This window comes from Rhinopithecus roxellana, chromosome 8 (genome assembly GCF_007565055.1).
Source record: "Rhinopithecus roxellana isolate Shanxi Qingling chromosome 8, ASM756505v1, whole genome shotgun sequence".
In the NCBI taxonomy this organism is placed as follows: Eukaryota; Metazoa; Chordata; class Mammalia; order Primates; family Cercopithecidae; genus Rhinopithecus; species Rhinopithecus roxellana.
In genome coordinates this window covers 18,144,289-18,285,306 of record NC_044556.1, presented here as the reverse complement: position 1 = coordinate 18,285,306, position 141,018 = coordinate 18,144,289, and the positions used below count along the sequence as shown (strand labels likewise).

The 141,018-nt window shown below is 55.2% G+C and overlaps 2 protein-coding genes across 8 annotated transcripts; one reads left to right on the top strand and one right to left on the bottom strand.

Annotated features, from left to right (window-relative positions):
• Positions 1-30,280: 30,280 nt before the first annotated feature.
• COMP (cartilage oligomeric matrix protein) lies at positions 30,281-39,078 on the top strand. The gene is made up of 19 exons (XM_010386666.2): positions 30,281-30,398; positions 30,650-30,735; positions 30,972-31,023; positions 31,459-31,631; positions 32,299-32,436; positions 32,702-32,776; positions 32,861-33,019; positions 33,097-33,201; positions 33,292-33,399; positions 33,906-34,065; positions 35,214-35,332; positions 35,574-35,626; positions 35,722-35,903; positions 36,018-36,196; positions 36,323-36,371; positions 36,738-36,934; positions 37,469-37,641; positions 38,651-38,790; positions 38,883-39,078. Exons 1-19 carry the CDS (start codon positions 30,320-30,322, stop codon positions 38,927-38,929), a joined length of 2,274 nt encoding a protein of 757 aa, XP_010384968.2. The 5' UTR covers positions 30,281-30,319; the 3' UTR covers positions 38,930-39,078.
• A 429-nt stretch (positions 39,079-39,507) lies between these two features.
• CRTC1 (CREB regulated transcription coactivator 1) lies at positions 39,508-139,331 on the bottom strand. Of its 7 annotated transcripts, none has more exons than XM_030935578.1 (15): positions 139,124-139,296; positions 79,871-79,987; positions 78,739-78,786; positions 76,944-77,081; positions 75,776-75,837; positions 72,094-72,188; positions 68,862-68,947; positions 62,326-62,366; positions 61,692-61,912; positions 56,478-56,602; positions 52,821-53,129; positions 50,253-50,357; positions 46,807-46,893; positions 45,972-46,152; positions 39,508-44,638 (listed from the first exon to the last, which is right to left on the bottom strand). In XM_030935578.1, exons 1-15 carry the CDS (start codon positions 139,247-139,249, stop codon positions 44,427-44,429), a joined length of 1,953 nt encoding a protein of 650 aa, XP_030791438.1. In that variant the 5' UTR covers positions 139,250-139,296; the 3' UTR covers positions 39,508-44,426. The 7 variants fall into 7 exon arrangements, with proteins under 7 accessions (XP_030791438.1, XP_030791445.1, XP_030791439.1 ...); XM_030935585.1 differs by lacking the exon at positions 139,124-139,296 and adding an exon at positions 112,497-112,659; XM_030935579.1 differs by lacking the exon at positions 78,739-78,786 and having other exon boundaries at positions 139,124-139,331.
• Positions 139,332-141,018: the final 1,687 nt, after the last annotated feature.

Genomic DNA, 141,018 nt, shown 5'->3' with positions numbered 1-141,018 from the left:
TAGCAAGATGCCTCCCTACCAAAAATAAAAGCAAAAACGTAGCCAGGCATGGTGGCACACACCTGTAGTCCTAGATGCTTGGAAGGCTGAGGTGTGAGGACCGCTTGAACCCAGGAATTCAAGGCTGCAATGAGCTAGGAGCTAGAATGGGGCCATTGCACTCGAGCCTGGGCCACAGAGTGAGACCTTGTCTCTGAAAAGTAAATAACTAAACAAATACATTGTGTTATGTATCTTTGTATTGTTGATTTATGAGTTCTTTCTCTATTCTGGATACAAATCTCTTATCAGATACATAATTTGCAAATTGTTTCCTCCCATTCTGTGAGTTGTGTTTGTTTGTTTGTTATTTTGAGGTGGAGTCTCGCTCTGTCACCCAGGCTGGAGTGCAGTGGCATGATCTCAACTCACTGCAACCTCTGCCTCCTGGGTTCAAGCAATTCTCCTGCCTCAGGCTCCTGAGTAGCTGGGATTATAGGCAACTGCCACCACGCCTGGCTAATTTTTATATTTTTAGTAGAGAGGGGTTTCAGCATGTTAGTTAGGCTGGTCTTGAACTCCTGACCTCATGATCCGCCCACCTTGACCTCCCAAAGTTGTGGGATTACAGGCGTGAGCCACCGCACCTGGCTCAAATGTCTTTTAAGTATAAGTATGTTCCATGCAAAATTTGAGATATACTTAGGCAGAAGCAGTATTTGTTTATCTGCAGTTTATGTTTAACACGGTTTTCTGTATTTGTATTTACCGAATCCAGCAACTCTTTATTGGCATCTAGTGGGTAGAGGCCAGGGATGCTGCTAAACATCCTATGATACATGGGACAGTCCCCCACAAAAAATGAACTATCTTGCCCCAAACGTCAACATGCTGAGGTTGCGAAACCTTGATGTGAAATAAACACAGGATACCATCAGTTAACAAACAGTGTGCAGCAATTCTGAGAGCAGGTGGTATCAACCTATTTTTCAGAGGGGGAGACTGAGACTTGTACAGAGACGTGGGCTGTCTTTAAATCTGGCATGTGACTTGGGAAGTGGGATTCACCTGGAGACTAGAAAATCACCCAAAAGAAATTGTCAGCTGGGCACAGTGGCTCACACCTATAATCCCAGCACTTTGGGAGGCCTAGAAGAGAGGACCGCTTGACCACAGGAGCTTGAGACCAGCCTGGCCAATGTGATGAAACCCCATCTCTACTAAAAATACAAAAATTAGCCAGGTGTTGTAGTGCATGCCACATGTGGCATGAAATCGCGCCACTGCACCTCAGCCTAGGTGATGATAGAGTGAGATTCTGTCTCAAAAAAAAAAAAAAAAAAAAAAACATATATATATAGGGCGGGCATGGTGGCTTATGCCTGTAATCCCAGCACTTTGGGAGGCCAAGGCGGGTGGATCACAAGGTCAGGAGATTGAGACCATCCTGGTTAACATGGTGAGACCCCATCTCTACTAAAAAATACAAAAAATTAGCCAGGTGTGGTGGCAGGCGCCTATAGTCCCAGGTACTCGGGAGGCTGAGGCAGGGGAGTCACTTGAACCTGGGAAGCGGAGGTTGCTGCGAGCCGAGATCGAGCCACTGCACTCCAGCCTGGATGACAGAGCAAGACTGTGTCTCAAAAAACAAAAAAAATAAAGAATTTGTCCCAGCAGGAACAAAAGGACTTTCAAAGGCACCGAGACATCCCCTGGATGCAGACGTCTCAGATTCAAGGGTCACAGTCTCTAAGGATCACCCTCCGCCTCCACCCAGGCACTCAGTTTAAGAGAATCCTAGGTGGGCTCAGTCATTTGCATTTATTTATTTTTATTTTATTTATTTATTTATTATTTTTATTTTTATTTTTATTTTTTTTTGAGACAGAGTCTCGCTCTGTTGCCCAGGCTGGAGTGCAGTGGCCGGATCTCAGCTCACTGCAAGCTCCGCCTCCTGGGTTTACACCACTCTCCTGCCTCAGCCTCCTGAGTAGCTGGGACTACAGGCGCCCACCACCTCGCCCGGCTAGTTTTTTTGTATTTTTTAGTAGAGACGGGGTTTCACCGTGTTAGCCAGGATGGTCTCTATCTCCTGATCTCGTGATCCGCCCGCCTTGGCCTCCCAAAGTGTTGGGATTACAGGCTTGAGCCACCGCGCCTGGCCTTTATTTATTTATTTGTTTTTAAGACCAAGTCTCGCTCTGTAGCCCAGGCTGGAGTGCAGTGGCGCCATCTCGGCTCACTGCAACCTCCGCCTCCCAGGATCAAGCAATTCTTGGGCCTCAGCCCAAGTAACTGGGATTACAGGTGCCCACACCACGCCTGGCTAATTTTTTGTATTTTCAGTAGAGAAGGGGTTTCACCATGTTGGCCAGGCTGGTCTCGAACTCCTGACCTCAGTTACCTGAGGCAGATTACTCTGCCCACCTCGGCCTCCTAAAGTACTGGGATTACAGGCATGAGCCACCGCATCCGGCTGGCATCTGCATTTAATTCCCCCTCCAGAGGGATTTTCTAGTATGTCATATGGAGAGGCTGAGAATAAAAATAATGCTTCATCTAGTCGTCACTGGAGGGTCTGTGACCACTTTTGTTTTCTTGGCTACTAGTTATTTTTTCTCAACCTGTCTTATGGTGCTGATTCTTTTTCTAGCTATTTTTAAAAACCTAACAAACAGTACAGTGGTCTTCTGTTATCAATGGGCCCTGCAACTTCAGATGCAACCAAGTGGGGATTAAAAATATTTGACAGGGGCTCACGCCTATAATCTCAGCACTTTGGGAGGCCAAGACTGGAGGATCGCTTGAGCCCAGGAGTTTGAAAACAGCCTGGGCAATATAGTGAGACCCTGTCTCTACAAAAAATTTTGACATATTAACTGGGCGTGGTGATGTGGGCCTGTAGTCCCAGCTACTCAGGAGACTGAAGTGGGAGAATCAGAACTGCAGCCTGGGTGACAGAGCAAGACCCTGTCTCAAAAATAAAAATAAAAACTGGTCTGGGCATGGCGGCTCACGCTTGTAATCCCAGGACTTTGGGAAGCTGAGGCAGACAGATCACCTGAGTTCAGAAGTTTGAGACCAGTCTGGCCAACATGGCAAATCCCTGTCTCTACTAAAAATACAAAACATTAGCCGGACGTGGTGGCGGGCGCCTGTAGTCCCAGCTACTCGGGAGGCTGAGGCAGGAGAATGGCGTGAACCTGGGAGGCGGAGCTAGCAGTGAGCGGAGATTGCGCCACTGCAATCCAGCCTGGGTGACAGAGCAAGACTCCGTCTCAAAAAAAAAAAAAAAATGTATACACACACACACACACACACACACACACACACATATATAAATTAGCCAGGTGTGGTGGCGAGTACATGTGATCCCAGCTCCACGGGAGGCTGAGGCAGGCAAATCACTTGAACTCGGGAGGCCGAGGTTGCAGTGAGCTGAGATCGCACCATTGCACTCCAGTCTGGGTGACAGAGCAGGACTCCATCTCAAAAGATAAAAAGAAAAAGAGAAAAGAAAAACTGAGATGTGTCGCTGTTAGTTCTTGAGTCTGGGAAGTTCAAGATGAAAGTGCTGGCAGACATATGACACATGACTGTGTTCAAACCACAGAGGATGGAGCTAGTGAGTCTGGGTCAACTACATCACGTCTGAACTCACATATCTGCCCAGCCATATGCTTGCTGTGTGACCTCTTTCCAATGTCTTGGCCTCTCTGTGCCTCACCTGAGAAATGGAATCTAGTGACACCCCCAGCACCCCAGAGAGTGATACATGAGGGGCATATGGTGGCACCTGGCAACTGACCAGCCGCCGCTGAGCAGCAGCTGTTTATGAATGCTTGGGTTCTTTTCTTTGTCTAAATTGTGACAATTTATTATTGAATATATATTTTTTGAGACAGGGTCTTGCTCTGTCACCCAGGCCGGAGTGCAGTGGCACCATGATGGCTCTCTGCAGCCCTGACCTCTTGGGTTCAAGGAATCTTCCTGTCTCAGCCTTTCAAGCGGGTGGGACTACAGACACGGGACAGCATGCCTGGTTAAATTTTTTACTTTCTTTTTTTTTTGAGATGGAGTTTCGCTCTTGTACAGGCTGGAGTGCAATGGTGCGATCTCAGTTCACTACAACCTCCACCTCCCGGGTTCAAGTGATTCTCCTGCCTCAGCCTCTCGAGTAGCTGGGATTACAGGCACGTGCCACCACACCCGGCTACTTTTGTTTTTGTTTTGAGACAGAGTCTCTCTCTATCGCCCAGGTTGGAGTGCAGTGGCGCGATCTCTGCTCACTGCAAGCTCCGCCTCCCGGGTTCAAGCAATTCTCCTGCCTCGGCAGCTGGGACTACAGGCGCCAGCCACCATGCCCGGCTAATTTTTTATATTTTTGGTAGAGACGGGGTTTCACCATGTTAGCCAGGATGATCTTGATCTCCTGACCTCTGACCTCGTGATCCACCCACCTCGGCCTCCCAAAGTGCTGGGATTACAGGCGTGAGCCACCGCGTCCAGCCTAATTTTGTATTTTTAGTAGAGATGGGGTTTCTCCATGTTGGTCAGCCTGGTCTCGAACTCCTAACCTCAGGTGATCCACCCATCTCAGCCTCCCAAAGTGCTGGGATTACAGGTATGAGCCACCATGACTGGCCAATTTTTTACTTTTTTGTAGAGACAGAGTCTCATCATATTGTCCAGGCTGGTCTCAAACTCCTGGGCTCAAGTGATCCTCCTGCCTTGGCCTCCCAAAGTGCTGGGATTACAGGCATAAGCCACGGCACCCGGCTCATTATTGAAGCTTTTTTAAAGTTTTAGATAACACTGAAGTCTCTGTCTGTCTCTCCCAGTCTGGGCCGGGTTCCAGATAGAGTGAGGCCAACCTTGCCAGGCATGGTGGCATGCAATTATACTCCCAGCTACTCAGGAGGCTGAGGCAAAAGGATCCCTTGAGCCCAGGATTTCTAGACCAGCCTGGGCAACATAGCAAGATCCTATCTCAAAAAAAAAAAATTAAATGAGTCTGGGCACTGTGGCTCATGCCTGTAATCCTAGCATTTTGGGAGGCCCAGGTGGGCGGATCACTTGAGGTCAGGAGTTCAAGACCAGCCTGGCCAACCTGGCGAAACCCCATCTCTACTAAAAATACAAAAAATTAGCCAGACCTGGTGGTGCTCGCCTGTAGTCCCAGCTACTTGGGAGGCTGAGGTGGGATAATCGCTTGAACCCGGGAGGTAGAGGTTGCAGTGAGCCAAGATCACGCCACTGCACTCCAGCCTGGGCAACAGAGCAAGACTCCACTCAGAAAAAAAAAAAGAAAAGAAAAAAAATTTGAATGAGGCCAGCCCTAGCACTGTCCTGCTTGGAGACCTGAATCAGCCTGGTCACGCCCCTGAGACTGGAGTCCTAAATTTATAACCTACCCTGTGTCTGCTCTCAACGTAGCCTGGCCCCTCCTTGAGTTCCACATCAGCTTCCCCAGGTCCAGGAAAATGGAATTTTTCCTTTGTACCAAGAGAGGTCCCTCGAGGGTAAGCGTTGGCCCTGGCCGCTGCAGAGAAATTCCACAGCTTTGGGAAAAGGATATTTAGGATCTTGCGGCTGCTTCTCCCAGCCCAGGCTCGGGTCTCTTTGAAATCCACTTTGTTGGCAGGGCACAGTGGTTCATGCCTATAATCCCAGCACTTTGGGAGGCTGAGGTGGGCAGATCACTTGATGGTCAGGGGTTCGAGACCAGTCTGGGCAATGTGGTGAAATCCCGTCTCTACTAAAAAATACAAAAATTAGCCAGGCATGGTGGTATGCACCTGTAATCCCAGCTACTTGGGAGGCTGAGGCAGGAGAATCGTTTGAACCAGGGAGATGGAGGTTGCCCTGAGCTGAGATCATGCCACGGCACTCCAGCCTGGGTGACAGAGCGAGACTCCATCTCAAAAAGAGAAAAAAAAAAAAAAGAAAGAAACCGTTTTTGTTGAGCTCCTAGCTTCCACAAATGTGGCCCTTGCGGTGACTGCCCTTGCAGAGGTGTGGCCAGTTCGGGTGGACCCGGGACCCTCTGTGTGGGGCACTCCTCCCCAGGAACAGTGGGCGTTTGTGAGTTCCTGTGGGGCCCTCCTCTGTGGCCCCATTCCTGTTTCAAAGGAGCCCCTTGTGGGATCTGGATACATAGCCAAGCCTCAGGCACACCCGGCTATGCTGGTAGTGAACAGAAAAATAGGTGTGTGTGTGTCTGTGTTAGAGCTCTCTTTCCTTTGAACGGCGTCTTTGAAGGGGATGGTGGGTCTGCTGTAAACCTCAGGTGGCGGAGGGCAAGTCGGTAGCCACCTCGATTCTATGATCACAGGTTGCTTTTCTGAGGATGTGCTAGTGTGTCGGGGAGGTGGGTTTTGGCTTGGCCTCAATGCTTTGGTTTCTGCGGAGACTCAAGGCTGCTACTGAGGGTGGTAAAGGATGCTGACAGTGTCTGGGGAGGAAGGTAGCCCCTGGGGACCCTTTGAAATTCCCAAGCCAGGCTTCAGGCTGGGATGTATTTTGTTTTATGTTTTTGTTTTTGTTTTTGTTTTTGTTTTTGTTTTGTTTTGTTTTTGTTTTGAGACAGAGTTTTGCTTTATCTCCCAGTCTGGAGTGTAGTGGTGCGGTCTCAGCTCACTGCAACCTCCACATCCAGGGTTCAAGCGATTCTTCTGCCCCAGCCTCCCTAGTAGCAGGGATTATATGCATACACCACTACGCCCAGCTAATTTTTTGTATTTTTAGTAGAGATGGGGTTTTACCATGTCGGCCATGCTGGCCTCAAACTCCTGGCCTCAAGTGATCCGCCCACCTTGGCCTCCCAAAGTGCTGGGATTACAGGCATGAGCCACTGTGCCCAGCCTGGGATATATTTTGGATGGAAGTTCACTGTGGCTGTTTTATTATTGTTGGTTTTCTTGTTTGAGACAGGGTCTCACTCTGTCACTCAGGCTGAAGTGCAGTTTCGCGATCATAGCTCACTGCAGCCTCTACTTCCTAGGCTAAAGGAAGTCCCACCTCAGCCTCCTGAGTAGATGGGACTACAGGCATGGATCACCACACCGAGCTAATTTTTTTTTTTTTTTTTTTTTGAGACAGAGTCTCGCTCTGTCGCCCAGGCCGGACCGCAGTGGCCGGATGTCAGCTCACTGCAAGCTCCGCCTCCCGGGTTTACGCCATTCTCCTGCCTCAGCCTCCCGAGTAGCTGGGACTACAGGCGCCCGCCACCTCGCCTGGCTAGATTTTTGTATTTTTTAGTAGAGACGGGGTTTTACCATGTTAGCCAGGATGGTCTCGATCTCCTGACCTCGTGATCCGCCCGTCTCGGCCTCCCAAAGTGCTGGGATTACAGGCTTGAGCCACCACGCCCGGCCCACCGAGCTAATTTTTTAAATTTTTTGTAGAGACAGGAGTCTTGTTATGTTGTTCAGGCTGGCCTCAAACTTCTGGCCTCAAATAATCCTCCTGCCTCAGTCTCCCAAAGTGCCGGGATTACAGGCATGAGCCACTACATCTGGCTACTGAAGCTGTTTTGGAAGGTGTGATGGCGGGAAACCAAATACATTTTCCTGTGGGCCCTGTGGACCCCCACCCTATATACACATCGAGGTGGGTGTCACTGTCCCCAATTCACAGACGACCATGTGGCCTCATGTAGCCAACATTCTAGTAGAGAGGACAATAGGCAAAGCCATCAGGAATAAGAAACTGGTGTCACGTGTTACAAGGCGGTAAGATCAAATGAGAGATGTTCGGGCTCTCACCTGTAATCCCAACTCTTCACAAAGTCGAAGCAGGAGGATCGCTTGAGCCTAGGAGATCAAGACCTGCCTAGGCAACATGGCAAAAACCCATCTCTACAAAAAAAGCAAAAATTAGTGGGATGTGGTGGTGCGTGCCTGTAATCTCAGCTACTCAGGTGGCTGAGGCAGGAGAATTGCTTGAACTTGAGAGGTGAAAGTTGCGGTGAGCCGAGATTGTGCCACTACACTCCAGCTGGGGTGACAGAGTGAGACTCTGTCTCAAGAAAAACAACAAAGAGGCCGGGCGCGGTGGCTCATGCCAGTAATCCTAGCACTTTGGGAGGCCGAGGCAGGTGGATCACCTGAGGTCAGAAGTTCCAGACCACCCTGCCCAACATGGTGAAACCCTGTCTCTACTAAAAATACCAAAATTAGCCGTGCGTGGTGGTGGGCGCCTGTAGTCCCAGCTACTTGGGAGGATGAGGCGGGGACAGGAGATTTGCTTGAATCTGGGAGACAGAGGTTGCAGTGAGCCGAGATGGCGCCACTACACTCCAGCCTGGGCAACAGAGTGAGACTCTGTCTCAAAAAATATAAATAAATAAATAAATAAAAGTGAATCCTTCATGGGAGGGGATGCGAATGTGCAAACCACAGGTCCAAGCGCCCTCTGCAGGAGCAACCACATGTAGAAAGCACCCCCGTGGTGTCCCTGGAGGTGTCTAGATGGGAGACAAGCTGGGGTCTTGTTCTAGGCCTCACATTGAACTGACCCCAGGGGACCCAGACCCCAGTCAGTGGGAGAGGTTGGTGACCACCAAAGCCTGAATCCTGCCTGTGCCACCAGGGTTTCGGCAGGAATCTGTGCTCAGGGTGAAGGCAATTTCCTCAGACACACCTGAGCACATCAGCTGATTTCCTGGGCTTGGTACCAGGCAGCTTCTACTGTCCAAGCTGTCCAAAGAGGGGCTGTGTATCCCACTGGCCAAACTCATTGCAATGAACCCAGCTTTGTTGCAGAAAACAGCTTCCAGGCTGGGCACGGTGCCTCCCACCTGTAATCCCAGCACTTTGGGAGGCCAAAGCAGGTGGATCACTTGAGGTCAGGAGTTCGAGACCAGCCTGGCCAATATGGTGAAACCCCTCCTCTACTAAAAACACAAAAATTAGCCCAGCGGGATTGTGGGTGCCTATAGTCCCAGCTATTCAGGAGGCTGAGGAAGGAGAATCGCTTGAACCCGGGAGGTTGAAGTTACACTGAGCCGAGGTTGTGCCACTGCACTCCAACCTTGGCAACAGACCAAGACTACATCTCAAAAATAAAAACAAAAACAAACATAGCAGCACTGTTTGTTTGTTTGCTTGTTTGTTTGTTTTGAGACAAGGACTCCGTCACCCAGGCTGGAGTGCAGTGGCACGATCTTGGCTCACGGCAATCTCTGCTTCCTGGACTCAAGCAATTCTCCAGCCTCAGCCTCCTGAGTAGCTGGGACTACAGGCATGAGCCACCAAGCAGGGCTAATTTTGTTTGTTGTTTGTTATGTTTTGTAGAAACAGGGTTTCATCATGTTGCCCAGGCTGCTCTCAAACTCCTGAGCTCAAAGAGATCCACCCATCTCAGCCTCCCAAAGTGCTGAGATTACAGGCGTGAGCCACAGTGCCAGGCCAATAATGGCACTGTTTAAAATACTGAGAATGGAAGCAGGTGTGATGGCTTATCCCAGCACTTTGGGAGGCTGAGGCAGGTAGATCACCTGAGGTTGGGAGTTTGAGACCAGCCTGACCAACATGGAGAAACCCCATCTCTACTAAAAATACAAAATTAGCTGGGCATGGTGGTGCACGCCTGCAATCCCAGCTACTCGGGAGACTGAGGCAGGAGAATCACTTGAACCCGGGAAGTGGAGGTTGTGGTGAGCCACGATCGCGCCATTGCGCTACAGCCTGGGTGACAGAGCAAAACTCCCATCTCAAAAAATAAATAAATAATAAAAATAAAAAATAAGCCAGGCATAGTGGCATGCACCTGTAGTCCCAAATACTTAGGGGGCCGAGGCAGGAGGATCATTTGAGCTCGGGATGTTGAAGCTGCAGAGAGGCATGATCGTGCCACTGCACTGTAGTCTGGGTGCCAGAGAGTTACCCTGCTGCCCCCCTAAAAAGGCTGGGCTCGATGGCTCACGCCTGTAATCCCAGCACTTTGGAAGACCAAGGTTGGCAGATCACTTGAGGTCAGGAGTTCAAGACCAGCCTGGCCAATAGGGTGAAACCCCGTCTCTACTAAAAAATACAAAAATTAACCGGGCGTGGTGGCATGCACCTGTGGTCCCAGCTACTCGGGAGGCTGAGGCAGGAGAATCACTGGAACCTGGGAGGTGGAGGTTGCAGTGAGCCGAGATCGTGCCACTGTACTCCAGCCTGGGCGACAGAGCAAGACTCCATCTCAAAAAGGAAAAACAAAACAAAACAAAACAATACAAAAATTACTGGGGCGTGGTGGCGGCACCTGTAGTCCCAGCTACTTGGGAGGCTGAGGCAGGAGAATCTCTTAAACCTGGGAGGGGGAGGTTGCAGTGAGCCGAGATTGCGCCACTGCAGTCCAGCCTGGGCGACAGAGTGAGACACCGTCTCAAAAATAAAATAAAATAAATAAAAGGAAATTAAATAACCAAAAAGTAGAAATGATCCAAATGTCCTCAACAGATGAATGGATAAACAAAATGTGGTCCATCTATGCAATGGAATGTGATTCAGCCACAAAAAGGAATGAAGCACAAAAACAAAAACAAAAACAAAACAAAACAAAAGAGGAAGAATGCACTGCTCCCTGCTGCAGCGTGGACGAACCCCAAAAACATGTGCCAAGCGAAAGATGCCAGACACGAAATGTCACATAGCGTGTGATTCCATTTGTAGGAAACGGCCAGAACAGGCAAATCCATAGAGATGGAAAGCAGGTTTGTGGTTGCCAGGGCCTGGGGAGGGGAAGGGGGAGTGACCGCTAATGGGAACGGAGCGTCTGTACGGGGTGATGAAATAGTCTGGAAGTAGATCGAGGTAGTGATTGCACAACATGGTGTGTGTACTGAATGCCATGGAATTGTGCATTTTATTTTATTTTATTTTATTTTATTTATTTTATGTTTTTGAGACTGAGTCTCACTCTGTTGCCCAGGCTAGAGTACAGCCTCCTGGGTTCAAGCACTTCTCCTGCCTCCGCCTCCTGAGTGGCTGGGATTACAGGCATGGGCCACCACACCAGAAAACCGGTTTTGGAGCCCCTCTGTATGTTGGGTTCTGACTCGATCACTTATTCCCTTGCAGAATCTCAGGCAAGCCACTGCCCCCCAAGCCTCCATGTTCAGCTCTGGGACATGGGGTCACATGAAGCCCCCCTTCCACCTTTCCACGAGCTCCCAAAGAACAGTGACAGATCCTCCTTGTTTCCATTTGTGCCCCAGCACCCGAGGCAGAAATGGGCACATTCTGGGAAAAGAGTAGATTGTTGAATGAATAAACAATGGAAAAATGCGCCGGGCGCGGTGGCTCAAGCCTGTAATCCCAGCACTTTGGGAGGCCGAGACGGGTGGATCACGAGGTCAGGAGATCGAGACCATCCTGGCTAACACGGTGAAACCCCGTCTCTACTAAAAAATACAAAAAACTAGCCAGGCGAGGTGGCGGGCGTCTGTAGTCCCAGCTACTCGGAGGCTGAGGCAGGAGAATGGCGTAAACCCTGGGAGGCGGAGCTTGCAGTGAGCTGAGAACTAGCCACTGCACTCCAGCCTGGGCGACAGAGCGAGACTCCGTCTCAAAAAAAAAAAAAAAAAACAATGGAAAAATGCATCACTTCCAACGTTGAGCTCCCAACCTCAATTTTTCCCTCCCCTCCTATCCTGTCCCCTCTTCTCCCCTCCCCTCTCCTCTCCTCTCCTTTTCTGAGACAGAGTCTTACTCTGTCACCCAGGCTAGAGTGCTGTGGTGCGGTCTCGGCTCACTGTAACCTCTGCCTCCCAGGTTCAAGAGATTCTTGTGCCTCAGCCTCCTGTGTAGCTGGGATTCTAGGCAGGTGCCAGCACATCAGGCTAATTGTTGTGTTTTTAGTAGAGATGGGATTTCATCATGTTGGCCAGCCTGGTCTCGAACTCCTGACTTTAGGTGATCCCTTCACCTCAGCCTCCCAAAGTGCTGGGATTACAGGCATGAGCCAATGTGCCCGGCCCCCAACTTCTACTTTCTGAGGGAGTTGCTCCCTGGTCAGGGGGACAAGGGAAGGGGAAACTTTCCTTAGCTGGAAAAACCCTGCAGAGGCTGAGAGCAATGTCTCATGCCTGTCATCCTAGCACTTTGGGAGGCTGAGGCAGGAGGATCACATGAGCCCAGGAGTCCAAGACCAAACTGGGCAACATAGGGAGATCCCATCTCTATAACAAGTTTTGAAAAGTTAGCTGGGCTTTGTGGCAAGAGACTGTAGTCACTGCTACTCAGGAGGCTGAGGCAGGAGGGTCACTTGAGCCCAGGAGGTGGAGGCTGCAGTGAGCTGAGATCGCACCACTGCACTCTAGCCTGTCCAGCCTAGGTGACAGAGCAAGACCCTCTCTCAAAAAAAAAAGAAAAACCCTGAAGAACCTGGACCTCCAAGGAGGGCATGGGCGGATGGGCCGGGTCCGAGCCATTCAACAGGAGGAACAGTGGTATGACGAACCCTTTCCACTCTGTGGTCAGACTCCCGGCCCGGAGAGCCATAAAACAGCCCTGCTCGGACTGGAAACATTTTCCTTTCATGTGTTTCTGGAGGCGCTGGCAGGGCCCACGAGGAAAATTCCAGCGGAATAAGAAGAAATGTCTTCAGCATCCACCGAGGGCCAGGAAGGGGTGGTCAGGCCGGGAAGGGGTGGTCAGACCCAGGCCTCGGGGGAACCCGGCTATGCTGCGGGGAGGCCTCGAGGCCCAGGCAGGGCCAGGCAGCTGTCAGCGCATTATCTGGGTCTGGGAGGCTCCTGTGGACGGATGGACCTCCCCAGCCCCGTGGTGGTGAGGACAGCGGGTGGCCTGGCCTGTTGGAGACAGCTCTCCTCAGGAATTCACATAAAACTGCTTTGAGATGTGTCTACCATGCATGTTGAGTCCATAGAGTTCCCAGGTCTGGGAAGGAGGCTCTCGATACCTGGCGCAGGACGACGGGGTGCAGGTCTAATGTGCCTTCTGCTCACACACCTCCCATGGCTCCCCATTGCCCGGGGATGGAGTCCAAGTCCCGTTGTCCCAGGGCTTGTGGGCCTTTCCAGCAGTATGGCCCTTTCTCCCCTCACCCTGTGTGAGTTGGGCCCCTCTACACATAGTTCCAGAAACACTTCATTGTTCTCTGTCACCTCCAAGCTTTTACACACGCTGGTCCCCCACCCAAGTACCCTCTGAGGCCTCTTACCAGGCCAATTCTCATCTCTCCTTCAGTCACAGCATAGCAGTCTCTCCTGCTGGCCCTCCATAGCTGCCTGTGCGCCTCCATCATGACTCAAACCACTCTAACATTTGTTTATTGTATTTATTATTGTTTTTCATTATGTTTATTTATTTTTGAGATGGAGGCTCCCTCCGTCACCCAGGCTATAGTGCAATGGCGTAATCTCAGCTCACTGCAACCTCTGCCTCCTGAGTTCAAGTAATTCTCCTACCTCAGCCTTCCAAGTAGCTGGGATTACAGGCGCCTGCCACCACATCCAGCTAATTTTTGTATTCTTGGTAGAAATGGTGTTTCTTTTTTTTTCAGATGGACTCTCACTCTATTACAAGACTGGAGTGCAGTGGTGTGACCTCGGCTCACTGCAACCTCCACCTGCTGGGTTCAAGCAATTCTCGTGCCTCAGCCTCCCAAGTGTCTGGGATTACAGGCACGCACCACCACACCCGGCTAATTTTTGCATTTTTAGTAGAGACAGGGTTTCACCATGTTGGGCAGGATGGTCTCAATCTCCTGAACTTGTGATCCACCCACTTTGGTCTCCCAAAGTGCTGGGATTACAGGCATGAGTCACCACGCCCAGCCAAAAAGGGGTTTTGCCATATTGGCCAGGCTGGTCTCGAACTCCTGACCTCAGCCTTCCAAAGTGCTGGGATTACAAGCATGAGCTATCACACCTGGCCTATTTTTTTTTTTTTTTTTAAGAGATGAGGTGCAGGGCTGGGCGCAGTGGCTCAAGCCTGTAATCCCAGCACTTTGGGAGGCCGAGACGGGCGGATCACGAGGTCAGGAGATCGAGACCATTCTGGCTAACACCGTGAAACCCCGTCTCTACTAAAAAATACAAAAAACTAGCCAGGTGAGGTGCCGGGCGCCTGTAGTCCCAGCTACTCGGGAGGCTGAGGCAGGAGAATGGCGTAAACCCAGGAGGCGGAGCTTGCAGTGAGCTGAGATCCAGCCACTGCACTCCAGCTTGGGCGACAGAGCGCGACTCTGTCTCAAAAAAAAAAAAAAAAAAGAGATGAGGTGCCGTGGCTCACACCTGTAATCCCAGCACTTTGGGAGGCCAAGGCAGGCAGATCACGAGGTCAGGAATTCGAGACCAACCTGACTAGCATGGTGAAACCCCGACTCTACTAAAAATACAAGTTACTTGGGCATGGTGGTGCACACCTGTAATCCCAGCTACTCAGGAGGCTGAGGCAGGAGAATCGCTTGAACCCAGGAGGCAGAGGTTGCAGTGAGCCAAGATCACACCATTGCACTCCAGCCTGGGCAACAGACAGAGACTTCGTCTCAAAAAAAAAAAAAGAGGTGAGGTCTCATAATGTTGTCCAGGCTAGCCTTGAGCTCCTAGTCTCAGGTGATCCTCCTACCATGGCACTCCCAAAGTGCTGGGATTATAGGCATGAGCCACTGTGCCTGGCCTATTTTTATTTATTTCTTTCTTTATTTAGAGACAGAGCCTTGCTCTGTCGCCCAAGCTGGAGTGCAGTGGTGTGATCTCAGCTCACTGCAAGCTCCGCCTCCCGGGTTCAAGCAATTCTCCTGCCTCAGCCTCCCAAGTAGCTGGGACTACAGGCACACGCCGCCACGCCTGGCTAATTTCTTTTGTATTTTAGTAGAGACGGGGTTTCACCATGTTGCCCAGGCTGGTCTCGAACTTCTAGTCTTTTTTTTTTTTTTGAGACGGAGTCTCACTCTGTCGCCCAGGGTGGAGTGCAGTGGCGCGATCTCCACTCACTGCAAGCTCTGCCTCCCAGGTTCACGCCATTCTCCTGCCTCAGCCTCCCATGTAGGTGGGACTACAGGCGCCCGCCACCGTGCCCCGCTAATTTTTGTATTTTTAGTAGAGACGGGGTTTCACCGTGTTAGTCAGGATGGTCTCGATCTCCTGACCTTGTGATCCGCCCGTCTCGGCCTCCCAAAGTGCTGGGATTACAGGCGTGAGCCACCGTGACCGGCCAAACTTCTAGTCTTAAGAGATCCTCCCACCATGGCCTCCCAAAGTGCTGGAACTACAGATGTGTGCCACTGTGACCGGCCTTACTCTGCCATTTATTGAGGGCAAAGTTCTGGGTTGTAGGCTGGGTGTGGTACCTCACACCTGTAATCCTAGCACTTACAGAGAGGCCAAGGTGGTTGGATCACTTGAGCCCAGGAGTTTGAGATCAGCCTGGGCAACATAGCAAGACCTTGTCTCTACAAAAATACAAAAATTAGCTGGACAGGGTAATGTCTACCTGTGGTCCCAGCTACTCGAGAGGCTGAGGTGGAAAGATCACCCAAGCCCAGGGTGTTGAGGCTGCAGTGAGCCGGGATTGCACCACTGCACTTCAGCCTGGGCGACAGAGCGAGACTCCGTCTCAAAAATACATACATACATACATACATACATACATACATACATACAAAGTTCTGGTTGTAAATCCTGGGGCATTGCTGGGGGAGGTCTGGGGGTCTCAGAGGGTATATGTTTGTGAAACTTTGTTGTGATGGCCAGCATCCTCCTTTGTCCCCAAGGAGACAATCTCACCTAGTATATGCCAGGCACAATGTCATGAACTGGGGATAAACTACGTTCCCAACCTCTTGAAAATGTAGCCGAGAAGATAATTTCCAAGAGTGAGTTTTTGAAAGAAATACCTGGATGTAGGTATTTTTGCCCATGGGTTGGGAAAGATCTTCTGAGATGTTGACATTTAAGCCAAGTCCTGGGTCACAGAAGGGTACTATGTAAATATGAAGGAAGGGGCTGGGCGCGATGGCTCACACCCATAATCTCAGCACTTTGGGCGGCTGAGGTGGGCGGATCACTTGAGGTCAGGAGTTCAAGACCAGCCTAACCAGCATGGGGAAACCCCATCTCTGGCCTGGGAGCCCTACAGAGCGGGGCCAACCTTGACTCGCCTCATGGGACCCCACCGCCTGGGCCAGGGCTTGGCATGCAGGTAGATGCTGCACTTGATTGACCTTGAATGTGGATGCGATTCTACGGCAATGCCCTGTGTTCCAGACGGGAAGCTGAGTCTCCCCTCGTGCCCGGAGAGATGTGGGGACCCTGCTTTGCGGACTTCCGATCAGGCCACTCCGCAGGTCTCAGGCCTGTGGGCTGGCAGGGGCCCCAGGGCCTGTGTTTTCCGCCTGGTGCTGGGATTGACGTCTTGAAGGGACAACGCCTTGGTGCTGGTGATTATTTTTTAACCTTTGCAGTTTCAGCCAGACACTCGAAACCAAAGCCGTTCTGCCCCCCAGCCCCAGCCGGGCCACAGCCAGCGAAGCCACATGGAGGCCTGACCTGTTGGATGCTGGGCCACTGGCCTCCCCAGACCGCACGGTCCCAGGGCTGGGTCCAACTCCACATCTGGACTTTTCAAATTGGTCGTGGTTTCCAACTGGAACAAAAGGACCCGGGATGGGGAAAACATGGGTTCCCCCCACCCCACCCCGCTTGTTTGCACAAAGGATGGGGGTCAAGGGCTCAGCCAGAGCCCCCTGCCCACCTCCCTGCAATGGACACAGCCCAGGCCTGGAAGTCACAGGCCACTCTTTGCCCACAAGGTCCACGGTTCCATCTGGAGCCCAGCCAGCCCAGACCAGACACCTCAGCAACAACATGGCCATGGTTTTCCGCCAACATCTCTTCAAGTCTTCCTGTGTCGGGCAACAGCCCTACCAACCACCCTGTGATGGGTTCAAGATCTGGGCAGCGTCTGAGACTCCTCCCTCCCTTCCTCCTCAAGCTCTTCGGCAGCTCTAGTCCTCTCAGGCTTCAAAACAAACAAATCCAACCTCTCCTCCCCACCCTGTGGCCCTGCACTGGCCCTGGCCCCACCAGCTCTTGCCTTGATATTGCCTGGCCTCTTCCCCATTGCAGCCACAGGAGATGTCTCAAAATCGTAAATCGTGTTCCTCCCCTGCTCACACACTCTCCCTGGCTCCCTATTGCTCTCAGAATAAAAGCCACCTCCTTGCAGCAGCTTGCAAGCCGTCCATGTGATCTCACCTTGGCCCATCTCTCTAACTCATCTCCCCGCTCCTCCCTCACTCTGCTCCAGTTACATCGGCCTCCTCGCTTCCTCCAACAAGAAAATTACTTCCGGCTGGGCGTGGTGGCTCAAGCCTGTAATCCCAGCACTTTGGGAGGCCGAGACGGGCGGATCACGAGGTCAGGAGATCGAGACCGTCCTGGCTAACACCGTGAAACCCCGTCTCTACTAAAAAAATACAAAAAGAAACTAGCCGGGCGTGGTGGCGGGCGCCTGTAGTCCCAGCTACTCGGGAGGCTGAGGCAGGAGAATGGCGTAAACCCGGGAGGCGGAGCTTGCAGTGAGCTGAGATCCGGCCACTGCACTCCAGCCTGGGCGACAGAGCGAGACTCCGTCTCAAAAAAAAAAAAAAAAAGAAGAAGAAAATTACTTCCTACCCCAGGGCCTTTGCACAAACCCACCTCGCTGCCTGAAGTGCCCTTCCTTAATTTTTTTTTCTTTTTTTTTTCTTTTTTTTTTAATTTCAATTTTTTGGTTTTTTTTTTTTGAGACGGAGTCTCGCTTTGTTGCCCAGGCTAGAGTGCAGTGGCCGGATCTCAGCTCACTGCAAGGTCTGCCTCCTGGGTTTATGCCATTCTCCTGCCTCAGCCTCCCGAGTAGCTGGGACTACAGGTGCCCGCCACCACGCCCGGCTTAGTTTTTTTGTATTTTTTAGTAGAGACGGGGTTTCACCATGTTAGTCAGGTTGGTCTCGAATTCCTGACCTCATGATCTGCCTGCCTTGGCCTCCCAAAGTGCTGGGATTACAGGTGTGAGCCACGGCACCTCATCTCTTTTTTTTTTTTTTTGAGACAGAGTCTCGCTCTGTCGCCCAAGCTGGAGTGCAGTGGCCGGATCTCAGCTCACTGCAAGCTCTGCCTCCTGGGTTTACACCATTCTCCTGCCTCAGCCTCCCGAGTAGCTGGGACTACAGGCGCCCGCCACCTCGCCCGGCTAGTTTTTTGTATTTTTTAGTAGAGACGGGGTTTCACGGTGTTAGCCAGGATGGTCTCGATCTCCTGACCTCGTGATCCACCCGTCTCGGCCTCCCAAAGTGCTGGGATTACAGGCTTGAGCCACTGCGCCCGGCCTAATTTTAATTTTAATTTTTTTTTTGAGATGGAGTCTCACTCTGTCACCCAGGCTGTTTTTTTTTTCTTTTTTTGGAGACAGGATCTCACTGTGCTACCCAGGCTGGAGTACAGTGGCACGATCATAGCTCACTGCAACCTTCAACTCCCCAGGCTGGGCATGGTGGCTCATGCCTGTAATCCCAGCACTTTGGGAGGCCAAGGAGGGCGGATCACCTGAAGTCAGGAGTACAAGACCAGTCTGGCCAACATAGTGAAACCCCGCCTCTACTAAAAATACAAAAATTAGGGTGTGGTGGTGGGTGCTTGTAATCCCAGCTACTTGGGAGGCTGAGGCAGGAGAATGCTTGAACCCGTGAGGTCAAGTTTGCAGTAAGCTGAGATTGCACCACTGCACTCCAGCCTGGGCAACAGAGTGAGATTCTGTCCCCCCGCCCCCTGCAACCCCAAAATAAGTCACTAAGAGTAGCCCGTGGTGTCAGAGACCCACTAAGGCAAGAGTCTAGCTGGGGATTCAGTTTCTATCAAGTTTGCCTGCACCACGAGTTACACCATCCTCCTTTGGCCCCTGCCCCTGCAACCCCCAGAGGGGACTCAGACTCCTGGCCCGGCCAATCAAAGCCCTCCACCCACCGACTACAGTGATTGGTTCAGGGCTGAGCCTGTGAGAGTCAGCCCTGAGATCTTTCCTGAGTTAGTCAGGGAAAGGGTGTTTCCCCACTCAGAGAGCTGGAGGAATTTCAGCCTGGCATTTCAGGGGTCCATCCTTGCTATTCAGAAAGGGCAGGCAGACCAGGCGCAGTGGCTCACGCCTGGAATCCTAGCACTTTGGGAGGCCGAGGCAGGAGGATCACCTGAGGTCGGAAGTTCAAGACCAGCCTGGGCAACATGGTGAAACCCCGTCTCTACTAAAAATACAGAAGTTAGTCTGTTGTGGTGGCAAGAACCTGTAATCCCAGCTACAAGGGAGGCTGAGGCAAGTGAATCACTTGAACCGGGAGGTGGAGGTTGCAGTGAGCTGAGATTGCACCACTGCACTCCAGTCTCTTTGAGATGAGGTCTCAATATGTTGCATCCAGCCTCATTGACTTGAGGTCTCAATATGTTGCCCAGGCCAGTCTGGAACTGCTGGGCTCAAGCGATCCTCCTGCCTCAGCCTCCCAAAGTGCTGGGATTACAGGCGTGAGCCATAGTGCCCAGCAATGCCCATGTTTTTACTACACTGCAGATGAGAGAAATCCTCCCTGAAGCTGCCAGGTTGGGTATCGGGAGGATTAGAACCTCACTCTCTTGCCTTCTGCTTTCTCGTATGTAAGATGGAATGAGGTAATCAAACAAACAGAACCTAGCAAAAAAAAAAAAAAAAAAAAAAAAAAAAAAAAAAATGCTGGGGCGGTGGCTCAGGCCTGTAATCCCACCACTTTGGGAGGCTGAGGTAGGCGGATTACTTGAGACCAAGAGTTCGAGACCAGCCTGGCCAACATGGCAAAACCATGTCTCTACTAAAAATACACAAATTAGCCGGCCGTGGTGGCGTATGCCAGTAGTCCCAGCTACTTGGGAGTCTGAGGCAGGAGAATCTCTTTTTTTTTTAAGATGAAGTCTCGCTCTGTCACCCAGGCTGGAGTGCAATGGCGCTATCTTGGCTCACTGCATCCTCTGCTTCCTGGGTTCACACCATTCTACTGCCTCAGCCTCCTGAGTAGCTGGGACTATAGGCGTCCACTACCACGCCCGGCTAATTTTCTTTTTTTTTTGTATTTTTAGTAGAGATGGGGTTTCACCATGTTAGCCAGAATGGTCTCGATCTCCTGACCTCGTGATCTGCCCACCTCGGCCTCCCAAAGTGCTGGGATTACAGGGGTGAGCCACCGCGCCCAGCTTGCAGGAGAATCTCTTGAACCTAGGAGGCAGAGGTTGCAGTGAGCAGAGATCATGCCACTGCACTGGAGCCTAAGTGACAGAGAGAGACTCCATCTCAAAAAAAAAAAAAAAGGTGAAGGAAGGGGGAAACGGTGTGGGCAAGGCTCCTATCAGGCCAGCAATCAGGTCCCCTTTCTGTGCTATGACCATAGTTTGTCCCCACCACAGCCCTGTGAGCTACGCGTTCTGAGCCCATGGAAGGCAAGAAACTGTTGCAGCCCGTGCTCTCAGCATTCTGCAATGCACCACGTTTGGAAGCAAATATCTGGGGGGTCCCAGGACAAGGGGCTGGGGCCTGAGAGGCAACCCAACTGGGTGATGATAAGTTCAGGTTTAGCATCCTGCAGGCTTGGGGTTGAGACTCAGCTCCAGCCCGCTGTGTTCCTGGGCTCACCTCTGAGATGGGGGCCTCAGTTTCCCCCATCTCAAATGGGCTGGTCGTTCTGGGCATTGGGTGCAAGTTCTGCTGGGCAAACGGGTGCTGTCTCTGGAGAGCTCATTAATACATGGATGTGTCAAGAAATTCGAGTCAAGCTGTGACTCCTGGCGATGGAGCGGGCAGCTTGTCAGTGCACCGTGGCCCAGAGGGGCCGCAGCTGGGGCAAGGCCTCTCTTCCATGCTATGTTGCTGCTGGCTTTGGAAAGGACACGGATGTAAATGTTACCCATCGATTCCTTTGCCCCTGGCTGCAGAGCACTCGGCATGTGGGGGAGCCTGGCCGGAGGCTGGCAGTGTTGCCTGGTACTTGGACAGCCTCACTTGGCCCTGGTGCCAGGACTCACTGAGTGTTTGGAGGCTGGCTGGCTGCAGGCATTGGTGATGGCATGGTCCTGTCCCACAAGGCTGCTCCACAGATTGGGGGAAAAAGCACCCTGTGGCTTCAGTGGACCCTGGGAAGCTCCTTGGAGAGCTGAGAGGTGAGGGTGTGGCCAGAGGGTGGTTCTGTTGGGGTTAACTCTGAGACTCTATCCTGGTAGCACCATGGATGTGGGATGCCCCAATGGCTTGTCTCTGCCCCCACTGGGGTCCTATAGCTCCCAACTACCCTTTGGTTCTGTGCTTCTGTTGACTGGGCTGTGTGGATCTCTAACTCTGTGGTCATAGAGGACAGTTCAGTGGCTCCATTAACCAATGATGTCGTGATTCTGTCATTCCTTAGTCCTGTGGATCCTTGTTTTGTGGTCTTGTGGCTTTTCTTTAATCCATCATCTATTCATCCATCCCTCCACCCACTTCTACATCATCCATCCATTCAGCTGTCTATCCACCTATCCATCCATCCATTCATCCACCTATTCATCCATCCATCCACTTATTCATCTATCTCCCCACTTATCTATCCATCCACCCATTCATTCATTCGTCCATCCATCCACTTATGCATCCATTCACCTGTTTATCTATCCATTTATACATTATCCATCCATGTGTATAAATGTATACATTTATCCATTATTCATCCACTTATTCATTCATCCATACAATATATCTCGTTATCCATTCATTTTTCCATCCATCCACTTATCCATCCATTCATCCTTCATCAATTCATTCACTTATCTATCCACCCATCCACCTATCCATCCTTCTACCCATCCATCCACTTATCCATCCTTCTACCCATCCATCCACTTATCCATCCATCTATCCATCCACTTATACATCATCCATTCATTAATCAATCCATTCACTTATTTATCCATTTGCACATCCATCCATCCATCCATCCACTTATCCATCCATCCATCTATCCATCCACTCAGCCATCCATCCATCAAACCACTTTCGATCCATCCATCCATCCATTCATTTATTCATCCACTCATCCATCCATCCATCATCCATCCATCCATCCATCCATCCATCCATCCATCCATCCGTCATCGGAGTATTCCATCATGTGTATACGCAGGGAACACAGAGGGGAACAAGATGGTGGAGCTCAGTCTGATGGAGGAGGCAGCCCCATAACCCGTGTAACTGGCAGTGCCCATACAGCATGGTCACAGCTCTGATGGGGCACACCAAGGGCCTGTGAAGGCCAGTAGGAGCCTCTAACCCAGCTGGGGCGAGGAGTGAGCCATGTGAAAAGGAGACAGGGCACCAGGGAGCAGTCACAGCCCAGGTAAGGGCCTGGCGTGCAGTAAAACGTGGGAATGGACATACCCATGGAGCCTAAACATGGCTCACAGCTGGCAGATTTCCTCCATTTCCCCTCCCCGCCTGCAGCAGCCACTACTATCACCTCGCGGAACCTCCAACACATCAAGCCATACCCACCTCTGGGCCTTTGCCCCTGCTGTGCCCTCTGCCTGGGGCTTTGCTCTGCCAGCACCTGTTTGTCCCCAGCAGAGTGGCCTCCCTGACCCTTGGCCTCTGTTTCCAGAAGGGTCCCAGCTGGCCCCTTTCCATGCAGCAGTATTGGGGCTGTGCTCCTCCCTACCTAGGAGCCTCCCTCCCCCACTGGCCTGGCCCTGGCCTGGGCTCCTGTCTGCAGCCGCCAGTGGGTAAACACACCCCGCCCTCTGCCTCCCACGCCATCCATCACTCCCTTGAACAAGGGCCTCCTGTTAATGAGCCCAGGTAGGGGCTGGGAGGGGCACGAGGGGTACTGAGGAACTACAGCAGCACTCTGGTCCCTGCACTCTCCGCTTTCTCCGCTGACAGCCCACCCCACCTTCTCCAGCAGGAACTGCAGAAGCCTGGTTGGGAGACCCTCTCCTGGAGCCTTAGGCAGGAGTAGGAGGTGACTTCTCTCTCTGAGCATCCAGTGACCAAATTGAGGAGACAGGACAGACTTGCTGAGCCTCAGTTTGCCAACCTGTAAAATGGGGATGTTAATAGCTGACATTGATTGAGGGCTCAGTGCTTTCTTTTTTTTTTTTTGAGATGGTCTCACTCCATCACCCCAGGCTGGAGTGCAGTGGCACAATGTCAGCTCAGTGCAGCCTCTGCCTCCTGGGCTTAGGCAACTCTCGTGCCTCAGCCTCCTAAGTAGCTGGGATGATAGGCATGCAACACCATGCCTGGCTAATTTTTGTATTTTCAGTAGAGATGGGGTTTCACCATGTGGCTTAGGCTGGTCTCTTACTCCTAACCTCAAGTGATCTACCCACCTCGGCCTCCCAAAGTGCTGGGATGACAGACATGAGCTACCGCGCCCGGGCCTTTCTTTTTTTTTTGAGACAGGGTCTCACTCTGTTACCCAGCTGGCGTACAGTGGTAGAATCATAGCTCATTATAGCTTCAAACTCCTGGGCTCAAGCCATCCTCCCACCTTAGCCTCCTGAGTAGCTGGACTACAGGCAAATACCACCATGCCTGGCTAATTTTTTTTTTTTTTTTTTTAGAGGCAGGGTCTTGCTATATTGCCCAGGCTGGTTTTGAACTCCTGGGTTCAAGCGATCCTCCCACTTCTGCCTCCCGAGTAAGGGCTGTGCACTTTCTGGTCACTAATTCATTCAGTTCTTACACTGACCCTAAGAGGTGAGGATTCTTCTCATACTTATTTTCACCTTGGATTTTACTGCTACAGTTACCTTGCATAAAACTTTACACATTTCCATTTGTTACTTCATTAGACAGACAGACTGAAGGAGAGAACAAAGCTTCTACCGTTAGCCCTGAAGCCACTCTCCTCCCCTCAGAATACAGATACTAGTTCATTTGACTGCACAAAACCCTCATTAAATATGAGTGTTATGCCTGTAATTCCAGCTACCCTGGAGGCTGAGATGGAAGGGTTGCATGAGCCCAGGAGTTAGAGACCAGCCTGGGCAACATAGAAAGACCCTATCTCTACAAAATAAAAAAAATTAGTCAGGTGTGGTGGCACATGACTTTGGCCCCAGCTAATCAGGAGGCTGAGGTGTGAGGACAGCTTGAGTCCAAGAGTTTGAGCTGCAATGAGCTGTGTTTGTGCCACTGCACTCCAGCTGGAGTGACAGAATAGGAACCTATCTCAAAAACAAGAAAGAAATAGAGAGAGAGGGAGAGAGAGAGACAGGGAGGAGGGAAGAAGGAAGGGAGGAAGGAAGGAAGGGAGGAAAGAAGGAAGGGAGGAAAGACGAGGGAGGGAGAGAGGGTGGGAGGGAGGGAGGAAGGAAGGAAGGAAGGAAGGAAGGAAGGAAGGAAGGAAGGAAGAAAGGAAGGATAAAAAAAAGAAAGAAACCAGTATCTATTGAATATTGTGAAATTCCTTTCTGTTCCTAGGAAATTCTCTTTTTTTTTTAGACAGAGTCGTACTCTGTCGCCCAGGCTGGAGTGCAATGGCGTGATCTCGGGTCACTGCAACCTCCGCCTCTTGAGTTCAAGCAATTCTCCCACCTCAGCCTCCTGAGTAAGTAGCTGAGATTACAGACACCCACCATCACGTCCGGCTAATTTTTGTATTTTTGTAGAGACAGGGTTTCACCATGTTGGCCAGGCTGGTCTTGAACTCCTGACCTCAGGTGATCTGCCTGCCTCGGCCTCCCAAAGTGCTGGGATTACAGGCGTGAGCCACCACGCCTGGCCTCTAGTGAAATTCTTTCTCTCCTGAAGCAACTCTTCAGTATAGTAACCTGAGAAGGAAAATTTTACATTATAAGAAACTTTTGAAGGTGACAGAAAAAAATAAGAAATAAAGGAAAAAAAGAAGAAACTGAGGCACAGAGAAGTTAAGCAACTTGCTCAGGTCCCACAGCAGAGCTGGGATATGAAACTCAGGCTCCGATGCCAGAGACTGAGACCTTCATCACTGTGCCCCACTATCTCCCATGATGACAAGTTCCTGCCTTCTGGGACTTCAGGGATGACAGAAACAGAAAACCCACAAAGGCTGAGTGGCAAGGTTTCAAGCATTTGGCACTTGCTCAAGAAAATTGTAGCCACTATATTTATTGTTGTCTTCTTCCTTTATCGCCATCCAGTAGAGCCTAGGATGTAATGGGGGTAGGGACAGAGTAAAAGGAAAATGGGGCCGGGTGCAGCGGTGCACATCTGTGATCCCAGCACTTTGGGAGGCTGAGGTGGGAGGATCATTTGAGCCCAGAAGTTGGAGGCTGCAATGAGTGAGCTATAATTGTCACTGTACTCCAGGTTGGGCAACAGAGCAAGACCCTGTTTCAAAAAAAAAAAAAAAAAAGGAGAATGGGAGAGGAGGTGGCACCTGCCAAAGGTCACACGGCCAGTTGGGGGGCGTCTCCTGGACTTCAATGCTCAGAGCCCCCCATCCCACCCCTGCCTTTTGTTCCTTCTAGAGAGATGCCTCCAGTACGTCTCTCACAGTTCAAGGCAGGCTGAGGATGCAGAGGTCGCCAAGCTGCCCTCCCCTGCCGCCCTGATGAATTCCGCAGACAGGGGGCCTACAGCCGGGCACGCCCAAGGCAGGGCGGCTGCCTTCACAACATACTTTCCTTCTGCATTCACAAAGGCAGGCAACGGGGGCGGGAGGCAGGGAGCCGGGGCGCCCACACGTCTCCTGGCTGAGCAGGCGTCTGCCAGGAAGGGCCCCGGGGCCCCATCATGCAGGCACCCGTCCCTCTTCCCCAGCCTGGCCAGGCTCCTGGAACCACGGGGCCTGGTGTGGGGCTGGCAGGGGCGCCAGCCAGAGGCTCCGGCCAGGAGGTCCTGGGCTGAGAAGACATCCCAGCTAATGAGGGGCTCGGGCCAGCGAATGCTGGATTCTGTTTCTGTGGCGAGGACACAGAGGGCGGGTGTGAATGGCTTGAGGGTCTTGCATGCCTCAGTTCTAATTCTGGCTGTGTGACCTCAGACTGTCTCCTCTCCTCTCTGAGTAAGATAGAAATAAGAATGATCTGAGGTGTAAGCGACAGGCATAGGGTGTAAGTTTTTTTGTTTTTTTTGTTTTTGAGACAAGGTCTCACTCTGTCACCTAGGTTGGAGTGCAGTGACGTGATTTCGGCTCACTGCAACCTCTGCCTCCCGGGTTCAGGCGATTCTCCTGCCTCAGCCTCCCGATTAGCTGAGATTACAGGCACACGCCACCACGTCCAGCTAATTTTTGTATTTTTAGCAGAGATGGGGTTTCACCATGTGGCTGGTTTCTCGAACTCCTTGCCTCAGTTGATCTGCCTGCCTTGGCCTCCCAAAGTGCTGGGATTATAGGTGTGAGCCACCACCCTGGCCCACGGTTTGTAAATTTCACGTGGAATAAGCACGCTAGTAGTGCTGGAGCCGGCTGCTGGGCTGAAGGATTTCCCATGGGTCAGCCCATTCAATCCTCTCAACAGTGATCATCCCCATTTTATGGGTGAGAAAACTGAAGCACAGAGAGGTTAAGTGACTTGTCCTAGGTCACACAGTAAGGCCATGCTCACCAATATTTGAACCCAGGCTGTGTGGCCCCCTTCCCTGCCATATCAAGTACAGAGGTGGCAGGGGTTACTAGGATTAATATGATAATGTTGGCTGGGTACAGTGGCTGTAATCCCAGGGTTTTGAGAGGCCGAGGAAGGAGGATCCGTTGAGCCCAGGAGTTTGAGACCAGCCTGGGCAATATAGTAAGACCCCCATCTCTATTTTAAAAAAGGAAAAAAAAAATAGTAATGACATTACATTAATTATAAAGAATAGTAATGGCCGGGCACGGTGGCTCACCCCTGTAATCCCAGCATTTTGGGAGGCTGAGGCAGGTGGGTCACCTGAGGTCAGGAGTTCAAGACCAGCTGGCCAACATGGTGAAACCTCGTCTCTACTAAAAATACAAAAAAATTAGCTGGGCGTGGTGGCAGGTCTCTGTAATCCCAGCTACTCGGGAGGCTGAAGCAGAGGAATCACTTGAACTCGGGAGGTGGAGGTCGCAGTTAGCCGAGATTGCACCATCGCACTCCAGCTGGGCGACAAAAGTGAGACTCTGTCTCAAAAAAAAAAAAAGAATAGTAACGAACACCAATCATAGGGATGCTGTCCCAGCTCATCAAACCCTCCAACCTAACCTTTCTACACCAGTCCAGGCCCCTAGGCAGGAGCCCCTCAGGCTCGGAGGGACAGAGCAAACCAGAGACACTCACAGTCCCCAGGATCAGGGCTGGGCTGGAGGGTTATCCAGAGAATATCAGCAGGGAAGGCTTCCTGGAGGAGGGGGCATTATAGCTGGACCTTGAAGGATGGAGGAGGTTGTATGAGGTTGTGGGAACAGCAGGTACAAAGGCCCAGAAGAACACCTAGAGTGAGTTATTCTGTAATGTGAGGCAAGTGTGGTGTGCACAGGAGGAGGGGACTGCTGCCTAGAAGGGGGATTTCAGGGCTGGCAAGATCCAGGAGGCAGGAGTGTGACCCTAGACAGCCCCTCTCCGGGCCTCTGTTGTCCGATCTTGGGACACCCTCAGGAGCTCCGCCTTTGTCATTCCCTCCGCCTGGAATGCCCTTCCCTGCAACTCCCCATGGCCCAGCCATGGATAAGGCCACGTGTGTCCAAGCCCCAGCACTGTGACCGGCCTGTGGCAGGGGCCTGGCTTCCATGTGCTCCTGTCCTAGCTGCGTGCAGCATATGCCAGCCCACAGGCCCCGCTGGAGCCGCGGTTTTCCTGAGAATTCTAGCACTGCCGCGAGCGGCCCCCAGGTGAGCTGAAGGCCAAGGAAAACAGGAGGTGAGCTCATGGCCCCAATGCAGGCAGCAGGCAGGGCAGGCGCTATTGAGGGACAGGCTTCACTGGAAATGTTCTGTCTGGGACCGGCTGCTCCCACCCACCCTCCACTTCTACGCCTGTCTCTCCTCACTCACCCTCTGTGGCTCCCCATTACCCTCAGGAGACTGCTGGAGCCCCACACCACCAGCACTGCCCTTTCACAGCCTCATTTCCTGCTTCTCACTGAGCCCCAAGAGCTTGTCACCTTGAGGTCAGTCCGTCCAACGGGCCAGGTTTGTTCCTGCCTCAGGGCCTTTGCCTGTGCTATTTCCTCTACCTGGAATGCCTTTCTGCTACCTCTGCCTGGCTGTGTCCTCCTCATCTTGCAGTCCTCAGCTTGGTGGTCCCTCCTCCTCCAGAAGCCCTCCTTGACCCATCCCCTTTCAAATAGATCAATCTCCTGGGGGCTTCTACCATTGTCTGTGTGTCCCCATCACAGCCATAGGCCCACTGGGCTCCCCATTTGAAGGAGAGACTGGGTATGGCTTCTTCACCCTGTGTGCCCATTGCCCAGCACAGGACATGCCACACAATAGTGCTTGATGTTTGTGGAATAATTAATATGTCTGGAAATTTCCCCGCCTCCAAGCTTCACATGCTTCTCTCCACCAAAACTGCCCTCACCTTTTCCCTCTGCTGATCCCAGTCCTCCTTTTCTTTTATGTCTGTTTCCTTGCAACCACCTCCAGGAAGCCCTCAGTGACTTCTCTGGAGGCTCCCCAGAGAACAGATCTGGCTCTGAGTCTAGCTTCACCCCTGCCCTTGGGCAGTGGCCTTGGGCCAGTCACTTCTCCTCTCTGGGCTTCAGTTTCCCTGTCTATAGAATAGAGGCTGTGAGTACTGGAAGGTGGGAGTGGAGAGGGTTAACTGACACCAGGAGGCCAAGGGGTTTTGTAGCTGGCCAGTTAGCGGTCACTTTTATTTTTATTACAGGCTGTTCCCACAGCAGCTGGAGTACAGTTTGGAAGGTATGGCACAGCCTGGACAAACATAAGCCCCGGCCTCCACCCTTGGACCTCCCCTTGCTAGAGCCCTTTAACTTACTCCCCTCCAGATGGGAGCCTCACACTCCATTGCACAAATTGGAAAACCAAGTGGGCCTGTCCCCTTGGACAGGAGGCAGGGCAAGATCCTGAACGCTGTCCCCTCCTCCACCTGCCGAGGAACCACGAGGAGGGGAGGGAACACCGGCAATGAGTTGGGTTGGGGGGAGCCATTTGCAGCCCTCCAGTGTTGGGGCCAGAAGCCGGCCTCCTTGGACAGAAGCAGGAAAGTTGAGAGTCCCCAGTCTCACCTGCCCCTCCCCTATTTTCCATTCATCATCATGATCATCATTGTTATTAATCATTAATTAATAATTATTAACTTATTACCTCCATTGTGCAAGGAGGAAACTGAGGCACAGGCATAATTAACCGAGGTTTTTTTTTTTTTTTTTTTTTGAGACAGAGTCTAGCTTTGTCATGCAGGCTGGAGTGCAGTGGCACAATCTCTGTTCACTGCAACCTCCACCTCTCAGGTTCAAGCATTCTCTGTCTCAGCCTCCCGAGTAGCTGGGATTATAGGCACCTGCCACCACGCCCGGGTAATTTTTGTATTTTTAGTAGAGAGGGGGTTTCACCATGTTAGCCAGGCTGGTCTCAAACTCCTGACCTCAGGTGATCTGCCTGCCTTGGCCTCCCAAAGTGCTGGGATTACAGGCGTGAGCCACCGCCCCCAGCAATTTACCCAGTTTCGAAGCACATCAGGAGGAATGGAGGGCCAGTCAGTCTGATCCATAGTGGGTGGGCCTGTTTTTTTCAGACACTGGTGACTCTGTTTCCCCAAGTGTGAGCCTTGTTTGGCACTGGAACCTGGGTTTGGCATACAGCAAGCACTCAATCAATCAATAAATGAATGAGCTGAATGCTATGGCTAGAGCCTGTAATCCCAGTTATATGAGGAGTATCGCTTGAGGCGGGGAGTTTGAGACTATTAGCCCGCTCTAATAGCCAGACCTGGTCTCTAAAAATTAAAAAATAATAAAAATAAATTAGCTGGGCTTGGTGGTGCAGGCCTGTAGTCCCAGCTACTTGGAAGACTGAAGCAAGAGGATGCGATATAGCCACACCCCATCACACACATGCATACACACACACACACACACACACACACACACACACAGAGTGAATGAAAGTGGAGGCAGTACCCCCTGACTCCCTGCCTCACCAGCTCTCTCCACAGACCCTGGGACTCAGTTTCCCCACCATGTCGGATTCAGCTGCAGGAGACTTAGTGGGGCATTCCGGGCGGGGACTTGAAAGCAGGGGCCAGCGCCATCTGTTTACCTTGAGGCTGGACGCTGGGCAGGGCTGTGGTGGTGGGCCGTCCCTGGGGCCGGCCGTGCCTTGGGGATAAATAGGCCCCGCGGGTCTCGTGGGCGGTAGAAAGCGAGCAGACACCCAGCTCCCCGCCACCGCCATGGCCCCCGACACCGCCTGCGTTCTTTTGCTCACCCTGGCTGTCCTCGGCGTGTCCGGACAGAGCCAGATCCCGTTGGGTAAGCTGCGTTAGCACCCGTGCCATGCCCGCGGCCCCAAAACGGACTGTAGGACCCGTGAGAGGCCCGGGGTCCGGGCTGTTTGGGGCTCACGGACTGTTAGTAGGGTTCGTGCCAGGCGCAAAAGCAGGTGGCGGGACCGAGACTAGAGGAGCGCAGTGGGGCGTCGGAGGTCCGGGTTCGCTGCGACGGTGGGAGTTGGTGGTGGGGTTCCCCGCCCCATGACCCTCACCAGGTCCCCTTCGCCGCAGGCTCAGACTTGGGCCCGCAGATGCTTCGGGAACTGCAGGAAACCAATGCGGCGCTGCAGGATGTGCGGGAGCTGCTGCGGCAGCAGGTGCGGGGCCCGGGTGCGGGGCAGGGAGTGCCAGGGAGCGGAAGGGGGTCTCCGTTCCCAGCAAGGAGAGAGGAGGTGCCCGAGAAGGTGGAGAGGAGCTGGGAAGGAAAGGGGGTCGGCGGGTAGGGAGTCTCCGGCGAAAAGAGGCTGTGGAAAGGGAGGCCAGGGTAGAGAGAGAGGAGACTCGAGGGACGAGGAGAGGATGGGACCCCGCTGATTCCACCCCACCCCTGCAGGTCAGGGAGATCACGTTCCTGAAAAACACGGTGATGGAGTGTGACGCGTGCGGTGAGCGCGGCCGGGGCGGGAGAGAGAAGAGACGGGAGACAGAGACACAGAGATAAAGACAGAGAGCGAGGGAAAGCTGGGGAGGAAAAGAGACGGAAGGAGATGGAGGCTATCGGAGAGGTGGAGAGACGAACGGGAATGGGGGGGTAGAAACAGAGACAAAAAGAGACAGAGGCGGTGCGAGAGTTTTGGGGAAGTGAGAGACGCCACGGGGCAGAAAAGCGGGACAGAGACTCAGGGAGAGACCGGGGAGACCCTGCGGGCAGAGCGCGCAGCCTCTAGGGCGGGATCGCGCAGAGCGCAGGATTTCGGGCCGCCCTGGGCGGGGGTTCGGGCGGGAAGGTAAGCCTCCAGCCCCGGGGCGTGGCCATGATACGCTCCGCCCCCAGGCGAGCCCCCGGTCAGCCCCGCCCCCGTCCTCCCCTCCACCGGCAGGGATGCAGCAGTCAGTGCGCACCGGCCTACCCAGCGTGCGGCCCCTGCTCCACTGCGCGCCCGGCTTCTGCTTCCCTGGCGTGGCCTGCATCCAGACGGAGAGCGGCGCGCGCTGCGGCCCCTGCCCCGCGGGCCTCACGGGCAACGGCTCGCACTGCACCGACGTCAACGAGGTGCGCCGGCCCCGACACTCCACCGCCCTGACGACCCCCTCTACCGACCCCCAATCTCTCGCCGCCCCGGAGACCCCTTCCTCCACTGGGGGTGCTCGCTCCGACGAGCCTTTCACCTCCGGGGGCGCACGGCCAGACTACCTCCCTACCGCGGGGGGACGCCCACCCCGAGGATCATCCCCATCACCACCTGGGACGCCCGCTCCCACAACCCCCTCCATAGCTAGTGACGCCCGCCCCCACGACTCCCTCACCGCCGGGGGTGGTCCGCCCCAGCTACCCTCCTCGCCGCAGGGGATTGCCAGTCCCAACGACCCTTCCACAGCCAGGGAACGCACGCCCGGACGACCCCGCCACCGCCGGGCACGCACGCCCCGACGACCCCTGCCCCCCTCTGCTGGGGATGCCCGCCCTCATCCTTCCTCCCCTCGCCCATGAGGGAACAGCCCCCTGGAGGCGCTCTCCTGTCCTCTCCCGGTTGCGCCCTTACCGTCATCAAGGCAAAGTCGTGTCTGACCCCTGCGACAATTGCTTCCATCTCACGTGGCGAACAGCTCCAAGCACTGGCTTATGGCCCTTGAACTTTCCACATCCGACACACTCCGAGGTGCGGCCCCCAGGGCCCAGCTCGAAGCCCTCTGACCCTCTGTGGCCCCTCCTCCCCCAGTGCAACGCCCACCCCTGCTTCCCTCGAGTCCGCTGTATCAACACCAGCCCGGGGTTCCGCTGTGAGGCTTGCCCGCCGGGGTACAGCGGCCCCACCCACGAGGGCATGGGGCTGGCTTTCGCCAAGGCCAACAAGCAGGTGAGGAGTGTGGGGGTCCCATTCTTGCAGCAGAAGGGAAGGGGGCGTCCATTTTGTTTACCAGTAAACTCCTCTTCCAGCCTCTTGCTCTTTTTCCAGCCTCCTTCCAGCGGGAGGGGTGGGGAGAGGAGGCGTCCTCTGCGCCAGGGCTGATCGGTTTGGGGCAGGATGGAGGCGAGAGGCAGGATGCGGAGGAAGCGTGGACGATGTGGGAGGTCCGGGGGTGTCTGCGTGGGGTGGTGACCTCTGAGTTCCCCTCCCCTAGGTTTGCACGGACATCAACGAGTGTGAGACCGGGCAACATAACTGCGTCCCCAACTCCGTGTGCATCAACACCCGGGTAAGGCCCACCGGGAAGAAAGGATCGCGAGAGGTGGGGCGAGCGGCCAGCGGCCTGCGCTGACCTTCGGCGGCTCGGGCGCAGGGTTCCTTCCAGTGCGGCCCGTGTCAGCCGGGCTTCGTGGGCGACCAGGAGTCCGGCTGCCAGCGGCGCGCACAGCGCTTCTGCCCCGACGGCTCGCCCAGCGAGTGCCACGAGCATGCAGACTGCGTTCTGGAGCGCGATGGCTCGCGGTCGTGCGTGGTGAGTGCGGGCAGGCTGGGCGTGAGGCGGGGTTGGGAGGCGGCCACGCCGGGACACCCACTTACTCTCTCCCGCAGTGTGCCGTCGGCTGGGCCGGCAACGGGATCCTCTGTGGCCGCGACACTGACCTGGACGGCTTCCCGGACGAGAAGTTGCGTTGCCCTGAGCGCCAGTGCCGTAAGGTGGGTGGGGGCGGAGCGGGACTGGGCCGGGCAGGAGGGAGGGCGGGACTTCATGACCACGCCCCTCACACCTGCCGTGCCCGCCCCCAGGACAACTGCGTGACTGTGCCCAACTCAGGGCAGGAGGATGTGGACCGCGATGGCATCGGAGACGCCTGCGACCCGGATGCCGACGGGGACGGGGTCCCCAATGAAAAGGTAGATCTACAGTTCGGCGCGGTGGCTCACGCCTGTAATCCCAGCACTTTGGGAGGCGGAGACGGGCGGATCACGAGGTCAGGAGATCGAGACCAGCCTGGCCAACATGGTGAAACCCCGTCTCTACTAAAAATATAAAAATTAGCTGGGCGTGGTGGCGCGCGCCTATAATCCCAGCTACTCGGGAGGCTGAGGCGGGAGAATCGCTTGAACCCGGGAGGCAGAGGTTACACTAAGCCGAGATCGCACTACTGCACTCCAGCCTAGTGACAGAGTGAGTCTGTCTTAAAAAAAAAAAGAAAGAAAAGAAAAGAAAAAAAAGGAAAGGCAGAGCTGTGAGCGGGGCCTAGGGAAGTGGGATGGGGCGTGGCTTGGATGAGGGGCGTGGTTTCCGTGATCTACGAGGGGCGAAAAGTTCCCTGCAGAGGAGACGGGACCTCGGAGATTTGGGAATCCGAGGAGTGTGACCTTTGCCCTTCCCGACCTGATCCCACCCTATCACACAGGACAACTGCCCGCTGGTGCGGAACCCAGACCAGCGCAACACGGACGAGGACAAGTGGGGCGATGCGTGCGACAACTGCCGGACCCAGAAGAACGACGACCAAAAGGACACAGACCAGGACGGCCGGGGCGATGCGTGCGACGACGACATCGACGGCGACCGTGAGCTCGATGGGGGTGGGGGGCGGGGAGAGGCGGCGGGCACCGAAGGGCGGGATTCGGCTCCGGGAAGGGACTTGGTCGGTTTTGGAAGCCAGATGGGGTGAGCTGGACTAGGGCGCCCTGGACCAAAGACCATGGTGGCGCGACAGAAAAATGCAAGCTGGGCTGGGAGACCGGGAAAAAGGCAGGCGTATTTAGATGGGAAGGTGGTCCCTGCGTCAAATACCGCAGGCAGAAACTAAGAGTACAGAGATTCAAGCCTGGGGTTTAGAACCTGGGAGGTGACAACTTTACAGATGGGGACATAGGGGCTCAGGGTGGCACACACAGGCACCCAACTGAGTCACCCTGGGAGTGAGAGCCAGTCCCCCTCTCTGGCCTTCCCTTGGATGGGACCATCCATTCTTAAAGTTCCCTTGGGCAGACGCGGTGGCTCAAGCCTGTAATCCCAGCACTTTGGGAGGCTGAGGCGGGTGGATCACGAGGTCAGGAGTTCGAGACCAGCCTGACCAATATGGTGAAACACCGTCTCTACTAAAAATACAAAAATTGGCCGGGCGCGGTGGCTCAAGCCTGTAATCCCAGCACTTTGGGAGGCCGAGACGGGCGGATCACGAGGTCAGGAGATCGAGACCATCCTGGCTAATATGGTGAAACCCCGTCTCTACTAAAAATACAAAAAACTAGCCGGGCGAGGTGGTGGGCGCCTGTAGTCCCAGCTACTCGGGAGGCTGAGGCAGGAGAATGGCGTAAACCTGGGAGGCGGAGCTTGCAGTGAGCTGAGATCCGGCCACTGCACTCCAGCCTGGGTGACAGAGCGAGACTCCGTCTCAATTAAAAAAAAAAAAAAAAAAAAAAAAAAAATTAGCTGGGCGTGGTGTTGCAGAACTGTAATCCCAGCTACTAGGGAGGCTGAGGCAGGATAATCACTTGAACCCGCGAGGTGGAGGTTGCACTGATCCGAGATCGTGCCTTTGCACACTCCAACCTGGGTGACACAGTGAGACTGTCTCAAAAAAAAAAAAAAAAAGTAAGATCCCACGAAGCTGGGGCTCTGTTCCAGGCCAGCCTCAGGCCTGGCCTCATCCTAATGAAGTCATCCTGGCCTAGTCCCAATCTTGGGACTCTGGTCCCGTGGATTCCCGCAGGGATCCGCAACCAGGCCGACAACTGCCCCAGGGTACCCAACTCAGACCAGAAGGACAGTGATGGCGATGGTATAGGGGATGCCTGTGACAACTGTCCCCAGAAGAGCAACCCGGATCAGGTGAGGGCAGGCCAGACTCCAGCTGGGTAAGCCCTCTGGGTGAGCTGCAAGTTGGATTACCCAGCCCACAGCCCAGCTTAGAGCATTTCACACTGTCAGAGAAATGACCTCCCGGTCCGAGCAGCCTGGGGCGGGGATTTCCTTGGGGTCAGGAGGACTTTGGCTATGTGGCTGAGTTGGGTGGGAGGCTTTCTGATTTCCTCTGTCTGATTGTGGACCCCCGTATGCTGCCCCCCCGCAGGGGGATGTGGACCACGACTTTGTGGGAGATGCTTGTGACAGCGATCAAGACCAGTAAGGAGGCCACCACCCGGGGTGGGTGTCCGGGTAGCCCTTGACAAAACTCTCTGGAGAGCTCATTGTCTCTGGATCCCACCTATCCACTCTAGGGACGGAGATGGACATCAGGACTCTCGGGACAACTGTCCCACGGTGCCTAACAGTGCCCAACAGGACTCAGACAACGACGGCCAGGGTGATGCCTGCGACAACGACGACGACAATGACGGAGTCCCTGACAGTCGGGACAACTGCCGCCTGGTGCCCAACCCTGGCCAGGAGGACGTGGACAGTACGGCGGGGGCGGGGCCTGTGGTAGGGGCGGGGCCAGTGGGGGCTCCTGGGGCGGGATCTAGGGTGGGAGGGGCCTGACCTGAGCCCACCGAGGGAGTCTCCCACTTCTCAGGGGACGGCGTGGGCGACGTGTGCCAGGGCGACTTTGATGCAGACAAGGTGGTAGACAAGATCGATGTGTGTCCGGAGAACGCTGAAGTCACCCTCACCGACTTCCGGGCCTTCCAGACAGTCGTGCTGGACCCGGAGGGTGACGCGCAGATTGACCCCAACTGGGTGGTGCTCAACCAGGTGGGAGAGGGGGCCAAGTGGGAGGTGATGGGACCCTAGAACCCCCATAGTGAGGCCTATGCTGAGGACGGGGTGCCTAGGGCTGTCACGGCCAGCCTGAGGCCCTCCTTTCTTTGACCCCATCAGGGAAGGGAGATCGTGCAGACAATGAACAGCGACCCAGGCCTGGCTGTGGGTGAGAAGCGGGGAGCAGCGCAACCCTGCACGGAGTGGGCTCAGGGAGAGGGACCAGAGAAGGGGCGGGCCCGGACTGAGGAAGGGCGGGGCCAGGTGGGGCGGGGTCATGGGGCGGGTCTGGGCAGAGGAGGGGCGGGGCCAGAGGAGGGGCGGGCTCGGGAAGGGCGGGGCCGAGTGGAGCTGGACTCTGGTGGGGCGTGGCCAATGGTAGATGAGGGCGTGGCTGAGTCTGGGCTCCGCGAGTGGGGATGGGGCGGGTCTGCAGGGAGATAGGGACCCAGGGGGCAGGTTTGAACTCTGGGTGCCAGGTTCTGAGGGCTGGGGCTGGCTTTCGGAAAGGCCACTGCTCTCTCCCCATCCCTAGGTTACACTGCCTTCAATGGCGTAGACTTCGAGGGCACGTTCCATGTGAACACGGTCACGGATGACGACTATGCGGGTTTCATCTTTGGCTACCAAGACAGCTCCAGCTTCTACGTGGTCATGTGGAAGCAGATGGAGCAAACGTACTGGCAGGCGAACCCCTTCCGTGCTGTGGCCGAACCCGGCATCCAACTCAAGGTGCCAGGGTCGTCTGTGCCTGACCTCTGTGGTTCTCATGCCCTCCCATGCCCCTCCCTACAACCCTTTACAGCCCTTATAGCCCTCCAGCCCCCCAGCCTCATACTATGGACCTCAGAGTTGTCCCAGCCCTCCTCTGGGCTCCCACAGTCCCCAAATCCTCCCAGTTCCTTGCACAAGCCCTCCAACATTCTCAAGGTCCCCCAGTCTTCCTATGGACCTGAAACCCTCTTGCAGAACCCTAAACTTTTCCTTAGTTTCCAAGTCCTTCTGCAGAGCCCCCCAGTCCTCCCAGATCCTGAATCTGTCCACAGACTCCCAAATCCTCTCATGAACCTGCAGGCCACTGCCGCCCCCTGTGACCTAGCCACAAGCTGCCATTGGGCCCCTGAAGAAGGCTTCCTTGTGGGTCTCTTATCCAGAACCCTCCTGGCCGCCCACCACCTGCTGCTCCCCACTGTCTCTCCAGGAAGGTGTCTAGGGGGACTCCGGTGGCCCGTGAGGTCTCTAACCATCTTTCCTGGGTACTGGCAGGCTGTGAAATCTTCCACGGGCCCTGGGGAACAGCTGCGGAATGCACTGTGGCATACAGGAGACACAGAGTCCCAGGTGCGGCTGCTGTGGAAGGACCCGCGAAACGTGGGTTGGAAGGACAAGAAGTCCTATCGTTGGTTCCTGCAGCACCGGCCCCAAGTGGGCTACATCAGGTGGGGACTCCACCCCCTGCGGTGGGCTGGGTCAGGGACACGTAGGCCCAGGTGGGAGTCCCCTGATCAGGCAGGGGCTGTGCAACCCTGGTCCCCTTATCTGTACAATAGGAAAGATACAGTGCAGTTAGAATGAAACTATGCTAGTCCAGGCGTGGTGGCTCACACCTGTAACCCCATCACTTTGGAAAGCCAAGGTGGGAGGATTGCTTGAGCCCAGGAGTTCGAGGCCAGCCTGGGTAACATAGTAAGACCCTGTCCCTACAAAAAAGAAAAAAATTAGGGCAGGTGCAGTGGCTCATGCCTGTAATCTCAGCACTTTGGGAGGCCGAGGCGGGTGGATCACCTGAGGTCAGGAGTTTGAGACCAGCCTGGCCAACATGTTGAAACCCCGTCTCTACTAAAAATACAAAAATTAGCTAGGCGTGGTGGTGGGGGCCTGTCATCCCAGCTACTCAGGAGGCTGAGGCAGGAGAATTGCTTGAACCTGGGAGGCAGAAGTTGCAGTGAGCCAAGATAGTGCCATTGCATTCCAGCCTGGGTGACAAGAGTGAGACTCTGTCTCAAAAAAAAAAAAAAAGCAGCCAGGCGTGGTTGCACGTGCCCATGGTCCCAGCTACTCGGGAGGCTGAGGTCACTTGAGTCTGGGAGTTAAGGTGGCAGTAATTGCACCACTGCACTCCAGCCTGAGTGACAGAGCGAAATCCTGGCAAGGACACAGCACACAGTGTGTATCCAGCTAGAAATGGGGCCTCACCCAGTCTGTTTCTCAGTCTCTATTCCATGCTGCTAGCAAGCCCAGGCGCTCTGTTTAGCACCAACTATGTCCATGGCCCTTGATGGTGTTTAGCACCAACTATGTCCAGGAAACTGAGGCCCAGGGCAGAAGCCTCACCTGCTCCCTGTGTAGCCCAGTCAGGGGTACCCATCTTCCAGGGCTGGCCACTGAAGCTCTGAGAGGGAAGGGCCTAGCCCAGGTCCCCTACCCCTCACCATGTCTGACCCTCAGGGTGCGATTCTATGAGGGTCCTGAGCTGGTGGCCGACAGCAACGTGGTCTTGGACACAACCATGCGGGGTGGCCGCCTGGGGGTCTTCTGCTTCTCCCAGGAGAACATCATCTGGGCCAACCTGCGTTACCGCTGCAATGGTGAGCCGAGGGCCGGCGGGGCACAGGCAGGGAGTCTGCACACAGGCCCTGCCGGCCTTCTCAGCCCTCACCCGCTTGCTCTTTCCCTGCAGACACCATTCCAGAGGACTATGAGACCCATCAGCTGCGGCGAGCCTAGGGACCAGGGTGGGGACCCACCGTTGGATGACAGCAACCCTCACCGTGGCTGGATGGGGGCTCTGCACCCATCCATCCCCAAGGGGTGGCCGTCCTGAGGGGGAAGCGAGAAGGGCTCCGAGAGGACAAAATAAAGTGTGCGTGTGGGGAGTGGCGGCTGTGGTTTTTGCTGCGACAAGACAGTAGGGACGGGCCTCTGAGGGAGGGTTGGGCCAGGGGACCCCAAACCAAGGCCTCAGTGCTGCAGCTGCTGCTGAGTGCCAGTGGCCTGCCAGGGACTGTCCAACTGTGATTTGGGGTTTGGGGAGGCCCCTGGGTCTGCCTCCATGATCCACCACCTCATGGTCACAGGCCTGGATGCCAGCCATGGAAGAGCTGAGACCCCTGATACGGTGTCCGCCCCAGGATTCTGGGGGGCAGGTTTGCAGTCACCCCAGCTTTGGGGACCCTTTCCCTTGCATGGTCTGGGGTGTGTGTGTGTGTTCGGAAGGGCCGAGGCACCTGCCAGGTGCACCTGCCACGCCCAAGTGTCATCCCTGAGGGAGGAGGGAGGGGCTCAGATAAAAGAGGAAGAGCCAGTGACGAAAACATTGGATTTTTATTACGTTTCATTACAAAGGATGCAAAGGTACAAAGACAAAAGCGGCCACGCCGGAGGATGGGGCAGGGACGGCCGAGTGTGCCCTGAGCCACCTGCCCCCGCCCGCTGTGGCCACCCACAATCATGGCCCACGGGATGTCCGTGGCAGAGTATACATGCTGGGGTTGGGGGAGAGCCAGCCTGGGCACAGAGGGGCACAGGCGGGAACAGGGCTCGGACCGGCGGGTTTGCATATATCAGTGGGGCCGCCCAGCCCCTCGGGGGCAGTTTCCTACTCAGGGGCATGGCAGGGCCAGTGGACTTTGGCTGCCAAAGCCCTCCCTCCCCAGGCCTGCTGGCCAAGGCCATGGCTAAGTCCCCTTGTCCCTGATGGGCAGGAGGTCAGAAGCGCTTGATGGCTGGGCTGGGCAAGGGTTGTCCCCAAATTCCAGAACACTTCAAGATGGGGGCCACCCCCGGACACCAACACATGCCACCTGTCCCTGGCTTCTGGGGATAGGGTACTGGCCAGGAGCCCAGAAGGTGGACAGAGACTCTGGAATCGTCAAAGCCAGCACCCCAAGGCCCAGCCCCCGCCCCCATCCTGCCCAGGAGGAGCCAGGGCCCTGAGACCTGCAGGTCTGAGAAAGTGACAGGAGAGAAACTGAGGCTCGGGTCACGAGGCACTCGTTCCTGCCCCACCCATGCCCTTTGGAGCTCCCCAGCACCCAGGCCTGGGGGTACAACTTGCTCCACCTCCTGCTCCCAGGTGGAGAACGGTGTCTGTGGCCAGTGGGGGTGGGTGGACACCTGTGCCACACGAAAGGGTATGGGGTGCCTGACCCCTGCCTGGTCAGGACCCTGGAAGGCCAAGGGCCACAGGGAACAGGACACTCAGGTGGAGCTGGCTGGGGAACGTCCCAGGGACCCCCAAATCACACGCCGCAAGACCCCCCAGGAAATGGAGGCCCCTGGTCCATGGCGAATGGGGACAGAAAGAGACCCAGGTGTCCATGTAGCCCAGGCAGGCCTCCCAGGGTGAGGGGCCGAGTCTTGCCCCTGCTCTTAGGCTGTGTAGGGAAGGCTCTGGCGCCCGCACGCCCTGACCCAGAGCACCACACACAGGTGACGGGCCAGGCCCAGGGGCACATCTGTGCCATCGGCTTTGTGGCCCTTGTTCTGAGAGCCCTTGCATCCCACCCCCACAGGGAGGGCCCCTCGGCCTCTGAGACGGCTCCATCAGGACCCAGTGAAGGCGATGGGAGCTGCTGTTTTCAGGGCGAGGTGACAGAGGACCCCTGAATACTGCTGGACCTCACTCTGCCAGTCTATCCCTGGTTGGAGGGCTCCTTGGAAATACAGAAAACTCAGGAAGCAGGTCGCAGCCTGAGTTTGGAAGGATGTTTGGTTAAAAAACAGCTCAAGGCCCACCTAACGGGGGCACCAGGGCCCCCTCTAGGGACAGGTCCTGCTAAGCCTGATCAGGCCTGGGATGCTGGGCAGAAGAGGCTCACACCTGTAGCCCCAGAACTTTGGGAGGCTGAGGAGGGAGGATCGCTTGAGCCCAGGAGTCCGAGACCAGCCTGGGCAACACAGCAAGACCCCATCTCTAAAAAAATAAAATAGAAGCCACCCTGCCTGGCCCCCCATGGGCCTCTGGCAGGCTCCTGTCCCACCTGACCAGGCTCAGGCAAGGTCCCAGCTCACAGACCCCAAGCTTGACATCCAAGCCCCAGCAGGAGGGATGGATGTACATGGGAAGGCCTCCTGGCTAAGGGTCCTCCTGTGAGCTCGCCCCCCTGAGGAAATCAGGCCAAATACACTGATGCCAACACTCTCCTACCCAGAGCCAAAAACTCACAAGCAGGGCCCTGACGGGGGCAAAGAACCCTCTTCTCTGGAGGACACAGAGAGAGGCTGAGCTCAGGCTACACCCTCTGCCTGCCAGACTCACCACCCTGGGGAGTGACGTCAGCGAAACAGGCAGGTGGGGATGCCATGCTCTCAGGAGGAACAGCCCTGGCTGAACTTCACCGTAGGGGACTGGTGCGCCCAGTGGAGGGTCTGTGGAAGCCATGAGCACACGGGTGGGTGGGGAGAGCAGCCTCTAACTTAGCGTAGACCAAGCACACAGGCGGCAGGTCTATGTACATGCCGCAGCCCCCCACACGGGCCTGCCCCTCAGGAAGTGGCTCATCAAATCACTGTATTTTCACATCACAAAGCAAAAGGTTGATTTCCTTGAGCTGTCTTTTTTCAGAAAATCTTGGCAATTCAAGAATATGTAGTAGTGATATTTAAAAAAAAACACACGTACACACACACAAAAGGCCATGGGAGGCCCACCCAGGTCCAGGAGGGGCATGAACCCTTTTGGAACGCGGGGATGCCTGGCTGCTGGCTCCTGGCTGGGCCCTGGGGACCTGCATGGGCCCCACTTTCCCTGGCAAGCTTGGACCTCGGTCCACCAGGTTCTCATTGGAAAAAGAACTCCGTAATAGACCGAGGTAGTCACGTTAACACAATGTCACTGTGAATCTGGCTTTAGGATGCTGGAAATGGGCCACGGGCCTGGGATGCTCCGAGATGGGCATCCCTCCTCTCCTATCTGTCTACACCGAAGACCAGGGGACAAGTAGTGGTGCCCGCCGGAGGCTGGACAGACGGGGAATGAGGGCTGATGAGGTTTCCTAGCGTGGTCCTCAAGGCCTTGTTTTGAAAACCGCATCCAGGCGGGTTGCTTGTAATTTTATTAAGGCCATTTTTTAAAAAGTCCTACATACAAGTTTAATGGTAATCAAACTCTCCTATGTACATGTAGTTTTTCTTAAAAAAAAAAAAAAAAAAAAAAAAGTCCCTGCTGTCTGCCCCCAGCCTCCATCATGGTAAGAGAAAGTGACCTTGACCTGGACAGACCGACACTCTGCTCCCCCCATACCTTGGAACAAGATGGCAGCAGGAGCAACATGACCAAGGAGCCTTCTCCTATGAGTGGCCACTTGGCTGCTCAGACACATGCCAAAGGCATTGCCGGGGAAAGAGAGGGAGGGATAGTCGCTAGGATCAAACCCAGCTCTCGAGGACAGAAGCCAGGGTGCCCAGGACCCCAGTGAAAGCAGCGGCCATACCACCACAAATAAACGGACACAGCAGAAGGCGCTGGCCTGGCAAGCAGGGGCAAGCGAGAGCCGCAATGCAGTTTTGGGGGGATCAGAACAGCGGTTCCTATTCCAAGGAGAACAGCAGAAAACAAAGCCAACCCCGATGCCTCCCTCACAGGGCCCGTGGTATGGAGGATTCAGGGCGGCTCCCAAGGACCCTGTCACCCTGGTCTTGGAGGTGCTCCTGAAACTAAAACGCACATTGCTATGTGTCTCCAAGTCCACCTGACGTGACCCTGAGCTGCCAAGAAGGGGTGGCCGGCAGACCCCACTGCCCAAAAGAGGGGGCGTGGGCTGGGAGCCAGAGGGTCGGGAGGGGAGGGGATGAAATGCCAGCTCCACCCAGGTTGTCAGGGAGGACCGTGCTCATCTCAGGGACCCTCGCTCCCTGCCAGTCCCCCACACTCTTGGAGCAGAAAGGTCTCAGCTGCCACTGGTCATGGCGTCTTCACACACACACTCTAAGGACTAGCAGGCACCTCTGGGAGAGGCCAGCAGGGTTGGGTCTTCAAGAGACCCTCAACAAAAAGCGAGGCCCCTTCCCGGAAGTCTGTTATGTGGCCCTGGCAGAGGCACCTCTGCCTACCGTGAGCTCCTGACAAGTCCTTGCCCGCCAACCAGCCCTTTCGTTTTGAGATAACTTGGGGTGAAACCCAAAAGCTGGACACACTGCTTAGACTCAGGTGGGTGACGGGCTGCTTTGTGGCGCGTGGCCTCCATTTCCAGTTAGCTTAAAAAATAGGTAAAGTTGGATTTCTGAAATAAAAACATGCTCTCAGGCAAGTGTTGGCTTAAAAAGTTAAGCCACTCATCTACAACCAAAATGTAAATAGAAACTAAAAGGAAAACAAAACACACAATGAAACTCCCCTGGTCACCTCTCCCTGTACCTTAAATTAACAGCATCTATGACAGGACCGGTGACCACAGTGCGGGACAGAAGGGGCCACGGGTTGTAAAGCCCCAAGAGGTAACCCGTCTCCAGGCGCGACCCCTCACAGGGCCTTCCGGTCACGTCCCGGCAAAGGTGGCCACCAGTGGGCCTGCCTGGGGTGAGGCAGGGTTGGAGGGGATGGAGACAGGGCGAGGAGGGTCGTGCGGGGTCCGCCGCCCTGCATGCTCTGTCCACTTTGCGCCTGCCCCGGTGGACACCAGGGCTCTGTGTGTGCTCAGAAATATAAAAGACAGCCGTCAAAATAGTGTTTATTTCACTTTGCGTCTGCCCCGCGCTCTGGCGCCTCCTCCCTGGGGCGGCGTGGGGCTCACTCTCTACCTGACCACGGGCTGGGGATGGCGGATGGGTCGGGGGACCAGGAACTGAGGAAGGCAGTGAGAGCTGGACAAACAGTCGGAAAATGCGCCACGGCCCACAGCCCTGGCGGACCATGCGCGCCCCTCCCCTGAGCCTGCCTGCCACGCTGGTTGCTGACACTTCCCGCATCTTACAGGGGACGGCTCAGGCCCCGGGGCTGGGGGCGAGGGAGCCAGTGCAGGGAGGGTCTGCAGGGGTGGGGGGCTCACGGCCTCCGATCCCAGCCCAGCCCCGGGCAGGCGGGTGGGTGGATGGCCCAGCTCGCGGCCTCGCGATTGGGCTTCGCGGGAGGTGGACAACCAGGGGCGGGCTGGCAGGGGGCGCTTGGCGGCATTGCAAGCTCAGAATCACAAGCTCGGCCGTTGGCGAGGGACGGAGCGTGGCCGTCCCCGGGCTGGGGAGGCGCCGTCGGGACGGCTGAGCGGCAGGGTGCCGGCGTGCCCGCTCACAGGCGGTCCATCCGGAAGGTGTCCTCGGTGGCTGGGTCGGCCAGAACCATGTCGGGGTCGTTGAGCATGTGCAGTCCGTCGAGGGTCAGGGGGTCGATCTTGAGTTCGTCCAGGGGAAACTGGCTGTCGGAGTCAAAGCTGACGTCGCCGACCCCAGCCAGAGAGCTGGTCAGTTCTTTAGAGAGGCTGGGGGGGGACTCTCCTGTCACTGGGGGATGGGGTGGGGACAAAAGGCACTGCTTAGCCCTGGCTCCACCCCTCACATCCACGGGTTGGACCAGGCAGGCCTGCTGGGCGACTCTGTCCCCGGGGTATGCTGGCAACATCTGGGGACGTTCTGGCTGTCATGACTGGGGAAGGGGGCGCTACTGGCACATGAGATGCTGCTCAGCACCCCACAGTGCCTGGACCCCAGACACCAGTCTGGCCCCAGATGTCAGGAGCACCAAGGAGAAGCCTCGAGCCAAGGGCTGTGTCACTGACACACGTCAGTGTGACCTGGTGGGGACGGGGACCTCCCTGGCTCTGCCATGAGGTCTCCTCAGCACAAGTCACTGAGAAGTAGGCTGGGGTGACTGAGTGGACCCAGCTGCTGCTAGGGCTGAAGGGAATTCTCGGTTCCCCCACAAAGACCCGGGTTCAAACCTAGGCTTCCACCTGTACTCAGTTTCCAGGTCTGAGAAATGGGTCTGAAAGGCCCCGTCTTTCTGGGCTGTTGAGGCCATTGCAGGGGTGAGATTCTCAGATTCGTCTCCTGAGTCCGAGGCTGGCACGTCCACCCTTGAATTTCTTGCCAACTGCTGCCTACACCCACCGGGTGGGAAGGAGGTGCTGGATTCTGTACTCAGAGCCCAGGCCACAGTGGGTGGCACTAAATACGGACACTTCCAGCTTGGAGGAGGCCAGTGAGGACTGCTCGGGGGGTCGGGAGGTGTCACCCTCAATCCAGCAGCTCTGGCTCATAAGGGAATCACCTTCTATAGCAGGGAGACCAGGTCTGGGTGGCCATAGGAAGGTCTGGGTTCTGTGCTAGATGGAGTCGGGTCTTCCTGACATGTGCCATGCAGGATGGGGCCAGCTCGTCCCCAGGAGCCCAGGCGCCGGCTCAGACTGCTTGGGTGCGGTTGTCACGGTGCATCACAGCCCTGACCCTGGTGCACCAGGCAGGGCCCACCCCACGGCCGTCCCTGACCCTGGTGCACATTCAGGTCCGGGACCTGGGTAGTGGACATTGTGTACCCGACTGCTTGACCTTTACCCGGGCTGCTCGGCCAGACAGGAGGCTGCCGAGAGGGGAGAGTGACCGTCTCTGCCCTATGCACGGGACGTCTGGTCCAGGGGTGTCTCCCTGGCCTGGCCCAAAGCCCAGGAGTGAGTCAAATCTGGGGGAGAGGGGGTGTGGCCTCCTCGGGCCCCCACCAAGCTTGGGTCATAGCCCTGGCCCTGTCAACCCTCATGCTGCGGGGCAGCAGTCTCTGGCTGTCTCCGCATGGGCTGAGGCCCCTTGGGACGCCGCACACCTGCCCCCGGCCTGGCCTCACCTGTGAGGATGATGTTGGGGATGCCACTGTGGCTGGCGTATCCCAGCTGCTGCGAGTCTGGCAGGCTCCCGTGGCTGCCCGTGAGGCCCATCATGGCCGCCTGTGAGTAGTTGAGTGTGGAGCCGGGGCTGTACAGGCTACTGGAGCTGATGGCGTTCTCCATCATGTTGAACTGCTCCAGCTGGGAAAGGAGGCACACCAGGCTGTGAGGGCCACCATGGGCCTGCCCGGTTGGCCACCCTAGGCCCCTGGCTGCTGTGGCTGGCCTGCCCACAGCTGGGGACGATGTCCCTGCAGGATGCCTGGCACCCAGGCTGCCAAGCACGAGCCCCGCTCCGCCCGCCACCTGGGGCCTCCCCGCCACCCTGGAGCCTGGCTGGATGAATGGATGAATGGATGAGCAAGTGAGTGAGCAGCTCCAGGCTGCCATCAAGCCCCCTGGATGCCCCCGATCCTAGCCTCCACGAAAAGCCAGCACAACCTCCCGGCAAACCCGCGTGCACGGTCCATGCCTAGGCGCCGCGTCCACAGCCACGGTCCCATCCCTGTCTGGCCCGGCGTTCGCTGCCTGCCCCTCCTCACCCTCTGCCCTTGGCCTCCGCCCTGTGGGAGGGCACAGATGCCAGGGGAGGCAGCGCTAGGCCACCCCTGCCGGGGACTCAGCCTCTGTAGCCCGCAGATGGGACAGGGTGGGGGCCAAGGGGCAAAGCTGTGGGGCAGGCAGGGGCCCCCCGAGCATGCGCAGCTCTGACTCGCAAGGCCCAGGTCCCAGCAAGGGTCCCAGCGAGCATCTGTCCTGGGCACCAGCCGACTGGCGGCCTGGGCGCCCGCTCACCTGGTGGGACAGAGCATTGGCCTGCCTGGCCGCCATCTGCTGCTCATAGTACGCGTCCCCAAACACGCTGCCCAGTGTGGAAGTGTGCTGCAGACAGAAGAGAGGCCTGCTGTGGTCACGGCCCGAGGCCAGGCAGGAAGTCGGCACCTCCCAAGCCCAGCTGGAAGACAAGAGGCCCTTGGAACCTCCCAGACGGCGCCTGGGATGGCAGAAGGCTGATAATGATGCTTATTTTAGGGTTCCAGAAGTGCCCCTCAATCCTGGATAACTTTTTTCCACCACCTGATCCTGGGAGGCCTCTGCACCCCAAAACCCCCTTCCCAAGGCCCCATCCCCATCTCCTCTCCTCAAGCCAGGGTAAGGGAGCCTCCATTTCCATCATAGGGAAGTTGGGGGCCACAGGGATGAGGAACTCCCACCCAACAGGGCCCAGAGGAGAACCTGTCACCAGGGCCAAGACGGGAAGTGCCCAGACGTTACATTCAGGACCGAAAGTGCACTTGGTGACTCCTGACGGGAGACAAAGGACAGGATGCAAGCCACGTACATGGACAGGATGGGCGTGCAGAGCCAGCCACCAGCTGAGAGAGCACAGGACAGGCACAGGGAGAGCCCCCGCCCAGGGCTGCCGGCCTGCAGGACCTGGAGCCCTACTCCTGCTATCCGAGGCCAGCAGGGCTCTCAGAGGCAGGGGGACAAGGGCTGTCCCTGTGACAGAAGCAGGGGGCTAGGGGAACTTACACGTGGTGGAGATGCTAGAAAGGAGGCACCCGGAGCCCCTGCCCAAGAGATGGTGGGATGAGGCCTGGGTGGGGTGTGGAGGTGAGGAGATGGTGGCTGTGGACGAGGCCTCGGGAGCTGCAGCTGCAGTGTGACCTTGAGGCTGCAGGAGGCCTGGTAGCATCCCAGGGGCTGGGAGCTCTGGCTGGTGTCCCCAGGAAGCCACTGTCCCCCAGCCATTCTCAGAGCTACAGCATAAGGCATGTGCCCTGCAAGGCATCCAGGTGAATGTCTCCACAGACCCAAGGCCCTGGCCCTCTCCCCTGGAGCTCCCCATCTGAGCTTTGCTCTAGAGAGATCCCCTTTGTTCCAGGAAGATCCCAACGCCTTAGTTTCTGGCCTCAATCCCAGAGAGGGGCCGGACACAAACCCACTGGCTGCTCCTGGTGGTCAGTGGGCAGACAGCAGAGACAAACATGTTCACCCTGGGGCAAGAGGGCTTGTGAGGTTGGACATTCCACTCAAACGCCAGGGAAGAGGTAAAAAGGTAAGCCAAGGAAGAGAAGGCCAGCCCGCGTGGCAAAAATGCTATCTTGGCCCTAAAAATCAACGGTTTCAGGTTTTGGAAACAAGGACTGCAAGCTTGTAGCTTGGTTTGCCCGAGGCAAGGGAGGCAGGCAATAGGTAATGTCCTGGCTGCTGTAGAGCTGGTCCAAAGCTGGGTCTGTCCTGGGGCTCGGGGTGTGGGGTGGGACCAGGCTTCCAGGACAGCACCTGATCCTGTCCCTGTGGGCTTGGGCTCAAAAAGACCTGGCATATGCGGGGGAACACAGGCTGAGGCTTCCCCGTGAGGCTGCCATGAGGGCTTGCCAGAAAGGTGAGCTTGAAGTCGGGAGAAAGCCACAAACCGGACCAAATGGTAGCTGCCTGCGGCCCAGGGCTTTGCTGGGGTGCACACAGTGCCTACTCGAGGCAGGGCACAGCAGGTGTGGGGTGGTCTGGGCCTGTGGGACCGAAGGGTGAGTCCTTGGAGACACAGTGCAGAGGGAAGGCAGGTCTGGCCTCTACCTAGAACCACCTGCCCCTGAGAGCCCCATCCTGATGTCCCCACATCTCCAAGAGCCGCCTGCCTCCCGCATCAGTGTACGACGGACACCAGACACACAGACATGGGCTTGACAACACCGCCACCTGCTCGCTGCCCGACAAACTAACCCGCTTTGGCTTGGGGCCCAAAAATTCACCAAACGTTCTGGTGACTCTCTCCTGAGAGAAACTGGCTTGACCCCTAATTCCTGTCCTGTCTCACACGCAAGAGGGACCTCACTCAGGAACCAGCCCCCTCTGGGCTGCCCACTTGCGACAGGCCCCACCTCCTGCTTCTCCAGCACCCCCAGCCCCATCCCCAACAGCACCACACGACGAGACCAGACACGCTGCCAGAGCCCGAGAGCTCTGAGAGCCAGTGTGGACAGACTGAGCGTGCGCAGACACCAGGCTGACCCCCATGCCTCCCCGAGACCATTGCTGCCCCCCACTTCGCTTCCAGAACACGGGGCTACAGGCAGTGATCCCAGACATCCCTTGCCTGATGGGGCAGATGTCCCTACACACGTGTGAGAGCTGGAGATGGGGGCAGAGGGGCTTCACTGTCCTTGTCTGTGGCACTCACAGTTTGCCCTGGGACAAGGGAGCCCAACCTCAGCCCTGGAGGGGCGACTCTTCTATCTAGCTGGGAAGCAGGACGAGAGCATCCCCTCTACCAGGGACAGGGATGGCTTCAGCACCTGGGGCACAGCAGTGGCTGCTAGGGGCTTCTCAGCTTGGTGAAAATGTGGGGATGAGATGGTCCCAAGATAGTGGAGTTCTGGGGAGGCTCTGCTGCCAGGGTAAAAAAAGTTGGGGGCTGGATGTTGGCCTTGTGGGTACCCCTTTTCCCAGACATATGTTCTAGATGGAATGTGGGGTCTACTGGCCACACCTGATGTCGAAGTACAACACGAGGAGGCTGAGTGGGGAACCAGGCTGGCTGCTTCCACCGGCCAGGCAGAACGGAGGAGCATTCCGAGGAACCTGAACCTGGGAGGGGCTGGGGCATCAGCGAGCCAGGGTCCTACGGTGCTGGGTGCAGCAGGAAAACCCAGGGCTGATGGGTGAGGTCTGAGGCCGGCCTCAGTCTCCTGTCTGTGGAATGGGGACAAGGGCCCTGAGACACTGCAGAGGGGCTCAGAGAAGCCTCCTGGGCCAGTGGTTCTGGAGAAACACAGCTGCCTATGGGGTGAAGGGGAAAGCAGGGCCGAAGAGTCAGCGCCTTCTCTGCGGGCCGGCCAGCCATCTCAGTTGCACCCCCAAATCGGGGGAGCCCCCAAAGCTCCAGCTCACTCTCCGGGTGGCACACTGGGTGTGGAAGGCATTGCCCCTGGGCCACTCAATGCGGACATCCAGGCAAGGCCACAGCCATCGCTAACGTCACTAATGTACATGAGGCACCCTTGTCACCCCCACCTAGTATTCAGCAGAGGCAGGCCCTGGTGGCTCCTGGGAAGGGGCCTGTGGGGTTCCTGCCCTGGTGCAGCCTGGTGGGTGCACAGCTCAGGTCTGATGGCATGGACGGGATGAGATGCATGAGGACATGCATGAGGACAGACAGCGGGCAGGGAACACACGGGGCATGAACAAGACGAGCGTTGTCGCCCGCAGGCCAAGGGGGAGGCGACGCCCCTTACTTGCGGGGAGCTCCCCGGGGAGAAGCCTTGATTGGAGACTGGCGAGGTGGGAGACTGGTTAGCCGGGGAGCCGGCGCTAGTGCGGTACTGCTGTAGAGCCGGCGCCTGCGATGACAGACAGGTCAGCATGCCGCAGCCCAGCTGCCCCAAGCCCGGGCTCCAGTCCCTACTTCCTGGGAGCAGCCTGATCAGCCCCCCACCCCTCACATCTTGGTGATGGTCGCCACCCCACTGGTAGGCAGAGGAGCCTGGGCACCTGCAGGAAAGGTGGGTCCCTGAGACCTAGGGGGAGCTGCCCCCAAACCCAGCTTCCCAGGAAGGAACGGTGTGGAGGGTGGAGAACTGCCCTCCTTCCTAAAGCTACAGGAGGGTGATCAGAGGGTTGGCCCTGACTCAGCAGGCTCAGACCCAGATAGCAACATGTGCTCTCTCATGCATGCACACCGACACAGAGACACACCCACGTGCACACATATCCACACTAGAATATATATACCCACGCATGCACACCCACACAGACACATGCACACACATCCACGCACATATGGACACCCCCACATGTGTACACATATCCACACATGAATGTACATAACCACGCATGCACACCCACACATGCACACATACCTACCCACACCCACAAATGCACACACGTGCCTACATCCACACACAAATGTACACACCCAGAAATGCACACATGCACACATCCACACAAATGTACACACCCACACATGCACACATACCCACACACAAATGTCCATACACCCACAAATGTACATACCTAGGCATGCACACGTGCACACACATCCACATGCATGCACACCCATGCAGGTGCATACCACATACACCTGCACCCACCCACTTGTGCACACCCACAACCCACACACACACAGCCCCACGGGCAGGGAAAACCCAAGGCTGGGCAGGCGGGTGCTGCCTCCTATTCCCGGCTCTCCCTCACTTTGTGCCCTGGGCAGGTCCCCTGCCTCTCTAAGCCCCCAAGTCCGCAGCCCAGCAGGTCTGGCCCGTCTCTGGGGGTGGGGACTGAGTGAAGGCCATCTTGCTAGCAGCCCAGGCTCCCAGCACGTGGCAGTCAAGTCACTATCCCTGCCCTACTGCAGGACAAACCTGCCTGGGTTATGCCGTCTGAGACCTGCAAGGGGCAGCCACTTCCTCCACCTGCTCGAGGGACCAAAGGCCCAGGCATCTCACTGCTATGACCCAGACCTTTCAGAGAGGCAGGCTGGGCCAGGCTAGGCCCTGGATTCAGACCACGCTCTGGTCCTGACACGGCCCAGCCATGCTGTGTGCTTGCAGACAATTTGCCTGACCTGTCTGAGCTGGTCACTGAATGAGGCCCAGCCTGACCAGTCCAGGGCCTATAACTGCTGTCTCCCTCATGTCCTTGGTGGCACTTTCTGGGCAGTTTGGGGTAGGGCTTGAGTCCAGGTGGGGTGGGGTGGGGCAGGGCGGGGGGTGGCAGTGAGCTCGCCTGTGTGGGTGACAGAAGTGCCAGCACTGTTACTTAGGGATGACTGACTTGAAGTGGGGGCAGGAAGCCATCTTTCTTGTGGGGGGTGCTGGACATGGACAACCTGACCTAAGAGCCCTAGAGGGTCGTCCCTGCACCTGGTCCAGACACCCTGTGCCTCCAACAACACCCAGCTCCAAGGCGAGGCCCCACACCTTGGGAGCCTCCCCCAGGACCTGCTGTGTTTCCACCAAAGGAAAGACTTGGGCACTTTCCCACCCGGGGGCCCTGGGTGGTACCCTCTGAGAGGTCAGAGTAGCTTGAGAATGTGGGTCTCTACCTGTAGGCTCACCCGCCTGCCCCACCCAGCTCAGGGGGCTGTTCTTTGCAGAGCACACAAATTTTTGGAGGACATTTAGCCTGGGGCTGGTAGCCGGGTCAAGTGGGAGGACTTGTGCACCAAACATAGGTCCCTGTTTCTCTGGATGTGGCCCAATGCAGCTGTTTCCCACCCAGCCCGCACCACTGGAGCAAGCAGGTGGTCTGCAGAGTCAGGAAGATTTGTGGGTATGGGGTCAAAGCCCAGCCCTTGTCTGCTTGAGCTGGCCCTGAGCAGAAAGTCCAATGGTCTGAGCTGCAGCCCCCAGCCCTGGGCCCCAGGCGCTGTGCCCAGTGGGCTTCCGCCTCTCGGACTGGCTTCGCCTTTCCTTCCCTGATGAGCTTACATCACCTCTGGCCCCCAGCCTGCGCCCCGGCCCTGAGAATGCTGTATTCTTCTTGCCTCCAAGGAAGCCTGGCTTTGGATGGGACAGGTCAGACAGGCCAAGAGGGGGTGCTCGGCAGTTAAACATGGGGTGGCCCACATTGGGTGGAGTCTGGGGCCAGCCACCTGCTCATGACTCAGTTTCTCCATCTCTACAGGGAGTGACAGTCTCAGTTTGATTCCAAGGGGTAGCCCCGTGGAGGGCTGGGCCCGGGCAGTGTTCACTGGGGTCCTGACCCCTGGCCCATGCAGCAGGTAACCCGACTGTTCTGCAGCCCCCCGGGCTGTCTTCACAAGACCCCCAGCCAGGCCCCGAGGGACCCCACCCTGGGCTTACCGAGGCGATGTCGATCCCCATCGACGGCTGGCCAGGGTTCTCTGGGGGGGACTGGGGGAGAGAGGACGGTACCGTGACCGCAAGTGGGGGCGGCTGTGGCCCACGAGTCAGGCTGGCGCTGGGCAACAGGGGGCCACCGGGGGGCAGGCGGACGGGCGCCTGTGGGGGTGGCGGGGGTGGTGGCTGCTGGGACGCGGGCGGAGGAGGCGGCGGGGGTTGGGGCTGCGGCGGTGGCTGCTGGGAGCCTGCTTGGGTGAAGAAGGCGTAGGGCAGCTGCTGCTCCAGAGACAGGGCGTCCATGGCTACGGCCTGCAGGAGAGGAGAGCGTCAGGCGGGGCAGGCCCTGGTTGTCAGTGCCTGGCCCCCTCAGGCCCCGCAGCCTGGCATGCTCAGCAGGTGGGTGGAAGTGCCTGTGGTCACGGACAGCCCCTGGGCTTCGTGCTCCTTCACGATGAGGAAGCCCAGGCTAGAGAGCGTGGGCCTCACCCAGGGCGCCAGGGCTCAGCTGGAGCTGTGCAGGACCTGACCTTCTCCAGCTTGTTGTGCCTGCACCCACACTACAGGCCGTGCAGCTCAGGCCAGTCCTGCAGGGCAAGCCCAGGATGGCCATCTCTGGTGGCTCAGGGAGCAGCCAGCTCCCAGCCCCTGTGGGTGACGCGGGGAAACCTCATGTGATCTACCTGCCTCGGCCTCCCAAAGCCTTGCCCACCCTGAGGATGCTGGAGAGGATGGGGTTGCTGGAGATACCAGCATGGCCGCTCACCAAGGGCTGGCTCAGGCCTTCACAGAGCTGGAAAGAGGAAAATCAATGAGAGGGAAGTGTGTGACGGTGGCTGTCTGGGTGGAAACTCACAGCCAGGTGCTACCAAGCTGACAGTCCTTGGGGAAGGTGGGGTCCCTGCCCTCTAAGAAAGGCTGAGCGTGCTCAAGAGCTATGGGACAAAAACCACTTAGCAGGATGCCCGGCCTCTAAGGACCAGTGGGTCATTTGTGAATGGAAAGGAGTTTCCAGATAGAGGGAAGGGGCAGGTGTCAGATTAAGACAGCCTAGCTCATAAAGTGGCTGAAGACACAGCTGCCAGGAGCCAGCGCCCACAGCTCTGTCTGGATCTTGATCTGAATAAGACAACTTTGTAAGCAGACAGGAGACATGAGGGCCGAGGGGCGGGGAGAAATGGAGTTTGGGCCGGGCATTGCCAGGTACCAAGGAACTACCATTAACTTGGTTGTAGGTGAACAATGCCACTGTGGTTACGTTAAAAACAAACAAGCAGCAGGCATGGTGGCTCACACCTGCAATCCCAGCACTTCGGGAAGCTGAGGTGGGGTGATCACTTGAAGTCGGGAGTTTGAGACCAGCCTGGTCAACATGGTGAAACTCTGTCTCTACTGAAAATACAAAAATTAGCTGGATGTGGTAGGCACATGCCTGTAATCCCAGCTACTTGGGAGGCTGGCCCAAGAATTGCTTGAACCTGGGAGGCAGAGGCTGTAGGAGCACCAAGAGCACGCTACTGCACTCCAGTCTGGGCGACAGAGTAAGACTCTGTCTCAAAAAAATAAAATTAAATTAAAATAAAAAAATAAAAAAAAAATTTTAAAGTCAAGGTTCTGTTAGGGTTTTTTGTTTTGTTTTTAAAAAGACAAAATGGATAAATTTCTAGAAATGCACAAATGACCAAAACTGACTCAAGAAAAAACAGAAAACCTGAATAGCCTTATAACAAGGAGATGAGATTGGAAACTTCCCAACAGATTTGAGCTAAGACACAGGGGGCTGCACTGGTGAATTTTACTAAACTCTTTTTTTTTTTTTTTTTTTTTTTTTTTTTTTGAGGCGGAGTCTCGCTCTGTCGCCCGGTCTGGAGTGCAGTGGCCAGACCTCAGCTCACTGCAAGCTCCGCCTCCCGGGTTTACGCCATTCTCCTGCCTCAGCCTCCCGAGTAGCTGGGACTACAGGCGCCCGCCACCTCGCCCGGCTAGTTTTTGTATTTTTAGTAGAGACGGGGTTTCACCGTGTTAGCCAGGATGGTCTCGATCTCCTGACCTCGTGATCCGCCCATCTCGGCCTCCCAAAGTGCTGGGATTACAGGCTTGAGCCACCGCGCCCGGCCTTTTTTTTCTTTTTTAAGATATGGGATCTCACTATGTTCCCCAGGCTGGACTCAAACTCCTGGGCTCAAGCAATCCCTACTTCAGCCTCCCAAGTACCTGGGACTACAGGAATTTACCATTACACCCACCCAATTTTACCAAACATTTAAAGAGGAATTAAAAATGCTTCCAAAAAATAGAAGAGAAGTGAACATTCCTAACTCATTCTATGAAGCTGCACTGATTAGGTAAAAAAGAGGGAAGACTCAAATTACTAAAATCAGAAAATGAAAATGGGAACTTTGCTACCAATTTTACGTACATAAAAAGGATTACAAGGCCAGGTGTGGTGGCTCACGCCTACAGTCCCAGCACTTTGGGAGGCCGAGGTGGGCAGATTGCATGAGGCCAAGAGTTTGAGACCAGCCTGGCCAACATGGCAAACCCCATCTCTATTATTTATTTTTTTAAATTAGCTGGGCGTGGTGGTGGGCGCCTGTAATCCCAGCTACACAGGTGGCTGAGGCACAAGAATTGCTTGAACTTGGGAGGCGGAGGTTGCAACGAGCCAAGGTCACGCCACTGCACTCCACCCTGGGTGACAGAGCAAGACTCTGTCTCAAAACTTTTTTAAAAAAGGGATTATAGCCAGGCGCAGTGGCTTACATCTGCAATCCCAGCACTTTTGGAGGGCAAGGCAGACGGATCACTTGAGGTCAGGAGTTTGAGACCAGCCGGGCCGGCATGGTGAAACCCCATCTCTACTGAAAATTAAAAAAAAAAAAAATTAGCCAGGCGTGGTGGCACATGCCTATAGTCCCAGCTACCTGGGAGAGTGAAGCAGGTGAATGGCTTGAGCCCAGGAGGCAAGGTTGCAGTGAGTTGAGATCGTGCCACAGAACTCCAGCCTGGGCTACAGAGCAAGACTTTGTCTCAAAAAACAAACAAACAAACAAAAACAAAAAAAAAAAGGGATTGTAAAAGAGTATTATGAACAATTTTCTGCCATCAAGTTGGATAGCAAAGACGAAATGGACAAATTCCGAGACAAACTACCCAGAAAAGTAGATAAGCAAATACAGCAAATTGAAAAATCAAAAGCTAAGCTCTTGAGTTTTTTTTTTTTGTTTTTTTGAAATAGGGTCTCACTCTGTCTCCCAGGGTAGAATGTAGTGGTGTGATTATGGCTCACTGCAGCCTCCACCTCCTGGGCTCAAGTGATCCTCTCATCTTAGCCCCACTAGTAGCTGGGAACACAGGCGCACACCACCATGCCCGGCTAATTTTTTGTATTTTTGTAGAGACAGGGTTTCACCATGTTGGCCAGGCTGGTCTTGAACTCCTGACCTCAAGTGATCCACCCACCTCAGCCTCCCAAAGTGCTGGGATTACAGGCATGAGCCATGGCGCCCGGCCTGAAAATATGATAACAATTAGAAGTGTTGGGAGCATTCTCAAGGTTTCAGGGCCTCCTGGAAGGAGCACGAGGCCTGCCGAGAGGTAGAGCCAGGGGTCCACCTTTCCCTTTCCCCCTCCCACTTGCCCCCCACCTTGCCCTTGCACCTGAGTGATGGGTGACAACGGGGACAGGGTGGGCGATGCCTGCTGACGCCTCGCCTCTGTGCTCAGGGACAGGGGGCTGACACCAGCTGGGCGGTGCTGTGGAGAGGAGCCAGGTGTGCTCATCCCTGGAAAGGAAGTGGGAGGGAGGGAGAGTGGGTGTGAGACGACTGAGAAAGGGCTGCTTACACACCCACAGTCACACTGCATGGGAATAGCTTAACTGCTCAGACAGAAGCCCGTGGGCATGTCCCAACTGCCAAACCTGGGCACCCCCTGAAGGCCCTGATCCCTAACCCAGGGATCCCACAGTCCTGCATAGTCTGTTCTCCTTCCTTCCACGAATGGGATATCTCACAGCCAGTCAACCAGCACGTCCTCATCTTTGGAGCATACAACTGGCCCCCAGATGGACATGTGACCAGGCTGGCCCAATGAGAGCCTTCCCAGGAACTTTGGATGGAATTCCAGGAAGGGCTGTCTGAAGCCATGCGTGGGGCATCCTGTGGTGAGGGGAGGAGCTAGCTGAAGGGCTGTGGGGGAGAGGCAGCATCTGAGCCTGCTTCCCACTTTCAGGAGACAATAAATGTCTTTTTTTTCTTTTGGCTGAAAATGGCTTGGGCTGTGGTTAGCTTCAAGCCAGCAGGTCCTGCCCAATGCTGTGGTTTTGTCCACCGCCTCATGGATCTTGCCCTCCTTCGGTGACTGTGTCCATTCCTGTAGCTGCTTCTCTTGGCCCCCAGACCTGAGCACCTGCTGTCCCCCATGTCCCACGTCCCCTTCCTCCTCCCCCGACCTGGCGCATTCCCCGAGCTGCAGTGCCACCCGTCAGGCTGCCTGAACTAAAGAATGTCACTCCTCAACATCCTTCCCCCTCTCTGCCCTAGGGTCTGACACATTCATTCCTGCTGGAGGTCCTGCCGGGGCTGCCTCATCACCCCTTCCCTCACCCCGGCCCCAGAGGCCCTTGCCCTGAGCAACCCAATCCTTGGATTCTGCTGCAGTGATGGAGCTGGGTGAGGACAAGTTCAACGTGGGAGTAGCTGGGGCTGGTTGGGTTATCGTGGGCACCATGCCAGACAGGTAACAAGTCCCTCAGTGACAGGAGGAGCACTGGGGGCCTGGCCTGACCCCCATCCACCCTGGAGACTCGGTTTCCTGGCTGGTGAGATGGCGATGATAACAGCCGCCCTCTCCGGTTCAAAGTGAGGCCCTGGTGAGGTCAGGAGCAGGCTCTGAAGAGCGTCTGGCCTGCAGTCAAGGCGGGGGTGAAGCCGCCTGACTCACCCCAGCAGATCTGGGCACCAGATTAACCTTGTTCCGGCAGATGAGACGGCGGGTGAGTGGGCCCACGGAACACACCCGACAAGCGCCGAGGGGAGATGACAGACAGCCTTGTCCGTGCCTAGGGCAGCTGCTCACCGGGGCGAGCTTGGTCACGCCTGCACTTCCCCTCGGACGCCCTGGCAGCTCTGCTTGGCTGCGCGTGTGGGAGGAAGCCTGGTGCTGTCGACTGCTCCACAGGCAGCAAGCGCCCTTTGCAGACCCTGGCATCCAGGGAGGCATCAACAGACGCCTGGGCGGGAGGATCTGGGGGAAGCCTGCTCAGAGTACACTCAGAGTCATGACCCAGGGCCACTCCCTCATCTTCTCCTGAGTATCCACCACTTCATGCATCCAGCAGGCCAAGAGATGCTCGGTGCCCAGGTCAGAAGCAGAGGTCGGGCTCAGTACAAAAGTAGGGGCAAATGTCAGGAGTGTGTGAGGGTATGGATGTGGGACGACAGGGGCGGGTGGGGCCTGAGGCAAACTGGAGCACTGTGGCCCATCTTGAGGTGCAGGACATTGTCCATGGCCACTGGGCTGTCTGATTCTTCAAGAGCAGCCAGAAATTTGGTGTTCTACTGGCACTCCCCTGGTTTTTTAATGTTGATTCTAAGTACAGTCACGCATCATTTAACAATGGGGGTGACTTCTGAGAAATACGTTGTCCGGCGATTTCATGGCTGTGCATGAGGATCACAGAGCAACTTACACAAACCTGGATGGCAGAGCCTCTGCATACCTCAGCCAGATGGTAGGGCCCTTGTTCCCAGGCTACAAACCTGTACAGGGTGAGTGTCCTGAATACCGTTGGCCAGGCGCAGTGGCTCACGCCTATAATCCCAGCACTTTGGGAGGCCGGGGCAGGCTGAGGGCAGGAGTTTGAGATCGGCCTGGCCAATGTGGTGAAACCCCATCTCTACTAAAAATACAAAAATTAGCCAGGCGTGGTGGCAGGCACCTGTACTCCCAGCTACTCGGGAGGCTGAGGCAGAACTGCTTGGACCCGGGAAGCGAAGGCTGAAGTGAGCTGAGATCACATCGCTGCAATCCAGCCTGGGTGACAGAGTGAGATTTTGTTTCAAAAAAAAAAAAAAAAAAAACAGTAGGTAACTGTAGCACAATGGTAAGGACTTGTGTGTCTAAGCCTACAAAAGGAGCAGTAAGACATGGCATTATACTCTGATGGGGCCACTGCCGAATATGTGGTTTGCTGTTGTCTGAAACGTCAAGATGTGGCCTGTGGCTGTATCACAGATGCACAACTGTGGGCCTACACGAAACATATCATGGGATGGATTTGGCCCTTGGGCTGCCAGTCTCTAACGTCTGCCCTGAATACAAGGGGGTTTTTAATCTTCCACTGGCTACAAAGTGAGCTCTCGGCCACCCCTAGAGAGGCCAGTTGGCCCAAGAGGGCGGACGGGCGCCTTGCTGTTGAATTCCTGTTGGCAACCTGGCTCACCTTCGGGAACAGGCGCAGAGCCAGCTGGAGGGGAAGTCTGGGGCGGGCAGGGAGAGCTGCCAGGGGAGGGCGGGCCAGGTGGCAGGGCCCGCCCGGACTCAAAGCTGGGCCAGGAAGGAGAAGCCAGGGCCTGCCCTCCTCCTGCACTCTGGGAAGCAGCCAGGGATACGGGAAATGTAGATGGAGCCAAGGAGGGTACTGTCTCCCCAGCCACGAAGGCCTCTTTCTTCCTCTCCGAAGAGCTCATGTTCTGACTGGTGGGTGGGCTTCGGGGAAGGGAGGGGGCCACCTTCGTGTGTGCCAGGGGCCGGCAGCTCGGCTTGATTTAAAAGGCGCACAAAAAGCAAAGCCCCTGCCAGGCAAGCTGCTTGGGCGGCAGGTTCACAAACAACCCAACACATGTCAGGCATTACCAGGCCGCTCCGGCCAGCACCGGCTCCGGCTTCCACATGTGTTGTGTGTTTCCTTGCGCTTGTTTAGACTGGGCGCCGGCTGGAGATGCGCGGCTCCTGGGCGGGCGCTGGAGACTTGCCAAGGACCCTCCAGCGGGAAGGGAGCTATGTGCTCTAGTGGCCGTGAGGAGATGTGAGGAGAAAAGCAGGGGTTGGGAGATGGCGCCTTCTATGTGGGGCAGAGGTACCTGCAGCCCCAGCGCTGGCCTTTGGCTTTCTGGTTCCGCGCAAGTGCGTTTGGATGCTGCCTGCCTGGCCCTGTCTATCTGGAGACAATGAACAAGGCTCCTCCGAATCGGCTGTGTTTTCTGGGCCTTTTCTGGTGCCCTCTGTCCAGTGGCAGAGCCCCTCGGGCCCAGGGCCCAGGTGTGGGAGTCAGAACACAGCCTTGATGCGTTCGGTCTGGGGCCCTGTCCCCTCTTCACTGTTCTGGTCCCCATGCCCTCCTCCAAAATACCCATGAACATTCACGGCACCCTCCACACCCCTTGCCTGCCCCTGGCCCTGCTGGCACCAAAGCCAAGAGTGCCTCCAGGCTCCTCCCTCTCCTTCACTCCCTGCATCAACCCGGCTCCCAGGTTGGCCAATTTCACCCTGGAGTCTCCCAGCAGAGCCCCTGATTGGGGTGCTGTCCTGCTCCAGCGGCCACCCCTCCCAACAGCTCCTTCTTCGAGGGTAGCCAGGGGGACTCTGCCAGTTACAAATGTAAGCATGTGACTGTCTCATGGAAAGCCCTGCCTGGTGCTGCCTTCCCAGCCTGGGGCAGAGGCAGGATGGGCTGTGGACTGGGCCGGGGCCGGTTCATTCTGCAGCTCTGGGGCAGGACAGAGCACAGCGAGGTGGCGTGTGTTACCCCCACCCCCAGTGCATCCCCCAGCCTGTCCCACCCCCTGGGGCTAGTTGGGACCATGCCATTTCTCTTCCTTAGAAGCCAGGTGCCTGCCACCTCCGGGATGCAGGTCACACACTGCACAGCCAATGGGGGACACAGGCAACAGCTAAGGAGGGAGCAGCAACGTGGGCCAGGGCAGGGGTGCAGGAAAGCAATGTGGCAGGAGAGGCCAGGGCTGGAATGGCCTTGCCAAAGGGACTAGCTCTGAGCGGGGCAGGGCAGGGGAGGGAGGGAGGCCTGCGGCCGCCTGGAGGGGAAGAACTACATGTGCAGAGAGGCCCTGAGGTGGGGCTGGGGCTAAGGTCAGAGGGTGGAGGGTGGGCCAAGGTGGACATCCCAGGCCCTGGAGGCCTCAGGCTTTCACTGAAAGGGAGCCAGGGGCCGTGCAAGGTCCCAAGCAGAGGAAGCCATGGTGATGGCTGTTCTGGATGGAGAGGCGGTTGGGGGCCTGGGGAGAGGGGCCAGGTCCAGGTCTGGGAAAGGACAGAGGAGTTGGGGGGACACCTCTGCAATCAGTGCAGCCACAGAAGGGGGATCCCGGGGGAAGCAGGGCAGCAGCAGTGCCAGGAGCTATTGGGACAGGTGAGGGGCCTGTGCGATGCCCCTGTGGATGTGGCTGAGGAAGAAAGGAGTGTGGAGCTGGAGACAGGGGTGGGAGTGGGGAGACTGGGGTGTGACAAGCAGGTGGCCGCTGTCAGATGTCAGGTGGAGGAAGCAGGTCGGGCCTGATCCCACCCCCCAATGAGGGGCTGGGGGCAAGGAGGGGCGGAGGGAAGGCCTAGCCCACCCCACCTGGGTTAAAACCCCCAGGACTCCCCTCCTGGACTCCCCAAAGCACCACCACACCCTCAAACCCACTGTCTGGTGTCTGGGGGCACCACACGCTCCTTTCTACCAGGCCTGAACTCAGGCCTCACCCCTACCTGGGATGCCTGTGTCCACTGGGTCAGCCTGTTGGCCACCCCCCCAGCCCTCTCCCCTATGCCCTGGTGTTTGGGACAGGACCCTGCCAAGTCATCCTGCAGATGCCCGTGTTGTCTCCACGAGCTGGTGCTCTGTCCGATGGCGGAGTGTCCCTGCCTTACCCTGGCCGGTGCCACCGATGCCCAGGTGCGTCAGGTTGGCTGCGAGGTTGCCAGTGCTGCTGGAGCTGCTCAGTGCAGGGAAGGTGGGCTCCTCGGGGTCCAGTGGGGTCGGGAGCGGGGAAGGGAAGTGGATGTTGGTCAGGTCGGGCAGGGAGCCCCCTGTGTTGTGGGTGGCGGGGATCAGGGCTGTAGTGTTTTCCTGGTCGGCGGATGGGAAGATGCTGGGGAAAGGCCAGAGGGAGGCAGGAGTGAGCTTATGCGGCGGGGCTGGTCGGGGGGCAGGGGGCTGGCGGGAGAAAATCAGCGGTGCAAAAGGGCACCCCCCATCCAGTGCCGTGTGCTTGGGAAACCACTGTCGGCTGGCACCTGGCTGGGACCTTGGAAAGCAGCCTGTCACCCAGTGGGGACAGTGGGAGCCCGGGGGCAACGACTTCCCTGAACCCAGGAGAGGGTATCATCCCTGGAAATGAGGTGCCTGAGGGGTGGGCATGCGGGGGCTCTGTCACTGGCCTCCGGTCACATGGTGTCCCTCTTGCAGGGACTTGCAACCTCAAGAGAGTGGACAGAATGTCCCAGGATGGATGGAGCAGCACAGCAGCTGCGGTGTGCAGTGGGGGGCCCTGTGGAGACTTACTTGATTCCGGGGACCTCACAGGACTTGGGCCTGGACCCCGTCTGAAAGAGAAGACAGCAGAGCCTGAGCCCTGGGACACGCCCTGTGGGGCCCTCCTCCTGGGCACTGGGCCTCCTTGAAACGGCTGATATTCCCACAAAGCCCAGGGATGCACCATGGGAACCAAGCTTGTTGGGTCCACAGAGCCGCGCAGATGGAGGACAGGGGCACCCCCCAGGGTGGAGGGGCGGGCCCCAGACATGCCCAGGGTGAAGCCAAGCGTTGCACAGAGAGGGTTTCCCTATGGGTTCCCTCCCCCTGCCCCTGCCCTCAATGGGCAGTCTCTTTTCAGAGAAGGAGCCTGGAGAGAATATGGTATGTGGATCTTTTTCAATTTGTATTTTATTTCATAGAGACAGGATCTCACTTTGTCACCCAGGCTAGAGAGCAGTGGTGTGATCACAGCTCACCGCAGCCTCAACCTCCTGAGCTCAAGTGATCTTCCTGCCTCAGCCTCCCGAGTGGCTGGGACCATAGGCACACATCACTGCACTGCGCCGGCTGCTTTTTAGATTTTGTGCCTCTTGACACTCCCAAGGCTGTACCACAGCAGTCAGCGGCCAGCTCAGCAGAGGGGCCTCTGCTGAGCTGGCCGCCATAAGCCCTGGTACCCGAGGCTAAGTGTCCCTAGAGCCGTCCCAAATCATCCATGCCTTTCCCAGATCATGGTGGCAGGGATGCTGGGGGCAGGAGTTCCCTCTGTCCAGTGCCCACCGGGCAAGTTTATGAGCAGCCACCAGTCTCCAGGGAGTGAATCAAGCCCAAGGCCCAAAGGAGGGAAGAACTGAGTCAGGGAGCCCCAAGAGGCTTGGACCTGATGCCCTAAACTCAGTTCAGAGGTCACTGCCCCTGTCTTGGGGCTGACCAGCTTTGCAGCAAGACCTAGACATATGATTTCCCCGGGGACCCTCAGGGTCTGCTACTTCCTGAGAGTCCCGAGATGTCCCTCTGCTCTGCGGGCAGCCACACTCATCCCCAGTGACTAGGGCTTGGGTAGTCCTCAGCACGACACTGGTTTTTCTGCTTGGCTGCGGAGCACTGTCAGGACACTTTCGGGATGTGGTATACGGAAAGGACCCACAATGGGCTCTTCTTGGACTGTGGCCCACAGAGCCTTTGAAGTTCAGAGTCTTGGGAAGGGCTCCTCCCATTTTTTTTTTTTTTTTTTCAGAGATGGAGTCTCGCTCTGTCGCCCAGGCTGGAGTGCAGTGGTGGGATCTCGGCTCACTGCAAGCTCCGCCTCCCGGGTTCACGCCATTCTCCTGCCTCAGCCTCCCGAGTAGCTGGGACTACAGGCGCCCGCCACCAAGCCTGGCTAAGTTTTGTATTTTTAGTAGAGATGGGGTTTCACCGTGTTAGCCAGGATGGTCTTGATCTCCTGACCTCGTGATCTGCCCGCCTCGGCCTCCCAGAATGCTGGGATTACCGGCATAAGCCACCGTGCCCAGCCTCCTCTGCCTTTTTAAAAAACGTTTAATTTTAATTTTAATTTTTAATTTGTTTTTTGAGACGGGGTCTTGCTCTGTCGTCCAGGCTGGAGTGCAGTGGCACAATCTCAGCTCACTGCAAGCTCCACCTCCCAGGTTCACACCATTCTCCTGCTTCAGCCTCCCGAGTAGCTGGGATTACAGATGCGCACCACCACACCTGGCTAATTTTTTTGCATTTTTAGTAGAGACGGGTTTCACTGTTAGCCAGGATGGTCTCGATTTCCTGACCTCATGATCTGCCTGCCTTGGCCTCCCAAAGTGCTGGAATTACAGGTGTGAGCCACCGTGCCCAGACTAATTTTTATTTTTAAATTTTTTTTAGAGATGAGGCCTCACCGTGTTGCCCAGGCTGGCCTCAAACTCCTGGGCTCCAGCGATCCTCCTGCCTCGGCCTCCCAAAGTGCTGGGATTACAGGCGTGAGCCACAGCACCCGGCCTGAGGTGTGGACTTCCACGGCAATGGGAAAGAAAATCATAATCCCAGCAGAAAGATCTGCCAGGTACCTCCGAGGGCTTCTGAGGCAGGGTGGGGTCCGGATCTGGCTGTGAGGACACAGTAGGGTAGCAAGGCAGCCTCCGAACCCCCACTGCTCACCCACAGAGTCCGGTGAGTGGGTCCTGTGGAGGGGGTGCCCAGGAAAACCTTTCCGGAGAACCAGTGTTTCCTCCCCTGTGAGTTGGGGGTACTAACACCAGCCAAGACAATGGGATCACTGCAGGCCCTGGGGAACTACAGGCTCCAGGTAGGGGCCCCCGAGACTCCTGTTCAAGGACAAAGGCAGGACCGTCTTCTGCTCTCGGCAGGCATGACCAGACAGAACCCTGGCCATGGATGAGGCCTCCCAGTGTGACACGTTTCCGCCCCTGGGGCCCTGGGGCAAACACTTCTGGCTGAGTTCTTTCAGGATTATCAGATGAAAAAGGCGAACGCGCTGGCAGAGGGTGGAGCTGGCCTCAAAGTGCACACACCGTGAGGGGGCAATGCCCAATCCGCAGCCACTGGGGCGCCCGAGGGGTGGCGTGCGACCGGCGGGCGTTAAGCCTCTGCGGGGAACGCCGGCTGAACGCGTTTCTACTTGGCCAGAGCCTCCTTCATTCTGAGAGTAAACATTTGCTTCATTACCGGATTTCTGCAAAGCACACTGGCGATCACGTTCTCAAGAATACTTTGAAAAGCATTCCACCAACATTATGGAGACATTAATGGATTTCTGAGCAGTATCAAAAATTCACCCACCACCCCACTCCACCATCAGGGGTGTGTCTCCCCTCTGCAAGGTGACTGTCGCCATCTTCCTTTTCCTGAGTAATGGCAGAACATCCAGCTGTGTGGATGGACCGTGGCCTACTTACCCACCTCTCTGCTGCTGGACATTTGTTTTCTAGTTTTGTTTGCTGTTAGAATTTTTTTTTTTTTTTTAGAAATAGGGTCTTGCTCTGTTGCCCAGGCTGGACTCGAACTCTGGGCTCCTGGGCTCAAGTGATCCTCCTGCCTTCCAAGTAGCAGGCACACACACATATCACACTAGCTAACTGTTTTAAAATGTTTTGTAGAGACCAGGTCTCAGTATGTTGCCCCGGCTGGTCTCAAACCCTTGGGCTCAAGCAATTCTCCCACCTCAGCCTCCTGAAGTGCTGGGATTACAGGCATGAGCCACTGTGTCTAGCCCAGAGTTTTTTTTGAGATGGAGTTTTTGCTCTTGGTACCCAGGCTGGAGTGCAGTGGCGCAGTCTTGGCTCACTGCAACCTCCACCTCCCGGTGCAAGCGATTCTCCTGCCCTAACCTCCCAAGTAGCTGGGATTACAGGCATGTAGCCACCACGCCCGGGTAATTTTTTGTATTTAATAGAGACGGGACTTCACCATGTTGTCCAGGCTGGTGTCAAACTCCTGACCTCAGGTGATCCACCAGCCTCGGCCTCCCAAAGTGCTGGGATTACAGGTGTAAGCCACTGCACCTGGCCTAGAGTTCTTTTTTTTTTTTTGAGACCAAGTCTTGTTCTGTGGCCTAGGCTGAAGTGTAGTGGCGCGATCTCGGCTCAATGCAAGCTCCGTCTCCCGGGTTCATGCCATTCTCCTGCCTTAGCCTCCCAAGTAGCTGGGACTACCGGCGCCCGCCACCACGCCCAGCTAATTTTTTTTTGTATTTTTAGTAGAGACGGAGTTTCACTGTGTTAGCCAGGATGGTCTCGATCTCCTGACCTTGTGATCCACCCGTCTCGGCCTCCCAAAGTGCTGGGATTACAGGCGTGACCACCACACCCGGCCAAGAGTTCTTTTTTAAAGTTTTTTCCCACAAGTGTGGAAATCCCAGTGACTTCTTGTGCCAAACTGAAACATAGAGACAGACCCCAGGAGTTTGAGGCTAGCCTGGGCAACACAGTGAGACCCCACTCTTTAACAAAAATTAAAAATAGGCCAGGCGAGGTGGCTCATGCCTGTAACCCCAGCACTTTGAGAGGCTGAGGCGGAGGACTGCTTGAGCCCAGGAGTTCGAGACCAGCCTGTGCAATGAAGTGAGCCCCTGTCTCTATAAACGATTTAAAAATTGGCCGGGCATGGTAGCTCACGCCTGTAACCCCAGCTACTCGGGAGGCTGAGGCAGAAGAATCACTTGAACCTGGGGGGCGGAGGTTGCAGTGAGCCCAGATTGTGCCATTGCATTTCAGCCTGGGTGAAAGAGTGAAACTCCCTCTTAAAAAAAAAAAAAAAAGCTAGGTTTGGTGGCACACTCCAGTAGTCCCAGCATCACAGGAGGCTGAGGCAGGAGGACTGTTGGAGCCCAGGAGGTTGAGGCTGCAGTGAGCTGTGTTCCCGCCACTGCACTCCAGCCTGGGCAACAGAGCAAGATCCTGCCTCAAAAAAACAAAAAATACAAAAATTTGTCAGGCATGGTAGTATGCGCCTGCAGTCCCAGCTACTCTGGAAGCTGAGGCAGAGGACTGTTTGAACCCAGGACTCCAAGGCTGCAGTGAGCTAGGGTGGCACCACTGCACTCTTGCCTAGGTATAAGAGAGACCCTATTTCTAAAAAAAGAAAAAGAGCCTGTCATCCCAGCACTTTGGGAGGCTGAGGCAGGTGGATCACTTGAGGAGTTTGAGACCAGTCTGGCCAACATGGTGAAACCCTGTCTCTACCAAAAATACAAAAATTAGCCAGGTGTGGTGGCGCACGCCTGTGAGCCCAGCTACTTGGGAGGGTGAGGCAGGAGAATCGCTTGAACCCGGGAGGCGGAGGTTGCAGTGAGCTGAGATCACACCATTGCACTCCAGCCTGGGTGACAGAGCAAGACTCTTTCTCAATAAATAAATTTAAAAAAATAATTAATTAAAATAAATATAACAAAATTTAAAAAGAAAAAGAAAAGAAAAAGAAATACACAGATGGATATAAAGGGCTGACGGCACCACCCACACTCACCAGGACAGAGGATGCACAAACCTTGTGAGACGCCCCTCAGTCAGGTCTGCCTGCTGGTATCTGCGCACCTACATCTCTGCGTGTTTTATGCCTTTTCCAATATTCTTATCCTATTCTGTCCACATGACAATAGTATCAGGAGTGTCTCTCATGATTTTAAAATTTCTTCAAAATCCCATCTCCTCGAGGGACTGAAGACAATTTCCTCAATAAATCCCTCACTCCTGAAATGTGCAGGCTGTTTCTAGTTTATTGCAAAAGCTCTGGAAAATACCTTTAAACACATCGCTCCCTACTTGTTCCTCAGCTCTCAATTATCGAATTCCTGAAGAAGAAATTGTTGGAGCAAATACTTTTTTTTTTCCCCGGACAGAAGGGGTCTTGCTCTATTGTTTAGGGTGGAGTGCAATGGCACAGTCATAGCTTACTGCAGCCTTGATCTCCTGAGCTCAATCGATACTCCCGCCTCAGCCTCCCAAATAGCTCAGAGTACAGGTGCAAATCACCACACCTGGCTCATTTTTTGTAGAGGCAGGGTCTCACTTTGTTGTCCAGGTTGCTCCCGAACTCCCGAGCTCAAGTAATCCTCCCACCTCGGCCTCCCAAAGTGCTGGGATGATAGGTGTGAGCCATGTCCAGCCTGGAGCAAACCCTTTTGAAAGGATTTTAGCACAGGCTGGTCCATCACTTTCCCATAGGGGAGGGGTAATTTGCATTGCTGTCCTTTTCGCTGCAACTTGACCAGCAATGGGTTTTCTTTCTTTTTTTTTTTTTTTGAGACGGAGTCTCGCTCTGTTGCCCAGGCTGGAGTGCAATGGCACAGTCTCGGCTCAGTGCAACCTCTGCCTCCTGGGTTCAAGCGATTCTCCCACCTCAGTCTTCCAAGTAGCTGGAATTACAAGTGTGCACTACCACACCCAGCTAAGTTTTCTTTTTTTTTTTGAGATGGAATCTCACTCTGTTGCCCAGGTTGGAGTCCAGTGGCACCATCTTGGCTCACTGCAAGCTCTGCCTCCTGGGTTCAAGCCATTCTCTTGCCTCAGCCTCCCGAGTAGCTGGGACTACAGGCGCCTGCCACCACGCCTGGCTAATTTTTTTGTATTTTTAGTAGAGATGGGGTTTCACGATGTTAGCTAGGATGGTCTCGATCTCCTGACCTCATGATCCGCCCGCCTCAGCCTCCTAAAGTGCTGGGATTACAGGCGTGAACCACCACGTCTGGCCATAATTTTTTGTATTTTTAGTAGAGACAGGGTTTCACCATGTTGGCCAGGCTGGTCTCAAACTCCTGACCTCAGGCAATCCGCCTGTCTCGGCCTCCCAAAGTACTGGGATTACAAGTGTGAGCCACCACGCCCGGCCTGGGCTGTAATTCTTCATGCAGTTCCGGCCTGTTGGATAAGGCCTGCCGTTAGTGATCAACAGATCTAACAGATTCTCTGAATTTGAAGATGGAAAAATCGAAGTGAGGTTCCCTATCTCGGGAAGGTGAAGCCACCCCAACCTGCCATTTTGTCACCTTTGCCTGGGTGATGCTTGAGAAGAGAAAGAAGAAAAAAAGTTTTTGAAAGCTCACAGGCTCTTACCTTCTTGGTGTCCCATGCTTGCTTGGAAAGGTTTTTGTCTGCCTCTGATGTGGTCTCTTCCATTCCTGGGACTGTTAACAGTAAGACTGGGGAGGTGGGAGGGTGAGAAGAAGAATCAGAGAAGAAATTTCTTTGCAGCCGCATGGTGGCACCAGGAGGACACGTCCCTGACACACAGAGTCACAGCCACGGTAAGACTGCAACTGTCCTAACAGGAACTTCTGTGGACTGTACTAAAACCACAAAAAAGGGCTTAATGACAAACATCAACAACTTTATTTATTTATTTATTTTATTTATTTTTTGAGACAGAGTCTCGCTCTGTTGCCCAGGCTGGAGTGCAGTGGCGCAATCTCAGCTCACTGGACGCTCCATCTCCCGGGTTCAAGCCATTCTCCTGCCTCAGCCTCCCGACTAGCTGGGACTACAGGTGCCTGCCACCACGCCCGGCTATTTTTTTTTTTTTTTTTTTTTTTGTATTTTTTGTAGAGATGGGGTTTCACCGTGTTAGCCAGGATGGTCTCGATCTCCTGACCTCGTGATGCGCCCGCCTTGGCCTCCCAAAGTGCTGCAATTATAGGCGTGAGCCACGGTGCCCAGCCAATCAACTTTAAATAAGTCAGAGAATCTGTGACTTAAGAAAAAATAGATCAGGCGCGGCGGCTCACACTTGTAATCCCAGCACTTTGGGAGGCTGAGGTGGGCAGATCGCCTGGTGTCAGGAGTTCAAGACCAGCCGGCAAACCTGGCGAAATCCCATCTCTACTAAAAATACAAAAATTAGCCAAGCATGGTGGTGGGGACTCATAATCCCAGCTACTCAGGAGGCTGAGGCAGGAGAATCGCTTGAACGAGGGAGACAGAGGTTGCAGTGAGCTGAGATCATGACATTGTACTCTAGCCTGGGTGACAGAGTGAAACTCTATTTCAAAATAAAAAAAAAAAGAAAGACAGACAAAGAGAAATAAGGCTGGGCACACAGGTGCTCACACCTGTAATTACAGTACTTTGGGAAGCCAAGGCAGGCAGATTACTTGAACTCAGGAGTTTGAGGCCGCCCTGGGCAACATGGTGAGACCTCATCTCAACAAAAAATAAGAAAGTTGGCTGGGTGTGGTGGTGCGCGCCTGTAGTCCCAGCTACAAAAGAGGCTGAGGTGGAGAGATTGCTTGAGCCCGACAGGTGGAGGCTGCAGTGAGTTGTGATCGTGCCACGGCGCTCCAGCCTGTGTGACAGAGCAAGACCCTGTCTCTAAAATAAAATAATATAAAACAGCAGCTCTGGAGCCTGAGGATGTGTGGATTCTGCTTCCCACAGAGGACGCTGAACCAGCATGGGCCTCAGAGGCCTCAGGCTGCAGAGAACAGCCAAGAATCTCTCCCAAAAGCAGCTGCCTAGCTTGTGTGTATATTTTTCTTTCTTTTTTTTTTTTGTTTTTTTGAGACAGTCTTGCTCTCCCACCCAGGCTGGAGTGCAGTGGCACCTTGGCTCACTGCAACCTGCCCCTACCGGGTTCAAGAGATTCTCTTGCCCCAGCCTCAGACTAAAGGCGTGTGCCACTACGCCTAGCTAATTTTGTTTGTTTTGTTTTGAGATGAAGTCTCGCTCTGTTGCCCAGGTTGGAGTGCGGTGGCGCGATCTCAGCTCACTGCAAGCTCCACCTTCCGGGTTCACACCATTTTTCTGCCTCAACCTCCAGAGTAGCTGGGACTACAGGCACCCGCCACCACGCCTGGTTAATTTTTTGTATTTTTAGTAGAGACGGGTTTCACCGTGTTAGCCAGGATGGTCTCGATCTCCTGACCTCGTGATCCGCCCGCCTCAGCCTCCCAAAGTGCTGGAATTACAGGCGCAAGCCACCACACCCAGCCCATTTCCCCATTTTCTTTATGCCTGTTGCACATTTCTTTTTTTTTACTTGTAACTGGGAGACCAATGATGAGCACAGCCAGATAGGCCAACCCTTCCTTGTTCAAAGCCAGGCTGCGAGGAGGCAGCCAGGCCAACCCCAGTCCTGTCACCACCTCAGGCCCTCCTGGGAGAGTGGGGATAGACGATGTGTCCCCACCAAGCCCCCACTCTAAGGCCACCAGAGGTCCCACATCACAGCTCCTTTCCCGGGTTACAGTGTCCCAGGGGATGGTGACATCCTGGTGCCCACCCCTCGGATGTCCTGTGTTTGTGGGGACCTAGTAGGATAAGGAAGCAGCAGCCTCAGAACAGCCCACTCATTAGGAACAGCAGGGAAGCCCCAGGCACTATGCTGTCCTCAGTACCCCTGGGTGTTCCAGAAGCCTCATTTTCATTATGGAGACATTCTCTTCTCCCTCCCGTCTCTGCTGCACGCTGAGCCGGAACCCCAGAGTGAGGTTTTGGCCAACAGTCCTCCTCCTCCTCCTATCAGCAGAATCTCCCTTGCATGTTAACCACCCACTCAGTGAATCACAGCGATACAAGCATAGGTATGTGAGCCCTAAGCATGTGCAACTCCCTGGCTTCAGCACCTTGGGCCGCAGCAGGTTCCCTGGGGCTGGCCTCACAGCCTCCACGCTCCCCCCTCTGATGGCACCGCCCCAGTTTTTAAGACAGCATATGCCCTCCTTGAACGTTCCCAGGGTGCCGCCTCCACGCCCAGCTTCAAATCGGAGCCAAGGACCTGGGTACAGATCTGCCCCCGCCACAGGGGTGTGCATGGCTCAGCTGGAGGCGACACTCTGGCCAAGAGTTGGGAAGAGATGGCCTCTTTCTCACACGCTATAGCTAGGATGGGCCCAGGGGCTGCAGGTGAGGAGAGTTCTCAGCAGCAGAGCCAGGAAACAGTCCAGCTGGAAGCCATGGAAGGAGCTGAACCTGCGGCTGAAGGTCGACCCCTGGCCTGCTCTATCGTGAGCAGACAAATGCTCCCTTTGCATGGGCTTGCAGCCGCTACATTTGAAAGAAGCACCTGTGCAGCACCCAGACTTCATGGCCATACCCTCAATCCAGGAATGGGAGCCAACGTTCGCCTGCAGGGTTGTTTTCTCTGCCTAGAAAACTCCTATGCACTCTTCAAAACCCAACTTAGGTAGCACCACCTCTTAAAGTTTCCGATCCCCTCCCCTGATCCCTCAGCATGGTCTGAGTCTTCCTTTGAAGGGCCATCTGCCCACAAGCTTGTAACCTCCTGGAGAAAAGGGGTTACCTGCTGGACTTGCCTCACCCCAGCAGAGACACCCGAGTCCCCTGTTCATACCTCTTTTCTGGTGCACGTCCTGGGACCCACTGGTAAAGGATTCTGGCTGCGTGGGCGTCATCGTGCTCTGGTGCAGGGCGGAGTCAGAATTGGTCCTGGTAGGGAGGGAGGAAGAGACAATGAGCCTGAGCCCAAGGCAGACAATGCGACAGTCCTGATCTCAGCCGGGACATGCAGGATGAACAGGGTGGCAGCTGTGGGTCATTTTTGTGAGCTGCTGCACCTGAGCAAAGCTCTCAGGACCTCATTCTAAAAAGAGGCACCAGAGTGACTGTGGTGTTCATCTGCAAAGCCCATGAAAAACAAAAAGGAGTCGGACGAGGTGGCGCACGCCTGTGGTCCCAGCGACTCAGGAGGCGGAGGTGAGAGGATCATTTGAGCCCAGGAGTTCAAGACCAGCCTGGACAATAAAGCAAGGCTTCTTGGCTTTGGGGAAAGAATGGTGCCCTCCTGCCGAAACCTCCCAAAGAAGGAGCCCCACAGGTGCCCAGCCTTGGGGTATGAGGCTGGGCTGGAGACCTGTTACCAGGTCCCCTCTTGGTGACAAACACAATCGGGTGACTGCCCTCTGGGATGCTCAGTGTCACACACAGTGTGACAGGCGTAAGAGGCTTGGAGAAGGCCCCAGAAGGAATGAAGTCACTTAGAGGCCCCCATGATTGGGAAGCCAACCTGAGGCAGGAGGTCTTGCTTCAACCAGCCCAGGAGATGCTTTTCCCTCTGCTTCCAGGGACCCCATTTCCCTCTGGGAACTGATGGGGAGAAGGCACAAGGCAACCCAACCTGCTCCTGGCTGCAGGTGCCTCAAGACTGGGTCCCCAGAAAGCCTCTCTGGCTGCCCAGCAAAATATGGGTACAGCCACTACCAGCTGTGTGTCTCTGAGCAACTGTTCTGACCTGTGTTCAATTTCCTCATGTCTAAAATGGAGATGAACACAGTGCCCATTCCATAAAGCTCCATTCGTTTTTTTTTTTTTTTTTGAGACGGAGTCTTGCTCTGTCACCCAGGCTGGAGTGCAGTGGCTGGATCTCAGCTCACTGCAAGCTCCACCTCCTGGGTTCACGCCATTCTCCTGCTTCAGCCTCATGAGTAGCTGGGACTACAGGCGCCCGCCACCTCGCCTGGCTAGTTTTTTGTATTTTTTAGTAGAGACGGGGTTTCACCATGTTAGCCAGGATAGTCTCGATCTCCTGACCTTGTGATCCGCCCGTCTCGGCCTCCCAAAGTGCTGGGATTACAGGCTTGAGCCACCGCACCCGGCCAGCTCCATTCATTTTATAGAAGTTAATGAATGTCATGGTGGGAACAGGGCCTGACTTACGATATGGACTTGGTGAGAATTTAATATTGTAGGCCGGGCGCAGTGGCTCACGCCTGTAATCCCAGCACTTTGGGAGGCCGAGACAGGTGGATCATGAGGTCAGGAGATCGAGACCATCCTGGCTAACATGGTGAAACCCCGTCTCTACTAAAAATACAAAAAAAAAATTAGCCGGGCGTGGTGGCGGGCGCTGTGGTCCCAGCTACACGGGAGGCTGAGGCAGGAGAATGGTGTGAACCCGGGAGGCAGAGCTTGCAGTGAGCTGAGATCCGGCCACTGCACTCCAGCCTGGGCGACACAGCGAGACTCCATCTCAAAAAAAAAAAATATATATATATATATATATAGTATATTATATATTGTATATATATACATATATATTTTGAACAGCTTACTTTTCTTCTCTTACTTAACCTGCATATGTGTGTGTGTGTATGTGTGGTGTGTGCGCGTGTGTATGTATGTATGTATACGGTTTTTTTTTTTTTTTTTTGAGACAGGGTCTCACTCTGCCCCCCAGGCTGGAGTACAGTGGCACCATCATGGCTCACTGCAGCCTCAACCTCCCAAGCTCTAGTGATCCATCTGCCTCGGCCTCCCAAAGTGCTGGGATTACAGGCATGAGCCACTGTGCCTGGCTATATATTTTTTCTATTGCAGTAAAATATATATAACAGCCAGGCACAGTGGTTCATGTCCTGTAATCCCAGCACTTTGGGAGGCCGAGGCGGGTGGATCACTTGGGCCCACGAGTTTGAGACCAGCCTGGGTAACGTGACGCGACCTTGTCTCTGCAAAAAAAAAAAAAAAAAAAAAAAATTAGCTAGAAGCAGCGGTGGGACGATTGAGTCTGGGAAGTCAAGGCTGCACTCAGCTGTGATCATGTCATTGCACTCCAGCCTCAGTAATAAGAGTGTGACCATGTCTCAAAAAAAAATTATATATATACACACATACACACGTTTGTGTATATATGTATGTGTATATATGTATAGTTTTAACTGTTTTTGAGTGTACAGTTCTGTGACATTAAGTAAATTCATGTTGTGCAACCATAATCTATATTATTGTATGTTTTTATATTAACTATATTATTGTTATTTTAGGCCTTTGAGACAGGGTCTCACTCTGTGGCCCAGGCTGGACTGCAGTGGCATGATCACAGCTCACTGCAGCCTTGACCTCCTGAGCTCAAGCGATTCTCCCACCTCAGCCTCCCAAGTAGCTGGGAATACAGGCACACACACATCTGGCTAATTCTCTCATTTTTCATAGAGATGGGATCAGGCTGGTCTTGAACTTGTGGGCGCAAGTGATTACCTGCGTTGGTCTCCAAAAGTGCTGGGATTACAGGCACACGTGAGCCACTGTGCCTGGCCTGTATTTTCCTCATCTTCCATCCTAAATGTATTAATATAATTTTATCGGCCCAGCGCAGTGGCTTACGCCTGTAATCCCAGCACTTTGGGAGGCTGAGGCGGGCGCATAACAAGGTCAGGAGATTAAGACCATCCTGGCTAACACGGTGAAACTTTGTCTCTACTGAAAATACAAAAACAAAATTAGCCGGGCGTGGTGGTGGGCGCCTGTAGTCTCAGCTACTCAGGAGGCTGAGGTGGGAGAATGGCGTGAACCTGGGAGGCGGAGCTTGCAGTGAGCTGAGATACCGCCACTGCACTCCAGCCTGGGTGACAGAGCGAGACTATCTCAAAAAAAAAAAAAAATTTATCATCACATTTTCAGTGGCTGTTGAGTAACATGGCTACCTTCTCCGAATACAGCATTAAGTAGGAAAGAGCAAGCTACAGTGCTGAATATGTGGTATCGTCCCACTTTTTTTCTTTCTTGCAATGGAGTCTCACTCTGTTGCCCAGGCTGGAGTGCAGTGGCTCAATCTTGGCTCAGTACAACCTCCACCTCCCGGGTTCAAGCGATTATCCTGCCTCAGCCTCCTGAGTGGCTGAGATTATAGGCACACGCCACCACGCTGGCGAATTTTTGTATTTTTATTAGAGATGGGGTTTCACCATGTTGGCCAGGCTAGGCTTGAACTCCTGACCTCAAGTGATCCGCCTGCCTCGGCCTCCCAAACTGCTGGGATTACGGGCCTGAGCCACTACGCCCGGTCCTACTTTTGTTATTTTTTAAAGTCTAAATGGGGGGAAGGGAAATGTTAGAAGACCCCCCCAAAGCTGAAACTTCTTTCAGGGTGAGGGCTAATTTCTAGAAACTTCCGGATGCATCTTAGTTTGGTCATTTTTTTAAGCGACTGTCCTGCTTTTCCACGTGTAACCATGATGACAGTTTGGTTTTATTTCCAATGAGAAGGGGGCGGGGGGGGGGGGGCTCCAGCCACTGACCTTCTCCAGCTGGTGTCCGCGGGTGGCGAGAGGTACACAGTGCCATAGGGGCAGCTGTCGGCGTGAGCGTGAGTTAAGGGGGCAGTGCCGCTGGCTGAGACCCCGCCTCCATCAACACACTCTCAGCCAGGGCTTCCTGCCCCTGGCTGGCTGGTTGGGCTCAGCCTGGGGCCTGCAAACAGCTGGGACCAGTAGGGCGGGGAGGGGGGCGGGGGGCGTTTCCTGCGGCCTTTCCTGCCTGGCTACAAGCAGCCCCCGTTCCAGGGGCTCCCCAGGGATATGGCCCTGTCCACCTAGCACTCAGCACTCTGCTCCATGAGCACACGTGCGGGCTGCACCCCTTCCAAGGGAGGGGGTTCTGGGCCGTGAAAGTGGGGCCCGTGGGGGCACTGGGGAGACTGAGTTCAGCTGACCCCGGTCTGGACTCTCCATCCTGGGCTGACGGGGTGGCTCCCGAGGCCCAAGGGCTCGGTCTGGGGCCCAGCTGGTCGAGCTCCCCCAGCCCACGGAAATGAGAACCGGAGAAAAAGCTTCTCTGTTCTGGAGAGCCGGGGGATCCCGGGAGCAACCTGAGGCCGCTCAGACTCTGGTGTTGCGGGGCCCGGCTGGCTGAGCACCAAGGGGCGGCTGAGTTGTGGCGGGGAGGGGGGACTCTGGCTGATCTCTGTTTGACCGAGTTGCAGAGGCAAATTTTACTCCTGTCTTATAGAGATGGAGCCTCCCTTGGATGCGTCCAGATCTCACATAGACCCCCTCAGCCCCATTGCCTTGGCTGGGCTGCCCTCCATGCAGCGCGCGGGAGAGGCCTCATCAGCTCACAGCTCGGACTGTGGGCTCCCTGCTCACGGCCTTCCTGGCCCCACTGCGCCGCCAGGTGTCTAAGCCCTCTGTGGTCAGGTATCACCTTCCTCAACTCCTGCCTTGGGAGCTGTTCTCTGTGCCCCCTGAGCCCCCAAGTCTGGCCAAAGGCTCTAGGGCTTGCGGCACAGCCTCCTCCAGGAAGTCCCCCGGGCTGCCCTGAGATCAAGCCTCCCAGTTGGTGCTGCTCTGATTCTGTCCCCAGAGCTGGAAGCAGGCAGTCCTGTCAGAACCTGCTGGGTAAACTTGGGGTCCTGTGGGAACCGACAGAACCTGGCCCCCCACCCTCATCCTCTGGGGAAAAGGATATCTGCCGTCCATGTTTGTCCACTGACAGGGGCCGGCGGTGCGGGGAGCCGAGCCGGCCGCGCTCCCGGTACACCCTGTCCACCAGCCCATGGTGCCGGGTGGTCCGGCTGGTGTCCAGGCCCGAGGATTGGAAGGGGGTCTGGGGGAGGAGATGGAAACAGAGAGAGAGAAACCCAAACAATGGTTACCAGCTGTGGCCCCAGCGCTGGCCCCAGAGTCTGATCGCAGGGCCCCCTGCTCCGGAGCACCCTCGGCCAGTGCTCCACAGCCTGGGATGGGCTTCTTCCTTCAGCCCCAGCTCCTCGGCTCTCCAAGCACTGGGGGGCAGGGAGGGGGTGTGAGCCGGGGTCCCGGGAGCCAGGGTGACAGGGGCGTGCAGTGCAGCTGGCATGCACAGGCCAGGCAGAGCGGCACAAGCTCGGGGCCAGCGCCCGCCGGGTGCCAGGGGTGTAGCCGGCCTGGGCAGCCCTCCTCCCCAGCCTCACCAGGTGCAGACAGGCCTCCACCCTCTCTCTCCGGGCCTGGCCGGCCTCCTACCCCCACCTACGTCATCCCTGGAGGGGCCTGCCAAGAGACGGCCCAGGGGCTTCCAGCCCAGGACTGTTCCGGGGCCCACCTGGCCAAGCACGAGTTCCCGGGAGGCTTCCTTGTGGAGCCCAGGGCTGCTCTTGATTGAGACGCGGCCCCCACACGCCCTCCCCTGCAGCCTTCTCCAGGCACTCCAGGCACCACCGGAGCCAAGTACAGGCACTTTCCGGAGCCATGGCCCACTGCTTGACTGGAAGGGGCTTTCTCCCAGCACCTGGGGCTGGCACCGGGCCGGCCCTCCCCAGGCCCTGCTACATGCCCGGCCTCATGCCCCCGGGGCTGCCAGGAGCCCGCCCTGACCCTGTGTTCCCCACTTGCCATCTGACTGGGGTGAGATCAGCAGGCCCTGCCAGCTCTGGATGCAGCCAATCCCCCGGTCCGGCCATCTGGCCCCTGAGCCCTTATGCCTTCTCTGGGCAGCCAGGCAAAATGAGACTCTGATACTAAAGTGAGTCTCCCCTCCAGAAGCCTGTCCATGGCTGGGATCACTGCTTTGTCCTAGCCTCGGCCAGAGTTCAGGGCTGACTGCTGTCCCCAGCCCTGGGGACCCCCAAGTTTGTCTTTGATCCAGCATGAACTTTGCTGGTTTGGGTCTTTCTGTGGCTCTTGCCCCCAAAAGGCTATGGGCATGGGAGACATGGGCCTGTGACGATGAGGGTGTGAACTATGCTGTCCAGCACACAGGCCCCCGAGGACAGGGGCCATTCATCTCCTTCCAGAGATGCCTTGAAGCCCAGAGGGGAAACTGAGGCAGCCGAAGCAGAGTCAGAGGCATAATGAAGCGGGGGCTGGCCACGCCCTGGCTCACCACGTCCCGCCTGCTGGCCTGGTTTGGGAAATGCGTGCACACGTGTGTGTGTGTGTGTGTGTTTGTGTTTGTGTATGTATACAGGGACAGACCATGCAGCTTTGGGGCACATGCTTGGATTCTGCTCTGCTGGACCCCAGATGGGGATGCACGGCTGTGGCATCTGCCCCAGATGGACCCCAAGAGTCCCCAGGGCCTCTCGACGCGACCATACGCACTTCCCGAGATGGGGGTGCGGAGTGGATCCATTTCCATTTGGCGGACGGGACACCTCCACCTCCCTGGGAGCTGCGGGGGCGGCCGCTTGGGGAGCTCAGGGATCCCCAGCGCCCGCACATGGGTCGGGGTCTTGCAGGCTGGCGCCGGGGACGCCGCGGCCTCAGCCTGGGGGCTCATTTACCAGAGAGACAGGAGCCGCTGCCAGGGCCTCCCCCAGAAATCCGCTGGGCTGAAAATGCAAAGAACCGAGACTTTGAGACGCTGCTGCCTTGCCTGGCCCCGAAGGCGGGATGCGTGGGACCCCCCCAGGCTGTGGGCCTCGGGCGACAGACACCCAACAGGGTCCTGTGCCCCTCGGCCCTGCTCAGGCTGAGCTTGGGAGGTGCCCAGAGAGAGACTGTCTTCCAGGGAAGAGGGGACAGGAGAAACAGGAAGGGGAGAGACGGGCGACAGGGGAGAAAACCCAGCCAGGAAGGGCTGTGACAATGAACAGGCCCAGCATCAGTGATGGCCCGCACTCAGTGTGCCAGGGGAGGTGCACCATGGGGCCAGCCCAAGGATCCCTGCCCTGTCCAGCAGCGGTGCAGGTGAGGGTGGAGCTGGTGGGTGACTCGGGAGGGGCTCGGGCTCCATCTGGCCTGTCAGTGGCCACGGCTGTGTCCAAGGTGGTTTTCTCAGCCACAGAGTAGGTGTGACCCCCAGGGGGGCCTGTCCATGCAGAGCCCATACACCATCCTGGGGGTGGCCCTGATTCACAGGCCAGCTCCCTCGGCCCCACCCCGTCCCCATTTCCACCCGCAGACCAGGGACAGGGAAGAGGGCCGCTGTGGGCCTTATCTCCTGTTTACGATAAGGCTGTGCACGGCGGCTGTGCGGCCTGCGGGAGCCGCGCTGTGTGGGCCTCTGCCAAGAAATGTTTGCAGACAAGTGGGGTCAGGCCGCCGGGCCTCCTTCTGAGAATTGCTGGGCTTGTGGATTAGTGAGGCAGGACAGAGCCAAGCCCCAGCGGCCCCGAGCGGTTCCCGCTGCCGCACAGCCGGCCAACAGGTGTAGCGGCTGCCGAAATGCTGGAAGCCAGATGGAGGGCTCGCCTCGGGGTCTGCTGATGGGGAATGGGTTGGGGGGGATCCTGGTGCACCCTGGCGGGGCCACTCTGCTTCCTCCGGTTTCCAGGGCAGACAAGGAGAAGGCAAGGGTTGGGTGGGCTCCGGCAACTGTCTGGTGACCCCAGCTGTCTTCAATGTCTGGCCCCCGGTGGGAGGCTGGGGGAAGCTCCCCACCATGGGGGCAGGGCCAGGGGGTGGGGCACTCACCTGGAAGGGCAGGTCCATGGTACCACTCCCAATCTGGTTCACGTTGGGCAGGGACCCGCCATAGTACTGGCCGCGGCTGGGGCCCAGTTGCAGGTACTGGGATTTCTGGAGCTGGAGCTGCGAGAGAGAGGCCAGCAGCTGCAGGAGGCATCACCTCCCAGACTCACCCTGGAGTGCCAGCCCCAAAGGCACAAAAAGACCCAAGTGGTGGGATTGACAGCATAAGTGCAGAAGTTTGCAGGACCTCATGACCCAGATGCTTAAGGAAACCAGGTGTCCCTCCACCAAAAATGGCAGAATCAGAAACCCGAGGTGCCGGGACGGCTCCCCAGGCAGGGCAATGCACCGTGCGGAAACCCATGGCTGCAAACCTGGGGAGCTGGCTGCCTTGCCGCTGACTCGGCCAGTCAATGAATGAGCAAGAGAGGCACTGGCGGGCCTGCAGCCTGCCAAGAAGGCCCCTCACCAGCCCAGGGGAGCCATTTCTTATCACGGCCAGAGGCTGTGACTTGGCAGGCCAGGCGGCTTTCCACTGGCCTCAATCAGAGGGAGCTGTCTCAGAAGTGTGGTGATGGCCTTCAAAGGGTGGGACTTGTGATCCTGATGGCAGCCCGCACAGGGCCAGGACAGCCAAGTCAGTCCCCCAGACCCAGCTTGAGTTCTAGGGGGTCCTGAGCTCCATGTTCCTTTCTCATGGTACCTCCCAGCCTCTTGGGGACTGGGCCCAGCTGAGTGCCTTCATCTCGGCTACATCCCTGCTTCCCATTCCCTGATGGCATCGGGGCACAGAACCAGGGGCCAGGAACTCCCTGACTGGTCACGCTGACTCTGAGCAGGGCTGGAATCTGGCCTCCTCCCCCTCATGTGGCTGACGCTGATTTGCCAGTAACAGAGGCCCCTGACCCAGGTGGCACGACCCGAGGCCCTTGGGGATGCTGGTCCATGATGCCTGCCATGCAACCAGGGGAGGCAGCCACCGTGAGGAGAGGCGGGGGCTGGGTAGGCAGGAGGGAGGGGTGGTTGTCCACTCTGGCCCGGCAGGGGCGGTTGCTAGGGTGGATACTGTGTACACAACAAGGCCAACTCATTCCTTACAAACAGCTCCTGGTAGTGTGTGGAGAGCTGGCCGCCCCACCGCCCCAACTTCCTGGGGGGCCCTGGACACCGGAGGCGGAAGTAAAGCCCGGGAACTGGCCGCCTGCCTGGCTGAGCACCTCGCCCAGGTAAACAGCTGTTTCCTGTCAGCTGCAGTGGAGCCGATGGTAAGATTAACCTTGTGTGTTATTGGGTGGCTCTCGAGGGTCTGGGGGTCCGGCCCAGGGTCTGTGCTGGGAACCCTTGGTGGCCGCTGGCCGGACACATACATGACGAACACCCAAAGTGTCCTTCCCAGCAGTCACACCAGATGAAACAGGCCAGCTCCGCGCTGCAGCAAGGGGATGGGGTGCAGAGTAGGGGTCCCTCAGCTCCCATCCCACGCCTACCTGGGCATAGGTAGCCTGTGGCCTCCCGTGACCTTCTCCACCCTCTTCTGTGTCCAAGTAGCACGACAGAAACCTGTGCTACGTTCACCTCTCACTGACTGCATGGCCCCAGAGGCATGACACCTCCTGTACCTGTGTCCCCACCTAGAGTGAGTGCTACAGGTGGGTGTGAGAGGGACACACGATGTGTGACACAGCAGGTACTCATGCCACATGTGTTTTCTACACGGGCTGAGCCGCCAGCTCCCAGGAGGCCAGACATCAGGGGCAAGAACTCCCTGAAGCAGCTTTGTTTGCACTATGTCCCCGGGCCACAGGAAACCTGGGATGCAGGGACAATCTACAGGACTGGGGACGCACAGAACTCTCATGGTTCCCAAGCCCCATCTCTGTCCAAACCTTGCCCACAATACCCAGCTCCCGCCCACTTTGCTGTAGGGACTCAGGCTTCGGAGCATAGCCCCCGGGCCAGGAGTGGACACTGAGCAGGGATTCTGCTCTTCTTTTTTTGTTGATGTTGTTTTTGTTTTTTGAGATGTAGTTTTCACTCTGTTGCCCAGGCTGGAGTGCAGTGGTGCCATCTTGGCTCACTACAATCTCCACCTCCCAGGCTCAAGTGATTCTCCTGCCTCAGCCTCCCAAGTAGCTGGGATTACAGGCACAAGTCACCATGCCTGGTTAATTTTTTTTTTTTTTTTTCTAATAGAGACGGGGTTTTTCACTGCTCAGGCTGGTCTTGAACTCCTGACCTCAAGTGATCCACCCGCCTCGGCCTCCCAAAGTATTGGGATTACAGGAGTGAGCCATCACGCCTGGCCGCTGCTCTTCTTTTAGGGAAGCCCATGCTCATTCTTGGTTTTGCATGAGTTGTACAGTAAAGGGTTAACCTGGCTCAAAGAGAGGTCTGGCCTTTGTCCCCAGCTCCTGGTAGGTGACCTGCAGGAGAATATCATGCCTGATAAGAGTGTCATTGTGTGCCTGAGGCCTTGGGCTATGGCAGAGTCTGTTCACACTGTGGTTTTAGGGTGGGGGTTTGGGCACATCAGCTTGACATCTGGAGGGACTAGAGACAGGTTGGCTATGAGGGTGCCCAGCTACGTCTATAGGACCAGCCCCCAGTACAGACCCTGGACATGCAGCTCAGGGGAGCTTCTGCAGCTGGCAGTGCTCCATGCTGGGAGAATTGTGCACTATTCACATCTGCCTCTTCCCTTGGATGATTTTTTCTTTTTTTTAGATGGAGTCTAGCTCTGTCGTCCAGGCTGGAGTACAGTGGCCCTATCTCGGCTCACTGCAACCTCTGCTTCCAGGGTTCAAGCGATTCTCTCACCTCAGCTTCCTGAGTAGCTGGGATTACAGATGTGCAACACCACACCCAGCTAATTTTTGTATTTTTAGTAGAGAGGGAGTTTCACCACATTGGCCAGGCTGGTCTCAAACCCCTGACCCCAAGAGATTCGCCCACCTCAGCCTCCCAAAATGCTGGGATTACAGGTGTTAGCCACCACACCCAGCCTCCCTTGGGTAATTTTAATGTGTCCTTTCGCTGCAATAAACCATAAGCATGAACAAAACGGCTTCTGGGGAGTCCTACAAGTGAATTTTCTAGCCAGAGGGTGGGCACGGGGACTCCTGAGTCTGCAGGAGCTGACTGTCCTCCCCGGCCTAGCTGGAACCCCTGGGAGCAGGGTCCTCCTTTCTCTGGGGTCCCAGGGTGGTGGGACGCCAGCCTGGGCTCTGCCCCCACGGACCTCTGGCCTCAGATGGAAGAAATGCTAGATGTCATGGCACTGCAGGCAACATCACAGCTTTTCTCACTGCCACATCACAGTCCCCTGCCCCCGCCCCACGCTGTATTCCCCAAACCACTGAGACCCTGAGAATGAGCTCCATGAACCCAGCAGCCAGCCCAGGGCCCGCTGCTCACCAGCGCTTGCCAGCAGAATCCACAAGTGAACAAAGATGTGATGGGGTGAATGAACGAATGAACGCTGCTGCGCCCCCTCCACAGCTGACTTCACAAGCCAGGTGACAGGACCATCTGGAGGCTGTACAAGCACTTAAGATTAGAACCCAGGAGGCCTCAAGCAGCAGCTTGGCCACCCCTTTCCACAGCTGGCCCAGGCAACACAAGCCACCTCAAGGTGTAACCCTCACTTGGAGCCAGCAGCTAGGATGCCACAGCAGCTCCAGCCTGCCCTACAGAGAGGCTCGGGGCTGACCTGGGACTCAGGTGTCCCGTCTCCACACCATCCCCATGGCTGTCAACAAGCGAGGCCGCCCACAGGTGAAACAGCTGAGGCCTGGAGAAGGCATCTCATAGGAGTCGGGAAAGCTGCAGCTCCCAGGGCACCCCTCATTCATGGCCTGTGGGCCAGATAGATGGGTATCTGGTGCCAGCTCCCCAGCTGTGGTAGTAGACCCCACTGGCGATTTGGAGGGCCCTGCTGAGGGCAGGTGGGTGGGTGCCCCGCTAACCACACTTTGCCTCCGGCCTCCCCAGCCTCACTCCCTCCAGCCGCCCAAGCCCCAAAGTGCCCCTAGCTTGTCCTTTCCCCGCTGACCCCCATGCAGGGCGATTCTCCTGCCTCAGGCTCCTGAGTAGCTGGAATTGCAGGCACACCACCACACCCAGCCAATTTTTGTAATTTTAGTAGAGATGGGGTTTTGCCATGTTAGCCAGGCTAGTCTCAAACCCCTGACCTCAGGTGATCCGCCTGCCTTAGCCTCCCAAAGTGCTAGGATTACAGGAGTGAGCCACTGGGCCTGGCTCAGCTCTCCTTTCTCTTACAATTAAAGAGAAAGGCCCACCCTAACCCAGGACGGTCTCATCTGGAGACCCTAATTTCCAACTACAGTTGACCCTGAGACAACACGGGGATTGGGGAGCCCACCCTCATGCAGTCAAAAATCCAAGTATAATTTTTTTTCTTTTTATATTTTTTACTTCTATTCATTTCTTCATTTATTTGAGACAGGCTCTCACTCTGTCGCCCAGGCTGGAGGGTAGTGGCACAATCACACCTCACTGCGGCCTTGGCCTCCCAGGATCAGGTGATCCCCCCGCTTTGGCCTCCTGAGTATCTGGAGCCACAAGCACGAACCACTATGCCAGGCTAATTTTTAACTTTTTGTAGAGATGGAGTCTCACTATGTTGACCAGCTGGTCTCCAACTCCTGGCTTCAAGCAGTCCTCCCATCTCAGCTTCCCAAAGTGCTGAGATTAGAGGCATGAGCCACCGTGCCCCACCCCAGTATAACTTCTGACTCCTCCAACACTTAACTAATAGCTTACTGTTGACTGGAAGCCTCACTGATAATATGGTCAATTAACACACATTTGGTATGTTCTATGCATTACTTACTGTATTCTTACAATAAAGCTAAAGAAAATGATACTAAGAAAATCATTAAGGAAGAGAAAATGTTTGCTATTTGTGAAGTGGAAGGGATCGATTATCCCAAAGGTCTTTGTCCTCACTCCTCACTGTCCTTCATGAAGAGCTGGTTGAGGAGGAGGAGGAAGAGGAGGAAAAGGAGGAGGAGGAACAGCAGCAGCAGGAGGAGGGCGGCAGCTTGGTCTTGCTGTCTCACGCATGGCAGAGGCAGGAGAGAAACCATGTATGAGTAGATATGTGTGGCTCAAAACCATTGATCCAAGAGTCAACTGTAAGGTCACCTTCCTAGGTTCCAGGAGTGAGGGTGTGGACTACCTTTTTGTGGGACATGATTCACCCCTCTACAGGGCTTCTGAGGGGGTACCAGTACATGCCACTCTCCAGATGGGAAAACTGAGGCCCCACACACCTGGAACTTAACCCCTGCATGACCAGCATGACTGAAGTCACATGGCCCCTCCTGGGACAAGTGTTACTGAAGCTACCCGATCTCAGATGAGAACTCGTCAGCATCAATGGAGGCACATAGGAGGCAAATGTGGACCCAGCTCTGATGCTACAAGCTGACCGCAGGGACCTCTGCTCCTGATACAGCCTGCACCGGGACTCCCTCACACAAAGTCCTACCTCCCCACCTGACCCCTCTACAGAGCCCTGTGTAAAGGTGGCTTCTCAGGCCTCTGCTGACCCTCACCCCTTGCTGACAGGACCCTCGCCCTGGAGAACGCCCACCTCTGCCTCTGTCTGTGCCCACGTCCACGATCCTGCTGAGTCTACGTCCCCTGCCCCGTCCAGGTGGCATCCACAGGGCTGGATGGAGCAGGGGCCGTGAGGTGGGGGAATGGGGGCCGAGTGGCCCTGGGGTGGCCCCGGTGTAATACGGCTGTGGCTACTTCTCCAGGACGTGGAGAGATGTTCGGGCAGCACCCAGTCTCCCGGGAACCCTGCACAGGGCACAGAGACACCCCAACCTGATGGCCCTCCCTGGGGCTCGCTCTGCAGACGGGGCCAGCCTTGGTCAGGCCCAGAAGCAATTGCCATGGCAACTGGCCAACCTTCTAATGAGATTGAGGGAAGCAGACGGGCTGATGGCTGAGCTCGGACCTGCAAAGCCGTGGCAGGCCCAGGGCCTCCCTGTGGGGGACCAGGGAGGGAGGCGCTGTCTGTGCCAAGCAGTCCTCAGTGTCCCCCCCTCCCCACCTCTAGGCTTCAAGGTCTAGTCTCTACTCTCCCTGACCACTAGGCTCCAGCTCACATGCTTCCTCCCAGAGCCACCAGTCACTACCTCCGGGCCTTTGCACCAGTGTTGCCTGTACCAGAAGGCTCTTCCCCCTGGGCCCACCGCTGCCCAGCACTGAGCCTCCCCCAAGGGGCCACCCTCTGCATGGCCCCTCCCCTGACAGTCCAGATGGGGAAACTGAGGCTCAAGAAAGCACAGGGACTGCCTGAGTGCAGAGGCAGCATGCACCTCAGCCTGGGGCGTGGCCCTACAAGAGGAAGGGGAGGAGCGAACACCTTCTTCAGCCCAGTGAATGCACAGGACGCACCTGGATCCTGGATCCTGGATCCTGGGAGCTGACCGGGACCCCGGGGATTCGCACCCCTTGACCCTGCAGCCCCATAACTCAGGGCTTCCCAAAATGGAGTTCTGGGAAGGCTGATGAGGGCAGAGGGACCCTGGAATGGGGAAGGAGGCCTGGGCCTTGGAGGGCTCTCCAAGCGTGCCAGCAGCCAAAGGCAGGAATGTGTGGTGACTTGAAGGACACCCCCACAGGGCAGGAGCCTTCATCCTCCCATGTCCACGCTGGCTGGAACCTCTGCTGCTGGCGTGAAGCCCAGCTGGGCCAATAGCTGAGAACCAACTGAGGCTCAGGCACCCACCCGCTCAGCCAGTCCGGCTCCCACCCCACCATAGCAGCATCCCCACCTCCCCTCCCAGACTCAAGGCGAGAGTCTGCCCAGCACTGGGCATGGTTCTAGGTTCAGTGGACGTGGCTGCCAGCCAGCCAGACGGGCACTGCTCACACAAGCCCGTAGCCCAGAGCGAGCAGCAAGCATTAGATCTCCAGGCAAGTGGTGAATGCTGGAGCTTCAGCCTGAGCCACTGTGCAGCGGTGGACTGGCAGAGACATAGCATGGGGGAGTCTTGCAGGGGAGGAGGAACAGCAGATGCAGAGGTCCAGGACTGGGAGCTCAAAGGGTCTGAGACGGGCCACCAGGGGTGAAATACGGTCACCGACGGAACAGAAGCTTCTGGAGCCACTCAGCATCAACAGCCAGAGCAGGACTCTTCTCTTAAAGGCTCCAGGCCTCCACCGTGAGGCCTCACCTGCCCACGCTGCCCAGGCCCATGGTGAAGGAGCCGGCCCCACAGCCCTGTCACCGCCCCCGCCCCAGCACTCCCGGGGGACATGCCATCTGCTCCCTGCAGTTGAGACCTCGGCTTCAAAATGAGGCCTGCAGGAGCTGGCGTACGCCTTGATCCAGCACCACGCTCAGGATCCCCCGCTCCCCAGGGATTCCCCTTGTCACTGCCCTGAATCAAGCAGAACCAAGGAGGTGAACAGCCTCTGGGCCGGCTTTTAACCAGACGCACTAGCAGGGATGGCATCCCCAGTGCCAGGAGGGGCCAATGCCAACGTGAGAAGCGAGACAGGGACGAAAGCCCTGGGGCCTCTGCCCTGCCCTGGGGCGTCCAAGTCTCTGACAGGCACCCTCAAAGCTCCGAGTGATGTCAGAGGCTGCAGCAAAGCCTTCTGCCTCTGACTTGTGCACACAGAACTTCCCATGTCTGACCCTCAAGCCTCCTCCTGCACTCCTCCAACGGCCCAGCAAAGAGCCCCAGATCGCACGCATTTTGCTCAGATGCCCATCGCCAATCTCCTGTGCATGTTGTGGGGGAGGATTTTCTGCCCGGACACCTCGCTGTAGGGGTAAGGGATGCATGCCTGGCATCCCCTGATCAATTCATTCTCCCAGAGGCCGGGGCTGGGTAATGGCTGCAGGGTACACAGGGAATGTGGAAGCTGCTGCCCACCTCCAGGTGCTGGGTCCCAGGCGAACAGGCTGGTGACTGAGGGGATCCTCGGCTGTGTAGCAGGAGCTGCCAGCCCTGACAGATGCTCCCCAGGTTGCTGCCACTGCCCAGCTCTGGAGACGGTGTGTGTGGGAACACAGCTCGCAGCGGCAAAGCCACAGCCTGTGATGTCCCGCGTCTGTTTTCTTTCTCTCTCTTTTTATTTGCGACAGGGTCTTGGTCTATGGCCCAGGCTGGAGTGCAGCAGCACGATCAAGGCTCACTGCAGCCTCAACCTCCCAGACTCAAACAATCCTCCCACCTCAGCCTCCTAAGTAGCTGGGAGTAGTGGTGTACACCACCATGGCCATTTTTTTTTTTTTTTTTTTTTTTTTTTTTGTCTGTTGAGACAAAACCCTAGGTTGTCCAGGCTGGCCTCAAGCAATCCTCCCACCTTGGCCCCCAAAGTGCTGGGATGATGACAGGTGTAAGTCACTGCGCCCAGCCCACCATTGGTTTCTCTTTGTGGCCTGTTCCTTTTAATTTTTTAAAAATCTTTTACGTGAAAAATATGCTTTCAAAAAAGCTGCAATAAAATCCACATAAAAAATTTACCATGATCTTGTTTGAAAGTGAATGATTCAGAGGCGTTTAGTACACTGTCAACCATCACCTCTGTCTGGTTCTAGAACATTTAAATCACTCCCTAAAGAAACCCCGTACACATCAGCAGTCACTCCCCATTCCCCATCCCCCAGCCCCTAGCAGCCACTAATCCGCTTCCTGTCTCTGTGGATTTATCTGTTCCCGACTTTTTTTTTGAGATGGAGTCTCACTTTTGTCACCCAGGCTGGAGTGCAGTGGCGTAATCTTGACTCACTGTAACCTCCACCTCCTGGGGTCAAGAGATTCTCCTGCCTCAGCCACCCAAGTAGCTGGGACTACAGGCGGGCGCCACCAAGCCTGGTGGATTTTTGTATTTTTAGTAGAGACGGGTTTCACCATGTTGGCCAGGTTGGTCTTGAACTCCTGACCCCAAGCGATCTGCTCACCTTGGCCTCCCAAAGTGCTGGGATTATAGGCAGGAGCCACCATGCTTGGCCAGCCCCTCTGTTTTCTTACAGGAGTTTTACACTTCTAGTTCTTGCATTTAAGTCTTTGGTCCATTCTGAGTTCATTCTGGCTGTCAACTTTGTTTTTGCCTCAGTCCCTCCACGCTGTGGATCCCCACGTTCACTGAGGGCCTGGAGAGAAGAGCCGAGCTGACCCCTCGCTGCATGCCTGGTCCACCAGAGTTACTCAGTAAACATCTGCCAAGCTTGGGAAGCGATAAGGAATGATGATGAGAGCATCACGGGCACGTGGATTCCAGGCCGAGTCTCCTGGGCCCTGGAGACACTTCCCTGCTGCCTCCTCCCTCCCTCCAATCGTGTAAATACAGAGCCACATACACAAACACCAGGCCTGCCTCGGAATGCCTTTTATCAGGCATGGTTGCTGCTGCCAAATTTCCAGACCCAGCTGAACAGAGGGTCCGCCGTGAGCACGTTTTGTTTCTCTTGTAGGTGGTGGCTGGGACGTGTGAAGGTTCCCTTGGGGGCTGAGTACACACAGCTGGCTCACAGGGGCCTCCCTCCCCACAAAGGAGACTCCAGCCCTGCCAGCTGGCCAAGTGCCCACCCTGGGTGGGTCTTGCAGCAGTCCTAAGAGGGGGGAGACACAGCTGTACCCTTATTTTGCAAGCTGGTAAACTGAGGCACTAAGGGACGACAGGAGGGGCCTCAGTTACAATCCAGGCTCTTTCCCCAGCTGGGAGGGCTGTGTCTTGTCATCATTTTTTTTTTTTTAAGAGACAGGTCTTGCCCTATTGCCCAGGCTGGAGTGCAGTAGAGTGAACATGGCTCACTGTAGCCTCAACCTTCTGGGTTCAAATGATCCTCCTGCCTCAGCCTCCCAAGTAGTTGGGACTACAGGTGCACGCCACCACACTCAGCTAAGTTTTTTATTTTCAGAGATGGGGTTTTCCTATGTTGCCCAGGCTGGTCTTGAACTCCTGGCCTCAAGTGATCCTCCCACCTGGTCTCCCAAAGTGCTGGAATTACAGGCGTGAGCCACACACCGGGTCTCCTGTTGTTATTCCGAAGGGCCTCTGGAGTATCCCCAGGCTTAAAGCTCTCTTTTCCTTTCCCCAGAGGCAAACCCCAACTCCCCACTGGCGGCACTCAGGGCCTTCCCCCGCCTTTTGCCTCTGGGCCCTGTACCCACAAAGCCCTTGTCTGGAACCTTCCACAACGGTTCCCATTCACCATCTGGGACTCAGTTCAAGCACTACCTCCCCAGGAAGCCCTGCCGGACCCCCAGCCCCTGCATCCAAAATAACCCTCTGTCTTAGCAGCCCAGGCTGCCATAAGAAAATACCAAAGACAGGCCGGGTGCGGTGGCTCAAGCCTGTAATCCCAGCACTTTGGGAGGCCGAGACGGGCGGATCACGAGGTCAGGAGATCGAGACCATCCTGGCTAACACGGTGAAACCCCATCTCTACTAAAAATGCAAAAAAATTAGCTGGGCGTGGCGGCGAGCGCTTGTAGTCCCAGCTACTTGGGAGGCTGAGGCAGGAGAATGGCGTGAACCCGGGAGGCGGAGCTTGCAGTGAGCCAAGATCAAGCCACTGCACTCCAGCTTAGGCGACTGAGCGAGACTCCGTCTCAAAAAAAAAAAAAAAGAAAAGAAAAGAAAATACCAAAGACCAAGCAGCTTAAATGACAGAAATGTCTTTCTCTGGACAGAATGCCTTCCTTCTGGAGGCTGGAAGTACAAGATCAGGGCCCAGCAGTACCCAGACCAGGTTCCAGGTATAGCGCCTTTCCTGGCCCAGGAGGGGGCCGCCTTCTGAGTCCTCGCATGGCCTCTCCCAGCTGTGTGCGCTTAGAGATCTCCCTTCCTCTTCTTATGAGGCCTCCAATCCTAGAGATCAGGATTCCCCCCCTTATGGCCTGATTTAACTTTAACTACCTCCTAACAGCCCACCTCCAAAGACAGCCCCGCTGGGGGTGAAGGCTTCAACGTGTGAGTTTGGGGGAGACAGAATTCAGTCTGCGGCACCTGCTCACAAATAAGCCGCCTGTGTCTTTCCGCAGGACAACATGCCCTGCCCCCGGGGGCCCAGCACCACCCCCAGGAACTGTCCATAAACAGGTGTATCTGCAACTGGGCGGCCCAGAACCGCCCCACATCCCAAGTCATCAGGGGGCAACCACAGGCAGCCAAACCCAGGCAAAGCCCACAGAGCCCAGGATTCTCTCTGCAGGAGCCCGTGGGGCGCAGGGTGGGTAAGGAGAGGAGGTTTCTGGGCCAGGCTCCAGTGTGCCCTAGCCCTGAAGGGCCAAGTATCTGCGATACAAGAGTGACCAGCAGTGCCTGCCCCCACCCCCCAGGGCAGCCAGGCAGCCAAGATGTGACAAGCAGGAAGTTGTGGGCGGTGTTTCGGGAACGAGTCTCCCAAAGATAAGCAATGTGCCTACTCGGTGGGGTTCACGGGGTAGGGACGCATGGGGGCTGGCGGGGGGCCTACTGACCACCCGGAGGCAGCACAAGGTAGCAGGAGCGGCCCAGAGTTCAAGGCCAGGCAGCCCGGGATGAATAGGGTCCTGTGCTAGATGGACTCACAGCCCCCTGCGAAGCTCACGTCCACCAGAACCTCGGAATGTGACCTTATTTGAAAATAGAGAGTTTCTGCAGATGTAATTAGTGTGGGATCTTGAAATGAGATCATCCTGGAATTAAGGAGGTCCCTGCATCCAATGACTGGTGTCCCCATGAGAGGGGAGGACAGAGACACTGAGGAAAGTGGGCCAAGCAGCAACAGAGGCAGAGATCGGGGTGCTGCGTCTACAAGCCAAGGGCCTGCCGAGGATTGCTGGGGCCACCAGGAGCTGGAAAGAGGCCTGAGACTGGCTCTCCCTCATGGCCTCAGGAGGAACCAACCGTGCTGACTCCTTGATCTTAGACTTCTGGCCTCCGGAGATGAGAGACAATACATTTCTATTGTCTTAAGCCACCTGATTCATGGTGCTTCGCTATGGCAGCCTAACAAAACTAGCCCAGGCTGAGCACATTGGCACACACCTGTAGTCCCAGCAACACGAGAGGCAGAGGCAGGACTGCTTGAGTCCAGGAGGTGGAGGCTGCCATGAGCCAAGATTGTACCACTGCACTCCAACCTGGGCAACAGAGCGAGACACTGTCTCTTAAAAATAAAAGGAAGTAAGAAAGGAAGGAGAGAGAGAGGGAAGGAAGGAGGAAAGAAGGAAACAAACGCAGCCCCTGAACTGTGGAGGGCCTGGGACAAACCCTTTCCTCTCCAAGCTCCCTCTGGACATGGGACTCAACTAAGCCCACAACTGGGGGCACACTAGGAGGAGACGGCCACGGGGACCACTGGCGGCCTCTGGGCTGGTCCCCAGGAGTAGGGGGACCAAGGGGGGCACCATTGGCTGCAGAGTAGGGTCAATAAGGGCCCAGAGAGGGGCAGGAATCCTGAGACTAGGGAGTTGGGAGGGGTGGTTACAGGAACCGTCCAGGGTGAAGGATGAGGTAGGCCGCGGGTCGGGAGGCAGGAACTGCAGGGGTGGGAGTGGAGGCTGGACACAGGGAGTAGAGACAAGGCCAGGCCAGGCCAGGCCAGCACTCATGGTGGTCACTGCAGAGGGACGGGGAGGGTGTAGATGAAGTTCAAACCAGGACAGCACAAGGGTTGGCGAATGCCCAGCCAGTGACTCTATGGCAGGCCTGTGGGGAGTAGGGGGGCCCCAGTACACTGGGAGAAGCACCCCTCCGGAATACACGACTCCCCGGAAGGCCCTGTGGGTGTGACCCCGACTCCACCCCAAAGTCCAGGGGCTGTACCTGGAAGAGCGTGAAGCAGGGGGGCTTAGTGTTCACTAGGCACCCCCTGACTGGGACATGCCCCAGCAGATCCAGGGGAGGCAGGAGGGACCCCGAGTAAGGAGCTCGCGATGTGCTTTGTTGGGTCCACACACGGCAAAAAGCCCTTACACTGTTTAACGGCTGCTGAAGCCCCCGGGAGAGCCCATCCCCACCGCCACCAGCAGGGCCAGCTGGAGACGCAGGCCACCTTCCCAGAGTGAGCCAGCAAAGGCTGTGGCCAGCCCTGGACAGGATATAGGCACAGGATGGTGCACTATCCCACCTCAATCTGTGTGGGGAGCTGCATGGTTAAGCACACTTGCTGCTGGGCAGTGGCCCCTGGGTGGAGATTGGCAGAACCTGGCACCCAGTATGTGACCCCATCATAATCACTGAGGGCCAGGTAGGAGTCACAGCTCCTGGCTTCACCTGCAGCCACAGGAATCTGCCACAGGCTCCAGCGGGGCCAAGCAGAAGGATAAGGAGAGTGGATACCACCTCTGGGGAAGGCCACAGGGCTGCAGGGCTGGGAACTGAAGAGGCTTCCAAGCAAATGAAACTGAACCAACAGATTCTTCTTCTTCTTATTATTCTTTTAAAGATGGGGTCTTGCTCTGTCACCCAGGCTGGAGTGCAGTGGTGCAATCATGGCTCACTGCAGCCTCAACCTTCCGGGCTCAAGCAATCTTCCTACCTCAACCTCCCCAGTAGCTGGGACTACAGCCGCAGGCCAACACGCTTAGCTAGTTTATTTTTGGTAGAGACGTGGTCTCCCTATGTTGCCCAGGCTTGTCTCGAACACCTGAGCTCCAACAATCCTCCTGCCTCAGCCTCCCACAGTGCTAGGATTACAGGCGTGAGCTACCACACCCAGCCTGAACCAACTTCTAAAGAAAATAAGGCAGGCAGGTGCGGTGGCTCACACCTGTAATCCCAGCACTTTGGGAGGCCAAGGGAGGTGGATCATCTGATGTCAGGAGTTCGAGACCAGCTGGTCAACATGGTGGAACCCCATCTCTACTAAAAATACAAAAATTAGCCAGGCATGATAGCAGGCACCTGTAATGCCAGGTACTTGGGAGGCTGAGGCAGGAGAATCACTTGAACTCAGGAGGTGGAGGTTGCAGTAAGCTGAGATCGTGCTACTGAACTCCAGCCTGGCTGACAGAGCAAGACTCTGTCTCAAAAAAAAAAAAAAAAAAAAAAAAAAAAAAGGCCAGGCAAGGTGGCTCACACTTGTAATCCCAGAACTTTGGGAAGTCTTTGGGAGGTCGAGGTGGGCAGATCACTTGAGGTCAGGATTTGAGACCAGTCTGGCCAACACAGTGAAACTCCATCTCCACTAAAAATATAAAATTAATCAGGTGTGGTGGCACATGCCTGTAATCCCAGCTACTCAGGAGGCTGAAGTGGGAGAATCACTTGAAACCAGGAGGCGGAGGTTGCAGTGAGCCAACATCGCACTATTGCACTCCAGCCTGGGCCACAAGAGAGAAACTCCGTCTCGGAAAAAAAAAAAAAAAAAAAAAAAAAAAGGAAGAAGAAGAAAAGGCACGGAGAAGTTTCCTGGAGCTGCTCTGTGATGTTACGACTGCTTTTTCAAGTGACTTGGTGTCAGGAATGAATGAAATCAGGATCTCTGATACTTTTAAGCCCAAGCCCATTGTCCTGGTTTTGCTTACCCGCAATGCATCCCAGGCAGCGATTGAAGCTGAAGAGGCCTGGGAATAAAGTTTCAAATGAGGCTAATGAACAATTCTTCACCTAGTAACAAAAGGGGCGGAGATGGGCCAGGGCGGGGCACTCCCCCCACCCCTGGGCAACCTCACCGGGAGGGCCAGGGCGGGGCACTCCCCCAACCCCTGGGCAACCTCACCGGGAGGTCCAGGGCGGGGCGCTCCCCCCACCCCTGGGCAACCTCACCGGGAGGGCCAGGACACCAGGGGAGGGGGCACTTGTCCTGACCCCAGAGTCCTCCTTGGTCCATCCCCGACTCTTGGGCATGATAGTCTCCTGGGGCTGCAGTAAGAAATGAGCACAGGCCGGGCGCGGTGGCTCAAGCCTGTAATCCCAGCACTTTGGGAGGCCGAGACGGGCGGATCACGAGGTCAGGAGATCGAGACCATCCTGGCTAACATGGTGAAACCCCGTCTCTACTAAAAAAAAAAAATACAAAAAACTAGCCGGGCGCGGTGGCGGGCGCCTGTAGTCCCAGCTACCCAGAGGCTGAGGCAGGAGAATGGTGTAAACCCGGGAGGCGGAGCTTGCAGTGAGCTGAGATCCGGCCATTGCACTCCAGCCTGGGCAACAGAGTGAGACTCCGTCTCAAAAAAAAAAAAAAAAAAAGAAATGAGCACAAACCAGGTGGCTGACACAACAGAGACGTGTTCCCACACAGCTCTGCAGGCTCTCAAAGTAAGGTGGAGGCCAGGCACAGTGGCTCACGCCTGTAATCCCAACACTTTGGAAGGCTGAGGTGGGTGGATCACCTGAGGTCATGAGTTTGAGCTCAGCCTCACCAACATGGTGAAACCCCACCTCTACTAAAAATACAAAAGAAAATTATCCAGGCATGGTGACAGGCGCCTGTAATCCCAGCTACTTGGGAGGCTGAGGCAGGAGAATTGCTTGAATCCAGGAGGCGGCAGTTGCAGCGAGCCGAGATTGTGCCACTGCACTTCAGCCTGGGCAACAGAGTGAGACTCTGTCTCAAAATAAAATAAAATAAAAGAAAAGAAAAGCAAGGTGGCCTCTCTCCCAGCTGTGGCGGCTGCTGGCTGTCCTCAGCGCCTCTTGGCTTGTAGACGGATCGCCTCACTCTTTGCTTCTGTCTTGTTGTGCCCTTTCCCTGTCTTCTTTTCTAGGCTGGAGTGCAGTAGCGCGATCTCGGCTCACTGCAACCTCTGCCTCCAGGTTCAAGCGATTCTCCTGCCTCAGCCTCCCACTTAGCTGGGACTACGGATGCGTGCCACCATACTCGACTAATTTTTTTTATTTTTAGTACAGACAGAATTTCACCATGTTAGCCAGGATGGTCTCGATATTCTGACCTCGTGACCCGCCTGCCTCAGCCTACCAAAGTGCTGGGGATTACAGGCGTGAGCCACTGCGCCTGGCCTTGTCCTTTTCCCTTTCTGTGCCTGTGCCTCTGTTTTGCCTTGTTTGTTTGTTTGAGACAGGGTCCCACTCTGTCACCCAGACCGGAGTGCAGTGGCAGAATCATAGCTCAGAATCATAGCTCATAGCCTAGAACTCCTGAGCTCAAGCGATTCTCTTGCCTCAGCCTCCTGAGTAGTTGGGACTACAGGCGCACGCCACCATGCCTGGCCAATTATTTTTTAATTTTTTGCAGAGATGGGGTCTGGCTATGTTGCCCAGGCTAGACTTGGACTCCTCCCACCTTGGCCTCCTAAAGTGCTGGGATTACAGGCCTCGGCCACTGTGCCTGGCCTGTTTTGCCTTCTTTTCTCTTTTTTCTTTTTCCAAGACGGAATCTTGCTCTATCACCTAGGCTGGAAGGCAGTGGCACGATCTCGGCTCGCTGCAACCGCTGCCTCCTGGATTCAAGCAATTCTCCTGCCTCAGCCTCCCAAGTACCTGGGATTATAGGCACCCACCACCGCCCCCCCTAATTTTTGTATTTTTAGTAAAGACGGGGTTTCACCATGTTGGCCAGGCTGGTCTCAAACTCCTGACCTCATGATCCACCCGCCTCGATCTCCCAAAGTACAGGGATTACAGGAGCGAGCCACCGCGCCCGGCCTCTGCCTTCTTTATAAGGACACCAGTCACTGGATTTAGGGCCCACCCTATTCCATAATGACCTCATCATGACTTAATTCCATCTGTAAAATCCCTATTTCGAAATGAGCTCACTCACAGGTTCTGGATGAACGTGAACTTTTGAGGGGACACTGTTCAACCCTCTACATTCACCAAACCCCATGCCACCTCCAGCCCACACTAAGAACCATCCCAGGGAAGCAGATGACATGGCTCTCACCTCATCCCTGTAGCCGGCCACCTGAGGGCTCCTCTGGGGCAGCCAGCTCCCCTCCTGGACCTGGGCCTCCTCTGCTGTCCCCCGGGGACCGAGGGGTGAAGCGAGGCCGGCACACGTCAGCAGTGCTGGAAATGCGTGAGGCTCTGAGAGGCAGGTGGCTGGGAGTGCTGGCCGAGCCATTTGGCAGCATCCACCAAGTGCCTGAGCAACGTTCCTGCCCTCTGACCCGGTAATCCCACTTCTGGGAAGCTCTCCTGAGGGAAATCGTCCAGAACGCAGATTTATGCGCGAAGATGTTCCTGCGTCACCAGCTAGGAGAGCAAGGAGCTGGAGCCTGTTCCAGGGCCCAGCCTCAACTCCAGAGAAGATTGAGGGCGTGGTACATGAGTCGGGAGGAAGTACTTTCTAGAACATCTTTACTGCAGATCTGCATGGGCACAGGCAGACCTGGGCTGAGGCTAGGTGGCCCCCGTCCCTGGGATGTCCCCAAGGGGGTCTGGGCAGCAGGAGCGGCCAGGGTGACTGGCAGCCCTGGAAGCTCCACACACGGGGAGAGAGGAATTCTCCAGAACACGGGAGGGTCAAGGCAGATCCCGTAAGCCAGAATGTGTTGGGGGAAGGTGGCGGAACACCTGAGCCACGTGAGAGAGAAAAAGAATTAGACCCAGGAGAGCAGGGAGAAGCCCCTGACCCAGGCCAGAGATGTGGGAGGCTCAGGAAGAGGGAGGAGGGGCTGGTGCCAAGGATGGCCAGGCCTCCCCAGGGATGCAAGTGGCCAAGCTGGGTCCAGCCGGCAGCCTGGTGCCCCTGTGAGCACGCATAGCCACAGGTCTGGCACTGATGTCTTCTCCAACGCTGACCCAGGGGCCCGTGTGTGGGGACGGCTGGCCAGGCTGCCCTGACCTCTGCTCCAGGAGGGTGCCCGAGGCCTCGTAGGCTCTGGGTGGGGACTAAAGACTCCCACTCCTCCTCTCCAGGATAGAGACAGGCAGGAACCCAGAAACCAAGTGATGACGGAGAGCAAGGATTCTGGGAGCTGGACAGGGACTCCCTGGAGGCCACAGGGAGGGACAACCAAGATGGATCACGCTGCCTAAGGGGTGCTGGCCTCAGGCCCGAGCTGGGGGAGAGAAGCGGCGAGAGGTGCAAAGGCCTGCAGAGGTCAGAAGTCACAGGAGGCCTCCCCCTCAGCACTGCCACGAGGGGCCAGGCGGGGGCACTAGGTAGCGAGGGGGGGTCTCACACAGGGATGCTGGCCTAGAGCACTAGGAAGAAAAGACACTGAGCTCCTCAAGGTGAAGCATACAGGGTTCTCCTGGGCATACTCAGGACACAGGGGACACTCCCCAGCTCCAGGCGGGTCCAAGGGACAGACCAGCAGGAGTGCTCCCAGGTGGGGCCAGTGTGCTGAGGGAAGGTGGAAAGGGGGTGACAGGGGCAGAGGCCTTAGGGAACCGCCAAGGCAACCAAGTAGGTGAGGGGCAGATCCCAACCGCTTGATGCGGGTCAGCTCAGGTACTGGGGAGTGAGTTCATGGTGTCCCCAAAAGGTCATATCCACCTCCTCATTCCTGGAACCTGAGAGTATGACCTTATTTGAAAAAAGAGTCTTTTCAGACATAATTAAGGGAAGGATCTTGGGATGAAGAAATCATCCTGGATTAGCCGGGATGACCCTACATCAGGTGGCAGCTCTGTTCTTTTAAGAGACAAAAGATGAGACACAGATGCAGAGCGGGACAGCCGGGATTGGGGCGATGCGGCCACAAGCCAAGGAACGGCTGGAGCCACTGAAAGCTGGAAGAGGCAGGAAAGATTCCTCCCCAGAGTCTCCAGAGGAAGCTCATCCCTGCCGACACCTGGATTTTAGACTTCTGGGCTCTAGAACCACAAGAGAAGACATTCTTGTTCTAAACAGCCCAGGTATAGTACTTTAATATGTTACAGTAGCCACCAGAAACATACATGGCCCCCCAGTTCCAACAGGTGCTGCTGTCTCCCCTTCCAGGGCAGGGCTGAGAACCTGAAAACCCCAGGTCCCTCGATCCTAGAGCCGGCTCATCACGGAATCCCCCCACGCACAGCAACAACCCGTTACCTCTCTCTTTCTTTTAAGATGAAAATGAAATTGACTCCTAGCGAGTGCAGAGAACAACACCCCACGCACCCACACATCCCACCCCACAGACTGATCAGCTGTCACTGCTCCCTCCTGGGACCTCGCCATCTACAGAGGGGATGAGGGAGCCGTGTCGATGCTGCCAAGGAGCCCATCCGCCCCACCGGTTCCCGCCTGGAGGCCAGGGGACACCCTCGGCTCACGGTGTCGCTCTCTCGACTCCCATGACCACATATGTGGGATGCTTTGTTCTGTGCGGGGAGGTTTCACACATCTCATAAGTGCAGCACACGGTGTCTGCTTCTGTCTGGGGTGATGGTGGAATGCCATCGCCATTAACACACCAACATGCATCCTCCCTCCTGGGGACTCCTGGAGCACGGGGACAACTGAGAGGACGGTGATGTGTGCAATGTGCCCTACACTGATGAGGCTGCTGTGGGCCTGGCACAGGCAAGGTGGGTCAACGCAGGAGCTGTCTCACTCCATCTAGGACCAGTATCCCTGCAGGGCCACTGCCCTGTTGTCCACAGGCCATCTGACTACATCAAAACATGCAGCTAAGGCTCCCTCTCCAGCCCCCAAACAAATGGCAATTAGGCAGAAATACCAACCAGATGCCCTCTCACCCTCCAGAGTTCTCTCTGAGGTCCTTTATCTAATGTGACGCAAGCCTACCGTTAGGAAACCCGTCCTGGACCTGGGGTCCCCGGTGAACCAGCCTTGGCCACAAACTTCCAATGCTTTAAGCCACAGCATAGAGATGCCACGTGGTGACACAGACACCCACCCTTCATCCCTTCCTCATGCCCTGCTACTTCCTGAGAGCTGTCTTCAGAAGCAAGGATGCTAAGGCAGACGGGAAGAGACAGGTCTCCATCTCTCCCCATGGGGAGACTGGAGATGAGATGTCAACAGACTTACAAACTGCAGGTAGACGGTTAACAACACCCAAAAGACAAAACCCAACAAATAAATGGATAAACAAAATGTGGCCCACCCATACACAAAATATGAGTGTAGGCCGGGTAATTACAGTGGCTCAGGCCTGTCATCCCAGCACTTTGGGAGGCTGTGGCAGGTGGATCACCTGAGGTCAGGAGTTCGAGACCAGCCTGGCCAACATGGTGAAACCCCATCTCTACCAAAAATACAAAAATTAGCCAGGAGTGGTGCCCCATGCCTGTAATCCCAGCTACTTGGGAGGCTGAGGCAGGAGAATCGCTTGAACCCGGGAGGCAGAGGATGCAGTGAGCTGAGATCGTGCCTCTGCATTCCAGCCTGGGCAACAGAGCAAGACCCTGTCTCAAAAAAAAAAAAAAAAAAAATGATTGTAGCATTGATTCATCCTACAGCATGGACAAACCTCGAAGACATGATGCTGAGTGACAGAGGCCAGACACAAAAGTCCACGTGGTGTGAGATTTCCATTGATATGAAATGTCGAGAACAGGCAAAGTCACAGAGACAGATTAGTGGTTGCCAGGGGCTGGGGGTGGAAATGGGGAGTGACTGCCTGCAGGACGAGGTCTCCCTCTGGGGAGATGGAAATGTTCTGGGCACAGACAGAAGTGAAAGCTGCACAGCACTGGGACTGTGCTACATGCCACCACAGCATACTCTAAAATGCTTAATTTTATGTTACGTGAACGTCACATCCATTCAAACACTGGTGGCTGTCCTTGGCCTCCCTGGCTTGTGGCCGCATCACTCTGGCCTCTGCCTCCTTCATCACGTGGCCTTCTGGCTGTATGCCTGTGTCTTCTCCTCTTTAAATAAGGACACCGGTCATGGGATTCAGGGCCGATCCTAAATCCAAGATGATCTCATCTCAAGGTCTTTCACTTTATCACACCCCCAAAGATATTTTTTCCACAGAAGGCCACAGTCACAGGTTCCAGGACTTAGGACATGGGCGCATATGTCTGGGGGACACTCTCCAATCCACTCCACCAGCATCTCTGAAGCTGGCTGGGAGGCACCTGGCATTCCTGTGGCCTGTGTCCACACTCCAGGTGCCCTCTCCCCAGCCAAGGGGCCCCGGACACCTTGGTAACTGCTTGGCGTGTTTTCTCGTCTCACGCTCAGGGTTGCAAGCTCTCCCTGGTAGGATGGCAGCAGGGCTGGGATGAATCTCGTCTGGGACTTAGTCAGCGGATGCATAGGTGTGGGGGTCCCCGGTGCATGTCCCCAAAACCCACGGCCCCTGGCGAATCACGGCAGACTCTGGCCTCTGCTGAGACCCCGGCTGCACAGTGACCCAGGTACTCCCATGTGCTGGATCATGGGGTGGAGTATGTCACGGCACCTCCTGGGCAGACCAGAAGAGGCTGGGGGACCTCAGTAAGGGCCAGTGACTATGGACATGGCAGAAATGTCTCGACATTTCATATCAATGGAAATCTCACACCATGTGGACTTTTGTGTCTGGCCTCTGTCACTCAGCATCATGTCTTCGAGGTTTGTCCATGCTGTAGGATGAATCAATGCTACAATCATTTTTTTTTTTTTTTTTGAGACAGGGTCTTGCTCTGTTGCCCAGGCTGGAATGCAGAGGCACGATCTCAGCTCACTGCATCCTCTGCCTCCCGGGTTCAACATTCTGCTGTGGTTGCTGGGTACCCTGGAAACACATAGCCATGTCCTAACCCCTCGATCTGTGAATGTGACCATATTTGGAGAGAGGGTCTTTGCAGATGTCATCAGTTAAGATGAGGTCAAGGCCAGGTACAGTGGCTCACGCCTGTAATCCCAGCACTTTGGGAGTCCAAGGCAGGTGGACTGCAGGAGGCAGAGGTTGCAGTGAGCTGATTGTGCCACTGCACTCCAGCCTAGGCAACAGAGTGAGACCTTGTCTTAAAAAGAAAAAAAAAGGCCGGGTGCAGTGGCCTCACACCTGTAATCCCAGAACTTTGGGAGGCCGAGGTGGGCAGATCACAAGGTCAGGAGATTGAGACCATCCTGACTAACACAGTGAAACCCCATCTCTACTAAAAGCACAAAAAATTAGCCGGGCATGGTGGCGGGCACCTGTAGTCCCAGATACTCAGGAGGTTGAGGCAGGAGAATGGCGTGAACCCAGGAGACGGAGCTTGCAGTGAGCCGAGATCACGCCACTGCACTCCAGCCTGGGCAACAGTGCAAGACCCCATCTCAAAAAAAAAAAAAAAAAATGAGGTTGAACTCAGGTAGGATACACCCTAAATCCAACGACTAGTATCCTCAGAAAAGAGATAAAGACAGGCACAGGGAGAGGAAGGAGTTGTCCACATGACAATGAAGGCAGAGACTGGAGTGATATAAAGAGGGCCTGGAGCCACCGAAGCTGGAGGAGGCAGGAAGGATCCTCCTGCAGGCACCAACCCTGCTGACACCTGCACTGAATACATTTCTATTGTTTTAAGACACCCAGTTTGTGGTCATTTGTCACAGCAGCCAACAAGAAAGGAAGGACTGAGGCCCCATGCATGTGTGTACGCAGTGTACATGGGCAGAGGGAAAGGGCCCCATGCATGCATGCCCGTAGTATATATAATTAGAGAGAGACCGCCCCATACATGCGTGCACATAGTGTACATGAGCAGAGAGAGAAAGGGAATTCCAAAACTTGGCCGGGCGCGGTGGCTCACACCTGCAATCCCAGCACTTTGGGAGGCCAAGGTAGGTGGATCTCTTGAGGTCAGGAGTTCGAGACCAGCCTGGCCAACATGGTGAAACCCCGTCTCTACTGAAAATACAAAAGTTAGCCGGGGGTGGTGGCACACATCTGTAATCCCAGCTACTCGGGGGACTGAGGCAGGAGAATCGCTTGAACCCGGGAGGCAGAGGCTGCAGTGAGCCGAGATCGCGGCACTACACATCAGCCTGGGAGACAGAGTGAGACTCCATCTCAAAAACAAAACACAACAAAAAAAATCAACTCACTTTTTCTCCACCTTGACTCAAAACACACGTCTCGGTGCACTCTTGGCTTCTGGAATGTGCAAGCACACATCTCTATTTGTAGCTGGGGGAACAGATCCTTTGCAGTTTAATTTAAAATCTTATCACCAACTGAATAACACAAACCACTGGCGGGGGATTCTGGCTGCTTAAAACAGGGTCTCCCTCCCGGAGAGCGGCCCCTCTGTCCCGGGCAAGAAGCCCGACGCTGATGCCGCCCACATGGATGTGCCTAGGGCCTCCCCGGAGGCGGCCTGTGCCCGTCTTGAAAACGTCAGGCCTGGTTTCTGACAGGTGCCGGACCTAACCTCAGGGAAGTCAGATCCCAGATGCGGCGGAGGAGGCCCGGCCCTGCTCGCCCAGGGTCAGCCGCCCGCAGGCCTCTGGGATTCTGAGCACTGCAGGGCGATCTGCCAGGAGCCACCTCCGGTCGAGGCGGAACAAATGATTTTTGAAAACGGCATCTGCCTGCACACAGGGCTTGCTTGGGGTCTGGGCTGAACCCGCCTCTCTGAGCAGCTCTTTCGACGCTGCCTCCCCCCAGGACGACTAAGACAAAGGCGACATGCCCTCATTACCATGGGCCCAAAATAGCTTTTATGCTCCATTTTTTAGACATAGCTTGACTATGGAGTTACATAACACCAAAAGTCATTTTGTGATTTGGGAGGCCAGATCCTGGGCCTGCCAGGGCCCACCTGGTACCCCTCGAGTGCCCTCACAGCCCCGTCCCAAAGGCTTCACCCAGGCCCCCGAACTCCTAGTCGGGTCCCAAGTGGCACCTGCTGTAGGCCGTAGGGACCCAGTGGGGTCGGCCCTTGCCTGTCTCACCATCTTCAGGCCACCTTCTGGGCCAGGTACCACACTCGGACTGCCCCGAGGGCGCACACGATGCAGGGAAGGACCAGGCCCAGAGGAAGGGTTACTAGTTGGGGGCTGCACCCAACAGGGTAGAGGAAGCAGGGACAGAGGATGGAGGTGTCCCTTTCCTCTGCCTGCCTCGTCACGCCCACGATCACTTCCCAGCAGCTCGACCTCCAGGGCCTGTCGTCAGCCCCCTCCCTAGAAATAGCCCATGTCATCTCGCACCCAGACACCTGTGTGACTTCCTCCCCGGCCTCCCTGCTCCCTCTGCAAGTGGCCGCCGAGACTCCTTCATTTTTTTCTCTTTATTAATTCAGTTCAAATCGTGTCATGCTCCTGTTTTAAATACACCAGTAGGCTTCCATCCTATTTAAAATAAACCCCCAATCCGTGTAGCGGTTCCTCAACAACTGACATGCTGAGCTGCTGTATGACCAAGCAATCCCGCTCCTGGGCAGACGCCCCCAAAACGAAGACAATCATATGTGAGTGTGTGCACCAGCACAATGGACAATAGCCAAAAGGTGGGAAAATCAAGTGTGTGCCAAGGGATGAATGAATAAGACTGTGGTCTGTCCATACAGTGCAACAGGATTCAGCCATGAAAAGGAATGAAGGCTGGGCACAGTGGCTCATGCTTGTAATCCCAGTGCTTTGGGAGGTGGAGAAGGGAAGATCACTTGAGGCCAGGAGTTTGAGAGCAGCCTGGCCAACAAGGCAAAAGCCCGTTTCTAAAAAAAAAAAAAAAAAAAAAAAAAAAAAAAAAAAAAAAAAACAATTAGCCAGGCATACATGGTGGTGCACACCTATAATCTCAGCTATTCGGGAGGCTGAGGTGTGAGGATGGATAGAGCCCAGGAGGTGGAGGCTGCAATGAGCTGTGATCGCACCACTGCACTCCAGCCTGGGTGACAGAGTGAGACTCTGTCTCAAGAGGAACAACAAAAAAGGAAAGAAGCACTGACCCATGCTGCAACGTGGATAAACCTGAACATGCAACGCTGAGTGAGAGAAGCCAAGTACAGACCGCCACAGAATGTGAGATTCCATTGATGTGAAATGCTCAGAACAGGCAAATCCACAGAGACAGGAAGCAGATTAGTAACTGCCAGGGACTGGGGAGGAGAGGAGGGGAGGGACTGCTAATGGGGACAAGGTCTCCTTTTGATGATGAGAATGTTCTGGAACTAGATAGCTGTGATGCCTGCACAATACTGTGAATGCGCTGAACGTCACGGAACTGTTCACTTTCAGATGGTGGATCTTACGTGGCGTTCACCTCAACAATAGATAGGTAAGATTCAAAGCCGGCCCCATGACAGGGCTGCCCAGGCCCTGCTGTCTTTTTCTTCTCCCTCACTCCTGTCCCCACTGCCAGGTCTTCTTCCTGCTGTCCAAGGCCCTCTCCCCAGGGAGCCTCTGCCTGTGCTGTTCCTGCCTCACACACACAGCCCTGTGTCTGGAAACCACTGCTGCCTTGACCAGGGCTGGCAAGCGAAACCGTCCTGCGAGAGGCCCTGCTCTGCTCCCGCCCGGCATTCGGCCCACCCCGGAACCCTGCACCCTCCTCTCTGAGCTGCATCCTCCAGTCCTGCCCCCACTTACTGTAGGCTGAGGCTGGAGGGCAGTGTTTGAGCCCAGGGGTCCTGCATCCAAGCTGGTGGCCACCTCTCTGGGCCTCAGTGCCCCACACACAGGCAGAAACACAGGCTCCTGTGAGTGAGCACTACGACCCTTCTGCGGGCACAGTGTTTGAGGCAGTTGGCTCCGGAGGGGAGGGACTGGCCCCTGAACAGTATGCCGTGGCAGCCCCGCTCCAGCTCAGCATCTATGGCAAGGGCTCCAGGGCTGCCCTTGACCCCAAGGGCCATCACCCAGTGGTCATTACTGCACCAGGGACAGAGGCCACAAGGAGACAGACCCAGTCCTGGCTCCCACACAGCCTGAAGACCCTGGGAGAGGGTGCTGGGGGAAAGCCTTCCCCTGGGCCCCCCACTCCCAAGCCCAGCAACCCCCTCTCAGCCCCACGCTGAGAATGTCACCATCACCCCTCACTCAAGGCTCCCCGAACTCATGTCTCCAGCCCAGCGCCAGTCACCCTCCCAGGGAGGCTGTACAGACATCACAGGTGTTCACACACATGTACCCAGTCACATGTGTGCACACTCACAGCCATGCACATAGTCACACTGTATCTATCAACAAATTCATGCACGTGCATGCACACATGCTCACACGCAAACACACAGGCTCACAATCCTGTCCTGCCTGCATGCCTGTTTATATGTGTGCATGCACACCACACCATACACACGTCCATGTACGCTCACACAGGATGTGTGTGCCAGCTCCCACTCACTTGCATGCACACGAGCACATTCACACCTGCCCAAACCTGGCCATTCCTTAGGAACCCCCCATGCCCCACCTGGCTCCCCCGTGCCCCAGCGCCTCTTCTGCCCTCTCGCCTCTTCTGTCCTCACTCTGGCCCAAGCCACATCGTCTCTTGCCTGGACAAATACAGAAGCCTCCTACTGGGGTCTCAAGTTAACCCTGCGGCCCCCAAACCACTCAGCTGGAGTCTCTCCAAACTTCCCATCTGAGCAGGTCACTCCAGCTCTAAAGGAAAGACCCCACAGCATGCTCTACTCACCGGCCCCTATCCTGGCCACGCCCTCTCCACACACTAATGCCTGCTGGGCTCCGCCTGGGCTAAGAGTCATGCAGGAGCCGGCCAGGCGCAGTTTCTCACACCTGTAACCCTAGCACTTTGGGAGGCCAAGGTTGGGTGGATCATGAGGTCAGGAGTTTGAGATCAGCCTGGCCAACATGGTGAAACCCTGTATCTACTAAAATTCCAAAAATTAGCCAGGCGTGGTGGCAGATGTCTGTAATCCCAGCTACTCGGGAGGCTGAGGCAGAGAACTGCTTGAACCTGGGAGGCAGAGATTGCAGTGGGCCGAGATCGTGCCACTGCACTCCAGCCTGGGCGACAGAGCAAGACTCCGTCTCAAAAAAAAAAGAGTCATGCGGGAGCCACATTCTTGCCCCACCTCCAACAGTGACCCTCAGGCTCATGTCCCCACCCAAAGACCACACCCCCCACCACGGATGGGCTGTGGCTGCTGCACTCACTACGGGGTCCCCACAGCGGGGCACTGGGCAGGGCAGCAGGGAGCACATGCCACCAGTGACTCTGGGAGTCCTGAAGGCATCCCTCCCCACCTGCAGCCCCGCATGGGGCCCAATCTCAGCATCCCCGCTCTTTGGCGACACCCCTCCACCCCCCAGCTGCCAGCACATAAATGTACACCTGTCCCAGGCTTTGGGTGCAGGAATGCTGGAGGCAGCTCCAAACAGCAGCCAACCGCAAACAGTGGCAGGAACAAGCATGGACTGCAGCAAAGTCAACAGGGAAACGGGATGCGGCCCTGAGAAGGGTGGGTTCAGCCAGATGGGCCCCTTGGCTGGGACAAACCTCTAAACAGGCCAACTCAGAGAGACCCCGGGCCTGGGAGCCCACCTGCACGTGCAAATAGCACTTGGTTCCAAGACATGATCACACAAATGATGAAAGCAAAAGCATCATGATGTCCACACACTGAGAAGCAGGGGAAAAGGAGAGGACAGGCCCGTCCCTGGGGCCACAGGTGGCTGAGGGGTGGCTGCAGCTCCCTGCTGGGCATGGGGCCTGCACCACAGTACTTACTCTCTGTTGTGGGACGTACTCCTAGAAAGGTATGTCCAAGTCATGACCCCCGGCACCTGGAATGGGAACTTACTTGGAAATAAGGTGTTCACAGCTATAATTGAGTTAAGGTCATGTTGGAGTAGGGTGGGCCCTAATCCAATGGCAAGGGTCTTTACAAGAGAGGAGAAGGGGTATTAGCCAGGCGTGGTGGCGTGCACCTGTAATCCCAGCTACTCAGGAGACTATGGCAGCAGAACTGCCTGAACCCGGAAGTTGGAGGTTGCAGTCAGCCAAGATGGCACCACTGCACCCCCGCCTGGGTGGCAGAGAGAGTCTCTGCCTCAAAAAAAAAAAAAAAAAAAAAAAAAAGAGAGGAGAAGGGGAAAGAGACACAGACACACAGGCCAGGTGAAGACAGAGTCAGAGACTGGAGTGATGCGGCCACAAGCCAAGGAGCGCCTGGAGCCCCCAGAGGCAGGAGGGATCCGCCCCTAGAGCCTTCTACAGATAGAGTCAACCTTGCCCACACCTTGATCTTGGACTTCTGGCCTCCAGAACTGGGGGAGTGTACATTTCTGTTTCTTAAGCCACCAGATTTTGTGGTCATTTGTAGCAGCAGCCCCAGGACACCAACAAAAACTGTGCTTGAAAGGCCCCTGAACAGGCACAGAAACCCTTCCCAAAGCCCAGGCTGGGAGCTGCAGGCCCCAGAGCCCAGTGCGGGCAGGAGAGGCCCCTCAAAGGTCAGAGAGAGGGCAAGAGAGTATACAGGCCCCAATATTCAGGGTGCAGACAGCGGGATGTGGCCAGGAGGCTGGAGGTTCCCTGGGGGTCATCAACATTTGGGGGTGAGAATGACACCTCAGTTCCTAACCTGCCATGCTGAAATGAGAACGCTCTGGAGAGACCGTTCTGGCGATCAGAGCACAAGCTGGCCAGTAGCCACATCTGACTGGTGGACGGGAAGTTGCTCGTCTGTTTAATGAGCATTAGTTTTTAGGCCAAGTGTGGTGGCTCACACCTGTAATCCCAGCACTTTGGGAGGCCAAGGCGGGCAGATCACGAGGTCAGGAGTTCGAGACCAGTCTGGCCAACATGGTGAAACCCCCTCTCTACTAAAAATACAAAAACTAGCCGGGCGTTGTGGCGCATGCCTATAATCCCAGCTACTCAAGAGGCTGAGGCAGGAGAATTGCTTTAACCCAGAAGGCGGAGGTTGCAGTGAGCCAAGATCACGCCACTGTACTCCAGCCTAGGTGACAGAGCAGGACTCCGTCTTAAAAAAAAAAGAGCGTTAGTTTTGTTGCAAAGCAAATAGCAGGTGGATGGAGGGCGCCTCCCCGGACCCACTGGGGATACCGTGTCACGGCTGCATGTGCACTACCATGTCTTCCTGCAAATGGAGCTGTTCTGATTCCTGCTGATTTCTGGGGCACCCCAAACCCTAGCTTGGGATACAGTGCTGTGGAGGGTGGCCTTGGGTGTGCATGGCTCACCCAGCCTCATGCATATGTGAAAGGACAGTATGGGCTTGCGTGGCGCCCAGCGTGCCCTCCCACCCTGCTGCTTCCAGGCAAACTAGGGTACCAGGAGAGGTGAGCGTGGGCCGCCCACAGGAGGCATGTGGCTGCTATTTTTAGCGTAGGTTTCCACACTCACAGGCCCTCCCAACACAGCTCTACCCACCAGGCTAGGGAGAGGGCTGCCGGTGGTGCAGGGCTCACCCCAGCAGACATTACAGGGCTGTGTCCTCAAGCTCCCACCTCTGCGCGGCCTTTCAGGATGTCAGCTCCTCCCCTCGTGGGCAGCTGGGTGTACAGAAAGGGGCTCTGTGCCTGGGCACACCACTTAATATCCTTGGGCCTTTGTTTCACGCACAAGTGGAATATTCCAAATGGACCTTGGCAGGAATCCCAGCCAACACGAACCTGTACCCTGAGCTAAGGCCAGCCGGTGGTGAGCCTGGCCTCTGCAGAGCTGTACAGAAACACCACAAACCCCAACAACAGGCCCAGTAACATTGGAGGGAGGAGGGGCATGAGAAGGACGCCTAAGAAGGCAGGGCCTCAGCTCCCACAGAAGGGTCACAGCAGAGAACATGGAAGAGGAGCCTACAAAACCGGTCTACTCTGGGAAGATAGCCCGGCCACTACTCAAACAGTTAAACCCAGAGTCTCTGCATGATCCCGCAATTCCAGTCCTCAGTATAGACCCAAGAGAACTGAAGATAGCGTCCACACAAACCCTGCAACACACATGTCCATGCAGCTCTGTTCGTAACAGCCAAAATGTGGAAACAGGCCAAATGCCCATCAACAGACAAGTGGATGAACAGAATGTGTTCCATCCATACAGCAGAATGCGCTTCAGCCAGATGTGATCCATCCATAACAGCAGAATGCTATTCCGCCATGGAAGGGAATGAAGCACTCATCTCATCCACGCTACGATGTGGAAGAAGCCTGAAGATACGATGCTGACTGAGAGAGGCCAGACACAAAACTCCACATAGTGTCAGATTCCATTGATCTGAAATGTCCAGAACAGGCAAATCCATAGAGACAGGAAGCAGACTGCTGGCTGCCAGGGGCGGGGGAGGGTAAGGGGAGTAACTGCTGATGGGGATAGGGAGTGGGGTTTTTTTTTTTTTTTTTTGAGACAGAGTCTTGCTCCATCACGCAGCCTGGAATGCAGTGGCACGATCTCGGCTCACTGCAGCCTCCACCTCCCAGGTACAAGCCATTCTCCTGCCTCAGCCTCCCAGGTAGCTGGGATTACAGGGGTATGCCACCACGTCTAGCTAATTTTTGTATTTTTAGTAGAGACAGAGTTTTGCCATGTTGGCCAGGCTGGTCTCAAACTCCTGACCTCAAGCGATCTGCCCGCCTTGGCCTCCCAAAGTGCTGGGATTACAGGAATGAGCAACTGCGCCCAGCTAAGAGGGGTCTCTTTTAGGGGGGATGAAATGTTCTGGAGCCGGGTAGAGGTGATCACTGCACAATATTGAGAAGGTACTAAATGCCACTAAATTGCATACTTTAACATGGCTAATTAGGGCTGGGTATGGTGGCTTATGCCTATAATCCCAGCACTTTGGGAGGCCAAGGCAGGCAGATCACCTGAGGTCAGGAGTTCTAGACCAGCCTACCCAACATGGTGAAACCCTATCTCTACTAAAAATACAAAAAAATTAGCTGGGTGTGGTGGTGGGTGCCTGTAATCTCGCTACCAGGAAGGCTGAGGTGGGAGAATCACTTAAACCTGGGAGGCAGAGGCTGCAGTGAACCAACATCACACCACTGAACTCCAGCCTGGACGACAGAGTGAGCTCCTGTCTCAAAAACACGCAACCAAACAGATGTCTAACTGGGCCAGGCACAGTGGCTCATGCTTGTAATTCCAGCACTTTGGGAGGCTGAGGCAGGAGGATGGCTTGAGCCCAGGAAGGGGTTTCAGACCAGCCTGGGTAATATGGTGAGACCCATCTCCACAAAAAATTTTAAAAATTAGCTGGCCATGGTGGTACACACCTGTAATCCCAGCTACTTGGGAGGCTGAGGTGACAGGATCACTTCAGTCTGGATATCGAGGCTGCTGGGATAGAACTACTGTACTCCAGCCTGGGCAACAGAGCAAAACCCTGTCTCAAAAAATTAAATAAAGGCTAATTTTTATGTTATATGTATTTTATCTCAGTGAAAAAAGTATAAAGGAGAAATAAAAAGTATACCCAAGGTTCTGGCAGTGTGGGGGTGGGTGGAGGGGCCTAAAGTAGACCACCCTAGTGCCTTCTAACCAGGAAGCCACCACAGCCCCACATGTGTATAAGGAAGAGGACGTCAGCTGCTGATCCAAGACCCTTGGCCATAAGCTTCTCAGCCATCACACACCCCCTCCCAAGGCAGCCGGGAATGGGCGGAACTGCCCGGCACCCACCCCGGGACCTGCGCGGCCGCCCCACCCACTACAGCCCAGAGGCTCTCGGGCCCACGTCAGAGCCTGTAACCTGGCAGGCAGGAGCAGGAGCGTGGCCGGCTGCAGCTGTGGCCTTCCTGAGGTCTGAGAAGCATTTTTATAAAAATGCAAACTGGTGGCCAACTGTTACTTTTTTTTTTAAGTTAACTTAAACATCAGAATTGCTTGGCTTCTCCTGAAATGCTGGAAGTGCCGACAACTCAGGGCCCGGATTCCTGGCAGGCAATGGATGCATCCCCAGCTCCCGCCCAGCCCAGGCACGGAGGCGCAGGATCAGTGCCCTCATGCTCCCCCTCCAAGGCGGCCCTGGGGCCGCCAAGGCCAACACGTCCCACTGCCCCTCACTCTGGGTCGGCAGCTGCATGGGCTGACCCAAGGCCTGGAGGGAAGGACGCCCCCGCCAGCCCCCGACCAAGAAGTCCTCCCAGGCCCCTCCCTGGGAAGTGGGCCACCTGGGACGGGAAGGTTCAGCGCTAGGATGCCGCATGTGGCCAAGCAAAGCTGGGAATGCGGGTCTCACCCTGAGCCAAAACCCCAAGGAAATTCACTGCAGCTCATCCAGCAGTTAACTATTAGCAGCCCTGGCCACAGTGGACTCCCCATCAGCTGGAGGCCTACAAAGCCCTGAGGAGTGGGCACTATGGGGTGGGACAGGGAGAAGAAAGAGGGGTGACTGGCCAAGCCTGGGCATGGGCTTTCTAAACAGTCAAGGGTGAGGCCAGGTACAGTGGCTCACACCTGCAATCCCAGCACTTTGGGAGGCCAAGGCAGTGGATCGCTTGAGGTCAGGAGTTCGAGACCAGCCTGGGCAACATGGCGAAACCAAATCCCGTCTCTAGTAAAATACAAAAATTAGCTGGGCACAGTGGTGGGTGCCTGTAATCCCAGCTACTGGGGTAGCTGAGGTAGGAGAATCACTTGAACCCCGAAGGCGGAGGTTGCAGTGAGCCAAGATCGAGCCACTACACTCCAGCTTGGGCGACAGAGTGAGACTGTCTCAAAAAAGTAAAAATAAAAAATAAAAATAAATGTAAAAAATAAACAGTCTAGGGTGCTTGAGGGTGTGACCCTCGCTACCCTCTGACCCAAAGCCCCCATGGGAGCGAACAGCTAAACACGGCCAGGAGCCCAGCCGGCCGCCCACTCACACTGGCTCCTGGCTCCCACCCCATCCAGCAGCCCCAGAAAACCCTGCATGTCCAGCTCACCCAGAGGGATGGTCCCTTTCAAGAAGGATCTGCTGGCCAGGCACTGCCCCCAGGCAGTAGGATGGGAGGCCAGGGAGGGACGTCGAGGCACAGGGAGTCCATAGCAGGGGAAGCCACAAGTCCTTGATGGCCCAGGACAAGCTGTGCTAGCTCAGACGGGCATGGGCCGGGCAGCTGGGTGGGTAGATGGAGGAAGGAAGTGGGGGATTTCCGAGTGAGTGGGGCTATGCAGAAAGCAAGCCGGAAGTGGAGTGGGGGGAAGGTGGCCAAGGAGGTGACGCTGGACCTGGGAAGAGCACTCCAGGCAGGAGGCCCCGTGAGCACAAAGGCCCTGAGGTCACACAGGGACCATGACAGGGGCCCGCCAAGGAAGCCAGGGTGGGCAAAGAAGTTGGTGGGGGGCCTGGCGGGCTCAGAGCCTCAAGAGAGCTGAGCCTTGTGGGACCCCACCCTGGGTGGGACAAGAAGCCACCGGAAGGATTTAACCAGGAGTGACCTGAGCTGCCCTCCCTGCGGCCGAGTCATTGCTGCTGGAGGAGGCAGGACCAAGGGGCCAGGGCAGGGCAGGCAACATGGGAGCAGCAGCCCATCCATGGCGGGGGACGTCCCAGGCCTGTCCCAGGCCTCGGCCCTCGGAGCCCTCAGGTCCTAACTTCAGGGCTCCTGATCCTGGCTGCATTCCAGGCTGGGGGTCCCAGCATGAGGAAGCCTGCCCAGGGCAGACGGGACCCATCTCCCCCAGGTGGAGTCCTAGGTGCACTGCCAGCTTCCCAGAGGACCTCAGGAGGGGTGTCCGCAGGTACCGAGGCTCATCCCAACTCCCATCCAAGGCCTTGCTCAGACACAGCCCCCAGCCACCCTCAGACGCCCTCTCTGCTCCCTCTCAGCCCCAGGCAGATACTGCCCTTCTTACCCTGCTGTCTCCCTCCTTTCTGTTCAGGCCCCAAGTTGGGCCTGGAGGCTTCTCCCACTGAAGCTGTCCTGGCTCCTGCTACCTGGCCTGTTCCTTGCGCCAGGAGCCACACCCCACTGCTGCAGCCCTTCTCCCGCTGCCTGAGGGTTAGGTGTGGGGGCAAGGTGTGCATAAAAAGGCACATGAGGGGACATCAGGACAGAGGATGAGGGGCCAGGTGAGGGGAAAGGTGGTCCCTGTGTGAGGGAGGCCATGAGCACCAGACTGGGAGGCCCTGTCCCCTCAGCTACTACCTCCTCATGTGCACCCTGCCAACACCAAGCCTCTGCAGTTGCTGTGCCCACTGCCAGGTGCACCTGTGTCTCTGGGCTCCACGGGGCTCCTCCCATGCCATGCCTGGCACCTGCTGCTCCAGGAACAGCCCCGGGACCCTGCACCTCCGGGCGCCACGCGGGCTCAGAGGAGGTACTGGGCGGACATTTACCCACTGCACCCATGACGCCTTCCCCTTGGCCTTCCTCCCGGGTCTAGAGACAGCACCCCATGGAGGACAGGGCAGCAGGGAGCAGAAGGGAGGAGTTGCCAGGGTGGCCACATGGCTGCCTGAACTGAGCACACCTCTGGGCTTGCCACGGTGTGGGACACTGGTATGAGGGCAGGGTGGCCAAGTAGGGGCGGGAAACCAGGGTCCTCCTGCTTCTGGGCACCGCTCAGCTGGGGGCAGGGCCAGCATCCACGGAAGATACCACAGGGTCCCGAACAGCGGTGGGACAGGAAGAGCCGGCGCCGCAGGAGCCCTGACTTCGGTCCCCACTCTCCGTCTGCCCCTCAAACTTGGCTCTCAGAGGATTCAGCCTCTGTGCTTCTCACGTCACTCCTTATTGTCAACTAACTCCCAAGTGCCACCCCAGCCCTGCTTCCAGAATATTCCCTGAGATGCCCCAGGAGACTCCTCCAGCCCAGCAGCCCCTTGCCAGGCTCGTCGTGGCCCCAATTCCCCCATCTCATGTGCCCAATGCACCTGGCCCTGGCAGACAGAGCCACGATCTTCCTGACACTGAAGTCGAAGCCAGAAACCCGGGGTGGCCCCGTTCCTCTCTCGGGCACCCTGATAAGGGCAGTCTGGGGTCCCCTCTCCTCTGCAGTTCCTGAGCCCCTCCAGGACCCACACCTCCCTCCTCTGTTCTCCTCGCCAACCCCACCATCTTTTCTCTAGCCTTTCCTAAAGCTCAAAGCTGATCCTGGCCCACCCCTCTCCACCCTGTAGCTGGCTGTGAGATCACGTTCAAGCTCCCCAGCTTGGCTCTCGGGCCCTTCCAGATCTGGGTCTCCTCTCTCCTTCCTCCCTCCCGGCCTCCTCTAAGCCTCTGGGCCTCCATATATGCTGTTCCTCCTCCACCCAAAGACCCTTCCCTTACCTACCCACCTCTTACACCAGCAACTCGGACCTCACCCCTAACGCCCCACTACAGAGCTCTCCTCCTCCAGGCAGCCCTCTCAGCAAACATGGCTCCCTTCATGGAGCACTACCTGTGCGAGCTACAGTCCTGAAGACTGTTCATGCATTGACAGAGTTAACCCCCTTCACGGCACATCTTACAGACAGGGAAACTGAGGCATGGGCCAATTATGGGCTTGCCCAGGGTCACACAGCTGGGAGGAGGAGAGCGTGACTTCTTTTTGTTGCTGTTGTTTGAAATAGAGACAGATCTGACTATGTTGCCCTGGCTGGTCTTGAACTCCTGGGCTCAAGTGATCCTCCTGCCGTGGCCTCCCAAAGTGGTGGGATTACAGGCGTGAACCACTGCGCCTGCCCACAACTTAATATTTTAGAGGTGGCAGTACTACCCAAAGCAGTCTAGATTCAATGGAATCCCTACTAAAATACCATTTTTTGAAGAAATAGAAAAAAATCCACCCTAAAATCCACATGGAATCTCAAGGAATCTGAAAAAGACAAGACAATCTTGAAAAAGAACCAAATTGGAGGACTCACATTTCATGACTTCAAAACTTAACTACAAAGCTACAGTATTCAAAACAGTGTGGTACTGACATAAAGACAGATATCAAGACCAATGGAATAGAATAGAAAGCCCAGAAATAAACCCTTACATATATGGTCAAGTGATTTTCAACAAGGGTGCCAAACCATTCAACGGGCAAGGGACGGTCTTTTCAACAAAACAGCTCTGGGAAAACAAGATCTCCACATGCGAAAGAATGAAGCTGTGCCCTGACCTAACACCATATACAAAAATTAACTCAAGACGGATCAAAGATCTAAAGCTAAAACTATAGAAGTAAAAAACTAAAACTGTAATTCTATAACTAAAACCATAAAAGCTAAAACTATATATACCAAAACTATAAAACTCTTGGAAGAAAACAGAGGAAAAGCTTCATAACACTGGATTTGGCAATAATTTCTTGGATCTGACACCAAAAGCACAAGCAACAAAAGAAAAAATACATAAATTGGATGCTGCCAAAATTAAAAACACTTGTGCATCAAAGGACGTAATCAACAGAATGAAAGGCCCCATTCCCACGGAACGAGAGAAAATATTTGCGAATCATATAGATGATAAGGGATCAATATCTAGACTATATAAAGAACTCTTACAACCCACCAACAAAAAGAAAAACGACCCAATTTAAAAATAGTCAAAATGTGAATATACTAAAAGGCCCTACAAAACAAGGGCAAAGGACTTGAATAAACATTTCTCCAAAGACACACAAATGACCAATAAGCACATGAAAAGATGCTCAACAGCACTAATCATTAGGGAAATGCAAACCAAAACCACAATTCCTATCAAAATATCCTTTTTTGCAGAAATAGAAAAAAATCCACCCTAAAATCGATACGGAATCTCAAAAAACCTCAAATAGCCAAGACAATATAGAAAAAGAAGAATGAAATTGGAAGACTCACACTTCTTTTTTTTTTTTTTTTGAGACGGAGTCTCGCTCTGTCACCCAGGCTGGAGCGCAGTGGTGCGATCTCGGCTCACTGCAAGCTCCGCCTCCCGGGTTCACGCCATTCTCCTGCCTCAGCCTCCCGATTAGCTGGGACTACAGGCGCCCGCCACCACGCCCAGCTAACTTTTTGTATTCTTTAGTAGAGACGGAGTTTCACTGTGTCAGCTAGGTTGGTCTCGATCTCCTGACCTCGTGATCCGCCCACCTCGGCCTCCCAGAGTGCTGGGATTACAGGCGTGAGCCACCGCGCCCAGCCCGACTCACACTTCTTGATTTCAAAACTTAACTACAAAACTACAGTAATCAAAAGAGTATGATACTGGCATAAAGAGAAACATAAAGACCAATGGGGCCAGACACCTATAATCCCAGCACTTTGGGAGGCCAAGGCGTGGGGATCCTCTGAGGTCAGGAATTCGAGACCAGCCTGGTCAACATGGTGAAACCCCGTCTCTACTAAAAATACAAAAATTAGATGGGTGTGGTGATAGGCACCTGTAATCCCAGCTACTCAGGAGGCTAAGGCAGGAGAATTGCTTCAACCCGGGCGGAGGAGGTTGCAGTGAGCCAAGATTGCGCCACTGTACCCCAGCCTGGGAGACAGAACAAGACTCTGTCCCAAAAAAACAAACAAAAAAAAAAAACCAATGGAATAGAATAGAAAGCCCAGAAATAAACTGTCACATATATGGTCAAGTGATTTTCAAGAAGGGTGCCAAACTATTCAATGGGGAAAGGATGGTCTTTTCAACAAATAGCTCTGGGAAAACAGGATCTCCACGTGCAAAAAGAAAAACAACCCAATTTAAAAATAGATAAAGTATGAATATACTAAAAAGCACCAAAAAAAAAAAAAAGAAGAGAGAGAGGAGCAGGAAAAGGGCACAGGATTTGAATACACATTTCTCCAAAGACAGACAAATGGCCAAGAAGCACATGAAAAGATGCTCAACATCATTAATCATTAGGGAAATGCAAACCAAAACCACAATCCCTATCAAAATACCATTTTTTGCAGAAAAAAATGATATTAGGATTAGTAGATATTAGTAGACATTAGGATGGCTACTATCGAAAAGTCAGAAAATAACAAGTGTTATTGAGGATATGGAGAAATTAAAATCCTTATGCACCGTTGGTAGGAACCTAAAATGGTATAGCCACTACAGAGAACAGTGTGGCAGTTCCACAAAAAATTAAACATGCTGGCTGGGCATGGTGGCTCACGCCTGTAATCCCAGCACTTTGGGAGGCCAAGGCAGGCAGATCACCTGAGGTCAGGAGTTCGAGACCACCCTGCCAAACATGGTGAAACCCCACCTCCATTAAAAACACAAAGATTAGCCAAGTGTGGTGGCGCACGCCTGTAATCCCAGCCACTCAGAAGGCTGAGGCAGAATTGATTGAACCCGGGAGGCGGAGGATGCAGTGAGATGAGATCGCACCACTGCACTCCAGCATGGGCGGTAGAGCAAAACTCCATCTCAAAAAAAATTAAACATACAGGCCGGGTGTGGTGGCTCAAGCCTGTAATCCCAGCACTTTGGGAGGCCGAGATGGGCGGATCACGAGGTCAGGAGATCGAGACCATCCTGGCTAACACGGTGAAACCCCGTCTCTACTAAAAATACAAAAACTAGCTGGGCGAGGTGGCAGGCGCCTGTAGTCCCAGCTACTCGGGAGGCTGAGGCAGGAGAATGGCGTAAACCCGGGAGGCGGAGCTTGCAGTGAGCTGAGATCCAGCCACTGCACTCCAGTCCGGGCGACAGAGCGAGACTCCGCCTCAAAAAAAAAAAAAAAAAATTAAACATACAATTACACATGATCCAGCAATGCCACGTCTGGGAATATACCCAAACAAATTCTGAGTAGGTACTCAAAGAGATGTACACCAATGTTCACAGCAGCACTATGCACGACAGCCAAATGGTGGAAACCAGCCAAATGTCCGTCAACAGATGAATGGATAAACAAAATGTGTCCCATCCATACAGTGGAATAACAGCCTTAGAGGAGAAGGACGTTCTGACACATGTTACAATGTGGATGAACCTTGAGGATATTATGCTCAGTGAAATAAGCCAGACACAAAAGGACAGATCCTGGATGATTCCACTTACATGAGGTCCCTAGAGTCGTCAAACTCATAGAGGTGGAAAGTAGGATGGTGGTTGCCAGGAGCTGGGAGGGGATGGAGGGTGGATGGTGAGGGGTGGTGGGTGGTGAGGGGTGGTGGGTGGGGGGTGGGGATGGGTGGGTGTTTAATGGGGACAGAATTTCAGTGTGGGAAGATGCAAAAGCTCTGAACACAAATGGTGGTGATGATTGCAAAACAATGTAAGGGTACGTACTAAATGCCACTAAACTGCACACTTAACAAGGTTAAGATAGTAACTTACACGTTACGTGCATTTGTTTTGTTTTTGGTTTGTTTTTGAGACAGGGTCTTGTTCTGCTGCCCAGGCTGCAGTGCAGTGGCGCGATCTCGGCTCACTACAACCTCTGCCTCCAGGGTTCAAGCAATTCTCCTGCCTCAGCATCCCGAGTAGCTGGGATTACAGGCGCCCACCACCACACTGGCTAATTTTTGTATTTTTAGTAGAGATGGGGTTTCAACATGTTGACCAGGCTGGTCTCAAACTCCTCACCTCAGGTGATCCACCTGCTTCGGCCTCCCAAAGTGCTGGGCTTACAGGCATGAGCTATCACATCAGGCCACGTGTTATGTGTATTTTACTAAATTTCAAAAAAAGAAAACGGCTGGGCGTGGTGACTCACGCCTATAATCCTAGTACTTTGGGAGACCAAGGAGGGTGGATCACTGGAGCCTGGGCAACATCGCAAGACCCCCGTCTCCACAAAAAAATTTTAAAACTTAGCCAGGCGTGATGGTGTGTGCCTGTAGTCCCAGCTACTTGGGAGGCTGAGGCAGAAGGACTGCTTGAGCCCAGGAATTCCTGGCTGCAGTGAGCACTGCACTCCAACCTGCGCAACAGAGGGAGAACCCTATCTTAAATATAAAAAAAGAAAAAATACAAAAAGAAAACGAGAACTTCACTTCTGTGGGATCCCCACCAAAATCCCACAACCTCAGTCCAATTGCCAGAAAATCTCCACAAGACCACAATAAGGACATTCCACAAAACACCTGACCAGCTCTCCTCAAGAGGGTGAAGGTCATGGATGATGAGGAGACACTGAGGAACCGTCACAGATTGGAGGGGTCAAAGGAGACGCTTTGACTAAATGCAACAGATCACCAGGCGCGGTGGCTCACGCCTGCAATCCCAGCATTTTGGGAGGCTGAGGTAGGCAGATTACCTGGGGTCAGGAGTTCGAGACCACCCTGGCCAACATAATAAAACCCCATCTCTACTAAAAATGCAAAAATTAGCCAGGCACTGTAGCTCAAGCCTGTAATCCCAGCACTTTGGGAGGCCAAGGCAAGCGAATCACCTGACGTCAGGAGTTCAAGACCAGCCTGGTCAACATGGAGAAACCCCATCTCTACTAAAAATACAAAATTAGCTGAGTGTGGTAGCGTATGCCTGTAATCTCAGCTACTCGGGAGGCTGAGGCAGGAGAATCGCTTGAACCCAGGAGGCGGAGGTTGTGGTGAGGCGAGATTGCACCATTGCACTCCAGCCTGAGCAGCAACAGCGAAAATCCATCTAAAAAAAAAAAAAAGACTATCTCCTAAGAGGCTGGGTATGGTGGCTCAAGCCAGCACTTTGGAAGGCCCAGGCAGGAGGAGGATCACTTGAGCCCAGGAGTTTGAGACCAGCGTGGCCAACACAGGCAGACTCCTGTCTCTACAAAAAAAAAAATACTAAAAATTAGCCAGGTGTGGTGGTACATGCCTGTGGTCTCAGCTACTCAGGAGGCTGAAGCAAGAGGACTGCCTGAGCCCAGGAAGTTGAGGCTACAGTGAGCCGAGATCGCATCACTGCAGTCCAGCCTGGGTGACAGAGCCAGACCTTGTCTCAAAAAAAAAAGGCCGGGCATGGTGGCTCATGCCTGTAATCCCAGCACCTTGGGAGGCTGAGGCGGGCAGATCACCTGAGGTCGGGAGTTCAAGACCAGCCTGACCAACATGCAGAAACTCCATTTCTACTAACAATACAAAATTAGCTGGGCATGGTGGCGCATGCCTGTAATCCCAGCTACTCGGGAGGCTGAGGCAGGAGAATTCCTTGAATCCTGGAGGAGGAGGTTGTAGTGAGGCAAGATCATGCCACTGTACTCCAGCCTGGGTAACAAGAGTGAAACTCCGTCTCAAAAAAAAAAAAAATACCGCCGGGCGTGGTGGCTTACGCCTATAATCCCAGCACTTTGGGAGGCCAAGGCGGGTGGATCATTTGAGATCAGGAGTTGGAGACCTGCCTGACCAAAATGGTGAAACCCCATCTCTACTAAAAATACAAAACAAACAAAAAAAAAATTAGCCGGGCGTGGTGATGCACACCTGTAATCCCAGCTACTCAGGAGGCTGAGGCAGGAGAATCGCTTGAACCCAGGAGGTCGAGGTTGCAGTGAGCCAAGATGGCGCCATTGCACTCCAGCCTGGGTGACAGAGTGAGACTGTCTCAAAAACAAAAACCAAAAAATCCTATCTCATAAGAAACAGTTAACAGCAATGAATACTCCCCCAGGTGAAACTAAACAGATGACCCGTAAGCCACACAGTGGCAGCTGTCACACTCTGGGCCAAGGCACGGAGGTAAACGAGGTGCAATCCTGCTCTCACTGTTGCCCCGAGTAGCAGCTGAACGGCTGGTCTCGGCCAAGCAGGCATCTTTCAAGGTGTGCACCCACCACTGCCGGGCACAGGGCCAGGCACTTCGCGTGGATGCATCATCTAAAATCCATGTGACGACTCCTCAAGGGGGCTCTATGAGCACCCCCTTTTTACAGCCAGGAAACTCAGGCACAGAAGGGAGGGACTGCTTGGCAGGAGCCAACAGAGGTGCACAGAGCAGCGTGATGAGCTCCAGGACTCAGTGCCAGGGAGCCCCCCAGCAGGCAGCCTCCACCCCACGGTGGACCTTCAGGCTCCTCCCTCTGCCCTGGCTGAGCCGGCAGTGAAGGGATTAGCAGGCTCCTTGCCGAACAGAGGCCAAGGCCGCCTGGGCGCAAAGATAGGCTGTTGGGACCATAAATCATCCCCGGGGTCTATGCATTTATTCCGTGATGATTTAATGAGCCACTCCTGTCCTAACTACAGCCACCAATCCCGCCTGCCTGGAAGGACAGAAGGGATCCCCGCAGCGATGGAAGTGGGATGCGCACAGATGCGAAAGGACTCAATGGTGTAACGCAGCAGGGAGCCTCTGCCTTCAGTCACTTGAGTAAGAGACGCTGAAGCAGACACAGAGCCCCTCCGAGGTTCGGAGAGGTTCCGAGATTCCGCAGGTCCCTGCAGCCCAGGAAGGCGGACAGCTCGTGTGTCTTTGTGGACACGCTCGGCCTCCCCGAGTCCCCAGCCAGAGGGACGGCCAGCCCCACAGAGCCAGTCCCGGGCGCCCTGCCTGGCTGTGCTGATACTTCCTCCCAGAGATTTCCAGGCGAATGACCAGCTGGCATGCACCCACCCACCCTCTGCACCCAGGTGAGTGGTGCCAGATGCAGAGGAAACGGGAAGTGCTGTGGTGTTTCTGTTTTCAATTTTAATCAAAGTTTTGAAACATACATTTCTTTATTTTCATTTTTTTTATTAAAAAAAAAAGTGTGGCAGACAGCTTCTCCGCAGCAAGAACCCTGGCAGGAAAGGGAAGAGAAGGGAAGCCTGCAGAAGTTCTCAGAGAGGCTTCGCCCCCTTGCCGGGACCCCCCGAGCATTGTGGTGGTCTCTGGGCTGTTCAAATACCAGAGTGGGGTGTATGGATAAGGGATGGGGTGGCTAGGATATGGACACAGGGTATGAGCACACTCAGTGGGAGAAGGCCACCCTTGCAAGTAGACTCAGCCCCTCTGGGCCTCACCCCATCCTTCAACCCCACCCCACGGGGTGAAACTCCTGGGACCAGCAGAGGTATCAGGACCCAAGTACAGAGAAGGGAGAATTTTATGTAGTAAATGAGGACCCGAAGCCTCTCAGCTGCTATAGTGGTGACTTTCTCCAGTATGGGGCTCCCTGAGATGGAAGACACAGCCACTTAACATAACCCTTCTGTCGCCAACCCTCCTGGGGAATCAGGCTCAGGATCCGTAGGTGTGAGAGCTGCAGAGGTGAGGCTCAAGTCTGTCACAAGCCCGCCTTTGCCAAGCCCCAGGTCATCATGGAGCCCCAGCACCCACTATCTCCAGGGACACCTGCCCTGGCCCCTCCTAGGCCTCCTGCTGCTCCCCCCTCGTTCCTCCCAGTCCTGTCCCCACATGGCAGCCAATGGGATCCTTGCTCAAAACCCTCCCCACCCAAGGATCAGACCTCAACCCCTCCTCCCGGCCCACAAGGCATCACCCCCACAGCCAGGCCAGCCCAGGCTCTTCGCCTTGGCTCAGAGCCGCAACCTCAGGGCCAGGGCCAGCTGGCACAGGTGTGGCTTCCTGTCACTCCCTAGGGCAGGGTCTCCAGCTGACCTGCTCTCCAAGGCGTCCCCAGGGCCAGCTCACAGGAGATGCTCAGGAAATACAAACTGACTCGAGGAATGGACTTTCCTGTCCAAACCCGCACTCTGTGGGGAGAACTCGCCGGGCCACCCTGGTGCTTCTTGTTCAGGCACTCAGAGGGTTGGGTGGGCATCACCATGCAGCCCCAGGACCATCGCACCCCAAGGATTTGACCCTGGAACACACTGTGTTCCATACAAGTATACAGGCTTGGGATTTGCTTAGAAAAATCTGAGCTCCAGGAAGACCACAAACTACTCTCCCACTTCAGGGCCCATCAACAGCTGGTACGTGTTCCTAGATGGAGGGATTGAGAAGAAGACCCCACACACCCCTCCCAGGACTGAAGAGGTGATGTTGGACCATGTGGCGTGGTACTGGCCCTCTTAGAGAGCACCTGCTTCTAGGAGATTCCAGAATGAACTGGAGACAGGCCTGCCCACAGGGAGGTCAGATTCCAGAGCCTGCTGATACCTGCTAAGCACCTGCTGAGTTCACACTGCACCTGCTGAGCGCCTGCTAAACACACACTGTGTGCCAGCTGAGTGCCTGCTAAATACACACTGTGCACCTGCTGAGCGCCTGCAGAGCACACATGGTACGCCTGCTGAGTACCTGCTAAATACACACTGTGCACCTGCGGAGCACCTGCTAAATACACACTGTGCACCCGCGGAGTGCCAAGAGAGCACACTGCGCCTGCTGAGTACACAGTGTGCACCTGTTGAGCACCTGAATACACACTGTGCACCTGCTGAATATACACTGTGCACACCTGCTGAATACTGTGTGCCTGCTGAGCACCTATACACATTGTGCACCTACAAAATACACACTGTGCGCCTGCCAAGTGCCTGCTAAGTACACACTGCACCTGCTGAGCACCTGCTTAGCACACACTGTGCATGTGCTGAGCACCTGATGAGTACACACTGCGCATCTGCTGAGCACCTGATGAGTACACACTGCACCTGCTGAGCGCTTGCTGAGTACACACTGTGCCTGCTGAGCACCTGCTGAGTACACACTGTGCCTGCTGAGCGCCTGCTGAGTACACACTGTGCACCTGCTGAGTACACACTGTGCACCTGCTAAGCACTTGCTGAGTATATACTGTGTGCCTGCTGAGTGCCTGCTGAGTACACACTGCGCCTGCTGAGCTCCTGCAGAACACAAACTGTGCACCTGCTGAGTACACGCCATGGGCCTGCTGAGCGCCTGCAGAACACACACTGTGCACCTGCTGAGCACCAGCTGAATACATACCATTAGCCTATTGAACACCAGCTGAGTACACACCGTGTGCCTGCTGAGCATCTAGTGAGCACCTACTGAACATCTGCTAAACGTTTCCTTGTGTGGGCACCAAGTGCCTCTTGCAGGCCTGCTGTGTCCCCATCAAGCACCTGCTGGATGCCTGCCAAATGCCTGCCCAGTGCCAACTGGGTACACCATGTGTCCACAGTGGCCACACCTCCAGCATCTCAGCAGTAGTGAGCACCCAGTGAGTATCTATGCCAGGCCCCATTCCAGATACACCACATAGGCATTCACGTCTCACCATGATCCAATGAGGCAGAGACCACTGTGACCCCTACTTCACCAAAGACAGCAGGGCCTCCCGGGTTGGGCTAAGCGCATTGGCTCATGCCTGTAATCCCAGCATTTTGGGAGGCCAAGGAGGGAAAATTACTTGAGGTCTGGAAAATTACTTGAAGTCTGTTCACCAGCCTGGCCAACATGGTGAAACCCCATCTCTATCAAAAATGCAAAAATTAGCCAGGTGTGGTGGTGCATGCTTGCAATCCTAGCTATTCAGGAGGCTGAGGCAGGAGAATTGCTTGAACACGAGAGGCAGAGGGTGCAGTGAGCACCACAGCACTCCAAAAAAAAAAAAAAAGGCCTCCCAGGTCTAAACTCGCCCAGAAGGAAGTGAGGTGGGGGCTGAGGCTGACTGTGTGGCCCTGGCTGGGCACCGATGGGGCTGCTTCCCCTGGTGCCAAGTGCTTCTGAATCCCTCCGTGCAAGAACCCCAAGGAGGAGGCCCCGGCCACGCTTCGTTTCTAGTTGGCAAATAATAAACATTGGCTCTCGGGCATCTCTGGCCCTCAACGCATGTGGCACTTCCTTATTTACACACCTGGACCCCCATCCAGTTGCTGGCACCACAGCCACACCCGGAAGAACAAGGCACCACCTCCACCCAGGGGCCACACAGGACCTGTTGAAGGTCAGAGACATACCCCAACCTGAAATAAAGTGGGGGTTTGTTCCATCCCATGAGCTCAAAGGCCAAGCAGGACTCTTCTACCCCCCACCCCTCCTCTGTGATTCTGGTTCCCACACTGCAGCCTGGGAGTCCCCCACCCACTCTCCCAATAATCCCTGTCACCATCACCTCCCAAATGCCGAGTCTTCCTCCATGAGTGGCACACCTCTAGCTGCTCGCCCTCCTCCCTACTGCAGGGGGCTCAGGGACACACAGGTGGGGCCATTCCCAGGCAGGCACCTTGGAGAGGCCCCCACTCCCCCAGTACATGCACTGGGACAAACACAAGGAATGTTTAGGTTGAAAAAAACCAGGGACGACCTCTATGCTTCTCAACAGATGAATATGAACTGAGGCTCACCTTACAACAAGGTCCTCCACATGGGCCTTGGAGTCAGACACGGGTTCAATCCCAGCTCCTCCTCCCACCATCAGCCACGTGACCTCCTGTGCCTCAATTTCTCATCTGTGCCACGGGGGCAGGCAATAGGCCCTTTCTCATGAGTTACTGCAACAATCCACTGTGCACAAATACATGGATTCTAGCAAGGCCAGTTCCTGCCACTGACACCACATTGCTATCCCACTAGAACCTTCCATGGCTCCACGTGACAGGGCCTGGCTCCGGGCCCTCCACCCACTGTCATACTTCCTCTGAGGGCCACTTCCTCGGGACACAGAATTCCAGCAGCCTGAACCGCCCTGCCCCACCCTGACCAGCCGGCTAACACCCAGAACTCCGTGACACGGCAAAAACACACAGGCTGCGGGGTTAGTCTGACCTGGGTCAGATGGCAGCCTCTCCACTCCAGCGCTCTGTGACATTCGCTCTCCAGGCCTGCCTCTCCCTCTGTAAACCCAGGAGGATGCCACTGGCTGCCTGGGGCAGTCACGTACTGCAGGATCCAGGTTTGCATCTCATGTAGCTCTGCCCATCCCTCTGCACCTGCACGCTCCTGGCACACACAGGGCCTGACACCAGGGCTTCTGGATTGTGACACTGCTGACACTTAGGGTTGGATAACTCCCCATGGTGGAGCTGTCCTATATACTGTAGTGTTGAGCAGTATCCTCAGTCTCTGCCCACTGGACGCCAGTAGCACCCCCATCCCCTGTCGTAACAACCACAAATGTCTCCAAAAGTTGCCAAATGCCCCCAGGGGCAGAATCGGACCCAGGTGAGCCCTCCACTCTGCACGGAATAACCTGTGGATTTTGATGTTTCTCTGACCCTGGGTTCAGGCCAGTCTCTCTGCTCTCCCCAGGGCAGACCCCACTCGTGCTGTCCATATGGCATTTTACAGAGTCCCATTTAAAAAAAGAAATCCCCAGGCCGGGCACAGTGGCTCACATCTGTAATCCCAGCACTTTGGGAGGCAGAGGTGGGCGGATCTCAAGACCAGGAGTTCAAGACCAGTCTGGCAAACATGGCGAAACCCCCGTCTCCACCAAAAATACAAAAATTAGCTGGGCGCGGTGGCTCATACCTGTGATCCCAGCACTTTAGGAGGCCGAGGAGGGCGGATCACTTGATGTCGGGAGTTGGAGAGCAGCCTGGCCAACAAGGAAAAACCCCGTCTCTACTAAAAATACAAAAATTAGCAGGGTGTGGTGGCAGGTGCCTAAAATCCCAGCTACTTGGGAGGCTGAGGCAGGAGAATCGCTTTGAACCCAGGAGGCAGAGGTTGTAGTGAGCCAAGATCTCACCACTGCACTCCAGCCTGGGCGACAGAGCAATACTCCCTCTCTCAAAAAAAAGAAAAAAGAAAAAAGAAAGAAAGAAAAGAAAAGAAAAGAAAAGAAGTCCCTGAAAGTGGGAGAACTGCCGCCAACCTCACTCTCCTTGCTAACCACCCTTAGCCCCTGCAGCTGATGTTCCTTAACACTTGAGGTCAGTGGGCCTTAAACTGTGTGGGAGTCCCAGAGGCCGGCCAGTCCCTTCTGTGAAGGGCCAGATGCGACTCACGCCTGTAATCCTGGCACTCTGGGAGGCCAAGATGGGAGAATTGCTTGAGCACAGGAGTTTGAGACCAGCGTGGACAACACAGTGAGAAGACCATGTCTCTACCAAAAATAAAAAAATTAGCCGGGCATGAGGGCTCACACGTGTGGTACCAGCTACTCAGGGAGCTGAGGTGGGAGGATCACTAGTGCCCATAGCGCCCAGGAGGTCAAAGCCACAGTGGACCGCATGATCTCTGTTGCGTGGGACTATGCTGTTGTTCCACAAAAGCAGCCACAGAAAACGAATAAATGGTTGTGCCTCGCTCTAATAAAATAAAGAGACGTAGTTTACAGAGCTCTGGATTAGTAAATTCTCAGTTCAGTGGGTCCCAACTGGCACTTTTTATTTTTTTCTTCTTTGTTTCTTCTACTTTTTTTTTTTTGAGATGGAGTCTCTCTGTCGGCCAGGCTGGAGTGCAGTGGTGCGATCATAGTTCACTGCAGCCGCAAGCTCCTAGGCTCAAGAGAACCTCTCGCCTCAGCCTCCCGAGCAGCTGGGACCACAGACATGAGCCACCATGCCAGGCTAATTTTTTTTTTTTTTTTCTGAGACGGAGTCTCACTCTGTCGCCCAGGCTGGGAAGTGCAGTGGTGTAATCTCAGCTCACTGCAAACTCCACTTTTCAGGTTCAAGCGATTCTCCTGCCTCAGCCTCCAGAATAGCTGGGGTTACAGGTGCCTGCCACCATGCCCAGCTAATTTTTGTATTTTAGTAGAGATGGGGTTTCACCATGTTGGCCAGGCTGGTCTTGAACTCCTGACCTCAGGTGGTCTGCCTGCCTTGGCCTCCCGAAGCGCTGGGATGACAGGTGTGAGCCACTGTGCCCACCCAGGCCCAGGCTAATTCTCTTATTAGAACAAAACAGAGTACATCAGCGTGCCTGCAAACAGTAAGAGTTAAGCTCCTTGGTAAAACCTGTCTTGATTGCACATTTGGTGGTTGGTGCTGGCAAGCCATGAAAATGAATTTCTTTTCTTTATTTTTTTTTTCCGAGACAGAGTCTCACTCTGTCACCCAGGCTGGAGTGCAGCGACGCGATCTCGGCTCACTACAACCTCCGCCACCCTGGTTCAAGCGACTCTCCTGCCTCAGCCTCCCAAGTAGCTGGGACTACAGGCGCACACCACTACACCTGGCTAATTTTTGTATTTTTAGTAAAGACGGGGTTTCACTATGTTGCCCAGGGTGGTCTCAATCTCTTGACCTTGTGATCCACCCACCTCGGCCTCCCAAAGTAGTTGGATTTCAGGCGTGAGCCACCGTGCCCGGCCGAAAAATGAAGTTCTTTTTTTTTTTTTTTTTTTTTTTTTTTGAGACAGAGTCTCGCTCATTCGCCCAGGCTGGAGTGCAGCGGCACGATCTTGGCTCACTGCAACCTCCACCTCCCAGGTTCAAGGGATTCTCCTGTCTCAGCCTCCCGAGTAGCTGGGACTACAGGCACGTGCCACCATGCCCGGCTAATTTTTTGTATTTTTAGTAGAGACAGGATTTCACCATGTCAGCCAGGATGGTCTTGATCTCCTGACTTTGTGATCCGCCCGAGTCAGCCTCCCAAAGTGCTGGGATTACAGGCGTGAGCCACTGTGCACAGCCCAGAAAAATGAATTTCTAACTGCAGAGCCACAAGTGCTATGCCTGTCCCTGAGCCAGAGACAACTGCCCCTCACCCAGCCCTGCAGCCCCTGGCTTCACACACCCTGAGGGTCGAGGAAGCCCTCCCAGATTCCCCAGAGCAGGTGGGCCTGGTTGCTGCACACCCTAACCACTTCTTTTTTTGTTTTTTTCAGACAGAGTTTCACTCTGGTTGCCCAGGCTGGAATGCAATGGCACGATCTCGGTTCACGGCAACTTCCACCTCCCGAGTTCAAGTGATTCTCCTGTCTCAGCCTCCCGAGTAGCTGGGGTTACAGGCGCATGCCACCACGCCCAGCTAATTTTTGTATTTTTAGTAGAGATGGGGTTTCATCATATTGGTCAGGCTGGTCTCGAACTCCTGACCTCAGGTGATCCACCTACCTGCCTTGGCCTCCCAAAGTGCTGGGATTACAGGTGGGAGCCACCATGCCCGGCCTTCCCCGCCCCCACCCTTAGGACACAATCCAAACCCAAACACTGAGCTCCTCCACTCCAACCCCGACCCTCTGGTCCTGATCCTCCACCCCAGGCACTGTTCCTGCTGTCTCCCTTTGTCTCATCCAGTGTAGAGCAAGGGCCCCTGCTCCTAAAAAGGGCTGAATGTAGGGTTCACCCTGGGCCTCAGTGGAAACCCCACACAGAACCTGTGGAGCCTGCTGGAGCCGCTGGACTTACGCATCTGCAATCGGCCGCAGCCCTGTCCTGATGCAAAGTCCACAAGGTTACCTGGTGCTGCAGGCTCTGTCAGGCCTGGAGGTCCTTGCCACTGGCTGAAGTCACAAATGACCACAAAGTGGGGGGCATGAAAAACAGAAATTAATTCCCTCACCATTCAGCAGGCCAGAAGTCAAGGGAATGGGCTGGGCACCGTGGCTCACGCCTGTAATCCCAGCACATTGGGAGGCAGAGGCAGGTGGATCATTTGAGGCCAGAAGTTAGAGACCAGCCTGGCCAACAGGGTGAAACCCATCTTGACTGAAAATAGAAAAATTAGGCTGGGCGCGGTGGCTCAAGCCTGTAATCCCAGCACTTTGGGAGGCTGAGGCTGGCGGATCACGAGGTCAGGAGATCGAGACCATCCTGGCTAACATGGTAAAACCCCATCTCTACTAAAAAAAAAAAATACAAAAAACTAGCCGGGCGAGGTGGCGGGCGCCTGTAGTCGCAGCTACTCAGGAGGCTGAGGCAGGAGAATGGCATAAACCCGGGAGGCGGAGCTTGCAGTGAGCTGAGATCTGGCCACTGCACTCCAGCCTGGGCAAAACAGAGCAAGACTCCGTCTCAAAAAAAAGAAAGAAAGAAAATAGAAAAATTACCCAGGTGTGGTGGCAGGAGCCTATAATCCCAGTAGTTACTAGGGAGGCTGAGGCAGGATCACTTGAACACGGGAGGAGGAGGATGCAGAGAGCCGAGATCACGCCACTGCACTCCAACCTGTGCAACAGAGTGAGACTCTATCTCAAAAACAAACAAACAAAAAAAGGCACTGGCAGGGCTATGCTTCCTCCAGAGACTCTAGGGGAAGATCCTTCCTATCCCTTCCAGCTTCTGGGGGCTCTGGGCATTTCTTGGCTGGTGACCACATTGCTCCAATCTCTGCCTCCGTTGTCACATGGTCCTCTCCCCTGTGTCTCTGTGTCCTTTTTTGTCTCTCTTTTTTTTTTTTTTTTTTTGGAGAAAAGGGTCTCACTCTTTCACTCAAGCTGGAGTGCAGTGGTACAACCGTGGTTCACCACAGCCTTAACTCTTGGGCTCAAGCAATCCTCCCGCTTCACCCTCCCAAGTGACTGGGACTACAGGTGCACGCCACCACACCTGGTTAATTAAAAAATTTTTTTTTCATAGAGATGAGTTCTTACTTTGTGGCCCAGGCTGGTCTCAAACTCCTGGCTTCAAGTTATCATACCATCTCAGCCTCTCAAAATGTTGGGATTACAGGCGTGAGCTGCTGTGCCTGGTCCCCCTCCAACTTTTTCTTTTCTTTTTTTTGAGACAGGATCTCACTTTGTCACCCAGGGTGGAGTGCAGTGATGTGATCATAATTTACTGTAACCTCAAATTCCTGGGATCAAACAATCCTCCTGCCTCAGCTTCCGAAAACTCTGGGATTAGAGGCATGTACCACCACTCCCAGTCCACTCTTCAATTTTTCTTTTTTTTTTTGAGATGGAGTCTCACTCTGTCGCCCAGTGCAGTGGCGTGATCTCGGCTCACTGCAAGCTCTGCCTCCCGGGTTCACGCCATTCTCCTTCCTCAGCCTCCGGAGTAGCTGGGACTACAGACGCTTGCCACCACGCCCGGCTAATTTTTTCGTATTTTCAGTAGAGACGGGGTTTCACCATGTTAGCCAGGATGGTCTTGATCTCCTGACCTCGTGATCCGCCCGCCTTGGCCTCCCAAAGTGCTGGGATTATAGGCGTGAGCCACCACACCCGGCCATGGTCCACTCTTTATAAGGACACGAGTCACTGGATTCAGGGCCAGCCCCCAGGATGATCTCATCTCTAGATCCTTACCTTAATGACATGTACAGAGACTTTTTTTCCAATTAAGGTCCAATTCACAGGTTACAGGGCCAGGAGGTGAGCAGATTTTTTTAGGGGCCACCATTCAGCCTACTGCAGGGCATGCAGCTCACAACCTGGGGAGTACTGAGACAGCTGGGCTTTTTGGAGGGGCCAGGGGAGTGATGAAGATGAGGGCGGCTCACCCCACCTGCTGCTCAGGGAGCCCTGCCTGTATACGGAGGCTGTGGATGAGGGCGGCTCGCCCCACCTTCTGCTCAGGGAGTCCTGCCTGTATACGGAGGCTGTGGATGAGGGTGGCTCGCCCCACCTTCTGCTCAGGGAGTCCTGCCTGTATACGGAGGCTGTGGATGGCAGCAGACAGCTGAAGCATCCAGCACAGACACAAATGGCGCCAAAGCCAGGACTGGAGGGCGGGCTCCACACTCAGCTAACCTAAGCCACCGCTGCGCTGTGCTTGGAGCCCATTTTACTCCAGCCTTTGAAAAGCCACCAGCTTCACAGGGTAGGTAAGAGCAGGAGAGTGCCCTCCTTCAGCCCTGTCCGTGCCACCATGACTGTTTTGCCTGGGTACTTTTTCTGGCCCAGGTGCTGCTGCCTGAGGTCCTCAGTGATCAGTCATAGGAGGAATCCCCAATGTCCTGAGCCCCTGACAAGCAGATGACACGCCCTTCCTCCCTTCCCCTCATCCCCAACAACCAATACTCCAGCACATCTGGGTGGCTCTGCTGCAGAAATGCCACCAAATCCACCCGCTCTCGGTCACCCCCTTGCTCCAGCCATCACTCCCCCTGATCTGGACGTCTGCAGCAGCTGCTCACACCACACCCAGCCCACTCACAGCCACAGCCATCCTCCTAAACCACACGGTGTTCTCAAATGGATAAATGGAGAGTTACCAGAAGACCTGGCAACTCCACTCCCCAGCACATGCTCTGAGAAATGAAGACATACATCCACCCAAAAACATGGACACAGATGCCCACAAGCAGCATGATTCACAACAGCTAAAGGTGGAAACCCATGTTCATGGCCAGATGAAAGGACAAAACGGGGTAGACCCACACCATAGTGTATGACATGAACTATTACTGAGCCATGCCGGTGATGGTGCACAACACTAGGAATAAACTCAACGACACTGAATTTTATGCTTAAAAAAGGTCCAAATAGTAAATGTTACGTTACATACATATATTGCCACCAATTTTTTTTTTTGTCGTCCAGGCTGGAGTGCAGTGGCATAATCTTGGCTCGCTGCAACCTCTGCCTCCTGGGATCAAGCATTTCTCCTGCCTCAGCCTCCCAAGTAGCTGGGATTACAGGTGTGAGCCACCATGCCCAGCTAATTTTTGTATTTTTAGTAGAGACGGGGTTTCACCATGTTGGCCAGGATGGTCTCGAACTCCCGTCCTCAGGTGATTCGTCCACCTCCTTGGCCTCCCAAAGTGCTGGGGTTATAGGCATGAGCCACTGCGTCTGTCCATGGCACCAATTTTAAGAAATAAATGAAGGCCAGGTTCAGTGGTTCACGCCTGTAATCTCAGCATTTTGGCAGGCCGAGGCAGGCAGATCACCTGAGGTCAGGAGTTCAAGATCAGCCTGGCCAGCATGCAGAAACCACGTCTCTACTAAAAATACAAAAATTAGCAGGGTGTGGTGGCGGGTGTCTTTGATCCCACTCAGGAGCCTGAGGCAGAAGATCACTTGAATTCGGGAGGCAGAGGTTGCAGTGAGCCATCATTGTGCTACTATGCTCCAGCCTGGGAGACACAGCAAGACTCTGTCTCAAAAAAAAAGAAAAGAAAAGAAAGAAAGAAATGAAGCACTGATCCAAGTTAGAGGCTTGAAGATATTATGCTAAGTAAAAGAAGGCAGACACAAAAGGCTTTGTGGTGTAGGATTCACCTCACAGTGTAGGATTCTGTTGATATGAAATGTCCAGAACAAGCAAATCCATAGAGACAGAAAGCAGATTAGTAGACCAGGTGCGGTGGCTCGTGCCTGCAATCGCAGCACTTTGGGAGGCCGAGGCAGGTGAATCACTTGAGGTCAGGAGTTCGAGACCAGCATGCCCAACATGGCAAAACCCTGTCTCTACTAAAAAATACAAAAATTAGTTGGGTGTGGTGGCACCTGTCTATAATCCCAGCTACTCAGGAGGCTGAGGCAGGAGAATCTCTTGAACCCGGGAAGCAGAGGCTGCAGTGAGCTGAGATCGCACCACTGCACTCCAAACTGGATGACAGAGTTGAGACTCTGTCTCCAAAAAAAAAGAAAAAGAAAGAAAGAAAGCAAAGCAGATTCGTGGCTGCCAGGGGCTGGGCAAGGGGGAGTCAGAAGTAACTGCTGACGGGGGCAGGGTCTCCTTCTGGGGGTACGAAATGTTCTCAAGTTGACTGGTGTTGGCTGTGCAAATGTGAATATACTAAGAGCCACTGAGTGGTGGAATGCCATGGAAATGACATCTCAATAAAGCTGTTACAAAAACAAGCAGGGCTAGGCGTGGTGGTTCATGTCTATAATCCCAGCATTCTGGTAAGCCGAGGCTGGAGGATCACCTGAGGTCGGGAGTTCGAGACCAACCTGACCAACATGGAGAAACCCCGTCTCTACTAAAAATACAAATTTACTCAGGTGTGGTGGTGCATGTCTGTAATTCTAGCTACTTGGGAGGCTGAGGCAGGAGAACCACTTGAACCCAGGAGGCAGAGGTTGCAGTGAGCCAAGATCGCGCCACTGAACTCCAGCCTGGGCGACAGGGAGAGACTCCTTCTCAAAAAACAAACAAACAAGCAAGCAGGGAAGCTTCCCAGGCCCCTCCCTCAAGGGAGATGCAAACTCTTGCAGCCTCACCTGCCCTCCTCCCTGCTTTGCGCCCATTCTCAAACTCACCAAGTCCTTCCCACTAAAGCGCTCTGACTGTGCCTGTCCCTGATCTGAAATGCTCTTCCCTGCTCTCTGGGGATGCCACGTCACCCCTGTCCTAGCCACTCCTAGCACGTGGCTGTGCCACTTCTCTCCCAGCATGTGCCACCTTCTGAGGGCGTCTGCTTCATTTGGGTGCAGTGATGCTCTCCTGTCCCCTCTAAAACCATGCTGGCTCCCCAAGAACACAGCCCCAGTATGTCCTGTACACTGCAGGATCCCCAGCACCCCACAGTCTCCTAAGACCTGCCAGACAATGAAAATTGTCGTTTGATGGAATGAATGCGCTGCCCCAACTTTACGAGTTAGGATTCTACGGCCTAGAGGGGTTGAGAAACCCACCCAATGTCACACAGCAGAGCGCCGTAGTTTTCCCTGCCTGTCACACTGACCCAAGCCTAAGAATGGGAGGGGGCCGGGTGCGGTGGCTCAAGCCTGTAATCCCAGCACTTTGGGAGGCCGAGACGGGCGGATCACGAGGTCAGGAGACCGAGACCATCCTGGCTAACACGGTGAAACCCCGTCTCTACTAAAAAATACAAAAAACTAGCCGGGCGAAGTGGTGGGCGCCTGTAGTCCCAGCTACTCGGGAGGCTGAGGCAGGAGAATGGCGTAAACCCGGGGAGGCGGAGCTTGCAGTGAGCTGAGATCCGGCCACTGCACTCCAGCCCGGGCGACAGAGTGAGACTCCGTCTCAAAAAAAAAAAAAAAAAAAGAATGGGAGGGAACGCCCGCACACCCACCCCTCCGCCCTAAGACCTGCAAACAGTCTCCCAACTTTACGCCCTGTCCCCCGACCTGACGCAGCCCTTCGGTGCTTGTGCCTTGGTGAGGTCCCTATCTTCTTCTAGCCAAACATCTGCTGACTGGCCTTCCACGGCAGCAAGACACCTCAGGTGCCATCACCACCAGCAACTGTGAACAGACATGCGTGAGAGACTGCTGTCCTCCATTCACAGGAGGGGAGCAGGTGATAACCGGACCATGCCTCACCTGGCTGCAGGTATGGCCAAACCCCTGCTGTCTACAGTATGGGAGGCAGCACACCATGGCTGCAGGAGGGAACCCCGCATCATATAGGTTCAGTCACCTGCTCCAGGCACTGTGGACATGCCACTTGGACTGTGCAGTGGCCAGTCAATCTGGGAATAAGCTTGCCCACCCTGGTCGCAGCCTGCCAGAGATGGCACAACCATACAGGTGGGTGCAAAGGATGGAATTCTACCTGACCAGGTGCAAAGCTCACACCCTGGCTCACCTCACTGTTACACCTCTAATCAAAAGTTTCTCAATCTTGGCTGGGCGCAGTGGATCACACCTGTAATCTCAGCAATCTGGGAGGCCGAGGTGGCCGAATCACCTAAGATCAGGAGTTCGAGACCAGCCTAGCCAACATGGTCTCTCCTACAAATACAAAAATTAGCCGGGCATAGTGGCAGGTGCCTGTAATCCCAGCTACTCAGGAGGCTGAGGCAGAAGAATCACTTGAACCCGGGAGGCGGGGGTTGCAGTGAGCCAAGATTGCACCACCGCACTCCAGCCTGGGCAACAGAGCAAGAGTCTGTCTCAAAAAAAAAAAAAAGTTTCTCAGCCTTGGCACTGCTAACATCTGGGGCCTGATTATACCACATGATGGTGCCATCCTGTGTACTGTACAGGGTTGGGCAGAATCCCCAGCCTCCACCCACCCCAGATGCTAGGAGCACCCCCTAATCATGATGACCCAAAATGTCTCCAGACATTACCAAGTGTCCCCTGGAGGGCAGAATCATCCCCTGCCCCAGAAAGAGAACAATGCTTTGTGTTTAAACACCTAGTACAAGCTCACCTCTGCCCAGAGCCCACACTCCTCTGACCCCAGGTGGTGAAGAAGATGGGAAATGGTTTCCAGAGCTGAAAGAACTGCTACCTGCATATGTTCACAATCTTTTCTTTCTTTTTTTTTTTGAGACAGAGTCTCACTCTGTTGCCCAAGCTGGAGTACAGTGGCACAATCTCAGCTCACGGCAACCTCCACCTCCCAGGTTCAAGGGATTCTTCTGCCTTAGCCTCCTGAGTAGCTGTGATTACAGGCACGTGCCACCATGTCCAACTAATTTTTGTATTTTTAGTAGAGATGGGTTTCACCATGTTGGTCAGGCTGGTCTCAAACTCCTGACCTCAGGTCATCCACTCACCACAGCCTCTCAAAGTGCTGCGATTACAGGTGTGAGCCACTGCACCCAGCCTCAGAATTTTTCCAAGTTCATTGATCAATGAATGGATAAACAAATATAACATATCCATACAATAGAATATTACTTGACCGTAAAAAGGAACAAAGCACTGATCCATGATACTACAGAGATGGACCTCGAAAACATGATGCCGAGTGAAAGATGTCAGTCACAAAAGGCCATGTGTTGTGTGATTCTGTTTATATAAAATGCCCAGAATAAGCAAACCCACAGAGACAGAAGACAGCTTAGTGCTTGCCAGGGGCTGGGGGAGGGGGAATGGGGAGTGACTGTTAATGGGGATGGGGTTTCTTTCTGGGTGGATAAAAAATGTTCTGGAATTACAAAATAGTGGTGGTTGCACAACTCTGTGAATATACTAAAAACCACCAAACTGTACACTTTAAACAAGTAAATTGTATGATGCGTGAATCACATCTCAATAAAGCTATTATTTTAAAGAGATGTTTTCAACAACAATGATCTATTTCCAATCCCACACAGAAACTGGACTTCTAATCAGAATGACACCCATGAACCTACTGTGACCCCTTTCTTCTGGTCACACTGCAAACATTTGACACCAACTGCATACCAGCACACACCATGTGCTAGAGATAAGAAGTGGCCACTCCTACCTCAGAAGCCCCGATAAGTGGGGGACACTCATGTGGAAGGATGCTCAACTCGCACACTTTCTTCTTCTTTTTTTTTTTTTGACATGGAGTTTCACTCTTGTCACCCAGGCTGGAGTGCAGTGGCATGATCTCAGCTCACAGAAACCTCCGCCTCCCCGGTTCAAGTGATTCTCCTGCCTCAACCTCCTGAGTAGCTGGGATTACAGGTGCCCACCACCACACCCGGCTAAATTTTATATTTTTAGTAGAGATGGGGTTTCACCACGTTGGCCAGGCTGGTCTCGAACTCCTGACCTCAGGTGATCTGCCGCCTCAGCCTTCCAAAGTGCTGGGATTACAGGCGTGAACCACCGTGCCTGGCCATCTTTTTTTTTTTTCATTCATTCATTTACCAGCCATCTTTTTCTCTACATCCTGAGCAAGAATGTAGCTGCTTGGAGCTAGAGGGACAGATGTGGCACGCTCATCTAGCATGCCTAAAGCAGTACCTGGCTGACAGCGAGCTCCCAATCATTACCAACACAGAAATGAAGACATAAATCCTAGTCTATAAGTTCACAATCTCTCAGAGAAACAAACAACTAGTTACAAAGTAACACAACCTGAAAGTGCTACCTAAGGAATCGCAGACTGAGGTTAAGTCCACCTGAGCCAGTCACATCAGTGGCCGAAACCAGAAACCAGGGATATGAGCATCTGCAAAGCCCACCCAAACCCTCCCCAAGGCCCCAGGATGCAGGAGAGAGGTCTCACCACACTGCAAGGACAAAGTGGAGATTCAGTATCACCTTTGCAAAGTGTGCTCACCGCCCTGGCCCAGGAGGAAGGTCTTGCTAGAATGCCTGACAAGGGAAGAAACTGAGACCTGAGGAACTCAGGCGCCTTGCCGTGCTCAGACACTAGCCCCAATCAAGCCCCTACTCCCGGCCCACAACAACTTCCCAGGTGAGATTTGCAGGGTATCTGCTCTGCCAGCCTGGCAGAACCTGGCCTTTTCCTGCACACCAAATGCACCCAGCCACCTGAGGCAGACCTGGCCCTCCGCCCTGGTCCTGAGAGGGCAGGGGCCATCCGTGGTCAGCGTCCCCTGTTCCACTAGGAGGAACATCACCTGGTCCCCACCATATGGGCTACATGGAGAAGGGGCAGCTGTCTCCACTCCAAGTTCCAGGACCGAGCACAATCTGCCTTCTTGGCCCCCCTCTGGATCCCCTGGGGACAGGATCTGACCATTCCCTCAGCTGTCCAAGAGGGAGAGATCCCTGTCCCACCTCAGCTCTGCAAGTGGGGACATCTGTTCCTCCTCCAACACCCAGGGAGTAAAGGCACAGGTAACAATGACGTAGAGACACTGGTCCCCCTCAGGTAGCAAGGATGGAAGGGCATCTGTCCCTCCCAGGTAGCAAGGATGCGGGGGCACTTGCACCCTCACCCCCAGCTACCAATGGTGCTTGCAAGCAGCACCCAGCTCATATACCTGTGTCATCTTGCCCCCCAGGTAGCAATGATGCGGGGGCACCTGTCCCTTCCAGGTAGTAATAATGTGGGGCACCTGTCCCCCTCGGGTAACAGTGATGTAGGGACACCTGTCAGATAACGACAAGGTACTGGCACCTGTTCCCTCCTAGTAGTAATGATGTAGACGCCCCTATCTCCTCCGGGGAGCAGTGATGTGGGGGCACCTGTACCCCATCAGATATGGATGATGTGGGGTCACCTGTCCCGCCCACGACGCCCGGGGCGTGGGGACACCTGTCCCCCTCGGGCCGTGCCAAGCCCCGCCCCCGTCGCGCGCGCCCCGCCCCCGCCGCGCCCCCCCCCCCCGCTCCGTGCACGCGCCGGACACGCGCCCCCTCCCTCCCTCCGCCGGCCCTGAAGGGTCGGCGCGGGCAGCCCCCTTACCCGCGCGGCCCGCGTCAGGCTCAGGTCCTTCATGACCTCCTCGAAGGCCGCCGTCTCCTCCGCCTGCTTCTGATTGTGCAGCGCGATCTTCTCGCTGAATTTCCGCGGATTGTTCGAAGTCGCCATCTTCTCGCCGCCGCCGCCTCCTCCTCCTCCTCCTCCTCCACCTCCTCGCCCCCCCACTCGCCCGTGCCACCGCGCAAGCGCCGGCTGGGCCCACGGGCGGCGAGCTGTGCGCAGGCGCGCCGGCGGTCGTGAGCGCGGCGCAGGCGCACGGGAGCGGCGCGCGGCGCGGGGGCGAAGGCGCATGCGCGCGCCCCGGCGGCGCGCTCGGGGCCCGCGGGAAGGGCAATTTCAGCGCCGGCGCAGTGTTCCGCCGCCTGGCCCGCTGGACAGCGGCCGCCTGGCTGTTGGGCAAGGACCGCGAACCGGCTGGGGCACTGGAGCCCCCAAAAGGGAGACGGCCTGACCCAGATCCTCCCAATTCACAAGGGTGGGGCCAGGCACCCCCCCAAGGATTGGTAGCACCCCAAGGTTGAACCTGGGTTTGGACTAAGAGCTCTGAAAACAGACTAGGGCGTTGGTCACTCATGCATTCATTCATTCAAGGAATATTTACTGAGCACCTACTATGTGCCAGGCAAACTGGGGTACAGGCGTGAACAAGCAGAGGTGTACACTCCTGCCCTTATGGAGTGTACAGTCAGAGAGGGGGCAGACATAGCACACAAATAACCAAGAACTTTTCAGATGGAGATAAATGTGATGCGGTAAATAACACCAGTGGCCAGCCACAGAACATTCGGGAGGGAGGCTCCTGCAGCCACCACAGACAGGGAGGCAGGAAGTTATCTTAGCTAAGACCTGAACCCTGCAATCGGCCCCCTCAGTCCATAAACCTAGCGGTTGCCCTTAACGACTTTCTTTTTTTTTTTTTTTCCTCGAGACCGAGTTTTGCCCTTGTCGCCCAGACTAGAGTGCAGGGGCTCCATCTCGGCTCACTGCAACCTCCTCCTCCCGGGTTCAATCCATTCTCCTGCCTCAGCCTCTCCAGTAGCTAGGATTATGGGCATGCGCCACCACGCCCAGCGAATTTTTGTATTTTTAGTAGAGACTAACGACCATGTTGGCCAGGCTAGTCTTGAACTCCCGATCTTAGGTGATCCACCCGCCTCACCCTCCCTGAGTGCTGGGATTACAGGAGTGAGCCACCACGTCCAGCCAACAACGGTCTTTTCCCATTCCCTTGCAATGGGCATGTTGCTGTTCTCCAGATACCTGAGCCCAAAGAACGGGAGTTACAGAGCTTCAGCCTTCCCTCTGCGTACTTCTCCAGTCCAGTCTTGTTCAAGAATCTCTATTTTGCAAAAAGGTGCTAACAGAAGGGTCCAGAAATCCCGTCAAGACTCAGCAGTGAAGGAATGAGCAGAGACTCCCTGATGGCAGGGTGGTGAGCCAGGGGAGCAGGAGGGACTCTGACCCTCCCTCCCTCAAGAGAGGGACCCCCAGCCACCAATATTGAAAGTTTATATTTAGGAGGCTGCAGGGATTTCAGAGCTACAGGCTGGGTGGAAGCTAGGAAGGTCAGCTGGGGGAATTCACGGTAGCTCTGACTGCACAACAAGCACACATTTTATTGGACTGAGGATGGCTAGAGGAGATGCTGACATTTTCCAAACATGATTTGATTCACGCTTTACAACAGGTAATAAAATGCCCATGTTAAATATATAGATATAGATAGATATATAGATATATACATCGATTTTCATTTGGAATGCCTTGGACATTGCCACTGCCCTACTTTATCTTTATTTTGAGACAGAGTCTCACTCTGTCACCCAGGCTGGAGTGTAGTGGCGCGACCTTGGCTCACTGCAATCTCCACCTCTCAG

What these genes read in the sequence shown, in the direction of transcription:
- COMP (XM_010386666.2), top strand. Translation starts at nt 30,320, where the DNA reads ATGGCCCCCGACACCGCCTGCGTTCTTTTGCTCACCCTGGCTGTCCTC. An exon ending in ATGGCTCGCGGTCGTGCGTG is followed by an intron (nt 33,020 to 33,096) that starts GTGAGTGCGGGC and finishes TCTCTCCCGCAG; the next exon opens with TGTGCCGTCGGCTGGGCCGG. An exon ending in CCCCAAGTGGGCTACATCAG is followed by an intron (nt 37,642 to 38,650) that starts GTGGGGACTCCA and finishes TCTGACCCTCAG; the next exon opens with GGTGCGATTCTATGAGGGTC.
- CRTC1 (XM_030935578.1), bottom strand. Translation starts at nt 139,249, where the DNA reads ATGGCGACTTCGAACAATCCGCGGAAATTCAGCGAGAAGATCGCGCTG. An exon ending in CCATGGACCTGCCCTTCCAG is followed by an intron (nt 78,787 to 79,870) that starts GTGAGTGCCCCA and finishes TTGCATTTTCAG; the next exon opens with CCCAGCGGATTTCTGGGGGA. An exon ending in TGGGGATCGACATCGCCTCG is followed by an intron (nt 50,358 to 52,820) that starts GTAAGCCCAGGG and finishes CTGTCATCGCAG; the next exon opens with GCGCCGGCTCTACAGCAGTA.